Genomic DNA, 144,179 nt, shown 5'->3' with positions numbered 1-144,179 from the left:
GATGGAAACGATTCCCTACTGATAGAGAACTCACCTTCCAGAAAAGCAAATTCATCCACAGCTTCTATTGCATTATCTGAAACACAGAGTAAAGGGACATCTGACTAACTTCAGTCATTTGGGCATCAATCTCTTACAAAAGCACAACCCACACAGTGACTGGCATGAGGCTTTATGCAATGAGGGCATTCATAAAATTTGCCCCTTGCTATCTTGAAATACAAATCTACTCCACCATCAAATCCCACATATCAGCTATCTCTCTACAAGAGTAAGAAAAGGGACTTCCTGGCTGTCCAGTGGTTAATTAAGACTCTGGGCCCCAATGCTAGGAGCAAGGGTTTGATCCCCAGTCAGGGAACTAAAATTTTTTTAAAAGAGTAAGAAAATAAGAAAAGCCTGGGTAATTACTGTTCATGGAGGGAAACATCTTTGCTCTGAAAGTTATCAGACAAGAGTTTGGCTATGTAGCAGGCCAAGTGAGATTATGGTATATGAGTTTACACATGTTCTAGTGTTACTGGCTACAAGGTGGAGTAAAAAATCGAACACCTACGTGAAAAAAAAGTCATGCCTGGTACAACATGGCTGAAGGTATAAAGGGATCTAGTCAGCTTTGGCAATGCCTAGACTCCTTTGGTTCTCTGTCCCAGCACTTCTCTAGCCACCCAAAGCATACCGATTAGAAGAGCATTTCTGGCACTGTGGCAGCCCAACAGAAAACATCATAGGATGAGACTTGGGGCACCTCTCATCCTATAGTGATGCCATCTCGACTGGCATAAGGGAAAGCCTCGACGGGCCCAGCCCAGGCCTCCCTTGTCTCCCTCCAGATCCAAGATACCACAGTGACACTCTACCCAAATCTCTCCTCTGAAGAGTTTTCCTCTTCCCTTGTTGAGCACAACAGTAGGCATCTTTTGCAATGGTTTCCACAAACAGTTCCTGTGAAGAAAATAAGCAGGAAAAAAAAAAAAAAGTTATAATAAACGAAAATTTGAAAACAAAAAAACAGAGAACTGTATCCATGAATTCCAGTACAATTCGTCTGCGTGCTTCTTTGGTGGGGGTGGGGGTGGGGGCGGGGGCGGGGGTGAAAGGGAGGTTCTCAGGGAAGCTGAAGGTTTTCCTGGACTTGATGGTCTATTCCCCTTCCCCCTCCCGCAACTGCTGAAGATGCATCCGTCCCTCCCTCACTTGTAGATCCACCCCACTCACTCACTTGAGACTCCTACAAGTTCTGTTAAACTAGAGATGCAAGTTATAAAGTCGCGTCCAGGCCCTCTTGAAGAGGTAGGTGTGTTAGCAAACCAGCACAACTACTGTATCGACATGGGATCCTTTTTCTGTCTTCTCTTCCTATACTCACCATCTCAGAATCCGCCCTAGCACTTTTCTCACCTCCCGGGCCTCAGAACACCCCGCCCTACACTCCCGATGCTCCCCATGCTCCCCAAACCAGGACCAAAGGATCGCTAAGCCCCGCCCTTCGGAGAAGCCCCGAGCCCCGCCCGTCGCCACGCACCGTGCACCCCCCCATCCCCGCCCCATTGTGCCCAAGCCGCACCGCGGCGCGTGCCAGAATGAAGATGGCTTCCTGTCCCGCGAGAGTCACGTCGGGGTCCGCCTTCACCAAGGCCTTCACTCGCGCCAGAGGCAGCCTCGAGAGACGAGCTCCGGGCGCACTCGTCGGGGCTGGGGGCTGTGGAGTGGCTGCGTCCCCACCGGTGCCCTCCTCCTCCCGGGAAGCCCCGCTTCCAGGCGCCACCGCCGCCATCCCGGCCCTGAGCGTCCTGCGCGCGGCCGCTAACTGTGTGCGCGCAGGCGGCGCCGGCCCCTTTCCCGCGCGCGCTGGAAGCCACGCCCTCTACGGGCGTGTGACTCCGCCCCTCACGCGGCCGAGCACATCGGCGAGTTCTTCTAGGCACCTGTCGAGTCTTTAAGCACAAGTCACATCTTCTGGGGTCTGGGACTCTCTCTTACTGTGCCTGATGACTCTCACGCGCCATCTTGCCGCCTCTGAGAAACTTGATTGTAAAAGGAAATACAGCAGCAATAGAAATATATAGGAGAAACTTGAACAAATTTATATGCTACTGGAGGAGACTAAAATAGAAGCAATAAAAATGTGGGAGGGAAACCTCACACCTCATCTGTGATAAACCTCATCTGTAACAGAGTCCAATTAGGAGAAAGAAATCACAGAATTTGAACAGTAAAGTTTAAAAATTCGTAATTATAATAGGGGATTGACTATTAAGGTGCAAAGAGAACTGTAAAGAACAGAGGAATTAATTACATGTATGCTCCCAAGCTGAGGTAGAAAACCCAAGGATGAAATGAACACGAAAGAGCACCCCATCCCACCAGAGCTGCGATCAAGGTCTTGTTGCGGAGGACGCAGCCATGACTCCCTGAGCCCCAAAGTCACTTAAGTGCCCTGTGTATGGCTGGACTCATGGGCAATTCACTTTCTAGGGTGCTTCGGAAACATGCCTAAGGAGAGGTGCTGCACACTGCTGGCCACTCTGCACTACAAAAACGCGTTCTTAAAAAAGCACACTGGGACCAAGAAATATCCCCTTTTGTCCTCCAATGCACGCTACTGATATAGCATAAAATCATAATCAAGTGGCTGAAGAGAAAGCTTCCGATCTTGCCAGCAAGCAATGAAGGTGGATCTGGTACTAAAAAGCAATCGGTTGATAATGGCACACCAGTTCAGTCACTCGGTCATGTCCAACTCTTGGTGACCCCATGTATGGCAGCATGCTAGGCCTCCCTGTCCATCACCAACTCCCAGAGCTTGCTCAAACTCATGTCCATCGAGTCAGTGATGCCATCCAACCATCTGATCCTCTGTCCTCCCCTTCTTCTCCTGCCTTCAGTCTTTCCAAGCAGCAGGGTCTTTTCCTATGAGTCACTTCTTTGCATCAGGTGGCCAAAGTATTGGAGCTTCATTTTCAGCATCAGTCCCTCCAATGAATATTCAGGACTGATTTCCTTCAGAATGGACTGGTTGGATCTCCTCACAGTCCAGGGGACTCTCAAGACCCTTCTCCAACACCGCAGTTTAAAAGCATCAATTCTTGGGCGCTCAGTCTTCTTTATGATCCAGTTCTCACATCTGTATATGACACACCAACCCGAGTTAAATCGAATCTTATGTTTATTCTGCACTGACACTGATGCAGCTGTGTGCAGATGGAGAGAACAACAAAAACATCAACAACAAAAACCAAACTGACTGGTCTTACAAGTCTTATGGTCAGTCTCAAGTGAAAATCAGAGCAGCCAGCAATCCCACCACGTTCTGCTCACTTGCCTACTCACCAGATGAGTATTTGACACCTTCTCTTTACTTCTCAAATATATCACCCCTTCTCAATCCCTTGGCTCTCTCTGCTGATGACCTCGGTTGCTATTTCACAGAGAAAATAGAAGCACTGAGGTTGGAGCTTCTGCCCGCTGTCATCACCACACCTACTCACCAAACAGTACCTACAGCCAGGTACTCTGTGGTCCCAGCTGCTACTAGACTGAAATGTCAGTGCTTCTCTCCAAGGCCATTCCCTCCACCTTTGTCCATCAGATTTCCAACCCTTCTTGCTTTCCCAAGGAAGTCACTGTGGCCTCTCTTCTCTCTCTTCCTCTCACTCTCTCTTTCTTTTTCTCTCCTACAATATCTACTTTTCCTCCTTCAGCTGAACAATTCCTGTTAGTAAGTGTGTGCTTTGCAGCCAAAGATGGAGAAGCTCTATACAGTCAAAAACAAGACCAGGAGCTGACTGTGGTTCAGATCATGAACTCCTTATTACCAAATTCAGACTTAAATTGAAGAAAGTAGGGAAAACCGCTAGACCATTCAGGTATGACCTAAATCAAATCCCTTATGATTATACAGTGGAAATGAGAAATAGATTAAGGGCCTAGATCTGATAGATAGAGTGCCTGATGAACTATGGAATGAGGTTTGTGACATTGTACAGGAGATAGGGATCAAGACCATCCCCATGGAAAAGAAATGCAAAAAAGCAAAATGGCTGTCTGGGGAGGCCTTACAAATAGCTGTGAAAAGAAGAGAAGCGAAAAACAAAGGAGAAAAGGAAAGATAAGCATCTGAATGCAGAGTTCCAAAGAATAGCAAGAAGAGATAAGAAAGCCTTCTTCAGCGATCAATGTAAAGAAATAGAGGAAAAGAACAGAATGGGAAAGATTAGAGATCTCTTCAAGAAAATTAGAGATACCAAGGGAATATTTCATGCAAAGATGGGCTCGATAAAAGACAGAAATGGTATGGACCTAACAGAAGCAGAAGATATTAAGAAGAGGTGGCAAGAATACACAGAAGAACTCTACAAAAAAGATCATCACGACCCGGATAATCACGATGGTGTGATCACTCATCTAGAACCAGACATCCTGAAATGTGAAGTCAAGTGGGCCTTAGAAAGGATCACTACGGACAAAGCTAGTGGAGGTGATGGAATTCCAGTTGAGCTCTTTCCAATCCTGAAAGATGATGCTGTGAAAGTGCTGCACTCAATATGCCAGCAAGTTTGGAAAACTCAGCAGTGGCCACAGGACTGGAAAAGGTCAGTTTTCATTCCAATCCCAAAGAAAGGCAATGCCAAAGAATGCTCAAACTACTGCACAATCATCTCACATGCTAGTAAAGTAATGCTCAAAATTCTCCAAGCCAGGCTTCAGCAATACATGAACTGTGAACTTCCAGATGTTCAAGCTGGTTTTAGAAAAGGCAGAGGAACCAGAGATCAAATTGCCAACATCTGCTGGATCATCGAAAAAGCAAGAGAGTTCCAGAGAAACATCTATTTCTGCTTTCTTGACTATGCCAAAGCCTTTGACTGTGTGGATCACAATACACTGTGGAAAATTCTGAAAGAGATGGGAATACCAGACCACCTGACATGCCTCTTGAGAAATCTGTATGCAGGTCAGGAAGCAACAGTTAGACCTGGACATGGAACAACAGACTGGTTCCAAATAGGAAAAGGAGTATGTCAAGGCTGTATATTGTCATCCTGCTTATTTAACTTATATGCAGAGTACATCATGAGAAACACTGGACTGGAAGAAACACAAGCTGGAATCAAGATTGCCGGGAGAAATATCAATAACCTCAGATATGCAGATGACACCACCCTTATGGCAGAAAGTGAAGAGGAACTAAAAAGCCTCTTGGTGAAGGTGAAAGAGGAGAGTGAAAAAGTTGGCTTAAAGCTCAACATTCAGAAAACGAAGATCATGGCATCTGGTCCCATCACTTCATGGCAAATAGATGGGGAAACAGTGGAAACAGTGTCAGACTTTATTTTTTTGGTCTCCAAATCACTGCAGATGGTGACTGCAGCCATGAAATTAAAAGATGCTTACTCCTTGGAAGAAAAGTTATGACCAACCTAGATAGCATATTCAAAAGCAGAGACATTACTTTGCCGACTAGGCTATGGTTTTTCCAGTGGTCATGTATGGATGTGAGAGTTGGACTGTGAAGAAGGCTGAGCGCCAAAGAATTGATGCTTTTGAACTGTGGTGTTGGAGAAGACTCTTGAGAGTCCCTTGGACTGCAAGATCCAACCAATCCATTCTGAAGGAGATTAGCCCTGGGATTTCTTTGGAAGGAATGATGCTGAAGCTGAAACTCCAGTACTTTGGCCACCTCATGCGAAGAGTTGACTCATTGGAGAAGACTGATGCTGGGAGGGATTGGGGGCAGGATGAGAAGGGGATGACAGAGGATGAGATGGCTGGATGGCATCACGGACTCGATGGACATGAGTCTGAGTGAACTCCGGGAGTTGGTGACAGACAGGGAGGCCTGGTGTGCTGCGATACATGGGGTCACAAAGAGTTGAACACGACGAAGCAACTGAAGTGAACTGAATTGAAGTTGCTTCAGTCATGTTCAACTCTTTGCGACACTATGGACTGTAGCCCGCCAGACTCCTCTGTCCATGGGATTCTCCAGGCAAGAATACTGGAGTGTGTTACCATGTCCTCCTCCAGGGGATCTTCTCAACCCAGGGATTAAACCCGTGTCTCATATCTCCTGCATTGGCAGGCAGGCAGGCAGGTTCTTTACCGCTAGCACAACCTGGAAAGCCCTCCTATTAGCATATATCTTTACTAAAATATTTGCTCTTGACCCACACACCCCCTCCAACTTCTGCCTCATTTCTTTGCTCTTATTTGAAAAAAAAAAAAAAAAAAAAACCTTTTGCAAACTTACCTATATTCATTATCTCCGATTTCTCTTTTTTCGCTCCTTCTTGCACTTACTCCAGTGAAGTATTTAATACCACCATCCACTGAGATTGCATTTTCAAGATCATCAATGACCAGGGCCACCCCTGGTGTACAGGAACTCAGAAAGATATTTTTTTCAGGGCTTTTGTCTATCTAAACAATTTGATCTTAAAATGTCTTTCAAAAGTTATGGACCCTTGTGAAGTGCTAGTATTCTACATCAGTGAAGATTTAGGATCATCAATAGAGGATTTGTTTGTTGTATTAACAATGCACATGAAGACTCTTCATAGAGTCCAGGCACCAATTATTCCTGTTGAGGTGCAAGGAAACATCTATTTATGCTGTCTAGGCTAATATTATAACTCTCGCAATGAGAAAAACTCAGCAACACAATAGGAAAAACAATTGCTCAAAATGTCAGAGCTCTCTGAAACCTGTTTGTATTGAAACAATATGGCATTGGGTTTGGGGTTTTTGTCCACTGTTTGTGCCTCTGCAGTCCTCTAATACCGTTTCTTTAATGCTGGTTATATCATGACTCATGACGCTGCAACATAGACTGTGGCACCTATGCATGCTCTCTCAGAGAGTGTCTCTGTGCTTCATTGGTGATGACCAAAAAATGCAAGCCTCCCCAAGCCTTATGTACATGAAAGTATGAATGATAACCCAATTTCTGATTATATTAAATTTTATGTTTGGAATTTTATAGTATTAACGTATAACAACACATCTTCAAATCACCTTTTCTCTTGAATTCTTTAGGCTATAATCACTGCATTTTTAGACTATGATCATTTTCGTGTTGTCTGCAGTCCTGCTTCCAAACACACAACCATCAAAAGGGAAGAGAGGTAAGGAGACATGAATGGAGGAAGAAAAATAGTCCCAGTAACACAAGAAATGTCCATTCCTTAGGCATAGTTGAAGACTGACCTGGGAAAGTATACTATCACCATATCATCTGGAGGCAAGAGAGGACATTAGTTGGAAGAGCCTACTGTCATTGCAAAGCAATAGTCTTAAAAGCCCTCAGAGGAGTTATGCACAGTCACCCTGGAGGACTCATGTGTGATGTAAAGCCTGAGGAGTGTGTGGGATGAAAGCTCCCAGTGGCAAGGGGCTATGCAGGGTAAAGGACGCCTGCCACTGTCCCATACCTTTGAGTATAAATCAGAGATGACACTACGGTTGGAACACAGATGGGTAAGAGCTGAGGTGTGCACACATATGCAGCTCAGGTCAAAATGTTGGCACTGATCATCAGTAGTCCAGTGCCCAGTGTCTGATGTGAGAGTCACCCAAAATCAGTGTGTCAGACTGGTGACACAGTCTCACACAAAATCACATCAGCCAGTAGGAGCAATCCAGTTGTCAGGCTGCCCTCCCAGACCAGGGCCCAGGGCACAAATCTTGGGGTTCCTCAAGGCTATAGGTCAACCCTACATGTGGAGTAAAGGTTGGGAGAGTGCCCCCAGGGGCAGAAAATAAGGATAGAGCTCACACATGTCCCTGTCTAAAGACCAGGGCTGTCATCTGTGCCCAACCTCTGGGTCTACTGTGACTAAATGAGCCCTACTGGAAAGAGATCAGATAACCCCACTTATATTTTTTCCATTTGTACTGTTGCCTAAGCTTCTCTCCAAGGATCCTTATTTTCATTCTAGACTTGATGTTACCTGTGTTCACTTTAAGGACAAGATACAAAATTCTTCATCACCAAGAATTAATTTTTGTAGTCTTTGGAGATACCCAACGATTCATCAGGAAGTTTGTTTTTCCAAAGATGCAATTGAGTCACAGAATTTTGAATCTAGAAGGGATTTGAGATATTCATAAAATCATAGACATCCAGATATGAGAGAGCTTTAAGGTCGTTTAGGTCAGTTCTTTATTTCTGAATTCCCTCTTTCTAAGCCTCCTCTCTTGGTTTCTATGACATCCAATACCCTAGTTTCCCAGCTGCTCTTTCTAGTCACTCTTTCTCAGTCTCCTTTGTAGGTTACTTTTCCCAGGGCTAACCCTTCATTCTATTTTTCTCATTCTAGGTCCCTAAATGAGCTCATCCAGGACCATGGCTTTAAATACTATCTATAGACTAAAGATCCCCAAATTTATATTTCCAGCCCCACACTCTCCACTATGTTTCAGGCTTGTGTATCCAGCTATCATTGTTCCTTGCCACTAGTATATTTCTCAAACGTCTCAAACGTCTCAAATGTCTGAAATGCTTAAAAATAGACTCTAGATTTTACCTTTCACACATATCAGTGAGTTCCCCCCTGCTAGCATTCCAAGCAAATGGTTCTGCTATCCATACAGATGCCAGAGCCTTAAACCCAAGAATCCCTTTTCTTACCTACCTTCTTTTCCTTCAGCCTCACGTCCACTCTATTAATAAATTCTTTCTATTTTGCTCACCTTTTTACAAATGCCTCTACTTCTTTTCATCTCCAGTGCCAACATTCTTACCCAAGTCATCATCATCTCTCCTCTGGACCATTCCAATAGTGTCCTAACTGGTTTTCCCTATTCTAACACTGGCTCAATCTATGCTCTGCTTAGCAACTGGAGGATTATTCCAAGGTGTAAATTTGAATCTTAAATCAGTCAATGGCTCCCTTGTACTCAGAATAAATTTCAAACTCGTATAACTGCTTCATATGGCTTGGTCACCTCTGACCTCATCTCATATAGGCCCTCTTGCTCACCATGCTCCAGCATTGCTATTCTTTCATTGCCTTGAACACATAAGGTTTTCCCACCCTCAGGGCCTTCACATACTAAGACCTCTTCCAGGAATGCTCTCCTACTGATTTCTTCTTTAGGTGATGGTTTTAAACACATCTACAAATTCTTAGACTTTAATCTCTTAAAAAGTGGAATCCCACTTTCCCTCCTCTTGCTTCCAATGAATAAAATGCTGCAGAAATAACTCTGTATAACTTGCTACAACTAGCTTGAAAAAGGTGATAAAGCTTCCGACTTCATTCTCCCTCTTGGGAGGCTTGTCCTTGGAATGCAGCCATCATTCAAGCAGCCTCGTGGAGAGGCTACAGGAAGGCATTTTTGCTGACTGCCCCAGTTCCGGTCCCTGGCAACAGCCAACATCAATCACTAGACATGTAAATAAGGAAGACTTCAGATAAGTCCAGTCCCCATCCTCCAAGCTGCTCCAGTTGATGCTAGGTAGAGCAGAGACATGCTTTACCCACCCCCACCTAAATGACACATCTGTAAGCAAAACAACTGCTACCATTGTTTTAAGCCACTAAGTTTTGAGGTGGTTTGTTGCATAGCAGTAGATATCTGAAATACAGCTGAGATGTCCCCTTCTCAGAACTGCCTTCCCTGACTGCCCTATCTAAGTGTCTACTGGTTCCATCCAGCACTAATACATGATTAATCATTATTATTAATGCCCAGCCTAGTGCTTGGTACACAGGAGGTGCTCAGGGAATATTTCTGGAACGAGCAATTAAATGAGTGAATCCTCTTGTCACATTTGAAGTTACCAGTCATTAATAAGATAGAGGCTTATTTAATTATTTGCAGGGTGGTGACATCAAATATCCATTCAGACAGAGGAAAGGGGCTTTGCAGAGCTGCTCCTCTGGTGCTGCTGCATGAGGAGCATGGGGAGACTTGATGGCCACCACTCAGGGGTGGACGTCACTGGGGCCTGGGAAAGCAGAGAGGGAGTCCCAAAGACACCAGCCGTGTTGGCAATGCAGCAGACTGTCTGCCTCATCTGTTATTGAGGAAGCGAGTGACTCCCTTTGTTATCTCCTGCACATCTTTCTCAGAGGTGGGCGTATTCCCAATTTGGGAAACAGAAGGCAGGTGGATTGAGGCAGGAGAATTTCAGGAAATCATTCTTACAAGAGATGCTGCACTTTGGCCTAGTTGGTCATGACAAACTTGCCAGATGACCGAGTTTCAGGCTGGTTCCTGGGGGCCCTGTTCTTTGCTTCCCACCCTGACTTGTGGTTTCCTTGGTGACAGGACAGCTGCTGGGCAGATGGCAGCTTTGGGGCCACCTGACTAGCTTCGAAGCTAACTGACTCTGGCAGTTTTGATTGAAATGAAAAGACTTACGGCTCCTACTTGCTTTCTTAAATTAAACCTTCCCTCCTGGAGTGAGTTTGTTTATAAATGTTGCATTAGATTAGGGGGTTTTCCAGTGACAAGAGAGTTTCTTTACCAGAAAGGCTGACTAATTGGGGCTGCTGGCAGTTTCTGCAGTTGAGCTCAGGCAAGGCTACACCCTCATCTGTTCCCCAAGTGATGCTCTTCAGGGGTGTCTATCAATCAGGTCTCAATAGGAAAACAGAAACCACACCAGTCATTCTGACAGAGAGAATTTAACCTAGGCAGGTACTGGAGGCTGAAAAGGCAAACGAGGAATGTCAAGATAAACACAGAGGCAGTAAATGCAGCAGGCAGCTGGGACTGGAAAGCAAAAGAAAGAGACTAGGGTCCTAATTAATTAGATGCTTGGCAGAGGGGCCCAGCAGAGCTGGAACCCAGACCTCCAATGAGAGGCAACTGCCTTGTATCTCTGAGGTTGGTGCTGGGAGTGTAGAAAAAAACAGGAAGACGCTGCTATTTGAAAGAGCTGTCATTGCTGGAGTTATGCTCAGTGAGGAAGGAGAGAGTCCCTGCTCCTTCCTCCAGCCTTGCTGACAGAGCCTAACCCGGAGTTAGTTGGCCACAGAGAATTGTAGTTTGCAGAGTCGTAGCCCCAGTGCCACAGAGTAGAGTATAACTGGGTGGGTGTAAGCTGACAGACGTTGGTTTCGTAACCAGCACAGGAGTCTGAACAAAAGGATCAGGGTAGATGACAAGATAGAATACCCAGGTCACAAGTATCTGCATCTTCTCTTTCACTGGTGGATGTCACCCATGTTTACTTAGTTCTTTGCACATCACAGAGACCTTCTTACATTGTCTTATTTAAAGGCAGATGACGGTAACATGGAGAAGTTGCCTGTGTGTTCTGGCCCTGAGGAAGGTGGGAGGCTGTCCTGGGCCCAGCGCTGGTCTGCTTCGCCCCCACTTTGTCCCCGAGCTCCTGCCCTCGGGGCCTAGAACAGCCTGATCTGTGCTTCTTGCATCAAGCTTATTTCTCTAGATCTGGAAGTTTCCAACTTGTTCCTCAGAAGCAGGTGGGAGGGTCACCAAGCAGGACAGTCACCCTGCTCTCCAACCTTGTTTCAGCCAGAATAGCTCCACAGCATTTATCACATTTGGTTTCCAAGTCAGTAAACTTTTGAAGATGAGGTTGTACAGAGAATAATAGGTGGTAGACCCTTATCCTAGAGGGAGAGCCTTCCAAATGCCAGCACCAAGACGCCAACAAGGCTGACTTCCAATGGTCTTCCCCTCTGAGATGTCCTCTCTCCCTACCAGCCTTAGGCCAGTATCAGTCCCTGTTTATGCCCTTCAGAGGCTAACCCTCCCCACAAACCTCTTAAGGGTGACCCTTCAAAGGCATGTTGGTGGGTGGTCCACTAAATGCTCAATGTCTGGGTGGGTGGGTTGCACTCATTTGCAACGTAGGTATAATCTGAGGTCTTCTTTTTTGTTCATATGTTGGTTGATGTGTTTTTCTGCAAGAAGTCTTTTAATCCACCTTAGAGGAAGAGGAAGGGTGGAAAGGGGTGACTCAGTAGGAAGGAAGGAATAGTATTTTTCCTTTCCCAAAGAGACCCTGGACCCACACCTGCCACTAACTTTGAAAGTATAAACATGGAGACAGTTGGCCCACACTCCCACTTTCTCTTGCCACTCCCAACCCCACCCAGCAGGCACTGAAGCATATCTCAACCTGCAAGTCTAAATCCTACCTAAAAACCCTCTGCCTTTGGCTACCCCTGAGATGTAGGTGAGCTCACCATAGGCGAGACAGATGGGGGATGAGGCTTATGCAGCTCTGGAAGAGGCTAGAGCATTTAAGCAAGAAATTTTGAGTCCCATGTACCCAAATATGGTTTAAATGGAGGGACTGACCTTGTTTGGCTATATAGGAGTTTTTGCAAAAAGACCAGGTAGTTGGAACATCAAAAGATTACTGTTACTTAAAATCAGACCTCTCAAGTTAAGGAATTTAGCGCTTTTCTATGTATGGAAAGATGCAAAAGTCTGGGCTCACTGAAATAACTTATTTTTAAATTCAACATATAAGGGATGTCCCATGATACTTCTTCTCTGTCTGACTTACTTCACTCAGTATGACACTCTGTAGGTCTATCCAATTGTTCCAAATGGCATGATTTCATTCTTTTAATGGCTAGTTTCAAAGCTTAGGTTGTTCATTTGAGATTTTTCTTGTTTCTTTAGGGAAGATTGTGTTGCTAGAAACTTCCCTCTTAGAGCTGCTTCTGCTGCAGCTCGTAAGTTTTGGACCATGTGTTTCCATTTTCATTTGTCTCTGTTGCTATTCAGTCACCAATATATTAATCTCTATATTCATGGAGATAAAATATACTTGGACAAAAATTTTTATCTTCCTCTTCATAAAGTAGTTTTCTCATATAATTTATAAATATGTAATTTTCATGTATTCGATGGTATTTGGGATATTTACATGGTGTATAGGGGAAATGGCTACACTTATTGACAAGTTTAAATGGTAAAATGTCCTGATTTTAATAATCCTTTAAAAAATGGTCTCAATGTCAAAATTTATGCTCTTGTTTTTTATGCCCTTCTTTCCTTAAATAGTACAAATCAATAATAATCTCATTTTCTAATTCTTTATAATTTTCATTATTTAGTAGCACTTTTCTGCCCTAATTTAGTATAAGGATAAATTCAGAACCGAGTGAGCTACACAAAAGTGGAGCTGCTTGCTCCCCTTCTTCCCTCCAAAGTGTCTTAGAGTCTTTTTGCTTTTGTGTCCAGGTGCCTGGGTTTTTTACTTTTATCACTCTTCTATTTGCTATTGGGCTTCATTCTTTTTTGTATCCATTTATATAGTTTTAAAAATCATTCCAAAAAAAAAAAAATGCTGAGAGACTGGTGATGATCCTCAGACACAGCATCCCCCTATACCAAAGCTCAGCTTGGGCAAATCACTTCTGCTATAATTTGTGGGGGCAAAGTGGAGGCACTGTTTTTGACAAGAATAAATGAAATGGCAAATGATAGAAAAGTACCAAACTTCTAGTGATATTCAACTACTTTTGTATTAATTACTCAAAGGCTCCCCTTATCAGTAACAAACTATCCTCCAGATAATTGAAATTTGCCAAATATTTTTTAAAAGCACTGTGTTTTGATTTTATATAACCAAGAATGATATATCTGAAAAGTCTCACAGCCCCTTACTCAAGGCAAGGAGTAATGCCTGTTGTGTGTGTTTATTTACTCCAGAAAAAAGAGGGAAGGGCTACAAAGATGATTTCATGAGCTATTAAACATTATCACAACTACCAGAAAACCCTCTGTTGTTGTTCAGTGGGTCAGTCATGTGCAAATCTCTGTGACTCCATGGACTGCAGCACGCCAGGTTTCCCTGTCCTTCATTATCTCTCAGAGTTTGTTCAAACTTATGTCCATGGAGTTGATGATGCCATCCAACCATCTCATCCACTGTTGCCCCATTCTCCTCCTGCCCTCAAACTTTCCCAACATCAGGGTCTTTCCAATGAATCAGCTATTCATATCAGGTGGCCAAAGTATTGGAGCTTCAGCTTTAGCATCAGTCCTTCCCATGAATATTTAGACTGATTTCCTTTAGGATTGACTGGTTTGATCTCCGTACTGTCCAAGGGACTCTCAAGAGTCTTCTCCAATATCACAATTCAAAAGCATCGGTTCTTCAGCACTCAGCCTTCTTTATGGTCCAACTCTCACATCCATACATGACTACCAAAAAAACCATAGCTTTGACTAGATGGACCTTTGTTGGAAGAGTGATGTCTCCGCTTTTTAATATGCCATCTAGGTTTGTCAAAGCTTTTCTTCTAAGGAGCAAGCATCTTTTAATTTTGTGGCTGCAGTCACTGTCCGCAGTGTTTTGGAGCCCAAGAAAATGAAGTGTTACTGTTTCCATGGTTTCCCCATCTATTTGCCATGAAGTGATGGGACCATATGCCATTATCTTAGTTTTTTGAATGTTGAGTTTTAAGCTAGATTTTCCACTCTCCTCTTTCACCTTCATCAAGAGGCTCTTTAGTTCCTCTTCACTTTCTGCCATTAGGGTGGTATCATCTGCATATCTGAGGTTATTGATATTTCTCCCAGCAATCTTGATTCCAGCTTGTGCTTTATCCAGCCTGGCATTTCACACAATATGCTCTGCATAAAAGTTAGACAAGCAGGATGACAGTATACAACCTTGATGTACTTCTTTCCTGATTTTGATCCAGTCCATTGTTCTATGTCTGATTCTAACTGTTGCTTCTTGACCTGCATACAGGTTTCTCAGGAGGCAGGTAAGGTGGTCTGGTATTCCCAGCTAATGAAGAATTTTCCACAGTTTTTTGTGATCCACATAGTCAAAGGCTTTAGTGTAGTCAATGAAGCAGAAGTAGATGTTTTTCTGGAATTCTCTTCTGTGACCCACTGGATGTTGGCAATTTTATCTCTGATTCCTCTGCCTTTTCTGAATCCAGCTTGTACATCTGAAAGTTCTCAGTTCACATACTGTTGAACCCTAGCTTGAAGGATTTTGAGTATTACCTTGCTAGCATGTGAAATGAGCACAATTGTGCAGTAGTTTGAACATTCTTTGGCATTGCCCTCCTTTGGGATTAGCATGAAAATTAACCTTTTCCAGTCTTGTGGCCACTGCTGCGTTTTCTAAATTTATTGGCATATTGAGAGAAGCACTTAAACAGCATCATCTTTTAAGATTTAAAATATCTTACCTAGAATTCCATCACCTCCACTAGCTTTGTTCACAGTAATGCTTCCTAAGTCCCACTTGACTTCACACTCCAGGATGTCTGGCTCTAGGTGTTATTAAACCACTGGGTTATCTGGGTCATTAAGACCTTTTTTTGACAGTTCTTCTGTGTATTTTTTCCACCTCTGGTTAATATCTGCTTCTGTTAGGTCCTTACTGTTTCTGCCCTTTATTGTGCCCATCTTCATATGAAAAGTCCCCTTGGTATCTCTTATTTTCTTGAAGAGGTCTCTAGTCTTTCCCATTCTATTGTTTTCCTCTATTTCTTTGCATTGCTCACTTAAGAAGGCTTTCTTATCTCTCCTTGCTATTCTTTGGAACTCTGCATTCAGATGAGTATATCTTTCCTTTTGTCCTTTGCCTTTTGCGTCTCTTCTTTTCTCAACTATTTGTAAGCCCCTTCAGACAATCATTTTGCCTTCTTGCATTTTTTTTCACTTGGGGATGGTTTTGATCACTGCTATGAGAGGTGACCAGTCTTGAAGGTGAATCAGAGAGTCAAAGGTGAATTTGGGGACAGGAATCACAGAAATCAAATGGTAGGGTGGTTTCTGCAGCAACGGCAGTTCTCATATGCAACCAATCACACAGGATGTCTCCGAAGCAGAGTTCCTGACAGCCCAGGGATGGAGTGCCAGTGCGGCCTCCTGGGCTGTCATCTCTTCAGCAGCATCTGAGCAGTGTCAGGGGAGAAGTGGGATGGGCTTCTGGACAGGGAACACAGGAGTCTCCAGGCAGCAGGGGCTCCCCAGCGAGCCACCTGGGCTGGCTCAGAAGTAGGGGAATCACAGCATTCTTAAAGACTGCAGGCCTTTCTCAGATGCCACTGGACTGTGCCCCTCCCAGGGACTCCCACTTCATCCTGGTGAGAGGAAAACTATCCCAATAATACTTGATACTGGACATCTCATTCTCTTGGTGAGGGAGTGTTCAGAGCTAATTTCAGTACTGTGACATTTCTTGCATCCAAATGCCGTGAAGCAAATTCATACTTGCTTCAAGCATCCCTGGTGGCTCAGACAGTAAAGAATCTGCTGCAATGCAGGAGATCCAGGTTCAATCCCCAGGTAGGGAAGATCCCTAGAGAAGGGAATGGCAACCCACTCCAGTACTCTTGCCTGAAAAATTCCATAGACAGAAGAAGGCTACAGTCCATGGGGTTGCAAAGAGTCAGACACGACTGAGTGACCAACACTTTCATACATAATGTATATAAATTAAATAATACACATGTAGAAATGCCATTTTCCTGATGTTTTTGCTTTGTGAATGAAGCATGGAGAAATGGCCTGATGGCAACATGTAAGGCCTAGAAATTTGTAGAAATTTGCCAAGGAAAGCATTGCTTCATCCTGTTTGACCATGACGGCAGAGCTGGTCCTCTGGGGCAATTCTTGTACCCCAGGGTGAGGATATTCCTGGAATAACTGAGTAAACAAAAAATGGAATCTTACAAATATACCTTCTCCAGTCCCAAGGGTCAGCAGGCAGCTGCAGATGATTCTGGCGTTTCCCACTGCTTATTTAAAAAGAAAACATTTTTATAATAAAACAAAGAGCTACAGGTTTGTCCTTCAGGGGACCTGAAGTCCCAGTACAGTCAAAGGTACCAGTTCCTGTCTATTTCCCTGTTCCAGTTGGCACCATTAATGTCTGCATCCCCCAGAAATGGTTTTGCAGCCTGGAGAACAGAGACCATGATTGGAGAAAGAAACGTGTTTATCACTAAATGATGGAAAGCAAAAGGTCACATCATCTAGTGATAACGCAGAGAGGGAGACCTCCTTCCTGCCCCCGCTGCCTGTGGGTGGGACCCTGTGGGCCAGATTTTTGAGGTTTTCTGCAGTGACCGCCACCGTGCCAGGGTTTTCAGGTACCCACACCAGCAGCAAATGGTGCTTACAAATAACAGACAAAAAATGTTCAAGCCGGGTGAGCAGTTTAAATCTCCTCATTTTACAGAGTAGGATGGCAGGCCAGGAAAGGTGGATGAGTCATCCACACAGCCTATAGTGGCAAATGTAACCCTTGTCCATAGCAGTGCTCTTACCAGCCTGGAGCAGTGGGTGCCATGTGAAGTCGTTGACATGGATTTCAAGAACATTAAGAAACAGACAAACAGAAACTGTTGTCCAAGAAAAAAACAAAGGCCACCTATAATTCTACCACCAAGAAACTCATAAGTAACATGTCAGTCTAGAACATATCCACAGTCACTCTGCCTGTGTTCTCACACCTCTCTCTTTGTCTCATCCTATGCTCTGCACCAGAGAATACAGAGTTTTTAGTCACTTATGGAAGGGTTACAGCATTCCCCATCTACTAGGCCACAGAGGAAGACTCGATAAATTCCAAAGACCGAATATCAACCAGACCATGTTCTCAGACCATAATGCAAAAAAAATTGGAAATCAGTCACAAAAGAGCGGGAGTTAGGAGTTAGAGGTATGATGCAGGGAGCCCAAAGCCAGTGCCCTGTGACAACTTAAGAGGGATGGGAGGGGGAGGGAGGTGGGAGGGGGCTTCAAGAAGGAGGGGACATATGTACACCTAATGCCAATTCATGTTGATGTATGGCAGAAACCATCACAATATGGTAAAGTAATTATTCCCTAGTTAAATATATATATACATATATATTTTATCTTATAAATTTCAATAGTGGAAACTAAATGAGAGGACTAAAATTTGTAAGGTTAAAAAATGCATATGCCATATTACTTAGAGTTCCAATGAAATGGCAATGTATTAAAATTTGTGGAGCTTAGTAGATAGAGCTGAATTTGTAACTTCAAATATAAGCTAAACCGTTCACTTAAGAAGCTGAAACAGGAGCAACAAAGCAAGCTCAGGAAATAAGAAGGAAAGAAAAATAAACAGTGAAAATCAATGAATGGGAAAAAAAAAACAAAAAACAACAAAATTCATAAGCTAATTCTTTGAAAAGATAAATGAAGCAAAATTCTGGCAAAACTGGTTAAGGAAAGAGGTGAGAAAGAGACATTATATATTAAAATAGATATATATATATATATATACAATGAAAATGGGGAAAATTACAGACATACAAAAATAAAAGAATAATGCAATAACCACTTTGAAGCAGTCTTGCTAAGATACCAAATCTACATTTGGTCAAGAATTGAGGTTAAACTACCAATTTACAGGAATACAGAGGACAGATCACTCTAGAGATGCAGTCATGGGTAACCCTAGCAATGTAATTTCTTCATAAGAGAGGGAAAACAGAGTTGGAAAGGAACAGAAGGTTATGAGGGATTAGAAAACAGGCAACCAAGCCCAAGATGTAGATTTTGTTTGGATTCTGAATTTTTTTATTGTAATGATATTTATGAGACAGTTGGAAGTTTAAACACTGGGTATTTCTTGACATTGAGAAATTGTGAATATTTGGGGAGGAGATGATGGCATTATGGGTAGACTGAAAAAAATACTGGAGCATTTGTAGTTGTCATGATAAAAAGTCTGAGCTTTGCTTCAAAATAATATGAAAAGGGATGAGAATGGAGGTATAGACAAAATAAAATTGGCCTCGTGCTTCTATTGAAGCACAGGGGATTCAGTATTCTGTATACGTTTACATGTGTAAGTGAAAAAAGGAAGAAAACTGCCCACCTTTTTTGTGAAGTTAATGTAATTTTTCAGTTCAGTTCAGTTCAGTCGCTCAGTCATGTCCGACTCTTTGTGACCCCATGAATCGCAGCACGCCAGGCCTCCCTGTCCATCACCAACTCACAGAGTTCACTCAGACTCACGTCCATCGACTCAGTGATGCCATCCAGCCATCTCATCCTGGGTCGTCCCCTTCTCCTCCTGCCCCCAATCCCTCCCAGCATCAGAGTCTTCTCCAATGAGTCAACTCTTCGCATGAGGTGGCCAAAGTACTGGAGTTTCAGCTTTAGCATCATTCCTTCCAAAAAAAACCCAGGGCTGATCTCCTTCAGAATGGACTGGTTGGATCTCCTTGCAGTCCAAGGGACTCTCAAGAGTCTTCTCCAACACCACAGTTCAAAAGCAGCAATTCTTCGGCGCTCAGCCTTCTTCACAGTCCAACTCTCACATCCATACATGACCACTGGAAAAACCATAGCCTTGACTAGACGGACCTTAGTCGGCTAGGTCTAATTCAGAAGCTAATGTCTCTGCTTTTGAATATGCTATCTAGGTTGGTCATAACTTTTCTTCCAAGGAGTAAGCGTCTTTTAATTTCATGGCTGCAGTCACCATCTGCAGTGATTTTGGAGCCCAAAAAAATAAAGTCTGACACTGTTTCCACTGTTTCCCCATCTATTTCCCATGAAGTGATGGGACCAGATGCCATGATCTTAGTTTTCTGAATGTTGAGCTTTAAGCCAACTTTTTCACTCTCCTCTTTCACCTTCATCAAGAGGCTTTTTAGTTCCTCTTCACTTTCTGCCATAAGGGTGGTGTCATCTGCATATCTGAGGTTATTGATATTTCTCCCAGCAATCTTGATTCCAGCTTGTTTCTTCTAGTCCAGCGTTCCACATGATGTACTCTGCATAGAAGTTAAATAAGCAGGGTGACAATATACAGCCTTGATGCACTCCTTTTCCTATTTGGAACCAGTCTGTTGTTCCATGTCCAGTTCTTACTCTTGCTTCCTGACCTGCATACAGATTTCTCAAGAGGCAGGTCAGGTGGTCTGGTATTACCATCTCTTTCAGAATTGTCCACAGTTTATTGTGATCCACATAGTCAAAGGCTTTGGCATAGTCAATAAAGCAGAAATAGATGTTTTTCTGGAACTCTCTTGCTTTTTTGATGATCCAGCGGATGTTGGCAATTTGATCTCTGGTTCCTCTGCCTTTTCTAAAACCAGCTTGAACATCAGGAATTTTACAGTTCACATATTGCTGAAGCCTGGCTTGGAGAATTTTGAGCATTACTTTACTAGCATGTGAGATAAGTGCTATTGTTCAGTAGTTTGAGCATTCTTTGGCATTGCCTTTCTTTGGCATTGGAATGAAAACTGCCCTTTTCCAGTCCTGTGGCCACTGCTGAGTTTTCCAAACTTGCTGGCATATTGAATGCAGCACTTTCACAGCATCATCTTTCGGGATTTGAAATAGCTCAACTGGAATTCCATCACCTCCACTAGCTTTGTTCATAGTGATGCTTTCTAAGGCCCACTTGACTTCACATTCCAGGATGTCTGGCTCTAGATGAGTGATCACACCATCATGATTATCTGGGTCGTGATGATCTTTTTTGTACAGTTCTTCCGTGTATTCTTGCCACCTCTTCTTAATATCTTCTGCTTCTGTTCGGTCCAGACCATTTCTGTCCTCTATCGAGCCCATCTTTGCTTGAAATGTTCCCTTGGTATCTCTAATTTTCTTGAAGAGATCTCTAGTCTTTCCCATTCTGTTCTTTTCCTCTATTTCTTTTCATTGATCGCTGAAGAAGGCTTTCTTATCTCTTCTTGCTATTCTTTGGAACTCTGCATTCAGATGCTTGTATCTTTTCTTTTCTCCTTTGCTTTTCACCTCTCTTCTTTTCACAGCTATTTGTAAGGCCTCCCCAGACAGCCATTTTGCTTTTTTGCATTTCTTTTCCACGGGGATGGTCTTGATCTCTGTCTCCTGTACAATGTCATGAACCTCATTCCATAGTTCATCCAGCACTCTATCTATCAGATCTAGGCCCTTAAATCTGTTTCTCACTTCCACTGTATAATCATAAGGGATTTGAATGGTCTAGCGGTTTTCCCTACTTTCTTCAACTTAAGTCTGAATTTGGCAATAAGGAGTTCATGATCTGAGCCACAGTCAGCTCTTAAAAGCAAATCAGGTCAATACAAAAGAAAAAAATGATGGCCCCATTTCACTTAGAAATGATAATGCAAAAAGTAAAATGCCAGGTGATCTCCATCCAATAATATACTAAAACAATGGTTTATCCCAGAAATAAAGGAAGATTTTCCAGAGAATGCATAGTCCTATTCATTACAGTTAAGACTAAAGGAAAAAAACCCATCATCTCTTTCAACAGATGCAGAAAAAGCCTTTAATATACATCTACTGAAGATTTTATCATTAAAAAAATCTTAGCAAACTAGGAATAGAAAAAAGAAATCCTTAAATTGGTAACCCAAAACTGACATCAAAAAAGTTTCTTAATGGAGAAAATTTAGGCACATTTCTTTTAAGATTGGGAAGGAAACAAAAATGTACTATTACTGCTACTATATAGCAGTGCTAGAGATCCTAATCAATATGGTAAGAAAAGAAAAAGGTTTTAGTGATTTGAAGGGAAAAATAAAACTAAATAATTATTTATTTAAAAATATGATAATCTGCATAGAAAAACAACGGAATAAACAACCTATTATAATTAATAATAAAATTAAGCAAGGTTATTAGAAATAAGGTCAACATACACAAATTTCTAACTTTTTTCTACACCAGTGCCTCCCAACAAAGAGTGATTTTGCCTTGCAGGTAGGATTGATAAATTTGACAAATCAAGTTTAAAACGACACCAAGTTTAATTTGAAATTTAATTAAGCAATACATAATTAAACATGTCCTGTACAAAAACTGGAACAAAATATTAAGTGTTAGTGTTTTATGTGAGAATCCCACTCCAACAGGAATTTTGGCAATGTCTGAAGACATTTTCAGATATCAAAGGGAAGGGCTGCTACAGGCATTCATGGTGTAAGACAAGGATAGCACTAACAACCTACAACACACAAGATATCTTTTGAAAAGGATTATCCAGCCCCAAACCTTAACAGTGCCGAGGCTAAGAATCCCTGCAGTAATCAACCAGAAAATATAATAAAAATCAGGGATCATGCACAAGTGTAAACTGTCTCAGTTCAGTTCAGTTGCTCAGTCATGCCCAACTCTTCACGACCCCCATGGACCATAGCCCGCCAGGCCTCCCTGTTCATCACCATCTCCCAGAGTCCACCCAAACTCATGTCCATTGAGTCAGTGATGCCATCCAACCATATCATCCTCTGTCGTTCACTTATCCTCCCACCCTCAATCTTCCCCAGCATCAAGGTCTTTTCAAATGAGTCAGCTCTTCACATCAAGTGGCCAAAGTATTGGAGTTTCAGCTTCAGCATCAGTCCTTCCAATGAACACCCAGGACTGATCTCCTTTAGGATGGACTGGTTGGATCTCCTTGCAGTCCAAGGAACTCTCAAGAGTCTTCTCCAACACCACAGTTCAAAAACATCAATTCTTCAGTGCTCAGCTTTCTTTATAGTCCAACTCTCACATTCATACATGACTACTAGATAAACCATAGCCCTGACTATACAGACTTTGTTGGCAAAGTAATGTCTCTGCTTTTCAATATGTTGTCTAGGTTGATCACAACTTTCCTTCCAAGGAGCAAGCATCTTTTAATTTCATGGCTGCAGTCACCATCTGCAGTGAACTTGGAGCCCAAAAAACAAAGCCAACCACTGTTTCCCCATCTATTTGACATGAAGTGATGGGACTGGATGCCATGATCTTCGTTTTCTGAATGTTAAGCTTTAAGCCAACTTTTTCACTCTCCTCTTTCACTTTCATCAAGAAGCTAGTTCCTCTACACTTTCTGCCATAAGGGTGGTGTCATCTGCATATCAGTATCAAGGTTATTGATATTTCTCCCAGCAATCTTGATTCCAGCTTGTGCTTCCTCCAGTCCAGCATTTCTCATGATGTACTCTGCATATAAATTAAATCAGCAGGGTGACAATATACAGCCTTGATGTACTCCTGTTCATATTTTGCACCAGTCTGTTGTTCCATGTTCAGTTCTAACTGTTGCTTCCTGACCTGCATACAGAGTTCTCAAGAGGCAGGTCAGGTGGTCTGGTATTCCCATCTCTTTCAGAATTTTCCAGTTTATTATGATCCACACAGTCAAAGGCTTAGGTATCAACAAAATTCACAAAGCCTCTATAAGAGAAAATTTTGAAGCTCTGAGAAAAGGAGAAAAGATTATAATACACAGAGAGACATTCTATGTTCTTATAAACATTCAAAAGGTCAATTCTATCCCCCAAATCAGTAATTTCATTGCAACTCTAAACAAAATTTAAGCTGTTTTTTTTTTTCCAGGGATTTGATAACTTACTCTAAAATTTACATGGAGGAATAAAGTACCAGGAGCAGCACAAATTTGGAAAAGAAAAGAAGAAAGACTTGCTCTGCTAGACAAAGCACTCTAGAAAGTCCTGGTAATAGAAAATGTCTGTTAGTGGTTCAGGGACAAGCAAGACAGATCAGTGGGGCAGAAAGGAGTCCTCAGAAACATACCCTTTAATATATTCAGAAGAAGCGTTATAAATCAGTGAGAAAGAGCAGGCTTACTAAGGACACAAAGGAAAAAAAAAAACACTGTACTTTACCTGATATTACATAGAAAGATGTAATATCAGGTTTTACAATAACCCTTTAAAAAAAGTAAATCTATTAATGACTTTAATAGAAGACAATATTAATGGGATAAGGGTGAGAAAGGTCAAAGTTACAAACCATAAAGCAAAAAAGAATTGATGGGTTTGGTTTTTCCAAAAGAAAGGATTCCTAGTCAACAAATACAGTGGACAAAATTAATAGATTGGGAGAAGTTACATTCAATACCTGAAGCCAACAGAGGACTGATAATCTAGATTAGATAAGAGACTTCAGCAAATCAGCAAAAGAAAAGGAAGAACCCTGGTTGAAAAATCAGCAAAGAAAATGACCAGGCAGTTAACTGAAGGAAACATAAAAAGAGATGCTGAAAATCATAGTGGGGAAATGTAAATTAAAACAATCATATTATCTCACTTTATACTAAGCACGTTAATAAAATGAAGAGAACAAGATAAGTTGCCACTAGAGTTATTAGTGGCTGGGGGTAGCCTTTTAGGAGAGTAATTTGGTAAGACAGGATCAAATTAAGCAAATGCACAACATATGATCCGGCTCTCCTGGTCCTGGGTAGGTACACACCCAGAAAAATAATCACAGACTTAATTAATGTGCAAAGCTGCTTGTCGCAGTGATGTTTGTGTAGCTGGGCTGAGTCAATCCACAAGTCTATTACTGGAAGCACAGGTGGGAAAGCACACAATAGGATTTTTATGCAGTAACTGAAAACAATGACTTAAATGCACACAATAGAAGCAGCTACGAGTTGTTTTTTTTTTTTAAGTAAAAAGTGATTTTTTTTAGCCAACAGCATTTTGTAAATTAAAAATTATGCACACAAGACACACGAATAAGTTGCACATCAATATAATAACATGATTGCCACTTGTGAGAGAAAAATGGGCAAAAGGATAAAAGGTAATAAGAAAATAAAAAAGCAAGAAAGGTCCTTGCAAAACTAGACAATGTCTTGAATGATGGGGGTGGAGGGGTGGGGACGGTAGGCATTTAAGTAATCTAACCTTCTGCCCCTGGTGCCCAAACCAAAGAAAACGCAGCCACAAACAAGCAAGAGAGAGGTAAGACAAGCTGGCAGAGGCTGGAAAAGCTATTTTCAAGCCAGACACAATCTGGGTAGAGTCCATTTGCTTGAAGGAAACAGATTTCCCCAGCGGTGAGGAACCCTACGGAGGAGGTGGGAGTTGTGTAGGGAGCAGCCTGAGGGGAATCTGTCAGTACGGGCGGCCCAGAGGCTTACAGGGTCTCTGAGTGCAGAAACTTGACATAACTTTCTTCTCAGCATCTTCAGTTCAGTTCAGTTCAGTCGCTCAGTCGTGTCCAGCTCTCTGTAACCCCATGGACTGCAGCACACCAGGCTTCCCCGTCCATCACCAGCTCCCAGAGCTTGCTCAAACTCATGTCCATCGAGTCAGTGATGCCATCCAATCATCTCATCCACTGTTGCCCCCTTCTCCTTCTGCCTTCAATCTTTCCCAGCATCAGGGTCTTTTCTAATGAGTCAGTTCTTTGCATCAGGTGGCCAAAGTATTGGAGTTTCATTTTCAGCATCAGTCCTTCAATGAATATTCAGGACTGATTTCCTTTAGGATTGACTGGTTTGACCTCCTTTCAGTCCAAAGGAGTCTCAAGAGTCTTTTCCAACACCACAGTTCAAAAGCATCAATTCTTCAGCACTCAGCTTTCTTTATGGTCCAACTCTCACATCCATACATGACCACTAGAAAAACCATAGCTTTGACTAGACGGACCTTTTTTGGGTAAGTGAAATCTCTGCCTTTTACTATGCTGTCTAGGTTGGCCATAGCTTTTCTTCCAAGGAGCAAGCATCTTTTAATTTGATGGCTGTAGTCACCATCTGCAGTGATTTTGGAGCCCAAAAAAATAAAGTCTGTTACTGTTTCCATTGTTTCCCCATCTATTTGACATGAAGTGATGGAACCACATGCCATGACCTTAGTTTTTGAATGTTGAGCTTTAAGCCAACTTTTTCACTCTCCTCTTTCACCTTCATCAAGAGGCTCTTCAGTTCCTCTTTGCTTTCTGCCATAAGTATGGTGTCTGCATATCTAAGGTTATTGATATTTCTCCTGGCAATCTTGATTCCAGCTTGTGCTGCATCCAGCCCGGCATTTCACATGATGTACTCTGCATATAAGTTAAACAAGCAGGGTAACAATATACACAGCTTTGAAGTACTTCTTTCCTGATTTTGAACAGGTCCATTGTTCCATGTCTGATTCTAACTGTTGCTTCTTGACCTGCATACAGGTTTCTTAGGAGGCAGGTAAGATGGTCTGGTATTCTCCTCTCTTGAAGAATTTTCCACAGTTTGTTGTAATCCAGTCAAAGGCTTTAGTATAGTCAATGAAGCAGAAGTAAATGTTTTCCTGGAATTCTCTTGCTTTTTCTATGATCAAATGGATGTTGGCAATTTGATCTCTGATTCCTTTGCCCTTTCTAAATCCAGCTTGTCCATCTGGAAGTTCTCAGTTCATGTACTGTTGAAGCCTAGCTTGGAGAATTTTGAGCATGACCTTGTTAGCATGTGAAATGAGTGCAATTGTGTGGTAGTTTGAGCATTTTTTGGCATTGCCCTTCTTTGGGATCGGAATGAAAACAACTTTTCCAGTCTTGTGGCCACTGCTGAGTTTTCTAAATTTGCTGGCATATTGACAGAAGTACTTAAACAGCACCATCTTTTAGGATTTGAAATAGCTCAACTGGCATTCCATCACCTCCACTAGCTTTGTTCATAGTAATGCTTTCCTAAGGCCCACTTGACTTCACACTCCAGGATATCTGGCTCTAGGTGAGGGATCACACCATTGTGATTATCTGGGTCATTAAGAACTTTTTTGTACAGTTCTGTGTATTCTTGCCACCGCTTAACATTTTCTGTTTCTGTTAGGTCCGTACTGTTTCTGCCATTTATTGTACCCATTTTTGCATGAAATGTTCCCTTGGTATCTCTAATTTTCTTGAAGAGATCTCTAGTCTGTCTCATTCAATTATTTTCCTCTATTTCTTTGCATTGTTCACTTAGCAAGGCTTTTCTTATCTCTCCTTGCTATTCTTTGGAGCTCTGCATTCAGATGGGTCTATCTTTCCTTTTCTCCTTTGCCATTCACTTCTCTTCTTTTCTCCCCTAATTGTCAGGCCTCCTCAGACAACCACTTTGCCTTTCTGTATTTCTTTTTCTTGGTGATGGTTTTGATCACTGCGTCCTGTACAATGTTATGAACCTCCATCCATAGATCCTCAGACACTCTATCAGATCTAATCTCGAATCTATTTGCCTCACAAGTAGGGTCAATGGGAGACACTGCAGAAAATTGGAAAGAAGTCAGGTGTTTCTAACCACCTCCCACCCCAGCTCTAGGGTTCTAGCTTCTGACCCAGCCATTAGGATAGAGGTGGAGATGTTTGATGTTGTTAAACTCTGGGTTGCTCCTCTACACTGTGGAACTGCTCAGCTCTATTATTACCTCTATAACCAAGCCCCTGTGTTAAAATCTGTTTGAATTAACCATAGTAGATTGTCTTCCTGACCAGATCCTGGTACAAGTTAGGCAGACCCCTATTCTGTTATTTTTAAGTCATGCAATCACAAATACCCTTAAAGATAAATCTTGGTCTCCAACTATGTCTATTTCCTCTCACAAATTTCTAGAAAAGTGTACAGAACATTGGTTTTTTTCATGGATATTGCCTATTCCTCTCCTAAATGACTGCACTTTGCACTTCGATCAATAGTATATAAGTATGCTCCCATAAGCTCACCAAGTTGAAGTCAGAAAAATAAGGTCAATTTTAATTTCTTTTCCTTCACCCCTAGCAAGTTTGAATTTTGTGTTCTGCCTATCTGTATCATTCTGTTAGCCTCTATCTGCTCCTTCATCAGGTATTGTCAAGCAAGGCCATGTCAATATCATCAGTGGGTATCATTAAGAACTTGTAAGAAGTTTATTTACCAAGTTTGTATTTTGCTTATTAAGGAAAGGGTTTGAAAAGATGGTAAGGAGAGGATAGAGGCAAGTGCTTTTTTAGAGTTCATGTAAGTAAGGGCTTTATGTCTTGAATGTGAATCATATATACCTACAGAGTTTAGCCAGAGTCCCTGAGGGTTCTGCTTCATCTCAGCCAAACTGCTTAAAACAGCAGACTGCTGCACCAGCCATGGTTTCAGCAATGGTTGAAATCCAGGGGCTCAAACACAGCCTAGGAAAGATCATCTAGCTTCCCATTCCATTGGCACTGTGTTTCTGGAGTGAGAAATATCTGGGGTCAAGGCAAAGTGTTGGTCACATGCCTGTCAAGCACGTATAGTCAAAATCAAAACACTCAGCAATTACTCAGATGGGTTCAGTTCAGTTCAGTTCAATCACTCAGTCATGTCCGACTCTTTGCGCCCCCATGAATTGCAGCACGCCAGGCCTCCCTGTCCATCACCAACTCCCGGAGTTCACTCAAACTCACGTCCATCAAGTCCGTGATGCCATCCAGCCATCTCATCCTGGGTCGTCCCCTTCTCCTCCTGCCCCCAACCCCTCCCAGCATCAGAGTCTTTTCCAGTGAGTCAACTCTTCACATGAGGTGGCCAAAGTCCTGGAGTTTCAGCTTTAGCATCATTCCCTCCAAAGAAATCCCAGGGTTGATCTCCTTCAGAATGGACTGGTTGGATCTCCTTGCACTCCAAGGGACTCTCAAGAGTCTTTTCCAACACCACAGTTCAAAAGCATCAATTCTTCGGTGCTCAGCCTTCTTCACAGTCCAACTCTCACATCCATACATGACCACTGCATAAACCATAGCCTTAAGTAGATGGACCTTAGTCAGCAAAGTAATGCATCTGCTTTTGAATATGCTCTCTAGGTTGGTCATAACTTTTCTTCCAAGGACTAACATGATTGAAAGATGACTACACTCTTAAAAAGCCTCATGAATCACATGTGGAATATTTGAAAAATGTTAAAATTTATTAATAATAGTTAACATCACACAGTTAATCCCACTAGTTCTTTATTGTACATGACAACATCTTCACTAGACTGAGTGCTCCAGGGTTTGAGATGATCTGCTACTGAGTACATCGCAGACACAGACTGAGAGCCGATACATTTACACAGGCGAAGCAGCGCCAGCAAGGAACTATCACCTAACTGTGGGAACACAACCATTCAAAATGCATTTTCCAGCGTTCCGTTTTAGAAGCCACACACACAGCTCTACCTTTTAAAAATGTGCAGTTTCATAGATGGTGCCTAATGTTTCAAGTTTAAAAGTTAAAGTTCACTTCTATTTCTTGGGCATCCCTTAGTGATACACAAATCCAGACACTGTTCTCACTACAAGTTTGATAAATGTGCGAGATTTGGGTGCTTTGAGTTGTGTTGTTCCATTTTTGTTTTGATCCTTGTATCCTACTCAACATTGTTAAAAGGCCTTCCCCTCTTTATTATGAAGTATATGGGTTTAATAAAAATATTAAAATGATTTAATAATTTAGGGCAGAAGTGGGCTCGCAGATTCAGGATTAACTGCACTCTAAAAAGTAGGGTAAGGAAGGTTTTAGGTCCCTTTCCCTCTCCACCCAAGCAGTTTGAAATAAATACTTCTTGTAAAAACAGCTTAGCCTAGAAGTCTGTGGACAATACCTGTTATAGGACATTTACAAAACAAACCCAAGGTGAAATTTGCTAGAAGGGTACAAATCCACCAAACATGTTGTCCCTGAAGTTTTGTATGTTTGATTAATAGTTTGGTTTTGGTTTGCTATCAACAATTAGACCATTTTGCAAATATTTTTGGTGATTTCCTTTATCTTGTTAGAGAGGTTTAAAATACTACTAACTGCCTTAAGACTGAAGATTGCTAAGCAGTTTATTTGAAATGATTCCTGTTTCCTTTGTTAACATCTCATGTAATATTGTACCAGAAAAGTTTCTAGACTGAGCAATCAGTTGGTGTGGTTTCTTCAGTCCACAGTCCCAACCCCCTTCACGCTATCCCCAGACACCTTCCAAGTTTCTGAGTCTGCAGGGAAAGGAGGACTTGACCATTCCCTCACTTTAATGATGTTTTCCTTCTCTTCCTGGAGATGAATGAGGTATTTCTAGTAACCAATTAGTATATCTTCATCTTCCATCCTTTAACTACATTGATCTATTGAGACCCTGTGTATTTATAGACAAAACAAATTAACATATAAATACATTACATACAAAGGATCATACAGTGTCAAGATGAAGGAGCAGATGTACTTCATGAACTAAATACATTTCAAATATAAATTAAAATGAAAATACAGTGTTTCCACTTCTGCAGGAAAAAATTTTAAAACAGACCAAAAAGTCTTCCCGCCCCCAAAGGTCCACTGCTTATTGATGACCTGTGAACCTACTCCCAGGACTCTAGGCTTTGGTTTTGCTTGATCAGACTCAGGATGCTTTGATTCCAGGAACAGCATCCACTGGAACCCACCTGGCTAATGCTTAGAGATGAGGTTGAAGAGGGGCTGCCACATGGCTATCCATGGGCTTCCCCCCCATTGCTGCCCCTTCCCCCTGCCTATGGGAGAATCAGGCTCAAGTCAGTGGAGACCTCTCAGCTCTCTGAGAGGAGAAATAGCACCAACTTTCAAGCTGGGGGATGCTTTCCACCTAGAAATGTCATGGTCAGGCTTCAAGGTGAAGCCAACATATTTTTTATTTTTGTCCCCATCCTGTAGGATTATACAGGGGCATGGTATTTGGCCAGGGGGATTACTAAAGATTAAATCTTTTTTTCGAGTTTTAAAAAAATCAATGGTAATGGTTGTGAAAAGTGTGAACAAATCCTTACTTCAAATTGTATTTATCTCAGGAGGGCCAAGGCTTGGGTACCAAACTCTACAATGAGTAGACAGAGAGATAAAATCTAGTCCAGTGACGTGCTCTCTGCCAAGGAAAAGCCAAGGGGTCTGTTTCTGACACAAGGGGAATGGCATCTTATAATTTAAAGCAGGAAAGAAGGGAAACCAGAGAAAGTCCTTCCAATTGCAGGGGCTCTACCGTTGTCCAGCCTCTCGGATGCGGCAGGCCACAGCAGTGATGAGAGCTGCCCCCTTCCCACTGCCATCTTCTGACTCCAGGAAGGACACATCACATTTTGGAGCCAAGTCCTTCACCGTCTCATGCATGACTTTGGCAAAGCTGAAAAAGTTGGGAGGAAGACAGAACAAAATGTCTTAGTCACGACAGATTTGTGTCCTAAAAGATAGTGCCCTAAGAAGTGATGCTGGAAACCTAGGAATGATTGAGATGGAGAAGAGGATGATAGCTACCATGTATTAAACACTATGTATTGTTTTTCAGAAAACTGAGGTTTGGAGAGACTAGCAACATGCCCAAGTACTATGTTACAGTGGGCAAGAGAAGCTAAGTGAGAAGCTAAGATTCAACTCTAGAACAAAAGCCTGAGATTATGGCCAGCTGTGTTCTTAAAAGAGCAGTCATTTATGCATGCCTTGCAGAAGTGCCTGTTCATCAGCTCTAGAGGGGAGGACCAAGTCCCATACATGTGATATTCCGTTTTCCAGAGATATTAACTCATAGCAGACTCATGTCTAACCCAAAATTTCATTAAAGGCAAAAGGAGCAGACTTAGGAGGGTGTTGTTGGGAGATGACAAGAATCAAAGATTCTTCCTGATATGGGACTAGAGAAAGAGACCATTTGTCATTATTTACCCACTAGAGCAGGGTCGAGTTGCTCCTCCCCATTGGCAGAGCTGAGAACAGAGGTCCTAACCTCAAGCCCTGGTGCTAGTGGCTGGACTTTCTCCCACTCCCAACCCTCACTTGGGACTGAGGTTCCTATTTTCACAATGACACTGAACATCAATAAGAGAAATTTAGAACTCCTCAGGGTCCACTCTTTGCACTAACTGTAGACTCTGGGCAAGCGTCTCAACTCCTTGAAACAATCACGGTGACACGGGTGGCAATTCAATCAATGAGTCTCTCCATCCTACCTTCTGCTGAGCAAGGGGCACAGCTCTGTTCTTTTAAGTTTTAGTCGAAGAGCTTCTATGGCAAAGGGACTGAGGCATATCCTGATTTTAAAACAATTTGTTCAAAATATATGCAAGTGAGAAAAGAATAGTGATGAGAGGACAAAAGGGGGAAGAGATGGACAAAGACAGAAAAAAGAGTAAAAAGAAAAAGGAATTCAGTATTTCCACACTAGAGATGAGGGTGGCAAACTGCTTCTATAGGGGGCTAGACAATTGATACTTTGAGCTTTGTGGGTCATATAGTCTGCTGTTAATAGCCAAAAGCAGCCATGGACAACACATAAACAAGTGGGCATGGCTGTGTTTCAGTGAAAGTTTATTTACAAAAACAGTTGTGGCTATAAGCTGCCAACTCCTACCCTAGACGACAGAAAAAAATGCTCCAGATTTCCCGCATACATTTACTAGAACATTGGCAGAAGCACTGTTTGAAATAGTCAAAATCTAGAAATAACCCAAATATTCATCATTAGGATAAATTATAGCTTAGACACTCAGAGGTTACAGCCCTGAAAATTAATGAACTATGATTGCAGACTTCAGTGTTGATGCATCTAAAAACCACATGCAATGTGAGAAAAACCAGTCACAAAAGAAAAGATGCCATCTGATTTCCCCTTATGGTAAATTCAAAATTGAGTAAAACTGGGACTTCCCTGGTGGTCCTACGGCTAAGACTGTGCTTCCAGTGCAGGGGGCTCAGGTTCAATCCCTGGTCTAGGAACTAAGATCCCATACGCTGCTCAGTGCAGCCAAAAAAAATTAAGTAAAAATAAACACTATAGATGCATACATAAAATATGGGAGAAAAAAAGTGATAAACTTAATCACCTTAGCACTTACTCTTGGTGGGGAAAATGAAGGGTGCAACTGGGAGGAGCTCACAGGGGGCTTCCAAGCTGGATGGTAAAACACAGACCTACACAGTTATTAGGAGAAGGAAATGGCAACCCACTCCAGTGTTCTTGCCTGGAGAATCCCGGGGACGGGGGAGCCTAGTGGGCTTCCATCTATGGGGTCGCACAGAGTCAGACAGGACTGAAGCGACTTAGCAGCAGCAGCAGACACAGTTATTAATCGCTAAAACTATAATACATGCACTATATACACTCTTTGCAATGTCTGATAATTTGCCATAAAATAAAGATTGAGAGAAAGGAAAGCAGGGAAAGAATGAAGAGATGTGGGGAGACAGATGGGCAGGGAGAGTGGAGGTCAGGCACTCACTGAGGATGTAGCTTGTAGAGGGTCCCGTCCACACCCACTGTCACTTTGAGGGTGTCCAGCCCACGGTTTTCTCGTATTTTGTCCACTACAGCGGCCATGCCTGCGCCACAGAGCTGGGCTGCCCGTCGAGCCACCACGGTGCACACCTCCTTGACGATGATGCTGTCATCGCAGGTGCTCTCGAGCCCTAAGTGGTGCAGGATGGCACGGACCTGCAGCAGGGCCAGGCAGTCACTGGGGCAAGAGGAGACAGCCAGTGGTCAGTGACGCACCAAGAGGGCCTGATGGCTTGCCACTCCAGGGCCTGGCTCCTTCATCCGAAGCAGTTCTGGGGGACCCGGACTTCCAAGGGCTGGGGGTCAAAGCTACCGTCCGTGAGAGGTGGTTCCATTTTTAAACTCAATTCAGGAACTAGCGCTTATCACACTGGCCCACATGGACAGGAACACAAAGAAACAGCTCCCTCTGCCACTTTATCTAGGCAAGGTGCACACTGCTGCTACAAAACTGATACTCAAAAGGAAATTCACTGGCCATGATTCCACTTATTTGGAAATAGCAAAGACAGTGCTGATGCTAATACATGACAGTTTTCAGTTGCAAAGCCCTTTCCTGTCCAGTCTCTCATTGTTCACAGGCCAGCAGGACAAGCCTCAACAGCCAACATTAGATGCCTCTTCTACTCCTCCTCCCCGATTCTGGGTGGTCTCAAATCGACCTGTGCTCTATTTATAGAAGAAAACATGTAAACTGGAACAGTATTCTGTTCACTGGTGCAGATAACTTAGGGCCCCCCTCATGTAGGCTGTCTAGAGCCTGTTTTTCAATATGCCTGAGAGTAATATGAATGACAGCATTAATTTTCAGAAGGCTCTGAAACTCAGCATTCTAATTTAGAGCAGACTTCTCTTCTCCACCATTAAATTGGAGGAAGAAAGCCTCACTTTAATGAGCCACCACAGGATGCCACTTAATCCTGGTTGCCTTATTACTGCACCAGCGGTTAAGAAGATCCTTCTTGCCAAGCACAGGGGCTTCAGTGAGTTATCTTCCACTGTGCATTCCCATTTACATTCTGTGAGCAGCTATCTTTCTTTCTACCTTTGAAATTGGTCTAAAACCAGCAATACTGCTTTGCACAGGTTCATCCAGCTTAGCATGATTTTTCACAAGAATATATATTTTCCCTTAAAATGCCAACTGTTCATAAAGTACTTTAAAACAACACTATACAGAGACAAACATGTTAGCTACTAAACTGACCTGTATGTAAGCCACACCCTGATCATATCTGAACTGTGAAAATCCCAGCTTGTCTGTCCATGAAAAGGACACACGGCCCATCCTACTCCAGGCCCTAAATTCTCACCTCTCAATCTGAGACAGGAACTTGGTTTCAAAGATTCCCCTTGTCTTGAGCCGCTCTGAGATGCGGCCACGGAAAAGCAGCCCACGCTTGGTGAAATCGATGAGGATGTTACGAACAATCTCGCCCAAGTACATGCCGCTGATCATTTTCTCAAACCTGCAAGGCAGGTAACGTTCATGGAGGTTAAAAAAGAAGTGTAGGATGTGCTAAGACAGACCAGCCTTCACTACATCAGAAGGTAGAGAGCATACAGCTTCCCATTGGTGGGACAGGAAATGCTATTTGACTCACTTAGGCAGGATTCCTGGCATCCACACGTACTGACTCATAGCGTTCAGTAAAACGTGTCCTGAGGCCCAAGGGATTCCCTGAATTGACTCCATTTAATGGGTTCATTTTCCTTCCAAGGCTTATTCCTGACTTCTCAAGGAGGAACTCACACCAGACCCCACCCCACTTCCAGAAGAGTAGGATGCTGAATCTTAATCCCTGATGTTGCTGAGAATTTAGCGTGCTTTCCCGTCAACCTAATCATTTATTGCTTAAATAACCAGAACTAAACTGGCCAAGAGAACTAAACACGACCTCAATAGCTTGAGGGCCTTCTGGCTCTGCCTAGTGCCTTTAAAAATATCAGCATTCTAGATTTCTACCAAGACTCCACCATCATTTAATCTTGTCTTACTCCAGCCTGTATTCTTTCATTAATGTTGTCTGGCTGGTTCCTGGAGGCACTTTAATCTGTGGCCTCTACTATAGACAAATGTTTGCAAAGGATATTCTGCAGAGGTACAGTCCCTGGTTAATCCAATTAGGAAAAACTACATTCAACCTCTTCCTAATGGGACCCCACCACACCAAGGGCTTGGTGATGCTGGAGCTGCCCCCTTGTCCAGTATGACAATAGAGGATGCTATATACTGGATGGATGGAGAAAGGCTTGCTCCTATTCGCTTCCTGGTCCTACCTGCCTCGCCCCAGCAATGCTTCTTCACTCTGATGGCAACAGGTGGTTCAACTGTCTGTTTTTCCTCAAGTCCCACACCTAGGTTTTAACACTTTCTCTCACCTGCCCAGTCCTCACAGTAGGAGCTGCTTCTTACATGTATACTAACTTCTGTGCTACTCAGCAACCCTCTTTGGTCTTTTCATCCCTCTAAAACCTTGATCAATTCCAATTCTCCTTGCAACATAACTGTTGTGATTTTTGTTTTCCCAACTGGACTTCAAGACCATCACAGTTCAACAGGGCAAAAAGGACTTAACCCAGAACTTCCCAGGTGTATCTGACAAGAAGCCCTTTCCAAAGAAACCCCTTCTGTTAACATCTTAAGAGAATGAGCATCCTGGGATTTGCTGTTGTGGGTAACTCATCACTGTTCAGTTCTGAGATAAACATACCAGAGCCCACACGCAGCTGGGCACCTACCTCTGTCTGCCAGGGTTAAGGGAAAGTTCATCCACAGCTGCATCAAATTCTGTGCGCAAGTCATCGAGGCATCCATTGTCCCCGAAGGCCCCCCACTCCATGTTGACACACATCCGCCCCTCTTCCCCTTCCACCAGCTCAACATTCCGCATCTCCTCCATGTAGCAGGCATTGCTGCCTGTGCCTGCCAATCAAGAGAGGTCAGTCAGGGCCTCCCTCGGCACCATCCCCCCCACCAACCCTAGGCTATGTGAACCCGCAGGGGAAGGACAGCCCAAGTCCTCACCAACAATGAGGCCAACTTCACAGTGAGGGTCTTCATAGCCACAGGTCATCATAGTCCCAACTGTATCGTTCACCACGGCAACCACGTCCAGGTCAAACTCCTGACAACAACAGCAGATCCCAATCCCCAAATGAGCCACGATAATCTCCCTCAGACACTTGCAGGGGAGATTTAGATGTGTATAAAACTTATTGGTGGCTCAGAGGTTAAAGCGCCTGCCTGCAATGCAGGAGACCTGAGTTCAATCCTGGGTTGGGAAGATCCCCTGGAGAAGGAAATGGCAACCCACTCCAGTATTTTTGCCTGGAGAATCCCATGGACGGAGGAGCCTGGTGGGCTACAGTCCACGTAGTTGCAAAGAGATGGACACGACTGAGTGAATGAACTGAACTGAAAGCTTATATAGCAGGGCTTATTTGCTCTGCTCAAATGTCACCTCCTCAGAGACCTTCCCTGGTTATACTATTTAAAAGAATGTGCTTCCCCAGCCCCACTCACTCTGTCCTCACCCAACTTCATTTTCCTTCATAGCACAAAAGCACCTGACGTTAGCTCATGGTTTGTTTATAGAACGTGAGCTTGTGGCCATTCCTGAATCCCCAGTTGCCCAGAGGAAGGCTTGACAGACCATGGACACTCACAGACTGCCGAAGGACTAGAATAATTGTCCCTGTGACCGGCACAACCGCACCTAACAGCTCCCCCCGCTTTTGTACACAGAGACCCCTTCCGGCCTCGTGCTATGCCTCCCCTACCTCTCGCCGGTGGATGGCTTCCTTCAGCAGCATAACTACGTCCTCACCCTCGCAGCCAGACGCCTTGAAGCCTTTAGTCCACTTCAGGAGGATGCTCTAGGAATCACACATGGGCAGGGAGGGGGATATCAGAGAAGGACTCTTGGCTCATTCTCTAGTTGTCAACCTCACAGGTTATCAGAGGCCCTTTGAAAACCGATCATCTCATCCACAAGGTATTCTAAACCTGTCTCACCTACTAGAAGGGCCTACTGTGCACCAGGCACTGGGCGAAGCACATCACATGTGCTACACCGTTTAATCTTCACAGCAACTGTGTGAAATGTCTGTCATTATCGTGCCCATTTTACAGGTAACTCTGGCCCTGGAGTAAACTGCCCAAGGCCTGCAGCTTGGAATAGAGGAGGCCCTCACCCGCAGGCTCACCAACTCCAATGCACGGGCTCATAAGCACCACACAACTGCCCCTGCCAAGGAGCTAGGCTCTATATGCTCATTGCCCTCACCAGGAAAAACAGTTTGCCCTGAACATCACATAGAGGGGTCGGTTTGTGTCTCTGAATTTTCAGATTCCACTACGAAGTGAACAAGTACCCTCTGCGGAGTTATACAGGGCCTTTCAGGAGCAGATATACGAGGGCTCTGAATACGGGGGCTGTTTCATGTACCGCTCCCTGGATCCCTCTGTGCTGCTGCAGGCCATCAGGGAATAGGCATCCAGGACCCCCACACCACTCTTGAGAGGCCGGAACCCTAAAGAGGGCCACGTGCTCATTTATCTACCCACTGGCATTATTTCTCCAGGACTTGCTTGGTTTCTCACGGCCCAGGAGTTTAATATCACGAGTCCCACTGTGTTCGGATCCCAGGAAACTCAGAAAAACAAAGTTCAATCTCAGTCAGTGACCTAGTTTACACACTTATATCCAAACCACTCTGATTTTCTTGTTTACAAATTAGCTTGACATCGCTGATGAAATTTTGTATTTGGCACTTTCAAGCATTTGGAATGTTGAAATAACATTACTGCAAGTGGTCCTTAGATAATATGGCATGCAGAGGCCCCAACAGCTGGGGAGAGCTGCCTGTGGCCACCAGCTAAGCCAGGCAGCTTGAGGCCTCTGGGCTTCAGAACCTGCTGATTTCCCCATCAACAGACTGATCTCAGCAGAGCAGAACCCAACTTACAGACAGAACAACAGACAGAACCCAGCTTCTGCTTTTCTTGTTCTTAGCTTTCACAGTTCTAGACTGAATACCTGATGCTTACAGAAACTTAGAACATATGGCATAAATGCAATACAATGACCTGGAATTTTACAATTCAGGCACAAAAAGAAACAGTTGACATGTCTTGGGGGCCACCAGATAAATATATAAGCATATATATATCTATAAGCACATATACATATATATATATACATGCTATACTTGAAAAATATACCTGAAAAGTCTGTTTAAAATATTTCAGGAGAAGAAGTCCAGAAGCATATAAACTGGAAATTTTTTTATCTCCCTATTAATCACATTTTGTACATTTCTGTATTATAGAGTTTATACTTTTCTAAAAATATTTTTCTGGTCTTACCATCAGTGTTTTCCCAAATCATTGAGATTCCTTCCAAAAAACTAGTCGCTAATATGAGGCAGTAAATGACTCATGACTTAAATATTTCCCAACTGTTGAATGACTTAGTTTGTTTCTAATGACTGTTATAATAAGCAATGTTTCCTTAAATATCACATAAGTACTTATATACATGTTTGATAAGTACTTTTGGTAAACTGATGCAAATGAGAAGGCTTTGAAAACCAATGCATTAATACTGAAAAAAATAATGTGTTGAGACAAAGAAGCTGGAAAAACTAAAAGCAATCCTAGACTAACACTAGACAAATGTTAACAGATGTTGGGAAATACTGGATTCGGCAGGGTGTTTACCAGGACTTCCTAACACCTGACCTGTGCTAGTAGTGCACGTGGTAAATTTAACTCACAGAGGGGAGGACTAGGAGGCATTTACAAAACTCACTGAGTGACATAAGGGCTGCTGTAAGAGCACCAGATCTTTATCCCCTGCTTCATTCACCCAAGGCAAGCTGACAGGGAATAAAAAGCAAAGGGGACACTAGGGAAATATCATGACATCCAAACAGGAGATGGAGTGAAATGTCCTGAGCCCAAAACAGGGGCCTCAGGAACAGCTGAGCATAACTGGCAGCATGGACCCATGTGTCAAGAAACTGGAATGAAATCATGGCTTAGCCACTCGCAGGCTATATGACCTGCAAAAGATACTTGGCCTCTCTGTAGACCTTGTTTTCCTTTCTGCAAAATGGGCACACAGACACCTACCTTATATGGTTGCTGTGAGGGTTAAATGAGGAAACCTAGCAGAGTACCTTGCACAAAATACTTTAAAAAATGTCAGTTGTTGATATTATTAGCATCGTCATCACCATCCCAAAGATTGTTACCTACTTGACTCTCACCAGCTCTGACTTGCTCATTCCCATCAACAAGCCCTTCCCCATGACTGATCACTAATGCCCTTCTTTTCTTCCCCTTGGGTCAGCTTTCTCCCTTGCTCAAAACTCTGGCTGGTTCAGAGTTAGTAAAGCCCATGGGAGACCCCTCCAGGAAAGCACTGTTACCTCGTCTAGGCTGTTCTGCTGGCAGGGGAAGGAGAACGTGAAACCTAGAGGCAGGGACACACCCTTCATGCCCATGTACTCCAGGAAGTCCGCAATGCACTGGACGATGTGGTCAAAGAGCTGTAAGGAGAAGTTGGGCTCTGAGCAGGGTGGTAGGTGGGCCAGGGCAGGCTGCACCCAGCAGGGCCTGAACACCAGCTCTGGGCCTCTACCCAAGAGAAAAGCCAGCTCAGGCACATACTTAAGTAAAGGCCAGCCAGAGCCTTAGCCCACCTACTCCTCCCCAGGACCACGGGTGAAAGCAGAGAAAGCACTGCCCTCCCGGGTGAGGAGGGGTTGTCCCGGAGTCCCCCCAGAGGTGCCCTGCCTTACCTCGTCCCCTGTGCCGTGCATGACCTCCTGCGGGATCGAGTAGATCTTGTTGTGCATCTCCACCCCGCGGCGCTTCCCGTTCCGCACACGCACCAGCAGGACCCGGAAATTGGTGCCCCCAAGGTCCAAGGCCAGGAAGTCTCCTTTCTCTGGAAAATAAGCCCGGGAAGATAATTCACTGGGGCTAAAGAGAGTGACAGTCACCTTCCCCTAATGGGGAGCTCTCCCAGGAGGCCCTGGACAACCTCAGGATAATAGACAGTGGTTTAGTCACTAAGTTGTGTCCGATTCTTGCAACCCCATGAACTGTAGCCCGCCAGGCTCCTCTGTCCATGAGATTTCCCAGGCAAGAATACTGGAGTGGGTTGCCATTTCCTTCTCCATGATAGACAGTAAGCTCCACCTAATGATAAAGAAAATAAGAACCCTGGGATTAGAGATTTCCTGGCTCCTTTGTGGTTCTCAAATGAATTCAAGTTGCAGGATCCCAGGAATTACAATGAGCTCCAGAACATAGGAAAGAAATGGTGATATGGTACACTCCAGAACATCCAAACATGCCACCTGTACAAAGTCAAAGGCCACCTTGCATAAGGCTCCAGAATAGAGAAGAGAAAAGGAACAACAGTCCAACTCTCCAAAGAAAACTGAAGGGAAGCCTTTCTAAATGAGAAAACCCTCCTTTGTAGGACAGTCACAATGCACTGCATGCCTCAGTCAGTTTCCATGTAACCTCAGGCAGCTGCAAGAGGGAGGCACTACACTCCGCTCTACAGAGGAGCGAGACCTGGCTGAACTAGGGTGCAGCAATACAACCTGTCCCGTAGCACAAAGCAGCCATAAACAATATGTAGGCAAATGGGCATGGTTGTGTGCTAATAAAACTTTATTTGTAAAAATAGGCAGTGGGCTAGATTTAGACCATGGATTTTAGTTTGCCAACCCCTGACCTTATATGAGCTAACCCTGGAACCAAAATTCCTATATTTGAATCCAGCTCCACCGTCTCCTAGTTGGGCAGGTGTCTTAATTTCCCTGTGCCCAGGTTTGGTGTAAAACATAATAGCTTATTAACAAACAAAATTAACTACTAGTGTCTGTTAACAGTTGAAGATTAAATGAATTAATACGTGTGGAATGCTTAGAGAAGCATTTGACACATAGTAAGCAAGTATTTACTACGATCCCTGTTCAGTTTTAGCAAAGGAGTACCTTGGTTGAGCTCACTGAACACCAGAATTTCCCAGGACTACAGCTGAAGAAACACATTCGACAATCTGATCTGAACACCTAATGCTAAGGCTAAGGGAATCCTCTTGGAGTGACTGAGCCCCGCGGTGAGCTGGGTGGCAGCCCTGCTGCTTACCTGTGCCATCAGGGGTGGCACACACGTAGGTGGGCAGCATCTTGACAGGAGCAATGGCGTGAGTCTCCTTGCTCAGACCTCGCTCCATTTCTATCTTCATCCTCTTCTTGACCTCCAGCAGCTGCTCACGGCTCAGCTTCAGAGACTCCAGGGTCTTCTGGCGGGCTCGGTGCTGATCGGCCAGCCGATAGGCCACTGCTGTGACCATGGCTGCCCCCTTGCCACTGCCATCCTCAGAGCGGAGGAAGCGGACGTCACAGTCAGGCACCAGGCGCCGCACGGTCTTGTGAAGACGCTTGGCAAACCTGCAGTCACAGAGACGGGCTAAGAGTTGGGTGTCCACAGGTAGGGTCAGTGGTACAAATGTTTGGCGCAGTAGCCCACCACCTCAGCCCAAATGACACCCTAAACACTCTCTCCCTACTCTTTCCCAGGTTAGGGGTCACTGTATAAAAGCTCAAAATATTTAAATGTAACCACCCTGTGAAAAGAAAAGGACCCTTTTGGGAAGCCACCATCTCCTGCAGACACTCACAGAAGACCCCCTTCTCATAGGCCCCAGCTCCTTCGCCCAACTTATCAGCCTCGGGTGACTCTGACACCAACTACTATTCATGTTTCATCAATTCAGCAGATGCTGCCTAGGAAAGATCCAAAAACAAAAACGTCAAAATGCTCTAGACTTTGGCCTCTCTTTGGCTGCTTTCTGCCAAGAAGCCCAGAGGTGTCTGAACAGCTAAGGATTTGTGTGGTGGCTGCTTGGAGCCACGGTCTCCAAGGCCTTACTACTCCAAGTGTGGTCCATGGGCTGGCAGCATGACTGGGTGCTATTAGAGACACAGGATCTCAGGCTGAACCCAGATCTTCTGAACCAGAAGCTGCCTCTTAACTAGATCCTCTAGTAATCTGTGTGCACTTTAAAGTTTCTGAAGCACTGGACCAGGAGCCTAGGGCATGGAAGGGCTGAGACCCTCCACATTCTCCTTCAGGTAATGCAGGGCCATTTACCGGGCATTCTTATTAGGGGAAAATGATGAGCTAAGTGGGTACCATAGAAAAAAATATCTTTCAAGTTAAAGGATCAAAACATAGACAGCAGGGCAGGATTAATTCAATACCTAGGTGAGCCAGAGAAGCTGGAACTAAGAAAGCACAAAAAAAGAGCCCCCAGAAGCCAGGAGAGCTCTGAGGAAAGCCTCCACCCATGCCGAGGACAATACAGCTCCCACTTGCCCAGTGGGGAGCTTTCATTCCACAAAGAACCTGGACGCCATGGCCCATCTCCACCACCCCCACAGTGCGACGCAGAGTTCCTGCAGAGTCAGGCCTCTGAGGGCCCACGTGCTGACTCACTGGGGGTGCTTCTTGTAGACGGAGCCGTCGACCCCGACGGTGGAGCGCAGCCGGTCCACGCCTTTGTTCTCCTTGATGCGCCACAGCACGGCCGCCAGCGTAGCCGCACACAGGCTGGCCGAGCGTGTGGACACGATCTGGCAGACCCGATGAGTAGCCACACAGTCCTCATCTGTCGGGCTCAGCCCCAGCCGCACCAGGATCTCACGGGCCTTCCGGATGCCATCCTTCTCCCTGGGGAACAGAAACAGCGTGTGAGCAGGCGTCTACTCACTGTGGCCAGTGGGAGGGAAGATGTGTGCCCACAAAGAAAGCCCTCAGCCCCAGCAAATGCCATGTCCCAGGGAAGGCAGACACCCGCCTCACTGCTCTGCCCACCTGTGGAACAAGGAGGCGAAGAAAGCACAAGCTGAGGTCTTCTTCCCACCCCCCCCACCCCCACACCCCCCACCACCACCAACACACAGTACTTCAGGTGTCCCTGTTTCCCCAGTGAGATCAACCAAGTTTCCTTATGCACACACTATGGGAGGACAAGGCCCTGTTCCTGGGGCTTTACACACCAAGCTGCATGTGTATCAGTTTGCTTGTCTCAGGATAGTGGGAATGTTGTCCCTGCCACCATCTCTCACCACAGGAACCCAGCTGTGGAGCCCACCCTATTTTCTCTCTATCAAGCAGTCTGTTGCACTTCACCATGGAGTTGGCAGTGCTTTAACTTGCATCTAAAGATGTTGGTCAAGGGTTGATGCTTTGAGATTAGCCCTCTTTTCAGGGGGAATTAAGTGTCCACAAATATCAAGCACTGTCATTTCCTCCAAGTTTAACAAGGAGGTACAGTTCATTCAAGTATCCCACTAAAAACAAAGTCATTTGGACTGTCTCACTGCTCCTGTTAGCACCAAAATCATCTCCTCTCCACCATCTGGTGCCTGAAACGAGGCCTCCTCAAGTGACAAGTGGAAGTCTCAAAAAGAGGACACCATTGCTTCCCTGGTGGCTCAGTGGTAAGGAATCCACCTGCCAATGCAGGAGACACAGGTTCAATCCCTGGTCTGAGTAGATGCCACATGCCACAGAGGCTCTAAGCCCGTGTGCCACTGCTATTGAACCTGGGCTCTAGAGCCCGGGAACCACAGCTACTTTGCCCACGTGCTACTGAAGCCAGTGAGTCCATGCTCCACAAGAGAAGCTACCACAATGAAAAGCCCATGCACAGCAATGAAAAGCCACCCCTACTCACTGAAACTAGAGGAAAGTCTGCACAGCAATGGAGATACAGCACAGCCAAAAATAAATAAATAAAGCTGCAGTTAAAAACAAACAAACAAACAAACAGGAAACCAAGTCCAACTTTTTGGGTATCACTGATTGAAAAACAAAAATCAAGCCATGCTCACTCCCACTCCCGCTACTCGGTGAAAATGCAGGCTTCAACTTTAGCTTTTGGAACTGATGGGCCATCCAAGGACCTCTTTTTCTGTTATGAAGCAGGAGTCAGGATAGAGCCCTTTCTGAAAATCACCAGTATGGAATGATTGTCTGAGGAGGTCTTACAGATAGCTGAGAAGTGAAAGACCAAGGAGAAAAGGAAAGATACATCCAACTAAATGAGTTTCAGAGAATACCAGGGAGAAGAAAGCCTTCTTAAGAATACCAAGGAGAAGAGGAAAGACCAATGCAAAGAAATAGAGAAAAACAATAGACTGGGAAAGACTAGAGATCTCCTCAAGAAAACTGGAGATATCATGGGAACATTTCATGCAAAGATGGGCACAATAAAGGACACAAATGGCAAGGACCTAAAAGAAACAGCAGAGATTTTAAAAAGATGGCAGGACTTCACTTCAGAGTTGTACAAATGTCTTAATGATCCAGATAACCACAATGGTGTGGTCACTCACCTAGAGCCAGACATCCTTGAGGTGAAGTCAAGTAAGTCTTAGGAAGCATCACTACAGTTAGTGGTGGTGATGGAATTCCAGCTGAACTATTTCAAATCCTAAAAGATGATGCTGTTAAAGTGCTGGGCTCAATATGCCAGCAAACCTGGAAAACTCAGCAATGGCCACAGGACTGGAAAAGGTCAGTTTTCATTCCAATCCCAAAGAAGGGCAATGCCAAAGAATGTTCAAACTATCATACAATTGTGTTCATTTCACATGCTAAAAGATAAGGCTCAAAATCCTTCAAACTAGGTTCAACAGTATGTGAGCCAAGAAGTTCCAAATGTACAACCTGGATTTAGGAAAGGCAGCGGAATCAGAGATCAAATTGCCATCTGTTGAATCATAGAAAACGCAAGGAAATTCCAGAAAAATATGTACTTTTGCTTCATTGACTATGCTAAAGCCTTTGTGTGGATCACAACAAACTGTGGAAATTCTTAAAGAGATGGGAATATCAGACCACCTACCTGCCTCCTGAGAAACCTGTATGCAGGTCAAGAAGGAACAGTTAGAACTGGACATAGAACAACAGACTGGTTCAAAACTGGGAAAAGAGTACGTCAAGACTGTATATTGTCACCCTGTTTATTTTACTTCTATGCAGAGTACATTATGTGAAATGCCAGGCTGGATGAATCACAAGCTGAAGTCAAGATTGCCAGGAGAAATGTCAATAACCTCAGATATGCAGATGGTCCCATCCTAATGGCAGAGAGCAAAGAGGAACTAAAGAGCCTCTTGATGAAGGTGAAAGAGGAGAGTGGAAAAGCTGGCTTAAAACTCAGCGTTCAAACAACAAAGATCATAACATCCAGTCCCATCATTTCATGGCAAATAGATGGGCAAAGAAATGAAAACAGTGGCAGATTTTATTTTCTTGGGCTCCAAAATCACTGCAGATGGTGACCGCAGCCATCAAATTGAAAGACACTTGCTCCTTGGTAGAAAAACTATCACAAACCCAAACAGCCTATTAAAAGCAGAAATATGACTTTGCAGACAAAGGTCCATATAATCAAACCTATGGTTTTTCCAGTAGTCATGTACAGATGTGACAGTTGGATCATAAAGAAGGCTGAGTGCTGAAGAATTGATGCTTTCAAATTGTGGTGCTGGATAAGACTCTTCAGAGTTCCTTGGATTGCAAGATCAAACCAGTTGATGCTAAAGGAAATCAGTCCTGAATAGTCATTGGAAGGACTGATGCTGAAGCTCCAATACTTTGGCCACCTGATGTGAAGAGTCAATTCATTGGAAAAGCCCCTGATTCTGAGAAAGACTGAGGGAAGGAGAGGAAGGGGGCATCAGCGGATGAGAAGGTTGGATGGCATCACTGAATCAATGGACATGAGTTTGAGCAAACTCCAGGAGATAGTGAAAGACAGGGAAGTCTGCATGCTGCAGTCCATGGAGTCGCAGAGGGTCAGACACCACTTAGCAACTAAACAACAAAAGGGAATGAAATGCCAGGGCTTCAGGAAAAGAGAAGTAGATGAAAATGAATCATTGAAGGGTCCACAGGGAGCCTCTAGCATAAAGCTGAGGTCCCTGTGCCAGGCAGGAACTCGAGTGCAAAAGTGAAAGTCCTTGCATGGGGGCCAGCTCTCCCTAGCACCATGAGTCACTCTGGTAGTCGGCACATTCAAAACAGACACAAGCGGAAAATATCTGGCAAGTGACATCAAGCCATAGGCCTGCCATGTGAGGCCAAGGCCTCACGCTGGGTGAGACCCTCCTGCTGTCCACATCTGAAGGGTCAACAGCCTGAGCTTCTTCCTCATTCTCCAGCCATCTGTCCACCCTTCAGAGGTCCCAGCAAACAGAGAAGGACCCAAAGCTTACCCTTCAATATCTGAAACATCTTTGGTCTCAAAATGGCCTGTGGCAAGAAGTTCAGGGCTGAGCTTCCCCCCAAAAAGCAGCTCCTCCTTGGCCATCTTCACCAGGATAAGCCTCACCAGTTCCCCCATGTACATTCCACTGATCATCTTCTCAAATCTGCAGAGAGAGATACAGCAAAAAAATAAGTCTCTGCTGCCAGTAAATTTGACACGTCCTTGTGGAAGCGGCATGCACACACGGCGCCTATGCAGAACGAAGTGCGAACTTGTGTGGCACTGACTAGGAGGGAGATGTGTAGAGAAGTGACAGCTGGGCACAAATGGGCTTGGAGGCACTGGGAGCTTAGGCTGTCTCTGCAGGCTGGTGGGCCTCGAACTATGGAGAAGGAGGGTCCTTTAGCAGCCAAATCAAACATCCAGGGAGTGTGGGACACTCTACCAAAGCTTGAATTTGAGGTGAAGTGGGTTATGTGGTAGGGTAACAATTTTTAATAAACTTTTTCTCTAGCAAGGAAATGCTCTTTTAAAATGAATTCTTATGCAAAACTTCAGTATTTATCTCAAGCAGAAAAAAAAAAAAAAATCACAGGTCACTCTAATTAAATTTGGGAGCACAGGGCTAGCAACTCATCACCTCAAACTTCCTTCCCCTTGCAGGCCATTTGTGGCTTCCTGAGAAAACAGAACAACGTGGGATGGAAGGGGGATTGGGCAAGAATAGGGACAAATGAGAAGGAGCTCTAAGTGTCACATGGTTTGGGGAATCTGGAAGTGAGACATGTTGGCAGTTTCTGAGCAGGAAGGTGACAAGATAGCGGAGAGGGAAGTAGGGTAATTTATTTTTTCAACACTAGGTGACACTGTTTTCTTTATAAGACAGTCTTTCTGGCTTAGATAAATGACAGGTGAAACCAAGCCCTTGCAATTCTTTCTAGCCAAAAAAAAAAAAAAAGGTCCTTTCATGGTATCTTAGAAAGGATCTAGGTCCCACACACGGCCTTCAGAGAAGGCCCAGAGCAGGGTGTGGAAGAAATTCCGAAGTCACCTGGTGCAAACTACAAGAGAAGAAGCCGGGCCCTCAGGAAGTGACTTGCCCAAGACCCAAAAACAGGTATGGCAGACCTAGAGCTGAGTGGAGAGCTGGCAAAGCTGCCTGAGCAGGAGGTATGTTGAAAATGTCTAAGCACCAGCACAAGCACGCTGCCGGAGAGGCAGCCCAACTTCAGCAGCAAGGAGCTCACGTGTCTACTTCTGTGCCTTCTCCAACACAGCTGGTTCTGTGAGAGGTAACGGAGGGGCCAGTGGGGCTCGGAAGTGTGAGTGGTAAAGGTTTTTATCTCAGGTTTTTAAAAGCACTTTGTTTCAGTCAGTGTTTGGAACACGTTTATTTAGAAACATAACGAGTGAGAAAAAAGTTGGTATTCAAGCCCAGCAATAACTTCAGGGACAGCTGATGCACTGGCAATATGTCCTCCCAGCCTTTTTTGTTTGTTTGTTTGTTGAGCAGTTTTTTTAGTCCATGAATTTCTCACCAGCCGTGGCAGACACAGCCAGTACTCTATGAATGGACTCACTCACTTTTCAACATGTGAGAGAAGCTTGTGACTTCAATAAGCTGTGCTTTGAGGAAGCAAGGACACCTCCCTGTAGAATGAAAGATTCTCCTATAAAGCTGGTTTATAAGGTTGGATTTTCCTCTCCAAGCAGGGGTGAGTACCAGATTTCCTACATCAGTCACAGCACCAATAAGATCAGAGGGCCTAGGAATTCCCTGGCAGTACAGTTGTTGGGACTCCGAGCTTTCTGGGCTGAGGGCCCTGGTTCAGTCCCTGGCCAGGGAACTAAGATCCCGCAAAAAAAGGGCCAGAGAGGACTTGATTGCTCAAAATGTTTTGTAATTGCCTTTAGAGCTTGCGGCAATCCCTGTTTCAAGATCTTTAATAAGGACATTAGGCAAATGTTTGTGAGACTGAAATAATGTTTTGTAAGAGTCAGAAGTAACCAAAATCTAAGTCTGACCAGATTGGAGAACATAACATCCAGGGGCCATTAAAAAAGTTAGAGCCCCTCCTCCAGTCCACTCAAGAACCCTGGTTGGCCCACAGGTCCAGAGAAGGCAGCCAAAGGGGCTGCTTAACCAACTTTTCTACAGGCCTGAGTCTGCCTACAGCTATAGCAAGAGGCCCTGGGACTCTTGCAACTCAGCCTAGCTCATAATAGGCAGCAATTAGGAGCCAACTCTCAGCCTCATGCCCTGGGCAGTGACAGAGGTGGAAGCTATGAAATGAGGTTTCAGATCCCTTATCTTTGCTATCTCAACATGGCTTTTCTTATGTGGTGCACAAATGGTTTCCGTGGACAATGTACAGACTGAAGGCAGAGAGAAAGAGCAGGGCAGCATGCTTAGAATATGATCTTCTAAAATGACCACTCTTGAGAGTCAAATTAGTAGCCATAATCTGGTTTTTCCACTTGTTCTATCGTTTGCAGACAGCTCTCAGCAACGGACAGTCACAGTATATGTAATAAGCACATTTCCATAAGCAGTGGGTGCCTTGGTAACTTTAGGGGCTATATGTGAAGTAGAAATAAGAACCACCCCCTCGCCCTGGCCAGCTGCCACCTCAGCTCCTGAGTCCAACCCTTGAGCCCACTGCACACAGGGGGCCGCTCACAGTTGCTTCCCGGGGTTCAGAGAGCCCATGTCGATCTCCTGATCAAACTCCGTACGGATGTCATCAAGCGCGCCGTCATCCCCAAAGGCCCCCCACTCCATATTGATACACATCCGGCCCTCATCGCCTTCCACCGTGTCAATGTGGCGCATCTCTTCCATGTAGCAAGCGTTGCTGCCCGTGCCTGCACAAACAAGAGAATGCTCAGCACCCACTCACACTGTCCTCCCCCAGCCCCCAGCCCCCATCTCCCTCTTAAAACTCTGTCCTCAGACCGCTCAGTGTGAATGGGATTCCTCCCTGGAGGCTCCTGGGGCATCTCGACATACTACCCACTACCACCCACAACTCCTCGAGCCCAGGCTTAGCCCTCAAAAGTGACCACACCATTATCCTCTAACAGGAAGTACAAAGCAAGATCCAGGCCATGGAGTCCTCCTCTCTTTGCAGCCCACACCCACCATCCATTAGCCAGCGCTGTGTTCACACACCCACAATGCTCACACGCAGTGTTCACGTACCCACAATGAGACCAATCTCACAGTTCTGGTCATCATAGCCACAGGTCATCATGGTCCCAACCGTATCATTCACTACAGCCACAATATCAATATCAAAGTCCTGCAGGGACAAAAGGGGGACTCTAACTTTCACTGTCACAGAAAGACTACAGATCTGAAGATAAAGAGCAATAAGACACACGGCTCAAGTGCAGGGCTAGAGCTGGAAGCTGGGTCCAGATCCAGTCTAACGACAGCATCTCACTTCCCACCGCACTGGTCTTCATCACAGAGGACTTCCCTCACAGCAGGCCTGCAGTCTAGTTCGCATTACTACGCGAAGAAGAGCCTGTCTTGTTATCATTGTCTTCTTCTCATTCTCTGTCTTCTTTCCTTTCTCTATCTCTCCCTCCCTCCCAGTAGGTCTTGCCCTTCTGTGACTAGACCTTTATCATGTCCTTTCTCTGCCCTATTCCACCCTGATGCCAACATAAATCCCAAACTTCTCACTTGAAAATGAGGGTTTTTCTTTCACCAAGGCTAAGATTAGTTGTCCATCGTGCTAATCTAAAGACCCCAAAGGCATCTGATCATATATCAGATCACTGGTGTGTTGTCACTCAATATATAGACGTGTCATTGTGCAGCATACCTTAAACTTACACTTTATTGGGAGCTAACTCTCAATAAAATTGAGAAAAAAAACCCAAAGATTTTGGGGTGACATAACAGAGAAGAAAAGAAAACCTCTCCTTAAGACCCACAAAAAATGCTCATGCCAGTTTGAGGACAGACAAGGCAAGACTTCCGAGTGGACTCAAAAGAATGCAAAGGGCCTCCAGACCCCAAGCCCCGGGATCTCGCTCTGCTGCCCCTACTCACCCCTCTCCTCTGGATGGCCTTCCGGATCAGAGTAACCACATCTTTCCCCTCCACACCACTGGACTTGAACCCCTTGGTCCATGAGACCAGGAAACTCTGGAAAAGGACCAAGAAATATTGATTTCCCATAGAACTCAGTCCGTACTCCTCATCATTAGGAGACCTCTGCCATGGGGCTAAACTAAAGTCATGACTGAATTTATACAGGTCTTCCTATTAGCCTACGAAGGAGAAACTATGTTAGAGACCAAGTAAGGAGGTTAAATGCATGATTTACTATCCCCAAGAAGCAGGCTGTAGAACTGCCAGAATAAGATTCTTGTATCCTGATATTGCAAACTTTCAAGGATGTTTATTATGACAGTTTAGAACAAAGGAGTCCCTGACTAATTTCTCACTCCCGTTTCCCTAAGAGGGATAAGGATAATGTGCAATGTATGTCGGCCTGCATTTAGTCATCTGAGGGGACAGGGATTAAGACTCCCCACTTCTCCAATACCTCTTTACCATCCCTCTCACATACACTTACACACACTCTCCTAGAAGGACAGATCTCCCAATACTCAAACATTGCCCATGCAATCCATCAGAGCAAGCTCCATCACCATAGTAGCAAGTGGCTCAGAGTTCTTTCCAGTCCTCCCAGTCCAAAGAATGAAGCAACAAAAATGTCTGAAGGATTCATCTTACCTCGTCTAGTTTTGTTTGGAGACAGGGGAAGGAGAAGGTAAAACCCAAAGGGAGCTTCTTATCTTTGATTTGTAGCTTATCCATGAAGTTGGCCAGGCATTCAGCAATGTGATCAAACAGCTGAGGGCACACAACACAGGAAGATGAGCAGGGAGGCAGAAAGGCATAGAGATGAAGAGCATGGACTTTGGGCTCAGAAAGGAAGTAGCTTGGCTGAGTACATGCAAGATATGTATCCCTTCTGAAGTTTTAGTTTGTTCATCTATAACATAGGGGTGATAACTGGACCTGCTCACAAGTTACCAAAAGGATTAAATAAGTCAACACATATAAGGACTTAACACTAGTTAGAAGAGTCGGACACGACTGAGCGACTTCACTTTCACCTTTCACTTTCATGCATTGGAGAAGGAAATGGCAACCCACTCCAGTGTTCTTGCCTGGAGAATCCCAGGGACCGGGGAGCCTGGTGGGCTGCCGTCTATGGGGTCGCACAGTCAGACACGACTGAAGCGACTTAGCCGCAGCAGCAGCAGCAGTGATTATTAAATTCTGTCTTCCACTTAGACCATTTATCCAAACCACAATGGGGTTATCAATATAACCACATTAGGCAGGGGAAAATCGCAGTCAAAGCTAATCAGAAAGTCATTGCAAGCCCTAGCAACAGAGTACCCTTTAGTGGCTCTGTCAGAACCTCCCTTGATAAGGATGCACAGCTGATTATCTTACCAGAAATGGCAACCCATCTGACTGCCAACAAGTATTTTAGCAACCCGGTCTCTTGTGACTGGGGGAGGGGATGGGACATTCTCTGTCGGCATTCTATAAATGAACTTAACAAAAGTAACTTTTAGATCTTTCCTCCATTCTAGAAAACCAGTCTTCTGGGGGCAATTCCAAGAAGTTATCTTTGTTTTCTAACTTCAATATGAGAACCTAAGTGAGTTCACAAAGATCACTGAAAAAGAAACAGGGTTTGTGGATGGGCAGCCTCACAATATAACTATTGTAAGCAGGATCCAAAGCTCCTAAGAAAACTTGTAAGCCTAAGAAATTATCCACTTTCAATTTGTCCCAAAGCCCATAGCCCCTTGGCTTCCTTTTTCCCCATTCAAAATCCTCAAAGAGAAATGGGTGACCCCTTTGACACAGAGGCTGAAGCTAGGAACGATCTGGTGCCAAAAGTAAGCGAAAGTCCAAAAGACTGAGCAGATTCCAAGAGCCAGGTTGACCAGATGGCAAAATCTAAAAGCCAACAGAAGTAAAAGGAAACAATGTTTCTTTTCTTTTCCAGGCAGAAGCAAGGAAGAGTCCACTAGTTCAGGGACTCCCAAAGAGTAGTCCACAGCATCATCTTCAAGTCCAAATTTAAACCTCCTGAATCACAAGGTGGTTGTAGAGCCTTCGAAGTAACCCTAAATCAGTGGTTTGAGAACCGCTGCACTAAATCACCAAAAGTATTTGCATTTACAAAGGGACTGAGAGGCTCTTGGGATGACAGGTAGGTGAAGAGGTTTCACTGGCCCCCCAGATGTCTGGGGTATGCTCAGTCAGTGGGAGAATCTAGGAAGACAAGGCCAGCCCCTTATAGAAGGGGACTGGCTCTAACTGAACTTCCCAGTGGATCCTGTCTCTGTCTGAGCATGTGTAAAATTAACCTCAGGTAACGCTGAAACACTCAATTTCCAAGCCAAGACTTTCTCAAGAGTACGTGCTGGGTAATGACAGGGCTCTCTCACTAAGAGGATCCCCAGTGCCTAAGTGCCAACTCCCTTGAGCAGAGATCAAGAATTTTAATGTGGAAATAGGGTTTCTGGATAGATATTCAGCAAATTCTGTTCTGTTGGCAAGCTGATCAGTGACACAATTTACAAATTCCCAGTACCTTCTTCCTGGTACTATAATCAAAATTATCTTTAGTACAATAGTTTGACCCAAAAAAAGGAAGTTACAGAAGCTGTGCAGAGAGATAAGGCCAATCATCAGAGATAGGAGGAGGGTTTGAAGAAAGAGAAATGGTTTCCCCTCTCCCAGCCCTGATCATTGCTCTTTCCAATTGCACTACCAACAGGGGTAGGCAGGAAAAAAAAGAAAGAGGCAGTGAAGAGGCATTAGATAATGTGTTACCCAATACAGTAGCCACTAGCCACCTGTAGCTATTTCAATTAATTAGAATTTTTAAAAAGTCACTTCCTCAATCACACTGCTGCTGCTGCTGCTAAGTCACTTCAGTTGTGTCCGACTCTGTGCAACCCCACAGACGGCAGCCCACCAGGCTCCCCTGTCCCTGGGATTCTCCAGGCAAGAACACTGGAGTGGGTTGCCATTTCCTTCTCCAATGCATGAAAGGGAAAAGTGAAAGTGAAGTCGCTCAGTCGTGTCCGACTCTCAGCGACCTCGTGGACTGCAGCCCACCAGGCTCCTCCGTCCATCGGATTTTCCAGGCAAGAGCACTAGTCATTTGCAAGTGCTCAATCCTGCAAGTAGCTAGCAGCTGCCTCACAGTACAGGGCAGGTACTGAACAGTTCTACCACATGCAAAGTTCTATTGGACAGTGTTGGGTTAGAGCCTGCAGCTCTTTAAAAGAGGGGAGGAGGAGACCATCTGCTTCCTTTGAAGGAAGACTATCTCCTTTTCTGTTAGCTGATGATCTAAGGATAAGATACTGGGAGAAAGAGCTAACACTTTTCTGCCATAAATCAAAGGGCATTATTTTATGAAGGGAGACAGGCTTTCTTTCCATTATTGGTCTGAGAATCTGCTCACTCCCCTCCTCACAGGAAACACTAAAAAATCTAAACTGGCTGCTATTATAATTTGTAATTCACTGTTCCCAAGTGGAAGTTCATGGGCCATGAGACAGACTTTGTCCAGGACTCATACTACCCGGGTTCACAGATCTTCAAAAACCTTTGTAAGTTTTGAGTATGGTGATTCGGTCATGGTTTTAACTAAATTTTATTTTTTAAATCCATTGTTTTCCTATAATTAAAGGTTGATAGATAATATCTTAAAAAGAAAAAAAGAAAAGGAAAAGAGAGGGGGGAAAAGCACTAATAATTCTACCACCAAAATAGCCACTATGACTTTCCTTCCAATCTTTTTACCAAGTGTTTTCTGCAGTTCTTTGGACTAACACACTTTGTTTCTGTATTTTGCAGCCAGGTGACCACCTCAGTGGAGCTCAAATCCTACAGTCCCAGAGACTCCCTTGCCCAACCCCAGCATTAAAACAAGGAAAGCAGGTTTTCCCTCAGGGCCATCCCCAAGGACACACAAAGGGTCTAAAACTCTCTCCCCTACATGTCCTGCTCATCGTCCGAAACTCCCTTCCCAGGAGGTGGTCTGCTGTGGTGAGAAGAACAGTGCATTAGAAGGGAGAAGTTTCTACCTCTTCCAAACTCGAAGGTTCAAGAGATGACCATGCAAGATGGGCCCCTTATGTAGATATCACCTCCTCCGTTCACACTTTTGTTGAGTACATATTAGGTATAATAAACACAGCAGAAATAGCCAGCACTCAAGAGTGAGCCCTATAGCTGTGCGAGTATCCAGGAATGTCTCTGGTGATTCCTCTCCATGAACTGACAGCAGCTAGAGTAGGAACAGGAAGAACATCCCAAGGAAGCTTGTGCAGAGCAGGTGAAAGGGGATACCATTGTCCTTGGATACCGAAAAACAGAGAACAATGGCTGAACCTGCGGCCATCACCCACCAACCAACCAGATACTTCTGCTGTGGTGGCAATGAGTGCCCTCTGTAGGAAGGCTCTACTGAGGGAACTGTTGAGAGGGAGAGCCCCAAGAGTCAGCACTAGCCCCTTTGGGGAGTGCTTTCTACTCTGGAAGCAGCAGCAGGTAGTAGAGACCCTAGACCACCACACTGCCTCATTCCAGGAAGCACCATTCCCACAGACCACATCACGGGGTCTGAAAAGCGGATGGAGCCTCCTAGGGCCGGGCAAACACAGGCTCTGGTCGTTTGGATCTGGCTTTGTCCCTTGCCTCTGGCCCCTCCCTCCCTTGAAATGGCAACTGGGCTCAATCCTTCAAAGCCCAGTTCCACATCTAAAAGTGGACAGAATAGAAGCACCCAGCCTTAGGGCTAGTGTGAGGTTAAAAGGAGGAAATCCACACAAACGTGTGTTACTTCCGGTGGGCCGATGTGTGTGTCTTGGTGGCCCAGTCGGATCTGAAGAACTGAAAGGGTAGACCAGGACTTTGATTCCCAGCAAGGATCCGTGACCGAGTACACAGTAGCTGCTCAACACACGTTCGGACACTATCGTGATGGCAAGTCCATCTTTGCTTGTTCTCTTCTAGCTATTACTGAGACGACTCTTACTTGGATTTCACATTTCTTCTCCATCCACTCTTTCTATTATGTGTGCCGAGTACGAAACATGACTTGGGGTCACAGAGATGTGGGGATGACTTAGCATGATTTGGGGCAAGTGTGGAAAGACACAGAGCCCACTGCAGCCCCAGGTAGAAGAGACAGCCCAAAGCTGGATTTTTTTCCAACAGGCTCCCATCCCTGTGTGTAAAACCTCTTCTGTTTTAGAAAGCCAAAAAGAGGGAGAGCAAATAACCAAAAAGGTTAAGAAGCATGTTCCATTTCATGTTTTGCTATGCTAACAACGGCAAGTCAGAACAATCACCGTGACAGGTGGCAGCGTCAAGCCACAATTATGTATTCTCCTACTTGCTATTCAATGACACCACAGGTATCCGGGTGTACTGGCCCAGCCTCCTGACATCAGACTCCTCAATCACCAGTGCATGCAAGCAGAGCTCAGATGAGACAGAAAGTCAAAATCCCTTCCACTAAAGTGCACCGAGACCCTGGGGTCTCGTGCAGATGCCCTCTGGCCACATGTACCTCTCCTGATGGAGGCCCCCACCTAGCCTCCAGGCGTTGAGGGGCATCACCCGGCAAAGAGGGGAGTCAAGGTCTCCTCCCTCCAAGACCACAGAGAAGGAGCATTATCTGCTCCTGTAGGGCCCAGAGCCCCAGTGGGCGTCATACCTGGGTGCCACTGCCTCGCATGATGTCCTCGGGGATGGCATAGATCTGGTTCTCCATCTCAACCTTCTGGAGTCCATTGTCTGTTACTCTTACCCAAAGCACACGGAAGTTGGTCCCTCCAAGGTCCAGAGCCAGGAACTCCCCATGTTCTGCAGAGAGAAGGGCCACTATTAGTTCAGGAAAGACAAGGTGCAACTGTTTCACAGAGCTCAGAACTTAAAACCCAAGAATCCTGCCATAAACACTGGTCATCTCTGGATGATGAGATGTGGGTGAAAAAAGTGGGTCTTACTTTTTTCTACACACTTTTATGTACTGCCTTATTCTTTTTCTTAATGCTAAGCACTTGTATATTACTTTTAGGATACACATGAAGAATCAGTTTCCTATCCAATGATGGGGTGCCCACTCCCTCACAAAAGCTGACTATTTCCCAAGGGCTTTCACCCAAGTCCCCACTGAGCTCACAGGGCCCATCAAGCCCTACATCAAGAGACCAGGCCTTGGTTTTCTTCTTCATGCCCCCAGGACACCCAATACACTGCTACAAGCTTGTGCCCCCCTGGGCCTTTTGCCAAATTGTGATCTTTGAACAAAATGTAGTCTTTAATGTTTGTACACAGTGACGGCAAAATCCCTCGGCAGGAATGAGAGTCACACGAGGGAGTGGAACGGGATCCAGCCAACTATAAGTTAAGAGGCCTCGTAAATAAATCTAGCAGGTGCCCCCTGCCAAAAAATATCCCAGGCTTACTCAAGTGTGAGAGAATGCCGACCTAAGAGTATATGAGACAAGAGTCCGGCCACTCAGACAAGCCACAGGGCGGGGGCGAGAGGGGAGAGAGGGAGAATCCACAGACACAAGTGGGTCAAGAGCTCCAGGTGTCACGGGAAGGCACAGTCCAGTCCCTCCAGGAAATTAGCAGAGCAGAACAGGAAACATCCGGATTCCAGATGATAACAGGGGCTGCGGGGACACACACCATTGTGCGGTGCAGAATGGAAGTGCTGAAGAGGCATGGAGGCCCGAGCCGGGGCTGGGGCTCAGAGGGCAGGCCAGGACCGGGACAAGGTGGACTTGTCCCCCGAGCAGTCTCCTCAACCAGGCCTGCTCCAGCAGTCTGCCAGTGCCCCGCCACACGCCTTCTGAAAGGATACATGGTTATTTCCGGGATGGGGATTCACTTATTGGCATGTTCGTCAATACTCAGCCCCTCTCCTGATGGGAGACTTGCCACTGAAGTAAGGGAGAATGGATCAGAGGGTCTGGGAAGCACCCTGACTAAGAGAAACAAGGGTTTATTCTGACCCACATGCTCTCAGCAGCAAGGAGTGTTTGGTCCTGAGGAAAGCCAACCTCTGCCCAGCTCCTTGAGGGCACTCACCAACACAGCCCCTCCCATCCAGAGGGGCCGCCTGAAGTGGACATCATGTCCCCGAGATTACTTGGGCCTTACCTCCACACAACCCTGGTCTGCTGGTAACAATACATGTGGAGACTGGCTCTGGCGCCCACATTACCCACACCAGAACTCCAGCCACTCTGGGGACATGGCAGATTCCTGAGCCTCTGAGCTTCAGCTGCCTCATCTCCAGGGCAGGAGCTTCCTACCTGATGTGGTAAGGTGAGGGGAAAACCAAGTAACACGCCTCAAGTAGCCAGCACAATACCAAGAACTCAGAACCCACTCAATAAGGACTAGAAACCTTCCATGCAGGCTCTTGGCAAACACAGCCTGACACTCACACTTGAGTCCCCCAGGCCCAGCGTCAGGGCTGCCTCTCAGAATGAAAATAAGTAAAAGCAACATCCTGAGGCAAGACTGAAGAAATTTGTCTAAGAAAAGCCACCAGAATCTTTGCCAGTGAGTTCAGCACGCCTCCTCAGGGAGTACTAATTTTCGGTCCTTTCCAAGGCATCTCGCAGTCCCCCAGCCCTTCAGCCACCGTTGCTAGATAACTAGGGCAACCTCAACCCCATCTAGAGAGACTGCTCCCCTTGGGCTGTGGCTGACTTTTCCAGGCATACCAGTTCTGAACCTCCCCTGGTAGTGGGACGTCAGCCAGTTTGTAGGGAGAACTATGTGAGGCTCTCATGGGGGATGAAAAGGAAAATCAAAGATGAATCGCCTGCCTCAGCATTCTGCAGCCCAGGACACATGAATCTGCTGAATCGGCGACCGTGGGGGATTGAGGCGGCCGAGGCTGCCCCTGGTTGGTCACGATGCAAGGCTAGCCCAGCTGGATTCACTGGAGGGGACAGCTCCATCAGGAATGGTGGTTTTGCAGTATTTGCTGATGGACTGTAGGGAAATCCCAAATAATAAAGTACTGCTGATAAATCCATTCCCAAGAAGGAATGTCATTCTTTTCAGACTCCGCCAGATCAGACATTCCTCTTCATCTCTCCTGCCTGATGCCCCTCCACAAACACGCATAATCACAACTAACACAGCCGAAGAGTTCAGTCCTTCCAGAGTCCAATAACTCTGAGACAGGCCCAGCATCATGACGCCTGGAGCTAAACTGTAAGGTGACCCCTTGAGACAGTGAATGGACCCCTTCCCTAGTGCCCACCTCCCCACTATGCAGGAGCTGCTTACACCGAGCAGCAGCAGGCTTTGTTTTGAATTCCAGCTCGCTGCTTCAGTACCTGTATGGACTCTTTGAGCATGTCACCTCGCCTGCAGAATGGGGCTCATAATGCTGACTCTCCCAGGGCTCATGAGCTTACACCAAGTACAGGTCCACAGTAAGCCGTCGATCGGCAGTTACTGCTGTCACTGTCGTTGCTTCTTCAATGATGTAGCTCCTCTCTCCTAGTTCTCAGCCCCTCTAATTCTTGCCTACTCCTATCCTATTCCGGGCCCGAGTCCTACCACCACTGTTTGCCTTCCAGGACATCCTAGAAGTCCAGAGCAGAGGGTATGTGACGTGGTATGAAAGGGGACGGTATCTGCGGGCCTGAGACAGTCAGACTGGCTGGGCAGAAGCAAGGCTCTGGAGCAGAAGAACCTACAGGAGAAACCTATAGCTGGTTTCTTTTCCTTTTTTTTGAAGGTTTTTTGCAAGCTGCTTTATTTACAATGCCAACTTTAAAAGTCACTGAACTAAAATTAACTGGACAATAAACTAGGCAGAAATTGCTTTACAAAAAGGGAAAGCCCAAAATGCCACTTTCTATAGGGAACCCACAGTTCAATTTTATTCAGAGCAAAGAAAAGAAACTTTCAATCCTACTAGAAGAAACTGGGCCTTAAGTTTGGGAACTGTACTGAAACTACACATGCAATGAGGACAACATTCTGCTAATACAGTTGACTTGCTGCTGCATTTGCTGATTGTTTTTCTAATATTAACAATTATAAACAAAGCAGTGCTACTAGTATTTGGAATAATCCTTACAGCGTTACAGCGTTAGACACGAAATTTCACTTCTCCTCACACCACTGGTTCTCTTTGCGTACCTGGGCTTCCTCTTCTTCAGTAAAATCATTTTTGATATTGAATGTCTTTCGAATCTCCTCAGGAGTTTTGCCCTTGATCATATTAGCAACAGTCTTGCAGGTAACATCAAGCAAACCTTTGATGTGTAAGTGGTTTGCTGCCAATATAAGCTCAAAGTATGTCCCTTGGTCAACTTTCAGGAATTCTTGATCCCAAACAAGTATATCATCTGTTCGTTTTTCTTTGTTCTCATCATCCTCAGGAGGAGGAGGATCATCCTTGTGGTGGGTGCACCACTGAATGACCTTTTTTAATATTGCTGCATTAACATTTGGCAAGGGGACTGGATCATCATCTCCTTCATCATCCATTCCCAACTCTTCCAACATAGTCTTGATGGTCACAGACTGTTTTGCAATTTCAACATCAACTTCAAATATCTCTCCAGCAGAACTCTGCAACTTAATTGAAGGCATGGTGTTAGGTCTCAAGGAGATGGCGGGCCAGAGGCTGAAGCGAGCAGGGCGACGTCGTCAAACAGCAAAACTGCAAAGCGGAGAACAAGGCCACTACAGGCTAGCTGGTTTCTTCAGTACACAGTCACAGGGCGTAGGACCCAGTGAGGCCCAGCAAGATTATTCTGCTGAATGATATTATCTGGTGTATGAGGCAATGGATTAAGAAAACATCTCGTATTTCATTTGCTTATTGATGGTTCATTTGTTAAACCAAATATTTAAGATCCTAAGATCAGAGGTAAGATTTACTTTATTGTTAAGCAAGTTGTTACGTCTAGAAAACAGTTTTAACATCTGATTTTTAAAATGTTCAAACAGTACAAACGTGGGAAAAAATGAAAAGCAGATATCTCTTTTCTTCTCCACATCCCCAAAGCAACCATTATTAATGTTTCTTGAGCGTGGGCTCAGTCATCTCAGTCATGTCTGACTCTTTGGGACCCTGTGGACTGGAGCCCACCACGCTCCTCTGTCCATGGGATTTTCCAGGCAAGAATTTTGGTGTGGATTGCCAAGCCCTCCTCCAGGGGATCTTCCCAAGGACTGAATCCACGTCTCTTATGACTTCTGCATTGCAGGTGGATTATTTACCCACTGAGTCACCTGGGAAGCCCTGAGTGTCCATAAATATATTTATACTATAAAAACAGGGAAGACTAGGGACTTCCCTGGTGGTCCAGTGGCTAAGACTTCATGCTCCCCGTGCAGGAGGCCCAGGTTCCATCCTTAGTCAGAGAACTAGATCCCACATGTTGCAGCTAAAGATCCCACATGCCACAGCTGAAAGATCCTATGTGCCGCGGTAAGAATCGGCACAGCCAAATAAATACATAAATACTAAAAACAACAAACAACAACAACAACAAAACAAACAGGGTTTCCCTGGTGGCTCAGTGGTAAAGAGTCTGACCACCAATGCAGCAGACACAGGTTGGATCACTGGTCCGGGAAGATCCCACGTGCCACGGAGCAACGACGTCCCTGCGCCACAACTATGGAGCCTGTGCTCTCAAGCCTGGGAGCCACAGCTACCAAGTCCACGTGTTGCCACTACCAAAGCCTGCGTGCCTTACAGCCCGGGCTCTGCAACAAGAGGAGCCCCCACACCCCAACTAGAGAGTAGCCCCCGCTCGCCACAGCTAGAGAAAAGCTCTCACAGCAACAAAGACCCAGAACAGTCAAAAGTAAATAAACAAATAAAATTATTTTAAAAAAAAAAAAAAACAGAGAAGACTGTTAGCTGACACATTCTATGAAAAGGATTTGAATTGCTGGTTCTAAGGATTTATGTTTTTAACTACTAAGTGTGTTAGTCACTCAATCGTGTCCCACTCTCTGCAACCCCATGGACAGTAGCCCATCAGGCTCTTCTGTCCATGGGATTTCCCAGGCAAGAATAATAGCATGGGTAGCCATTTCCTTCTCCAGAGGATCTTCCCAACCCAGGGATCGAACCTGGGTCTCCTGAATTGCAGGCAGATTTTTTACCATCTGAGCCACCAGGAAAACCAAAGATATCACCAAATTATCTTCCTAAAAATTCTTTCCAGATAAACCAACAAGTGGGTTTCACTGTCACCAATGTCTATGTCATGTACAATTATTCACTTCTTTCCTTTGTGTAGGTTGTAGTTGCTAAGTCGCTTCAGTCGTGTCCGACTCTGCGCGACCCCATAGACAGCAGCCCACCAGGCTCCACCGTCCCTGGGATTCTCCAGGCAAGAATACTGAGTGGGTTGCCATTTCCTTCTCCAAGTTAGGTTGGACATTTTGAATTACTGACTGGCAGTGTAAATTCTTTTTTCTGTGAATTTTCTACTCACATGTCCTGCCTTTTATACATATATATTCTTTATTTTATTAATAACTTAAAACAGCTCTTTTTATATTAAAAAAATAGTTTCATTGGTTGTATATCTGCAAATTTTTTCCAGTTGGATGTTTGCATTCACTCTCCTTTATAAGTCTCCCTCTCCAGTTACTTCTAAATGGTGTCACCACCACTACAAAAAAATCAAAGAAGCAAGGTTCTACTATAGATTTATTTGAAAGATCAAATTCATCTTATACTTTCTTATGTGACTTTTTCGAAAAACTGAAGCCCAGAACCTTGCCTTCACCTCTGGTCTCTGGGACACAGCTTGGACTTCCCTACTTGCATCTGAATTATTGTGGTAATAAAACAATGAAAAGACAGAGGCAGGTGTGGAGGAGATTCAGTTAATTTAAGGCCCAACATGTCGATATTTTTAATAGAAGAGAAATTTGTTAAATGATGTTTATAAACATAATCTCATTAATCATCAATGACCCCCATTTCCAGATAAGAAAACCAAGGCTCAAGTCAAGAAAAACTAAAACCAACATTTAAATTCAGGTCTAGTTTTCCAGCAAAGTTTTCTGTTGTAGTGAGCAAGGAGGCTGCTCATGAGAAAATTATAAATCCTCAAATAAGGAATCATTCACTACTGGGGCTCCCCTGGCGGTCCAATAGTTAGGGCTCTGAGTTTTTGCTGCTGAGGGCCTGGGTTCAATCCCTGGTTGGAGAACTAAGATCCCACCAGCTTCCTGGCACGGCCAAAAAAGCAGGTGGTGGGCAGGGGTGGGAGGGTGCGATTCTTCATTATCAATGCCAAAAGCAGAGGTTGCCACGGGCTCTAAGCTGGCCTGGGTGGCAAAGGAAGTGAGAGTGTGGCTCAGAAGTTGAGTCACTTGGTTAAGATCATTCAGGGGTAAAGGCCTGCTGGATTTGACCCCAAGTTCATCTGACCCCAACACCCACGCCGGTTCCTACGCACCTCACCCATATTTCTCATGGTGCTACTTCCTTGAAGCTGAGGATTACCTGATGCAGAGTCCAGGAAGGAAGCAAAAAGCCATAAAGTGTTGAAAAAGAAAGCAAAAACACCCTTATCTCTATCAGTAACTTGGCCCATCCCTCTGGGCCTAATGATCTCAAAACTGAGTGGGAGGTGGCAGACAGACATCCACTGGCGAGAGGTGACACACCCCTGTCCTTACAGGAACCCAGGACCTACTAAAGCTTTCTGAGGCAGGTGTTTTCGCTAGCCGCAAATTGGTGCTGTCTCATACAATTATACCAAACCCCTGTCCCCAACTTATTGGACACTCCCCAAGCCCTCTCTGATGAAGAACCTCCTAATTAAGAACATGCTGCTCCAAAAACAGACAAAAGAAGGGGTAACAACCCTCCATCAGAAGAAAATAACTCACAGTGAAGAGGAACAGGCCAGGCTTCCCTGCTCCTGAGCCCTGGTCCAGTGGTTGAGTCTGTCCTGCAATGCAAGGCATGCAGGTTCGATCCCTAGTCAGGGAACTAAGATCCCACATGCCATGGGGCAACCAAGCCCGTGCACTCCAGAGCCCAAGCCCCGCAGCTGGGGAGCCGGCACGCCACAATTACTGAGGCCCAAGAGCCACAGCTAGTGAGTCCATGCGCCACGGTGAACGGTCCTGCATGACGCAATTGAGACCTGATGTGGACAAATCAATCAATCTAAAAAAAAAAAAAAGGAGCTAGCAATAGCATGTCAGGTCCTGCCACCCTCCATCAAACTGCCCAGTGGTCTAAGATTCGAGTTGTTCCCTCTGGCAGAGTTTGTTTGCTGATTCATTCCCCATCCTGGACTACCACTGTGCCCACTTTCAGTGAGTGTTAGTCACTCAGTCATGTCCAACTCTTCGTAACCTCACGGACTGTGGCCCACTAGGCTCTTCTGTCCATTGGATTTCCTAGACAAGAATATTGGAGTGGGTTACCATTTCCTTCTGCAGGGGCTCTTCCTGACTCAGGGATCAAACCCAGGTCTCCTGCACTGGAGATGGATTCTTTACCATCTGAGCCACCAGGGAAGCCCCACTTTCAGTGAGGTTCTTATCAAACACATAAGGTCAGCAAGATAAAGGGATTTCAATTTCTCCTGGGAACTCACCCATCCTAGGGAAAGTCTGAAGAGGACTAAAACAGCATCTGAGTAACTAACGGCCTGAATGTGATACTCACCATCATCTTGGCTGATGGGACATCAGTAATGTGTTTGAGCAGGCCATATCTTCGGCATTGTTCAAGTCACCCACTCCCAATGTCCACGTAATTTGTGAGGGGTGAGAGCCAGTTGAATTTCCCAACAGTTTATTTTCAATCACTAGGTACTCGCCACTAATTAAAATAGGTCACCACCTGCCCCTCCCATAGGGAGCTCAGAGCAGTTTGCCAACCAGTGCATAAAGGGTGGCTTGCAAATAGAACAGGTCTGGTTTTGTTCTGAATTTTTAAGTAGCAGTACCTTTTTGTCCAAGGCAACTGTGTTCAAAAGTGGCAATGCCCTGCCTTGTGAAGGCTGAAAACTGGGCCCACCTCCTGACCCTGGGGCTTCCTCAGGTGACTAAATGGACTTCTTCAGAACCACAAGCTCCAGAAGCCTTCTTTAAATAAGTAGCTTCAATGCAGCGTTCCTAGAGCTCTGAGGATCCTAGAAGGTGGCATGGTGCCATGACGGTCTACTCTAAGAATGTATGGCATGGACTCCAATTGAGATGACAACTCAATTTCCAGGTCTTGGATATGTAAGCCGGCAAAACTAACTTTGCCAGACAAACGTTTCAAGGCACAGACAAACGTTTCTAGGCACGGATTTCCTACATACCTGGAAACACCACAGTCATTACCACATCTGGCAGTCTCTTTTTAAGTTCCAAGATTTCAGATACTCCATTATAGCACACCAACAGGATGCTGAATGCAAAAATGTACAAATAGAGAAACATAAACCTGCTCCAATTAAAGGGGCCTGGAGCACATAACACCTTATAAGTGTCCCCCCAGAACTCCCAAATCACCATCAGGAAGCACCGCTCTGGTACTTTTATACTCAGGAAATGTTTCTTAAGGAAGTCAGAGCTGTTATAGTAGTTCCACACAGATATGAAACCACTCTTCAAAGGATTAAAATATGATTGCTACAATACTGTGTAGGCATTGAGTGTGTAAAGGTTTTCAGGCAGGCCAACTTGGGTTCAAATCCCATTTTAACATTTAGCCATATTATTAGCCATATAATTCAGCAAATTATTAGAAATCTAACATTGGGATTTCACCATCTGTTAAAAAGGGATAGTAATAATATCCTATCTAGCCAGGACCTCCCCATCTCTCCCTAGGACACAGGGACAAAGACACACAGACACATATAGTTTTTGGTCAAGGATCAATGCAATGAAGGCATAAGGTGTTTGGCATAATGCCTGGCACATGTAAATGTTTAATAAACTCTAGTTATATAATTATATGACTATATGGAGGCTAATGAATACAATCTTCACTTTATATTGTAGGTACCATATAAATCCACTTATTAAGCTGCATGTATGAAAGCTATCGATCTATGTCTTCACTACACAGCTGTTGATACAATGCTGAGTAACCAAGATAAGAGCTCCTTACAGGGTTCCATGCCAGCTTCCATGCACCCTATCACGTCTAGTCTCTCTTTATCACATCATGTGCTTGCATTATATAACCCCATATCATTGAGTAATCATTTCGTCTGTTCAAGCCTTATGTCCCCAGGATAATTTTCACTCTTCAAAGATGGGACACAAGGTAGTTCAGCACACTGCTGCCCCATAGAGGACCAGACTCAGTGGGGACTCTATTAAATGAACTGAATAGCTAGGCCTAAGTTACTAACACAAGAATGAATGCATTGTGCTAGCAATGTTGGGGGCAGATAAGCGCAAATGCAGCACTAGCGATACGCCTAATGGCCCAGGCTTTGAAACACAGCTGGCTGGTTCAAATCCCAATGCTTCAATCTGCTCACCATGCAACTTAGATTAGTTGCCTAATCTAAGCCTAGTTTCTTCATCATCGTCATCATCATTCCCTGCTCTGGAGGGAATTAAGTCTAGCTAGAGGATGGCTTAGACAGTAAAGAATTGGCCTGCCATGAGTTTGACCCCTGGATCAGGAAGACCCCGTGGAAAAGGGAATGGCTACACACTCCAGTATTCTTGAAGCTTCCCTGGTGGCTCAGATGGTAAAGAATCTGCCTGCAAAGCGGGAGACCCAGGTTTGATCCTTCGGTTGGGAAGATCCCCTGGAGAAGGATTCTATGGACAGAGGAATCTGGCAGGCTACAATCTATGGGTTTGCAAAGATTCAGAAACAACTGAACAACTAACACTTTCAAGTTTTCAGAGGGTAGAGATATACTCAAATAAGCAGTTCACAATTCAGGTAAGTGGGGAAGTATCAAAAGATCAATACAGCAAAACCTTCATCTTACTGTGCCTTGTTGTTTGGTTGCTAAGTCATGTTCGACTCTGCAACTCCATGGAGAGCAGCAGCCCAGGCCTCCCTGCCCCCTCTATCTCCCAGAGTTTGCCCAAGTTCATGTCCATTGAGTCAGTGATGCTATCCAACCATCTCATCTACTCTGCCTTAAGACATGCTTGTATCTAAACAAACTTGCCAAGACAAGGAGGGCAATAAAGACACACCACAAAGATTGCTTGTTTCTAAGTTGGAATGCTGGGGTAAAAAGAACTTGCTAAAAATGTAAATTATTTAACAAATAATTAATTGGAATGCTGGAATATTTGTAGATTTTTAGTTGGGTTCTACTTGAGCTTCTGATTATAATTGTACAAAGCAAATCCATGTTTATGGTCAATTTTAAAAGCTAATAATTTGAAATGCTTTAGAAACTTCTGTTCAGCAACTTGAGCCAACGTAAACATGAATCTGTGGCCTTGGAGTCAAGACTACCTGTGCTTTAAGTCCAATTCTGTCACTAACTGGACTCAGGTGACTCTGGCAATCTCTTTTAGCCTTAGCTGTCTTATTTTTAAATTGGGAATATCTCTCTTGTAGACTTTACATGGAGCATAAAATAGATTGTTTACATAAACAGACATCATGGGTGATCATTAAATGATATCAATTATTCTTGCATTTCCTCTCAAGATGAAACTGCTCCTGAAAACCATATCCCTGTGAGGCATGTAGTAGGTCCCAATCGGGCTGTATTTGGGGCTATTATCTCAGTCACATGCACAGCCAAGCTTAGGTTAGGGCTGCCTACTGCGAGCTCAAGATGGTGAGATTCCTGGCAGATACAAATAAATAAACACTTTCTCTATTCAACTCTGCACTGCCAAAAGCAAAACAGGTAGGGGGAGTTACAGACAATAATTACTGGGGCAAGTGGAACTCTCATACAGCATTGGTGGGAGTATAAAATAACTTAACCACTTTGGAAACCAAAATTCAAACCATTTTGGTCCAGGAGTTTCTTATGAATTAAACACATCCCAAACCCTATGATCCAGAAATTCTACTCTTAGTTGTTTACTCAAGAAAAGGAAGAAAATGGAAACATTTCCACATAGAGGCTTGTGCAATAACGTTTATAGTAGCTTTCATCACCTTAGGGGAAAATTGGAAACAGCCTAGGTGTCCATAGAATTCATGTCATATAGGATTCCAATCACCCTAGAGAATCAGCAACCAAAAAGGAACTACTGATATACACAACATGGATAAAGCCTGCATTATGGTGGGTAAATAAAGCCTTGTATAAAGAGTAACTACTGTATGATTGTATATAAGGGAAGTTCTAAAACAAGAAAAACTAGTAATACATGTGGATTTAAAACAGGGACTGCTTCTGGGGGTTGGGGACAGGAGCTGCCTGGGAAAGTGCACCAGGGAACTTCTGGGCTGATGGTAATGTTTTCTATCCTGACAGATGTTGTATTAAATAGGTGTATGTATTTGTCAGTTCATCATATGATATTTAAGGTTTGCATCTCGTACGAAATTTTACATCGAAAGATAAAAGAGTAACATTGACCTCTAGTTAATAATGAGCACGCTGAGGTTTTAGGGTTGAAATGAACTGATTTCTGCAATGTACTTTGCAATGCCTCAAGTAAAGCAAGCTAGACTGAGAGACAAAAGGATAGAGGAAATGTGATAAAACAGATTTGGTTAAAATATAAATGTAGACTCTAGGTAGTCTGTCTATGGATGTTCATTATATTGTTCTTTCAACTTCCTAAAACTGTCTTAGAGAAAGAAAAAAAAAAAAAACAAATCAGGAGCATTTTTCATATACATATCCTGCTGACACCAAATTTAGTCACCAAGCAAGATATTTTTGCTATTGTTTAGTTGCTAAGTTGTGTGACCTCATGGACTGCAGCGTGACAGGCTCCTCTGTCCATGGGATTTCCCAGGCAAGAATACTGGAGTGTGTTGCCATTTCTTCCATCAAGAGATCTTCCCAACCCAAGGATCAAACCCTCATCTCCTGTACTGGCAGACAGATTCTTTGCTACTGAGTCACCAGGGGCAGACCACAATCCACAGGGTTCCAAAAGAGTCAGACACAACTTAGCAACTAAAACAACAAAGATATCCTTGGATCATTTATAAATATTTCATTTTTATCTGTCCCAACTATGTTTCTTTGCACTGCATGGTCTACACAACCTATGAAGCACAGATATTTTTGAGTCAGCCGCCACGGGGTTCTGGCTGTTGACATTCCCTTCCTTCTCACAGAGAACTCAAACAATAATTTAGAGGTTCTTTTTTCTTGTGTGTAATGGAGGCCTCCATCATAAATGAATGGCCTGACACTTCCTGAAGTCTCTCTCACATTCTCTTACCAGGCCTCTGATTACCATTACATAGCTGAGACCTGACTTATGAAAGCTGGAACTCAGTCCATGCTCCAAAATGCAGGACCACCAATGATGGGGATGAACCCTCACACCTGCTCCCTGAGCAACAAAAATCAGTGCTGGGTGTGTACCTTGCTGTCGCGGCTACATATGACTGGGTTTACAACACACTGAGAAAGTTACATGACTGACTCCCCCTTAATTCTGAGGGCCAACCCTCTGATGCTTCTTTTTACAAATGAGAAAATGGAGGACTGTGGTATAAATGAACTACTCGAAAGCATACAACTTGAATTCACAGTCTTTTAAACCTAGAATTCTAATCTTTGCCCCTTACCACACACTGCCCTGAAACCACCTCTCACCCCTGGCAAGAAATAGCCAATTTTACAAAGGCCTGACCAGGACAAAACTGGGTGAGGAGCATTTAAGATAGTGGCTTTCACACTGCAAGCTGAAAAAAGATTAGTTAAGTCCTGACTACAGACAGTTCTAAAGTAGATAAGATAATAGATCTGTGTCATATTTAAAAATAAACGTTAATTCCTGAAACTCGTTTCAGTTGTCTATCAACATTCCTATGCATGAGTTTCTTGCTGTGAGTATATAGTCCAGAAAAGTTAGAGAGCCACTGACTAGGTCCCTCTAGATCACAGCTTTAGATCTGAGGTTTAATTTCCCAGATTAGAAAAGTAACACTGGAAAGGGCTGATCAAGGTGCTGAAGAAGGCTAGCCTGGATCAGGCACCACTTGCTCAAGGCCTCTAGCCCTCTGCAGCAGAGAAGCACCGTCACCACCAGCAGCAACAGTGTCTGGATTGCAGCCTTGACCAGCAAGCAGGTGCGCCAGCCAAGCCTCACCGGCTGCGTGACACGTCCGGAGAAAGGCAGCGGTCCTGCACACAGCTCTCCCTCGTTTTTTCTCTGAGCACTTTACAAAGAAGAATCTTCATTTTGACAAGTTTTATTGACTGAAGAGTTAGCAGTCCTCTCTACCACCTTCCAGAACTCACAGCCCCCGATTAACAAAACATAAAATCCAAAGCCTTGATGTTGACCACGTTCAGTTATATTTCCTCATGCTCCCCTCCCCAGTTCAATTTTCTTTCTCTCCAGAAGCAACCCTATCATTTATCCGATGCACATTTTCCAGTTTATACCAACAATTTTAGGATGTGTGCACGAGCAACATATAGCATTGCTTGGAGGGATTTTTTTTTTTAATTACATTCAACTACTGTGAGGTACATGTCCTGCTGTTTTCATTCATTTTCTTTCAGATGTATCCATATTTATACACTTTTTTTTGGTAATATGCTGCATAGTATCCCATCACACAGAGTCTATAAACGGTCCCCAATACACTGTTATTACAAGCAGCACTGCCATGAACATTCTTAGACATGTCTCCTCGAGTTCATATGGAAATTTGTTTAAGGTATAGTTGGAAGTAGAATTGCTGAGTTGTCATATACACGTATATGTAGTCACTGCCAGCCTCACAGTCCAGGCAAACCCTACCAATAACTTAATACATGTCCTTAAGACTTTACACACCTGTACACACACACACACACACACATATATATACGACCTTAACATGAATTTAGATAAAACTGTCTCATGGTTTATGCTGGGTTACAGAGGACTGTTTTCTGCATTAATTGACCAGTGTCCAACTGATGGACATTATGGGTTTTTCCTTCATTACAGTAATTCAAGGAACTTCACACAGCGACACAGTAGATCCAGGATGTGTAGAACCGACTGGAACTATTGCATCTACCTCTTATTTCTTACAAGGGAAAAAAGGCTGGGGTGAGAAGCTGGCCCACGGACACCTCAGGAAATGAGAAATGATGGGGCTGGGGGCCCCATTTCCTACAGTCTGGTCTCCAGTACTCTAGGGGTCACCTGCTCTGCTTAAGTGAATAAAAGATTCCATACACAGTTGGGGCTTCCCTTGTGGCTCAGACTGTAAAGAACCCGCCTACAATGCAGGAGCCACAGGTTCAAACCCTGGGTTGGGAAGATTCCCTGGAGTAGGGAATGGCAACCCACTCCAGTATTCTTACCTGGAGAATTCCATGGACAGAGGAGCCTGGCGAGTTACAGTCCACTGGGTCACAAAGAGCTGGACATGACTGAGCAACTAACATAGTACACAGCTTTCCTTTCACATGTTAGGCGCTGTCTCCATTAGCACGGCAGAATCTGTGACCACACAGCATAGTGATGGGTTCAAACTCTAAGAGGCAAGGGGAGATCTCCATGCTCCAGTCTCAGGAAAGCAACAAGAACAGAAAAAGCTGGCCGCATACCTAGTTCTCCAAAATAAGCTTATTCACCTGCCTATAATCCAGGCCACACATCCACCCCTAACTCCATTTTAAAAAACTTTAACTGAGCATGTGCGGCGTGCTGCGTTGCTGAGTGGACAGGCTCACGTGTGCACGTATGCACATAATGGAACAAGCGCAGCAGCCCCGATGCCTCGCCTTTGGCATTTATGAGTTTGCATCCTGACTCAGCTTCTCATTAGCTGTGTGACCGCAGACAAATTATCTGACCATTCAGGCTCCCAACTCATCTTAAAAAAAAAAAAAGTAGGTAAAGTTTGTACATATCTTATAGGGTTTTGTGAAAAGTAAATAAATTACTACATTAAGTGCTCAGAAAAATCCCAGTATTTATGATACTTGCTTAGTGCTAGTGCCTGAAACAAAGACATGGTCCCTGGACTAAAAGAGCTAGTAGATTTATCAGAATGTCAAATAAAAACAGTAAAAGCGGGTGTGGCTGCCAGTCAGAGGAAGTGGCAGGCAGAGGAAATGCACCGTTCCAGGGGGCACACAGAGACACAGGAGAACTGGAGGAGACTCCTCAACTCAAGGAGCTCTCTGAAAGGCTGAGACACACTCACAACACTCCTGCACAAGGCCACACCCTCAGCGCCGGGCCCCAGGGCTTTAGCAAACATGTATCTCTTTCAGGGACTGTAGAAAGGTGAGCCTCAGGGACACAGACATGATGGAAACACTGAAAGCATGGCCAAGGCCTGTCCTGTGCCTTTCCCCACCTCTGGACCTTCTCTGCAAATACGGATCTTCACCAACCATCGCCTTCCTGGCCTCATCTCCCCTCACGTGGAGACTCTGTACTTCCTAGTTCCTCCACTACCCTGGCAGCTGCTTCCAGGCTCTTTCTCTCACCCTCTATATGCAGGTAGCCATCACGCATCCTTCACTCCTCATGGCCCCAGAGACACTTTAAAATGAAGGATTGTCATGAAGATTAACTGAAACAAACTGTGTGCCAAGTTTGTCTGCAGAAAGTACTGGCCCAACTTAGTTCCATTCCCTTCTCTTGAGGATGCTGCCACCCTGGGACAGCTGTGCTCCACACCCTGGCATGATCTTTGAATTCTCTCTGGTCTCTGCCCACTACATTCCACCAGGGCCATGCCCCGTGCTCTACTAACCACCCATCACCCCACACGCACACACACTCTACATAAACTGCTGACAATGTGCGTTCCCAAGACAGCTCTGCTCACACCTCTCAAAAACTTTCAGCTACTCCCCAACGTGTATCACTGAAGACAGACTCCGTGTCTCAGGTGTGCATGCAAGGTTTCCGAATCTAGCCTGAACCCACCTTCCAACTTCATTCTCCCCATGACCCTCGTCTCCAGTTTAGTTAAATCACGTTTGGGGAGGTGCATCATGAAATACAGACTGTATCCAAATAAGGGGATAAAACAAAGCTTGACAAGTTCTAATTACATAATTTCAGAGACTTTCATACCTTAATATGTACCATGTCTCTTTTACATTATCCCAGGTTTATTTGGATTTCTAGTAGTCTTTATTCATGGAGTTCGAGAAACAATCTAGAACAATCTGTACCACAATGATTCTCCAGCAAGCCTGTGGAATGTACCAGTTAGGTGGGCTCAAGAGTGACTGCCATGGAGTATGGCCATAAGCATTTTAGGCATATTTGCTGTTTATGACCCTCACTGTATGCAGTTTCTGTGAAGGTATAAAGTGAAAGTGAAAGTGAAGTCACTCAGTCGTGTCCGATTCTTTGTGACCCCATGGACCATAACCTACCAGGCTCTTCTGTCCATGGGATTTTCCAGGCAAGAGTACTGGAGTGGGGTGCCATTATTGAGCCATGGATGGAATCAAATGGCCGATAGCAGTACCCCAGCAGGAATGACAAAGATTTACTTCTCACTTGACTACCAGGCTGCCTCCTTTCCCAGTCTTCCCCTCTATCCCACGCCACAGACTTTCACTCAAATCCCTACATGCTTAAATTAGCCAGCGTTGGCTTCTGAGGCTTAAATCCAAAGTACCATCACTGATGTATATAGTTCTTTGGGTCCCTGAGCAAAGTCATCCAAGTCCCCCCCGGCAAAGGAGCTCCCAGACCCCTCCCCGTGGGTACAGTACCTGTCCCGTCTGGAGTAGACCTCACAAAAGTAGGCAGCATTTTTACTGAAGCTGTGGGGTGAGTGGTGGCTCCAAGCCCTTTCTCCATCTCCTTACGAAACCGCTTAGCAATCTCCAGAAGAGTTTCATCAGAAAGACGCATGTGGTAGAGATACTGGTCAACCTGAAAAAGGGGAAAGTGAATAGTGATATATATACTAAATTAATTATGGTATTCATTTATGTCATGGAACATCATTCAGCTTCTCAAAAGGGTAAAATCTGTTAGGTACAGAAGATTATTAAAGACCGTTGAACCAGAATCTGTGACAGGACTTTGTTTAAAAAAATAAATAAATAACTAAAAATTAAAATCAGAAAAATGGTCTAATTTTATTTCTGGAGAATGGTGAAGACCAGGAGAAAGGCCAACTAGGGGGGAGGCCCATCTCTTGTCCTCTGCACTCAAGGCCAGTTGTGCCAACCCTATTGCCCCTCACCACAGGCCAAGCAGCCATCACCTCCTCCCTAGACTAATAAGCGTCCCTGATTCTACTTTTCCTTCTGCCAACCATTTTCCATCCCCAGACAGAGTCTACACTATTCCCATGCTTAAACCCTTGCTGCGACCTCCCATTGGCACCAAATCTGAAACCCTCCCAAGGCCCTACCATACAGCCTGGCCTTGCCCACTGCTCATCTTACTGGTGCCTCTGCACTCCTTGTGCAGACCAGCCTTGGCTCAGTTCCCCAACACACCAACCGTGCCCTTCCCTGCCTGCAAGACTGTTCACACAGGCCACTCAGCACCTCACTCTGCTCTTCACCTACAGATCCCTTACCAATCCTTCAGCTCTCTCTGCACAGAGGCCTTCTCGGATCTTCCTAATAAAACAATCAGCCCTCCCTGCTTTTTCTATGAACTCAGACTTTTCCCTTCACATCACCAACCTCAATTTGGAAACATACATTAGTGTCCAAATCATAAGCACCAAGGGCAAGAACCATGACTATTTGTTCACGCTTGCACCCCTGAAGCCCAGCACAGTGCGTGACACATTGACAGAGGCTTGATACACATGGTAAAGCAAAGGTCCTCCCCCATCCTCAGAGGCAGAGGCGGCTCTCCCTAGTCATTTCATTTATCTTGTTTTCAACATAAATTCCTGTGAACTTTTCCCAGATTTAACACTGGGAGAAGGAGAAACAACAGGAGTCCCCCTCAGACAGCCTGCTTCTTGAAGGCTCTCGTCTGCTCTGGCTCTGGATATTCCCAGTTTTCTTCTATCAGAAAAAGATCTGATAGAAATCCATACAAGGAGGCACTCAAGTTTCCACAATATCCCTGTTCTCAGCAGGAACATCCAGGCCAGGTGGGGTTGCTGGCCATGGAGATGGGGGTAGAATCAGGACCCTTAGACCAGGCTACAGCTATGCCCTCAAGGTATGAGGGTGGTGGGCCTGGTACTCCCAGCCTCATCAGCAAACTGGGAGGTGAAGAGACCCTGTTCTTTCCAGCTCCCAGACTTCAGGATTCCAAGGGAATCCTGCCTGGCTTGGTTTGGCTGATGACCACCACCACTGTTACTCCTGTGGGAAACAGAAGTAAACACCCACCTGTCCTTTGCCCAACTCTGACCAAGAAGCATAAACATTTATAATTAGCTTTCCCTGACAAATGTGCTCTTTAGTATTAACAGACTGTTCTATTTTCCAGCACTTTTTTTTTTCAGATCTTCTTAGAACCAAACTTTTTTGGTTCTAAGTTAAAACCAAAGGTTTTAAACAAATTTTGAAGCTTGAGATTCCCAGAGGAACAGCAAAAGTTGTTTAATACTCTAAGGAAAGAACAGACCCATTGCCCTCTTTTGGGTTGGGGGGTGGGAAGAATTAGACAGAAAGCGAGAGAAACAGTCCTGTTACTCACAAGTTCTCTCTTGCAGGCCACATCTTAACTCCCTGTGGGGTTTGGGGTCCATCCCTCTCTCCTGAGGAATTATGAGATTGGCCCTTCTCAGATCATTTCAAACATCCTGACCACTACTAATCTTTCATCATTCTTCTAAAATCCCACAAGCTGAAAGATCAGAGACTGGATAAAATGCTGAAAGAAGCTGTAAGCAAGACAAAGAAGAGACTGTGGTTAATCAGCCCACCCCTCTTCGTAACTGCATGGTTAAAATAGAACAAAATTGACAGACACAATCCTCACGTGGGATGGAAAAGGACGAAGCAGGGCTAGAGTAGTGAAAGCCCCTCAGCCACTTCTCCACTCCCTCCCCAGCCAGCAGAGGGACTAGGCTTGTCATAGAGAGTTTGAAATATTCAGAAATGAGGATATCCCCAAGTTCCCTTGCTGCCAGCATTTATTAGAGAGCTACCGTAGACATCTAACTCCTTTGGTCTAAATCAGAAAGACTTCAATCATCCACTCTATTTCCTACTTTCAGGTTCATGGCACCTCAGGTTCATGGCAAATCCTCTGTTTGCCTTAGCCTCCCAGGTCTGTGGGGCACTAGCCCCCTTCCCTGAGCAGGGTCACTGATCTGGGCTTCCTACAATACTGGGGAGCCAGGGTGTTCCTGAGGAGGTTGGCCTCCCCTACAGCGACACGTGAGGCTCCCAGGAGGAAAAAGCGTATAGTCTCAGACAAGTCCTCTCTCTCCCTATTGGCACAGTGGGAGACAAAACGCAGGAGACTCTGGGCCCAGAGCAACTATAATCACCACAGAGGCCTTCTGCTTCAGACTCAGTGACGCCTGGCTTGGCCAAGGAACACATTAGGGCTTAATGCATCTCAGTGCTAATGTACAGGTCCCAGCCACCAGACCAAGCAAAGGCTAAAGCCAAGCCACATCCAAGTACAGCCTCATAGGCAACAGTAATAACAGCAAACCCTTCAGCTAAACCTGTTCTCAAGGTCTTATACCCATTAACTCATTGAATCCTCATTACAACCCTTTTTGAGGTGTTATTTTCTCCATTCAACTGAAAGGGGAAGGCAACATGCCCCAAATCACACAGATGCAAAAGATTAAGCTGGGACTGGACGGGGCAGCCCACTGTGCTTTTGTCCACTCTACTAGATGAATGCCCCTCTCTGCTGAACAGCAAAGTCAATACGGCTCAAATGGCACTACAATGCGTGCAGGCTGGCCACATCCACTAAAGGCCATCTTCTGAACCAGTCATCCCACCACACAGACACGCACAGGGCTGCCCTGGCAGGTCAGACATATCTCTGGACATTATCATGATTTTGACACGTGACTAAGTTGGAACTCCTGCATTACTGCTGCTGCTGCTGCTGCTGCTAAGTCGCTTCAGTCGTGTCTGACTCTGTGCGACCCCATAGACGGCAGCCCACCAAGCTCCCCAGTCCCTGGGATTACTACTTTCCCAAAAAGAAGTGAGGCCCAGAAGCCTCGCTGCCACCCACTCCTGCTTCCATAGATGGCTCCAGATGTCCCTTTGTGGGAAAGCTGAGCCTGTGGTGCTGCCCTGTTAAGGAGCTGCCCTATCACTTCTTGGAGTGTGAGCTCATGTACACAAAAGACCAAGTTAGGACGGCATAATTCTACTGTGGTCATGCTTAATTTAACTTTGATGTTTAAGCTGCTACAAGGCTTGTTGGAAATCTAGTCAACACTCCTCATCCTTAACTCTCAAAAGGACCTAACAAGTTAAAGGGTCAGCCTTTACTCAAATCATGTTGCCCTTTACCCAAGAGATTATAATCATTCTTCAGTGTTCAGTAACAGATGAAAATGGTCATGATGATCACCATTACAGTAGCTAAACATTTACCAAGTATTTCTTACCTCCCAAAACCCATCCTACAAGTTTACTGACATGAAGTTCATTGTTCTTTTGTAAAACTTCTATATCCCTGTTTTATAGCTCACTTGGTGAGAAGCACAGGTGTCTGGCTCTGAAGCGAGGCCCTTCGGCCTCTCACCCTCACTTTTCCTGTGGACCCTCCTCATCTGGGTGGGGACTCTCTGCTCTGCAGCTTCTTGGATGACCTCAGTACTTGATTTATCATCAAAGTACTTTGATTTACATTTCCATCAGATGAGACCAAGAAAAAGCATACGGGACAGCTATGAAAAATGCAACTACAGCACCTTGGCCCATACTTCCTCTCTTTGGGCCATAATGATGGACATGAAGATGTATCCACCCTGAGTTTCTTAGGGCCACTAAGGAAGGAATGATTAATCACTTGATGTTATAACTTCCTAAACACACCACTGAGGCCCACCAGCCTTGGCCAGCACTGCTGCATTGAGTTGAGGGTAGCCAAGGGAAGCAGGAGTCGGAAGCAAGAAGCAGCCTCCATACGAAGACCTTTCTCCTGGATTGGGAAGGAAGTAAATCCAGAATCCCGCCAACTGTCACTCACAGTGCAACCGGAAGGAGGGAACACAAGCAAGGCCCAAAGTCATAGGAGAATGTCATTTAGGAGTTCCCAAATGTACACAGCACAGTAACACTATGGCTAAAAAATGCTAACTCTTAGAAAGAACCTTGGGGTAATGTCAATTCAAAATCCCATTGAACGTAGACAGCATTTGAGTTTATCTCCTTTGTCCCTCTCACCCCAATAGGCATCAGGCTATTGAATCTGAATGCTTCCAAGCATGACAGGCTCCTCACTTCTCAAAACTAGTTAGCTTCTACTGTTGGTCAGTTCTAGTTGTTAGAAAGTTTCTTCTCTGCAATAAATCTACTTTCTGATAACTTCTGTCTATGTTCTGCCCCTTGGGATAAAAGTTTCCGAACTTGGCTAAGAATCTCAAAGACCCATTCCAGACTAATCAACCTGACACCTTTATTACTGTCTGGGTGCTCCCCTCTCCTTGGACTGGTATCTACCTTACCAATAATGTGATAATAATGGACTGTGTTCTAGTCAACACTGTTCAAGGTCATTTGTTACCACTTGCTGCCTGGGATCTTTGAAAGTCGGTAGTTAGGACATTAGGCTAAACTGTGAAATAATTCTTCATCAATCCTGGGTGTTGAGAGTTGCAAAGACAAATTTGAACTTGTTGGGGAAAAGTTTCAGTTATTGGAAGCTATCACAGTAGAATCATTCAGGTTAGCCCTTATTTAGTAGCTGGTGGTGGGGAACTGTAGGCTGTGGCATCAGAAAAATCAGGGTTCAAATCCTGGCTCTAGCATTTGTACAGGCACCTGAGTCCCAGTTTCCTCCTTATGAAACGGGAGGACTAACACTCACAGCAGAGTCACAAGCATAAACGGCGTGGCAAATGTAAAGCTATCTGTTAATATCTAACCTTTTTGTCTATCCCCTTTCCTCTTTTTCTCCCAGACTCCCCTGTGCCAAGTGGAACCTTCAGAGGATCAAAGACATTTCTTAACCCTACTTAGTCACACTGGGATTGGCAAAACAGGAGCTGTGTCCCCAAATTCTTCCTTCTCTTTTTGTGGTGTGTGTGTGTGGCCGAACACCCTGTATCACTTCTCTTTAAATCTCTATTAGGAAAAAAGATGGAAAGGATGGGGCATTCCAGGCTGGGGACAAAGAGGCAGGCCAGAAGCAAAGCTTGGTTGCGGTATGAGAAGGTCACTTGCTTAACCAGAGGCAAGGGTGCGTATTAAACACAGATAGTAGCTTTAGACACATCTATTTAGCAATCTCAAGATTAGAAATTCCTCATTGGGCAATTGTGGTCAATTTCTTTCTTCGCATAACACACTAGTCTATGACTGCCTCCTCTCTAGAACTGTCGGTTCAGGCAAGAGAAGTTCTAAAGAGAAACTGAAAACAAGCAGGACCCTGTGGAGCCTTCCCAGGTACAAAAGCCTTTCCAAGTCCCCTGTTCATGTTTGCAGGAAAAAAGGCATCGACCTCCTAGACTTCCCCAGAGTTCTAAAGAACAGATTCAAATAGTTACTAACTAGGGAAGGGAGGGAATTTGGAAATGAAGGAGGAGCAGCCTAGAAATAACAGTGCAGCAATAAAGCAGGGTCCTGGTTCCTCCTCAAGGGATACACATAACAATTATCTCTTGAGTTCTCCTGAGTTTTTCTGCAAGAACTAAGGCCCCCATCTAGGTGGAGAATAGTAACTTCAGGCTTAGCTAAAGATAAGTAAAAGAGAGAGTGAAAAAGTTGGCTTTAAACTCAACATTCAAAAAACTAAAATAATGGCATCTGGTCCCATCACTTCATGGCAAATAGATGGGGAAACAATGGAAACAGTGACGGACTATTTTCTTGGGCTCCAAAATCACTGCAGATGGTGACCGCGGCCATGAAATTAAAAGACGCTTACTTCTTGGGAGAAAAGCTATGACAAACCTAGACAACATATTAAAAAGCAGAGACATTACTTTGCCAACAAAGGTCCATCTAGTCAAAGCAATGGTTTTTCCAGTAGTCATGTATGGATGTGAGAGTTGGACACATAAAGAAAGCTAAGTCTCAAAGAATTGATGCTTTTGAACTGTGGTGTTGGAGAAGACTCTTGAGAGTCTCTTGGACTGAAAGAAAATCAAACCAGACAATCCTAAAGGAAATCAGTCCTGAATATTCATTGGAAGGATTGATGCTGAAGCTGAAGCTCCAATACTTTGGCCACATGATGCAAAGGACTGACTCATTAGAAAAGACCCTGATGCTGAAAAAGAATGAAGGCGAGAGGAGAAGGAGACGACAGAGGATGAGATACTTGGATGGCATCACCAACTCAATGGACATGAGTCTGAGTAAGTTCCAGGAGATGGTGAAGGACAGGGAAACCTGGTATGCTGCAGTCCATGGGGTTGCAAAGAGTCAGACACGACTGAGCAACTGAACAACACAGCCAAATGGAAAGCTCATCTCCTTAAAACCACAGTTTCCTCCAGACTAGCACTAAAAGGAGAAGCTGTGTCATAGCCACAATGCAAGGAATGGAGGGAGCAGGAGATCGCTGTGGCAGAGGCTCCACTTCAAAGTGTGAAAGGGCTCAGGTGTGGCAGACACAGCCCCAGTTAGGTATGAGGAAGCCCAGAAAGGAAAGTCCTGGAGCTGAGAGCCAGAAAGGAAACTCACAGAAACTGAGGTCAGGGGAACAGCCTTGACCAAGGTCGCAGAGCTGAAACTAGAATCTGGATCACTCAGATCCCTTACTATAGTGTCAGAAATAGTAAATGACAATCCTACCCCCAAGTGTCCTCAGGAACCGTTCCACTGTCATCTTGCAGGCCAATTTCAACTGAGTGACCTTCCCTGAGACCAACCTAACAGGTCTCAGAGAGGAAATGGTCCTCATCAAACTACTTACATCCAGAAAAGAACAATATTCCAACGTTGACGGTTTGTTACATAAAGTGCCATAAATCCTACCTTGAATACCTTAAGAGGTCTCAAATATAGAAGAAACCTTAAATTTCAACATCTAAATCTGTAAGCTTCTTTTCTATCATTCAGTTGCTGAATCCCTGACCCAAGCTTCTCCCATTTTAAGCCTTTGTTGAAAATCAATTACATGCAAAGCACTATAGTATACAAGAATATAATTTTAAAAGAAATCAGTTGCAGAGATAGTGGTGATAGTTGTACAACAATGTGATGTCCTTAATGCTGCTGAATTATACATCCTAAATATATATACAGTGGGTCTTTGAACTACACGCAGGTTGGGGTGCTGACCCTCCACTGGAGACACTCCTTATATATAGTTCACATCCACAGATTCAACCGTGAATAATGCAGTGATATAGTACTATAGCACATTATTATTGAAGAAATCCACACATAAGTGGACCCGTACAGTTCAAACCCATGCTGTTCAAGGTTCAACTGATGCGCACACACACACAAATGTTTCTTAAATTTTTTTAAAGAAATCAAGATTCCTATTCTCTAGGACTTTATAAGATATAGCACAGAACTCAGCTCATTGTAGACTCAGTGTTTCTGAAATGAATGGAAGATGGGTGTTAATGTAAATTGGCCCACACGAAGTGTCACAGGTATGAGTAAGTGGCCTGTGAGACTAGCATTCAGAGGAGATGGCTTCTGGGCTGCTGCTGCTGCTGCTGCTGCTAAGTCGCTTCAGTCGTGTCCGACTCTGTGCAACCCCATAGACGGCAGCCCACCAGGCTCCGCTGTCCCTGGGATTCTCCAGGCCAGAACACTGGCATGGGTTGCCATTTCCTTCTCCAGTGCATAAAAGTGAAAAGTGAAAGTGAAGTTGCTCAGTTGTGTCCGACTCCTAGCAACCCCCTGGACTGCAGCCTACCAGGCTCCTCTGTCCATGGGATTTACCAGGCAAGAGTACTGGAGTGGGGTGCCATTGCCTTTTCCAGACTTAATCCTAGTTACCTTTAATCAAGGAGTCACAGGAAGGGAGAATCATAAAGATCATCCCATTGCATGAAATTGCTGTGTTGTTCACTGGCCAGTCAATTCCCTACAGGCAACTTACAGGGAATTTAGTGTCAGGAAGTCTTGCTGCCCAGAGTCACTGTACTTCCTGATACAGGCCAATGAAATTAAAACAACTGACTCAAGAAGAGTCGGTTTTGGTTGTTATTGTGGGTTTTTTGTGTTTTTTTTTTTTTTTTTGGCGGGGGGGGGGTGGTTTGCTTTGGCTATTAGGAAGCTCAGGGCTCTGTATTCAACTTTAATGAACTAAGTTTTAATCATTCCTGCCTGTTCCATGACTCTTATTCTAGAAGTCCTTTCAATGAAAGTTAAACCGTATCATCTAATCCTTTTAGTAAGCAGGCAGAAAATAAATAATACATGAACAAGCAAATGCTCATCAGTCATTCCTACAGGATACACCGTCCTGGTAGAAGGGCAAACTCAAGTGACCAAATTGGATAAGAAAACAACTCCATAAGCATAGTTGGCCTGAGGACACAGGGACACCCTGAGGTAGTGCTGTACTGCCAAACTGCTTTCTCCAGCCTTTGGGTATTTCTGATTTAGTACCTAGAATCTTCTCTCCAAGAGCTGCTGGATGAATACTAGCTAATTCCTATGTTTTAGATTCTTCTAGCCCCCAAGCAAACCAACTGACTGAATTTCAACTTTCCTGGCACTTTTGTACTTGTCCCGAAGATACAATCAGGTGTATAAATAATATATAAGGACAGACTCCAGGGCTCTACAACCTAGTCTCCTAGGAAGAAAGTTAGGAAGGACCACACCCCATTGAAGTGAAGGACTTTGGCTAATTCCATCTACTTTAACTCAACTACAGTGAAAACAGGGCTGGAGGGGCAGGGGCAGGGTACTTACTCTACAGCAATGAGAATGTGCCACCTGTCACTACATGCCTATGGAGATGAATCTCACAATATAAAGTTGAGTAAAAGAAGCCAGATACAGAAGGGAACAGATCATATGAGTCCATTTATAATAAGTACAGAAACAGATCTATGCCAGTAGAAGTCAGGATAGTGATTACATTTAGTGGGGGATATACTTGCTGTTGGGACTTCCCAGCTGCCGCTAGTGGTAAAGAGCCTGTCTGCCAATGCAGGAGATGTAAGAAACTCCGGTTCAAACCCTGGGTCCGATCCCTAGGTTGGGAAGATCCCCTGGAGGAGGGCATGGCAACCCACTCTAGTATTCTTGCCTGGAGAATCCCATGGACAGAGGAGCCTGGTGGGCTACAGTCCATACCATTCCACAGAGTCGGACACAGCTAAAGCAACTTAGCATGGAGCATGAAAGTGAAAGTGAGGTCGTTCAGTCGTGTCCGAATCTTTGCGACCCCGTGGACTGTAGCCCACCAGGCTCCGCTGTCCATGGGATTCTCCAGGCAAGAATACTGGAGTGGGTTGTCATTTCCTTCTCCAGGGGATCTTCCCAACCCAGGGATCAAACCCAGGTCTCCTGCATTGCAGGCAGATGCTTTAACCTCTGAGCATGGAGTATATGTAGTTGTTATTAGGGATTCCTAGGTGGTGCTAGTGGTGAAGAACCTGCCTGCCAATGCAGGAGACACACGAGATGCGGGTTCAATTCCTGGGTCAGGAATATCCCTTGGAGAAGGAAATGGCAACCCACGCCAGTATTCCTGCCTGGAGAATCCCATGGACAGAGGAGCCTGGTACAGTCCATAGGGTCGCAAAGAGCCCAACATGACTGAAGTGACTTAGCGCATACACACACACACACACACACACACACACACACGCATGCTTGCTAGTGCTGGTAATAATTTGTTACTGGATCTAGGTGGTGGTTACTTAGTGTTCTCAGTTCTCTTATACTTCACTTTAAAAATAAAGGAAGGAAAAATGACAAGGTTCTGACTAGGTCCTAGTCTTTGGCACATGGTAGGGCCAAAGAGGTCAAATCGGAGGGGAAAGTCATAACCTAAATGCAGCCACACAAAGCCTTCCGGTGACTCTATGTGCTAATATATGCTTACAACTTAGTTTTGAAAGAATTTCATGTTTTCACATTATTCCTTTGCCAGTGTTTTACTGCAAATCATTGACAAGGAAACCAAGGTCTGAAGAAGCTTCCCCAAACCATAGGCCAAGTTCCTAACAGGTCCCGTAACATCCAGGCCAGATGAATGCCCTGACCTGGGGCACAGGTGTGCACTCATCCAGGGAAAGCTAGGTAACTGCTATCTGTAACCTCATTAATACTAATGTCTTCACAGACTCCTTCTGGGAGGACCAAGTTTGTACAAACAGCAGCAGGTTTATCCTGTAAAGTTGCCAAGCCAAGGCCAGATGTTCCCGATAAGATAACAACAAAAAAAAGGATGAGTTGGGGAGGAAAAGACACAGTAGATTCTGCATTCTTTAAGGCTCCTGTCCTCTGAAATGCAGCTAACCAAAAGCTACAGATCTGCCTTGACACTTTTTAGATGGGACAAAGCAGACCCCCACTAGGGTCATCATGCCACCTCAGGGAGATGGCAGCTGACACACTCACAGCCTGGAGGGCAGGGTGAGTGTGGAGCCAGGCTCACAGGCCACTCCTCCAGGATCCTGCTGCGCGTGAGCCACAGGGTTTCCTGTTCTTCCAGTTCTTGCTCTCAGCTGCATCAAGTTACAGCCAGACAGACTGCAGGCAACAGCACCTGTCAGGGGGCCAGGAGACAGGCCTTTGGATCCCTGTCCTATCCTCAGACTATAGGACATCAGTTCAAAGGAATAACATGTCCCAGGTGTGCATGACCCTGCAACAGTTCTTTTTCCCACACATACTGACTGCTAAATTGAGTGTGCCAGGCACTTAGGATACTGGGATAAAGGAGATCCTTCTGCCTGCAAGTGCTCAGACTATCAGTAGGAGGCAAATATGTCAACAACTAATTACAAACTGAGGCAGTAAGGACAGATGGTAAGCAGTTTCTTTCACTACAATAAGATATAGATTCACAATCACTTAAACCGCACACATCAATACAATTCTGAGTTGTTGTTTTTTTTTTCTTGAAAAGGTTAGAGATGTGTGTTGACCCTGTACCTAGAATGTTCTCCTACTCTGGCCTAACAAACTCCCAGTTGTTCTTCAGGGGCCCAATACAAATGGCCCCTCCACAGATATCTTCCCCAAGTTCCCAGCTGGTTATACCAGCTTTTGACTAAAAAGCGTCTCTTGCTGTCACTGGTCCCAGAGGACTGCAGGCACTGACTGCAGGTTCTCAACTTCGTGTCTGTGATACCAGCCTTATTTCAGTATTGAGATACAGCAGGCGCTCCAGACACGACTGTTATGGGGACACAGAGGGGCAAAGGGAACACCAAGGAGCAGAGTCAGAGAGTAACCAGCGCTGGCCACCGCAGACTGCCCCGGTGCTCAGAGCCTGGCCTTGTTCTTCAGGCCTGGGCCCACGGTGCATGCGATCCTGGCCGCAGAGCTTCCTCTCCGTCTACCTGGCTGCCCTGGCCTGTCCCCCAGATCCCTTACTCTGCCTCCTCTGGACAGCCCTATCTCAGGGACCAGACTCTGCGCCTGAGCCCAAATTCCCACAGGGGGATCTAAACTCCCCATTCCTGTGTGCTGCCCACTGTCACTTGCTGGATCAAACCCCTCTGGGTCTGTCCCTTTGTACCATGTCCAGCCCCAGACCTTCCCACCCACCCTTGTCACACCCACCATAAGCAGGGCAACCACATATCCCAGTTTGCCCAGGATAATCCACCCAGTGTGGTAGCAGCATAACTGTTAACAATGTCCCCTTTTACTCTCAAGTGATACAGTCTGGACAAAAAAAATACGGGGTTATCATAGGAATAGGCCACAGAGCAAATTCTGCTTGTGGTTCTTGGGGAGCCTACATCTGAATGATGGGAAGAGCTCACGCTCACTGCTGAAAGGAAACAGGATGGGGCAGGGCGTGGAACTGGGTTCCTGGCTGGTCCCTTAGTACAAGACACCTGGTTTCCTCACCTGTAAAATGAAGGGTTTGGACAAATGAGCTCAAAGGTCTCTTTCAATGGACACCAACTTCATAACCCCATGAAACTGAAAGACAATTGGCCGTCCCTAGTTGTCCCAGGCAGCCCCATGCTGGGGCCAGAGGCCAGGGCTCCTGAATCAGACCGCCTGGGTTTGAATTCTGGCTTGCCCTTGAGCAAGGCACTGCCCTTTCTGTGTCTTGATGTCTTCCTCTGACTAATAGGCAGCAATAATGGCTATCCTGGAGGCTGCCTGAGGTGGCCTGAGTTGTGGTCAAGTTCCTAGACAGAGTCCAGCACTTAGTAAGTGGTGCACGTTTGCTATTTTAAGGCCTTTGGGAATTAAGGGGAAAAGCGAACTGATAGGAAATGGCTGGAAGACTTCATTAGAAGCGGTTGAAACAGGAAAATTTGGGAGGAAAAAGTCCTTCAAAGGGGAAAAAGGAAAAGTGACAGCTTCAACTTCCCTTATTTAGCCCAAATTAAAGCTGTTCAATAGCTTATCTGGCTTCATTCCTTTATCAGACAATATGGAGATGCCAGAAGGAAGAAGTTGGGAATAAAGCCTTCCAAGAACATAGACCATATCCAAGCCTCCAGGACAGGGCTGCTAAGCTGAGGAGAGAGAAGTAGGCTGGGTGGGTAGGTACCAAGGTTTCCCAGAGCCAGGTCCTCAGACCTGACTCACTCTCTTCATTAACTCAAAGATTACTCTGCCAACAAAGGTCCATATAGTCAAGGCTATAGTCTTCCCAGTGGTCAGATACGGTTGTGAGAGCTGGACCATAAAGAAGGCAGAGTGCCAAAGAATTGATGCCTTCGAACTGTGGTGCTGGAGAAGACACTTGTGAGTCCCTAGGACAGCAAGAAGATCAAACCAGTCAAACAAAATCTTTTATTTTAAAAGGAAATCAACCCTGAATACTCATTGGAAGGACTGATGCTAAAGCTGAAGCTCCAGTATTTTGGTCATCTGATGCAAATAGCCAACTCATCGGAAAAGTCCCTGATGCTGGGAAAGATTGACAGCAGAAGAAGAGGGCATCAGAGGATGAGATGACTGGATGGCATCACTGATGCCATGGACAAGAACTTGGGCACACTTAGGGAGATGGTGAGGAAAGGGGGGCCTGGCATGCTACAGTCCATGGGGTCCCAAAGAGTCACACATGACTGGGCGACTGAACAACGACAACAGCGCCGCTCCAGGGAAGGACTATTAAGGAAGTGCTTGGAGACCCACAGACAACAGTGCAAAAATCATGGCACTTCCGGGGGAAAGGAGATTTTCTAGCCATGACAAGAGGCTGTACAGGAATGGGACAAGTAGAGCGTGGGTCCCACACAGAGGGTCCTCTCTGGCTTTGTCAAGAACCCCAGGCACCCTAATGTCAGAAGAGGCCAAACTAGACAGCCCCAAATCTATATATGAAGGGCAAAGATCTCTTTGCTGAGAACCAAGATGTCCAGGGACTCTATACTCAATGTGCCAAAAAAAAAGGGGGGGGGGGGGAGAATGACCATTCACTTCACTGAAACTCCAGTGTCAGTGCGGCTGAAACCTACTGTGACCCAGCTCTATGACTCAATAGCACAAGGCACCTCAAGTGGTTCCCCCAGTGGGAAGCCAGAGTCTGCGGCAGATTGAGGAAGTGTGAGCAAGCATCTCACAAGCCAACTTCAGCATGCGTGGCCTCAGCAACTGCCCTTGGAACCTCTGCAATTCTGCCCTCCAGGGGAGGTACCAACAGAAAGGGGACCAGGCTTCTACAAGGAAAAGAGGTTTGAACTAATGCTATGACTATTCAGTGCAACTGTGTCTCTCATGACTTCCCAAGGAGAACGCTTCAACTAAGGCACACCAAAACAGCCCAGGCATCCCAAAGACCCACCCACCCAATGGGGTTGCTACTTCCTCCCCAGAGGATCAGGAGGAAAACAAGTTAGAAGAAGAGTTCAAAAGTGAGTCTCCTCTGCCCGGGGAAAGAGAAGGTTTTAGGAGTTGGAGGGAACAGTGAGGACGCTTCCTTATTCCTCACCTTTAGGAACTTTCCAGCCTATCCTCCCTGTCCTCTGCTCTAATCTGACATCAGACAGAGAACATAAATGGGCCAGAACCCACCTGCCCTGAAAGCTCTTAGAAACAGGGCCTCCTTTGCTCCCACCCAGTTGGGCAGCACAGCTGGGTATCTGAGAATGTCTTATGTACTCATATTTGACAGCTGTCTAGGAAATCCCACAGACAGAGGAACCTGGCGGGGGCTACAGTCCATGGGGTAGCAATAAGAGGACACAACTCAGTCACTAAACCACCATCATCAATATCTGACACATTAAGTGTTGACTTAATGGTACAACTCTAAGAACTTTACATATATTCACTCTCTTAAATCCTTACAAAGAACCTATTAAGGTGTTATCCACTCTCCATTTCACAAGTAGAAGAAACTGAGGTCTAGAGAGGTTAAATAACTGGCCCAAGTTCACACAGCTGGTTTGTGAGGAGCCAGGATTCAACCCCAGGAAGCCTGGCTCTACTTCACCATGGAGACCCTCCCAGAGACTGCTGGACTATCCCTCAGTGGGCACCAACAGCCCCTTTCCTCTGTCCCCAGCAATAGCAGTTCCACCACCTCACAGGCCTGTCTTGCTCAGAAGCCTGGCAATGCCTGGCCTACAGGGAAACCCCAACAAAAGTCAGGGTGAGATTCTCCGGGGGTCAGCTGAGCAAACTTCTCTCCCACGGCTTTCTGGAGTGCTTACATTGCCCACAGTTTTCTGGTTGAAGACAGAAAAACAGTAACTCAGGTAACCCACACTTCAGCCAGGGGCCATGGACAATTACTGTGGTCTGCAGGCCTCACTGTAAATTCACCTTTTGTAAAAGGCCACGTCCCCCCATGACTATCCCATGACATGGGACACTGAGAGCGAAGAACTATGGTCCTCATCACAGCTGCTACTAAGTAGTATGACCATTTGGCGATGCACTATAATACTAAAATGAGGGATAGACTACTCTATTTGATGCAGCTTCTACTGATGTAGCTTCTCAATCCATAGATACTTGAGGTCAAAAAAGTCTTTTTTTTTTTTTTTTGCAGGGGAGGGGAACCTGTCCTGGGCATTGTAGGATGTTTAGCACCATCCTTTGCCTCTGCTTACTAGATGCAATAACACATCTTCATCCACCTGCTTATAACAACCAAAAATGTCTCCAGACAACACCAAAGTACACCTGGGGGGCAAAATCACTAATAGTTGAAAACCATTGCTCTAAAGGAGTAGTTTAAAAACTAATAAACAAAAAACACAGTCTTTGCCCCTGTAAATTGGACTAGGAGAAAAACTCATGCTCTTTATGATAGACTAGGTAGCCCCTCACAAGATTATCCAGCCCAAAATGTCAACAGCGCTGAGGCTGAGAGAACTGCTTTAAAAGTAACCAGAAATAGCCACCTGTGATCTATGGCGTGAGATATTAACTCACAGCCAATGAACTCTGATTTGCTTCGCCAGGTCTCCAACACAACTGCTTTGGAAAGTCGAAGATAACATGCAGTGTTGGAAAACAAACCAAACTTGCTGACTTCAAAACTTAACAGTGATAAAGAGGAACCAGTTATCAGGAGTCATCTTTTAAACCGGAAGTATCTGAACAAAGGAAGCCGGTTTTCTGGGGTTCCTGAGCTCTTTTAATGTATCAGATCTCCTTACTAAGGCTGCTAGTTTTTGAGAAACCTGTTAGGCCTTGTGCTGTTTTGAGGCCCCCTGGAAAATGGCCCCTGCCTGCCTTCAAACTCTTCAGGGTGATAGAAAAGTTCAACTTTGAAAAGTGATACATAAAAATATATATTGGCTTTGTCTGAGGAGGCTCATTCAGGAGTAAAGAAAAAAGTGCTTCTTGGCCACTCTCTGAAACATAAATTTGACAATACAAAACAAATGGATGATGAGTAAAAGCTACAAAGTAACATTGTAAAAATTTTTTCCAAAAAAAATTTAAATAAATTTAAAAAGCATATTAAAAAAGTTACAAAACATTCCTGTTAGCATCACCTGTCTTCTGAGCAGGAAAGGGGCTTAGTATTAAGATACTAAGTACTAAGTTAGAGTTGACCAAATGGGCCAAATTGTACCTACTTGTCAATGTCAGTTAACTCAGCCAAAAATAATCTCGTGTGTGTCTGGGCTAAGTTGTTTCAGTCCTGTCCAAGATTCCACGGACAGAGGAGCCCGCCAGGCTCCTCTGTCCACAAGATTCTCCAGGCAAGAATACTGGCATGGGCTGCCATTCCCTTCTCCAGGGGATCTTCCCACACTTTTACTCCCACACTTTCATCCCCTATCTGAAGATTAATGACACAGAGTAGGTGCTCAAAACTACCAGTCAACTCCCCATCCCATGGGAATAACTCCCACAGCCCTTCAGCAGATGTGAAGTATCTATTCCTGGAGCCTTATCTCACCAGAGAGCTGAAAGGTGTCTTAGTCTCAGTTTTTGACATACTATCTACAGGGCCTTGTACACACAGCAGATTCTCAAAAAACATTAAACTCTCATCTCTCGGGGGTTCCATTAAACCTTTCCAAGATATTTCCCCCTCTCATTAAGTTCAGAATTGAAAGCTACCCTTCATTAATCTAGTGAAGAGCCTAAATTAACTATCTGTATTCCAAGACTGCGTGTCACCAGTCTATGCATATTAAAATAACTGGTTAGTGACTAAATGCTTTCTTCATTTCACTCCCATGGTAAATCCTGATTCTCATCCTTAGGAGACCAAAAAACCCTCTATCTTATATATTAATTATAGTTCAATTAATTAAAAGAATCCTCTAAGTCTCCAGACAGGACACAAACCTTTGACTGCTAGAAGACAGGAAACACTTGTCTCTCTCCTTCCAACTCTGGGCCACCCTTTCTCAGGATGAGCCTCACACCATGCCTCAGGCCTTGATGAGGGAATAGCTCCCGATCCAATAGTCCGCCCTTCCACTCCCCCTTCAGTCCAGTGCCAGCACTTCCCCCAGCTGCCTCTCACCCTCCTCCTCTTCCTGCAGCAGTTACTCAGGTTCTTTTTCCAGAAGGGTCTACTCCTTCATTCTTGCATTCACTGAGCACCTCACTAGTGGCTACAAACAGGCTATAACGGTGAACAGCTAGGATTCTCCATTCTCGGAAACTACCAACTCCAGTGTACAATGGGATGACACAAACGCCACACAAAAGCACCTAGTGTGAACAGGTGTGACACGTAAGGGGAATGGAGATGCAAGTCTCTGGGGAATGGAAGATAGAGAAGATGAGGCTGATGTGGGAGCTGGGGTCAGAGGGCAATCAGTGCACAGTCTTTTTTTTAAGTATAATTGATTTACAATGTTGCGTTAGTTTCTGGTATACAGCAAAGTAATTCAGATAAATATATATGCTTTTTCACATTCTCTTCCTTTATGGTTTATTATAGGATATTGTTTAAAGCATTTTTAAAAACGTATTCATTTATTTATTTTTGGTCATGCTGGCTGTCTGATACTGCACAGGTTTTTCTCCAGTTTCCCGGAGCAGCACGTGGCCTTCTCATCGCTGTGGCTGCTCCTGTGGCGTGCAGGCTTCAGTAGCTGCAGTACACGGGCTCAGCAGTTGCGGCTCCCGGGCTCTAGAGCACAGGCTCAATAGTCGTGGTGAATGAGCCTAGTTGCTCCGCCACATGTGGGGTCTTCGGGGATTGGGGATCAAGCCCATGTCCTCTCCATTGGCAGGAGGATTGTTTACCACTGAGCCACGAGAGAACCCCTATTACAGAATATTGAATATAGTTCCTGTGCTATACAATGGGCCCTCGTTTATCTATTTCATATATAGCTTGTATCTGCTAACCACAAACTCCTAGTTTACCCTTCCCCACTCCTTCTCCCCTTTGGTAACCGTAAGTCTGTTTTCTGTCTGTGAGTCTGTTTGTTTCACAAGTCCATTTCTGTCATATTTTAGATCCCACATATAAAGTGAGGGCTTCCCTGGTGGCTCAGAGGTTAAAGCATCTGCCTCCAATGCGGGAGACCCGGGTTCGATCCCTGGGTTGGGAAGATCCCCTGGAGAAGGAAATGGCAACCCACTCCAGTACTCTTGCCTGGAGAATCCCATGGACGGAGAAGTCCATGGGGTCACAAAGAGTCAGACACGACTGAGCGACTTCACCTCACCTTACCTTACCTTACATATAAAGTGATAGTACAAGGGCTTAAAAGGCTTCTGAAATGATCTAGTCCAACTCTAGAAAGAGACTAGAAACAAACCCCATGAGGCCTCTGAAGCAACCCAGGAACCAGCTGACAAAGGTATGGCAATCAGAAAGGAAATTCAATTAAATGAGTCCAGGGATCCCAACCAGAAAAGTCAGAGTACTGGTGCCATTAATCTGACCAAGAAGAGAGTTAGCTGCATTCCTGGACATGCTGGATGAAGGTGCTGCCAGTGTCCAAAAGTGAACACAGACATAGACCAGGATGGAGCCTTCTAATGGTCCCAGAGGCAGGGAGTGTGGTCATGAGCAGGGGCCTCTGGAACCCAACTGGCTTGGCTTCAATTCCCTGCTCTCACAAAAAAGTTAGTGACCTTGAACAAGCCACATGTGCCTCAATTGCTTACCAGTAAAACAGCGATGCTGATAATAGTATCTACTTCATGGTGTTGCTGTGAATGTTAATGAGCAGCTGTAAAGAGTAAATGCTAATAACAAGTGTAAAGAACTTAAAACTGCCTAGTACACAGTAGATGCTATATGCGTTTGCTCTTGAGTTTCAAACTGTCAAATCAGCAAAAGTGAGCAAATAACCCTTACTCTCCCTGGTGGCTCAGAGGTTAAAGCGTCTGCCCATGATGCAGGAGACTCGGGTTCAATCCCTGGGTAGGGAAGATCCCCTGGAGAAGGAAATGGCAACCCACTCTAGTACTCTTGCCTGGAGAATCCCACGGATGGAGGAGCCTGGTAGGCTACAGTCCACGGGGTCGCAAAGACTCGGACACGACGGAGCAACTTCACTTCACTTCACTCCTAACAGCACAAAACACTGGACTTGTCTATCAGCAGACAAGTGATTCCAACGGAGCTAATTTTGGGCAGATGAACCTAAACTTTCCCTGCCTCAGACTATAACCCAGAATATATAAAATGATAGAGATTTCAGCAGAGTTCAAATGAAGGCCTTTTCAAAAAACTCTAAAATTCAAGCTTCCACCTTCTCTCCTAATTCTTCCTTCAAGGATCAACTTTTAAGAGTTTAAGAGTCACTGCTCTATGTTCCCAGGTGGCACTAGCGATAAAGAACCTTCCTGCCATTGCTGGAGACATAAGAGACATGGTTTAAAAGATGTATACAAAATATTCTTTCTGATTCTCTTCCTATTTCCCAAGTGTAGCTGGAATCAAACAGCTTTGCTCACCTAAGTTCAGTTCAGTTAGGTTGCTCAGTCGTGTTCAATTCTTTGCAACCCCAGGAACTATAGCATGCTAGGCTTCCCTGTCCATCACCAACTCCCAGAGCTTGCTCAAACTCATATCCATTGAGTCGGTGATGCCATCCAACTATCTCATCCTCTGTCGTCCCCTTCTCTTCCTGCCTTCAATCTTTCCCAGCATCAGGGTCTTTTCCAATGAGTCAGTTCTTTGCATCAGGTGGCCAAAGTATTGCAGTTTTAGCTTCAGCATCAGTTCTTCCAATGAATATTCTGGACTGATTTCCTTTAGGATTGACTGGTTGGAACTCCTTGCAGTCCAAGAGACTCTCAAGAGTCTTGTCCAATACCACAGTTCAAAAGCATCAATTCTTCAGCACTCAGCTTTCTTTATAGTCCAACTCTCACATCCATACACGACTACTGGAAAAACCATAGCTTTGACTAGACGGATCTTTGTTGGCAAAGTAATGTCTCTGCTTTTTAATATGCTGTCTCGGTTGGTCATAGCTTTTTTTCCAAGGAGCAAGCGTCTTTTAATTTGATGGCTGCAGTCACCATCTGCAGTGATTTTGGAACCCAAGAAAATAAAGTCTCTCACTGTTTCCATTGTTTCCCCATCTATTTGCCATGAAGTGATGGGACTGGATGCCATGATCTTTGTTTTCTGAATGTTGAGTTTCAAGCCAACATTTTCACTCTCATCTTTTCTCTCCAACTTTTTTACTGCTCACCTAATCTGGGAGACTGAACAACAGACTGGTTCCAAACAGGGAAAGGAGTATGTCAAGGCTGTATATTGTCACCCTGCTTATTTAACTTATATGCAGAGTACATCATGAGAAATGCCAGGCTGGTAGAAGCACAAGCTGGAATCAAGATTGCCGGGAGAAATATCAATAACCTCAGATATACAGATGACACCACCCTTATGGCAGAAACTGAAGAGGAACTAAAAAGCCTCTTGATGAAAGTGAAAGAGGAGAGTACTTTAGGGCCACTTCATGAGAAGAGTTGACTCATTGGAAAAGACCCTGATGCTGGGAGGGATTGGGGGCAGGAGGAAAATGGGATGACAGAGGATGAGATGGTTGGATGTCATCACCGACTCGATGGACATGAGTTTGGGTAAACTCTGGGAGTTGGTGATGGACACGGAGGCCTGGCGTGCTGCGATTCATGGGGTCGCAAAGAAGTCAGACACAACTGAGAGACTGAACTGAACTGAACTGAACTGAAACTCCAGCTTCCGCAACTGCTGAGTTAAGGCCTGACTCAATTCTGCCCCCACTGGTAATTTAGAGGAAATACACCCAAGCGTCCCTGAGGCACTCCACTCGCTGAAAGGTAGCTGCAAGAGCAGAGAATCTCACAATAAAGAACTTTTTACGTTGTTGTGCTTAATCATCACAACTTCCTAAAGTGGAGAAACTTGACGTTTATCACTCTTGTTTTACAAATTAAAAAAAAAAAAAAGGTTGGCGGTCCAAAGAACCACAGTGACTTGCTCAGGGTCCTGTGGTTAATAAACCACAAAACAGAGATTAGAACTCATTTCTACACAACTTGGGTAATTCTCTTTACAACCTGGGACTAAAGGGATGACCACTCCCCATTCCAGGCCAGTAAGGTTCCAGTCCTAGCTTTCATCCTCTGGCTTGGGGGAGGGTAAATTTGTGGACCTAGGTTCCATCCTCTGAACAAGGAGTGAGTAAATTTAGAAGTCCTGGGGCAATACTTCACCCAAAAGAGAAGACCGCCTCTGAATTAATAACCCTCCAGCTTAAAGGAAATCAACCTTGAATATTCATCAAAAGGCGGGCTGCTGAACCTGAAGCTCCAACACCTTTGGCCACCTGATGCAGAGTCAACTCATCAGCAAGACCCTGATGCTGGGAAAGTCTAAAGGCAAAAGCGGTGGCAGAGAATGAGACAGTAAGATAGCATCACCAATTTGTGCATGCTTAGTTGTTCAGACATGTCCAACTCTGCTACCCCATGGACTGTAGCCCATGAGTTTACAACCAGGCTCCTCTGTCCATGAAATTTTCCAGGTAAGAATACTGGAGCAGGCTACCATTTCCTCCTCCAGGGGGTCTTCCCGACTCAGGTAATTTAGTGGAATTACCTAAATTTAGAGAAATCACACATCTTTTGCGTCTCCCGCATTGGCAGGCAGATTCTTTACCACTGAGCCACCTGGGAAGCCCCAGCATCACCAACTTAATGGACATGAATTTGAGCAAACTCTGGGAGACAGTGAAGGACAGAGGAGCCTGGCATCCTGAAGTTGCAGAGTCGGACACGACAACAGCAAGCTTTGAATTCTAGGACTTGCCAAGAAATGACAGTCTTCCACAAGGGTTAACTCACTTCTTGGGCAAATAAGCCGAAAGCTAAGGTCCTGCCTCTGACAGACAGGTACTCAACTAAACGAGATGCCGTCTGCTCCCTACTCCAGTTTGAGGCTGGGAAACTTCGTGTTATATTGGAATTCATCTGCCACGGCTCTGAAAACACTGTGATGGCAACCCACCATCCTCTCCTTCGCTCTCAGGATCAACCCGAAAGAGAGTATGAGCAGGTCGTCCCACAGAAAGATAATGTCAAAACATTTTCCCCAAAATGTGTTCCCACTAAGACAGAAATTTCAAGTATGTAATTGAGCAACGTTCCGTCATTGACTCACAGATCTGGACACCCTCCACCCCCGCCCACCCCTTCGTCTCAAATCCTAGCTGAGGCCCAGGGCAGGAGCCAATCCCCGCAATCTCGAGCATTTCAGAAACTCAATTCTCCCCCAGAGAGCGCCTGGGGCCCTGGCTAGCCCCACCCCCACTCCATACCCAGAGGCACAGAGAGCGAGGCTCCCCGGAGTAAAAGATCTGGCCCGAAAAAGAGCTCGGATTTGGGGGCACTGCTGAGAGAGAAAGTGGGCAGACTGGTCAAGGCCTACAACTTAAAAAGGCTCGTTTCCAGAAAGACAAAAATCCCCAGGAAGACGGCAAAGGACCGAGGGGGTTGTGGAGTTGGTCCTCTTGGAGAAACTTTTGGGAACATCAAAAGTAATATCCAAAGTCCGGCCCCCATTTGGAGGCAGGACCGGGGGTGGGATACTCGAGGCGGGGCGGTCCGGGGCCAGACGCTGGGGATGAGGGGAGGAGGGGGTGTACGTCCCTAGCGGAGCCTCGGTTCCGGGCGCCTCAGTTCCGGAAAAGGGGCGCGGCGGGCGACGTTCCTCTGCCCATTTTCCAGCTTCTTCCCGTGTGGTCTTTTCCCACGAGGCCGTGAGGAACGCTAGAGGGAATCGTAGGTCCCCGAAATGCCGTCTTTAGCGCCGGAGGAGCCCAGGCAGCCGAGTCTTCTCCCCCGACCCCGCCACGATTCTCCCCACGTGCTCCGGCCGGAACACAGGCTGCGAACGGGGGGTTCCTCCCACGTGGAACCTGCAGTCACAGACTACGTGCAGGGTGGCCCGCCCCTCCAGGGGCGGGCGGTGGGGGGAAGCGCGAGCGCGAGTGCGCTCGGGATAGCAGAGAGGGAGAGGCGGGCGGTGCACGAGCCCCGGAGCCTCGCAGGCGCGCACACGCCTGCCGGTGCCTAGCGGACGTGGCTCCTCCAGCCCAGGGCTTTTCCCCGCCGTCCTGGTATTTTCCGCGTCCACGGCCCAGAATGGGGAGAAAGCGGGTCCCCGCACGGTCTAAGAGGAGATTCCTAGTCGGCCGGGACCCCGGAGAGAGAGCCGCGGACAAAGTAAGGTTCTCAGAGGCGAGCCAGGCGCCCCTTGCTTACCTTCTGCACTTGGTCGTGGTTGAGCTCCGTAAAGAAGTAGGCGAGCAGATGTGAGGCAATCATCCTGCCAACTCCCGACGGGACAGAGTTGGGAAACCGAGGCCGGAGCGCGTGCGGGGTAGGAGAGTGCGGCGATCGGACCGCTTTGTACCTGGACTTGGCGGCCCGGCCGGGATTGGTGAGTCCGGGAGGCACACAAAGAAAGCACACGATGGCGCGCCCGGCTGGAGGGTTTCGGGTCTCTAAAAACAGGTTTTGGTGGTCGCAACTGCTGAAAGACCAAGAATCACTCCAGGCGACGTGTTGGGATGTCCCACTGTCAAAGTACTAACTTCAGCCACAAGATCCCTAAGGCTCAACTTGAGAAAGAATCGAAGTCCGGCTTCACTAGGGCGACCGGGTCTCTCTGGCTCATACGTGGGCTGCGTTCGCCCGCGGATCCTCTCGGCTAGGTGTCACGGCGGTGCTAGCGGCGGGCTGGGACTCCTGTGCTGGAGTTTCGTGCAACAATGTGGCTTATTGAGGGATTGCCGGCTCGCGGGCCGCCGGGTCAGTGACGCGCGCACGCCCATTGGCTGCGCGGGGAGGGTGTGTGCGCCTACGGGCCGCCCCCCGCCGCGGCGCAGCCAGTCGGAGCTTACGGCCCGCGGGCGCGGCCGCTCAGACACGGAGTGGGCCAGCTGAAGGGGCGCGCCTGGGGCTGGGGGCGGGGCCAGGAGCCGAGGATGAGACGTGTGGTCCGTGGCAAGAGGCTGCGGCGGAAAGGCGCATGAGCCAACGCCGCGTCAGGCTCAGCTATGGGTGGGGGGTGCATGATCACAGACCCGGGGTGTGGGGTGACTGGAAAGACGGGTCAGCGGACCTGCACACGCCCTGGGCGGGGAGAAAGACACTGTCTGGCATCTCGGGGTCATGTGAGGGGCCTCTGCTACCCGGTCCCATTTCTGAAGCATCTTAATTCTCACCTATTGTGGCTCCAGGCGTCCGCGCAATGCTGACGCAAAGTTAGCCGCCACAACTACTGCTTTACTTTATGCCAAGCTTCACAAAAGTGAATGGATGTGAGTTTTACTGACCTTGTTTTACAGATGAGGATACAGAGCCCTTAAGAAACTTGCCCAAGATCTCACAGTTAGTGAGTGGCAGATAGAGGAAGGAACCCACGTCCTCTGACTTTGAGGCCCTGTTCTTTTCCCGATTAGTTACCCCATCCAGCCATTCTAAGAGCCAGGAAGTGGAAAGCAGAAAAGAACTTTTGTCTGCAACTGTGGGACTGATGCGTGAGTGAAACTGGGTGGGTGGTAAGTGTGTAACCAAATGACCCTGGCCATGTGTGGAGTGGGGTGGCTTAGGGATTCTGAGACAAATAGGAGCCACAGCTAATGTCCAGCATCAAACTTTTTTTTTCCTTTTTCTAGAAATTTTATTGAAATATATTTGATTTACCATGTTGTGTAGATTTCTGCTGTATGGCAAAGTGATGCTGTTATACATGTCTATTTTTTTCCTATTCTTTTCCATTATGCTTTATCACAAGATATTGAATACAGTTCCCTGTGTTATACAGTTGGACTTCATTGTTTATCCATACTATATATAACAGTGTGCATCTGCTAATCCTGAACTCCCAATACTTCCCTCCCCTTAGCAACCACAAGTCTATTCTTTTATCTGTGAGTCTGTTTCTGTTTCATTTGTGTCATATTTCAGCTTCCACATATAAGTGATATTAGATGGTATTTGTGATATTAGATGGTATTGATCTTTTTCTCTCTCTCTCCCTTTATCTTTCTGACTTATTTCACTTAGTATGATAATCTCTAGGTCTATCCATGTTACTGCAAATGGCATTATTTCATTCTTTTTATGGCTGAGTAATCCATTATATACACATACCATGTCTTCTTTATCCATTCATTTGTAGATGGGTGTTTAAACTGTTTCCATATTTGGGCTATTGTAAATAGGGGTTCATGTATCTTTTCGAACCACAGTTTTGTCTGGGTATGTGCCCAGGAGTGGGACTGCTGGATCATATGCTGGCACCAGACTTTGATTCATGCTGGAAGCCACCAAGAGTGACTACAGCCTATGGGAGATCAGTGATTGTGGAGAACAGCAAGCTTGAGGTTGGAAAGATCACAGAGGAGGGAAGATGAGGGTTTGCAGTGTTCTGCTGAGGAGTTTGTCCTCTGATAAATAGGGGAGTGCTATCTGCAATCTATAATAATAATAAAACAGAAGTATTAAATGTTCATTCTTGGGAAATAAGAATATACAAACATATACAAATATACAAATTTCTGTATGCAAATATACAGAAAAAACAAAAACATCGATGATCTAGCCTCTCAGCAAAACTTCTCAGAAGCTATGTACTCTTGCCAACTAACTACACGTTCTCACCCTTCCCTCCCTATACTCCAGTCAGGCTTAGGTCCAAAACTGTTTTGGTCATCGTCACCACAATGACGTACATATTGTCAAATCCTCTGTTCCTATCTCTTTTTTTTATCATTTAAAATGTTTTATTGACATGTATTTGATTTGTGGGCTTCCCTGGTGGCTCAGTGGTAAAGAGTCTGCCTGCCAGTGCAGGAGACATGGGTTCAATCCCTGGGTCAGGAAGATCCTCTGGAGAAGGAAATGGCAACCCTCTCCAGTATTCTTGCCTAGGAAATCCCATGGACAGTGGAGCCTGGTGGGCTGCAGTCCGTGGAGTCACAAAGAGTTGGCTATGACTTAGCGACTAAACAACAGCAGCACAATAGATTTACAGTGTCGTGTTAGTTTCCAGTGTACAGCACAGTGGCTCTATATGTACATGTGTCTGCTGCTGCTGCTGCTGCTAAGTCGCTTCAGTCGTGTCCGACTCTGTGCGACCCCATAGACGGCAGCCCACCAGGCTCCCCCGTCCCTGGGATTCTCCAGGCAAGAACACTGGAGTGGGCTGCCATGTCCTTCTCCAATGCATGAAAATGAAAAGTGAAAGTGAAGTCATTCAGTCATGTGCGACTCTTAGCGACCCCATGGACTGCAGCCTACCAGGCTCCTCCGTCCATGGGCTTTTCCAGGCAAGAGTACTGGAGTGGGGTGCCATTGCCTTCTCCCTATATATATGTATATAGATATACATACATATCTATAAAACTATTGTGTATATATTCAATTCTATATATATATATATATGTATATTTTTCAGATTCTTTGATAGGTTATTCCAAAATATGGAGTATTTGGAATACTGTGCCATACAGTAGGTCCTTGGTTATCCAGTCCTATCTCTTTTATACCCGTGTCTTACTCCCCCTCTCAGGGATGTTGGGCACAACTGACCAAATCCCTCATCTGGACACATCTTCCTCTACTGAGCCAGGGAAGCTTTACCTTTCTGGTTTCCCTCAAACCTCACGCCAGTTTCCTTAGCCCCCACTTTCTCTACTGGTAAATGCCGGCCTATTCAAGGGCTGTCCTTCACCCTCTTCTCTGGTCTAGTGTCACTCTCCCTGGTGTTCCCTGCCAGCCCCATGACTATTATATCATTTACGTGCTGATGACTCACAAATGTAGATCTGCCGTGAGGCCCTCTCCCGGAGTTCCAGACGAATTTCTCCAACTGTCATTTGTCATCTCCCAGTGAAGTGACTAGCATCTCTCATCTAACATGTCCAAAGCCGAACTCAACTTGTCTTTTCAAATCTCTTCCTTTCCCAGTTGTCTCAGCATATTGCATCATCATCCGCCCTAAATCATCCTTGATTCCTTCCTAGCTACTCACCTTCATCTACAGCCAATCTGTCAGCGAGCAGTCAATCCGACCCATAGCCAAGCCACCAACAACTCAGCCAGAGCCAATATCACGTTTTCCTGCCTTGCTCCCTGCTCCCATTCATGCCTCTCTCCACCCAAGCCCTATAGTCAGTTCTTCACTCAGGGGCCAAAGTGACCTATAAAATACAAACCATTCTATGTACTGTGAACTACACGAAGGCAGGCTCTGTACCTGTGTTGTTTCCTCATGTCCACAGGGCCTAGAACAGTGCCTGTCACATGATAGGCATGTAATAAATATTTGACAAATGAATACAAAAAATTTAGAGATAACCATTGTCCACATTTTGTATAACAATTCACACACCCAACATCTCTCACCAGACTGCAATAGTCTCATAACTGGGTTTCCCTCTTTAGATATAGAAATGCCACAGATAAATAGGTTTAGCCATCCAACAGAGATTCTTAGAGACGTGATGTGACCTTATTTGCTTTTTTAGAGCAATAATTGCCCTCCATGTGGATACAGGGGAAGGAGGTCAGAGACCAGAGGCAGAATGAAAGCTGTATGATAGCATGAGGACCTGAACCAAGGTAAAGGTAGGTTATGGAGTCAGGCAATAAGGTTAGGTGTTTTGAAGACTGAGGTAGTATTGATGGCTTTGGTGAGGAGTGGGAGATGAAGAGGAGGATGCCTGCTGCCTAGAAATACTGTCCAGTACTACGGTGTTACAAAACCTTTTGGCCTCAGGCAGGTGGGACCACACCCAGTCAGTCAGTCAGTCAGTTCAGTTGCTCAGTTGTGTCCAGCTCTTTGCAACCCCATGGACTGCAGCACACCGGGCTTCCCTGTCCATCACCAACTCCTGGAGCTTGCTCAAACTCATATCCATCGAGTTGGTGATGCCATCCAACCAACTCATCCTCTGTCGTCCCCTTCAGTCTTTCCCAGCATCAGGGTCTTTTCCAGTGAGTCAGTTCTTCCCATCAGGTGGCCAAATTATTGCAGTTTCAGCTTCAGCATCTCCTTCCAGTGAATATTAGGGCTGATTTCCTTAAGGATGGACTGGTTGGATCTCCTTGCAGTCCAAGAGACTCTCAAGAGTCTGCTCCAACACCAGAGTTCAAAAGCATCAATTCTTCCGTACTCAGCTTTCTTCATAGTCCAACTCTCACATCCATACATGACTACTGGAAAAACCATCACTTTGACTAGACAGACCTTTGTTGGCAAAGCAATATCTCTGCTTTTTAATATGCTGTCTAGGTTGGTCATAGCTTTTCTTCCAAGGAGCAAGCGTCTTTAATTTCATGGCTGCAGTCACCGTCTGCCCAGTAGGTCATGTCATCTATGATTCTTTCTCTACACGGTAATTGTAGAGCCTCTTCCCCACACCCTTCTTTGGTCCCATTTCATGTGGACCAGATAACAAGGTACTTCAAGTGCCTGTTATCTCACAAAGCTCCCAATCCTGGGAGGTGGTTGGAGTGGGTATTGGTACAAGCCCCCACACATACATGACAAAATAAAGAGTATTGCTCACTCCAGGCCAGGACTTAAATCTTCAACTTTTCTGGCTCCAGACTCTACACCTGCAATTTATTATTGATTGATCCTCAGATCCCACCCCCGCACACAAACACACACAAACGTTGAGGAGTCATGACACATCCACGTAATTTACATTCCATAACCCAAAGAGAAATAAATCAGCAAACACGTTTTAAACAAACCCTTGCTTTGTTCAGGACAGTTCAGTGCTGTGAGAAATACAAAAGACTTCTTACCTCTGAAGGATTAACTGTTCAAAGATATAAAAACATTATTACAGAATGGAAAAGTCTATCACTAAGAGCAAAATGGGCTTCCCTCAAAACTCAGTTGGTAAAGAATCTGCCTCCAATGCAGGAGACCCCGATTTGATTCCTGGATTGGGAAGATCCGCTGGAGAAGGGATAGGCTACCTACTCCAGTATTTGGCTCAGCTGGTAAAGAATCTGCCTGCAATGTGGGAGACCTGGATTCAATCTCTGGGTCGGGAAGATTACCCTGGAGAAGGGAAAGGCTACCCACTCCAGTATTCTGGCTTGGAGAATTTAATGGACTGTATGGTCCGTGGGGTAGCCAAGAGTCAGACATGACTGAGTGACATTCACTTTCACTTTCAAGAGCAAAACGTGTGTATTTGTATGTGATGGAGTTTTGGAGGAGGAAGAGACAGAGCCATAGGCCAAAGTCAGCCAAGGCATGTCTGAAAGATTCAATGCCAGCTTTTACACAAGGCTGCCTCTTGCCTCACACAGGGCTGACCTGAGCCTGACCATTAGGCTTCAGGGAGCTGCCCTGGGAAGAGACCACTTTGGCAAGAGGCTACTCTATTTGCCAAATATTCCTTTTACTAGTTGGGATTTATCAAGTTTGCAACACGTTGTGAGTGATGGGATTACTTAGAGAATTTTAAGACTGAGAGCCGGCCTGCCCTGAATATAAATGTTTAGGACTACTTACATTGTGTTGTCTTTAATGTTGGGCCCTAATGATATGCATAAATTTCTTATGTTTCATAGTTCAATTGTAATGTATGAATTTGAGAGATTGGGGAAAAGAGTCATTTAAAAGCAGTTACAATTTAAATATTGAAGCCACAGGGTTCACAATAATCTAATTTTATCTGTCACAGTTGCAAACTGAACACCATCAAGCTAACTTAAGCAGAAAAAGAGTTTATTGAAGAATCTGTGGTCCCTTTCAGGATCTTCAGGAGGACCAGAGAATCAAATTCAGAGGCTAGCCAGCTAAGCAGAATGTGCAAATTATACCATCAAACTCTGCTGGCGAATATGCTATTACTGTGGCTACTGGGCTCAGGCCTCTTTGCCCAACACCTGATGTTAACCATAGGGTTTTACAGCTGGTATATGGCACAGCCACCTTTGATGATTAGATATCTATCTGTCAGCATCCTTGCTAGAAGGAATTCTGCATGACACCCCTTTCTTTATGGTATTTGCCTCTGAACTGACATCTTACAAGTGATTGCCAGAACCTGAGCCACATACTAATGCCCTAGATTCAAGGGAAGCTGGGGAAACGGGCCCACAGGGTCAGGAGTCACAACTTGGAGAAGTCCTAAATTAAGAAGGGTGTTCAAAGGGGCTGGGCAGGCCCAAAGCTTGGCAACACATTCACCACACCCAATAGTCACTAAATGTGGAGCATTGCGAAGTTTAAAACAATCTACAGATTCAATGCAATCCCTATCAAATACCAATGGCATTTTTCACAGAAATAGAATGAAAAATTCTAAAAGTTTCTAAAATTCTAAAACTATGGAAATGCAAAAGACCTTAAGTAACCAAAGTGATCCTGAGAAAGAACAAAACTGGAGGTATCACACTCTCTAATTTCAAACTGTACCACAAGCTACAGCAGTCCTCAAAATAGTATGGTGCTGGCACAGAAAAAGAACATAGATCAATGGAATAGAATAGAGAGCCCAGACATAAACCCATGAGGTGGCCAAAGTATTGGAGTTTCAGCTTTAGCATCAGTCCTTCCAATGAACACCCAGGACTGATCTTTAGGATGGACTGGTTGGATCTCCTTGCATTCCAAGGGACTCTCAAGAGTCATCTCCAGCACCACAGTTCAAAAGCATCAATTCTTCAGCGCTCAGCTTTCTTCACAGTCCAACTCTCACATCCATACATGACCACTGGAAAAACCCATAGCTTTGACAAGATAGACCTTTGTTGGCGAAGTAATGTCTCTGCTTTTTAATATGCTGTCTAGATTGGTCATAACTTTCCTTCCAAGGAGTAAGCATCTTTTAATTTCATGGCTGCAATCACCATCTGCAGTGATTTGGGAGCCCAGAAAAATAAAGTCTGACACTGTTTCCACTGTTTCCCCATCTATTTCCCATGAAGTGATGGGACCAGATGCCATGATCTTCGTTTTCTGAATGTTGAGCTTTAAGCCAACTTTTTCACTCTCCTCTTTCACTTTCATCAAGAGGCTTTTTAGTTCCTCTTCACTTTCTGCCATAAGGGTGGTGTCATCTGTATATCTGAGGTTATTGATATTTCTCCTGGCAATCTTGATTCCAGCCTGTGCTTCTTCCTGCCCAGGGTTTCTCATGATGTACTCTGCATATAAGTTAAGCTGGGTGACAATATACAGCCTTGACATACTCCTTTTCCTATTTGGAACCAGTCTGTTGTTCCATGTCCAGGTCTAACTGTTGCTTCCTGACCTGCATACAGGTTTCTCAAGAGGCAGGTCAGGTGGTCTGGTATTCCCATCTCTTTCAGAATTTTCCAGTTTATTGTGATCCACACAGTCAAAGGCTTTGGCATAGTCAATAAAGCAGAAATAGATGTTTCTCTGGAACTCTCTTGCTTTTTCGATGATCCAGTGGATGTTGGCAATTTGATCTCTGGTTTCTCTGCCTTTTCTAAAACCAGCTTGAACATCTGGAATTTTACGGTTCACAAATTGCTGAAGGCTGGCTTGGAGAATTTTGAGCATTACTAGCCCGTGAGATGAGTGCAATTGTGTGGTAGTTTAAGCATTCTTTGGCATTGCCTTTCTTTGGGATTGGAATGAAAATTGACTTTTTCCAGTCCTGTGGCCACTGCTGAGTTTTCCAAATTTGCTGGCGCACCGGCTGCAACGAACCACGCAGAAGCATGGCCGAGATGAGCTACCCTTCTCCCAAGGTCAGGGGCGGTGACCAAGAGTGCCGGGCTGCGACAGCACAGGAGCGGCCTAGAGGAGCTACCACACATCCGAGGTCAGGGGCAGCGGCAGAAAGGAGCTACTCCACGTTCAAGGTCAGGAGGGGCGGCCGTGAGGAGATACCCCTCGTCCAAGGTCCACAGATATAGTCAATGTCAACACCAAATGGGGAAAAGACCACTATGAAGTATTGCCATAAAGCCCTCCTGCAGTGCCATTCTAAATGTGAGGGCTATTGTGTCTGATCCCCTTATCCTGAAGGCCACGGGGCTTTTATCCCCCAGTTTGCCTGAGAAGAGCATGGCAGCATGCTGAACTGACATGGGAGCACTGTGTGGTCTCAAGCCTTTCTGAGCTCTGCCTTTCTCATCTGCAAAGTGGAGATCATGAGACACAACTTGCGAAGACTTTAGTTCAGAATTCGTGGTGGATCTTGAATACCAGTTACCTAAGCACATCACTCATAATATCAAGTTTTCTATCTGATAAGAACTCAGTGATTAAAGAAAATTTCACATGTCAGAAACAGCAAGTGCCAAGTCTTGGAGTCATGGAAAGGATTGGTTTGTTCTGAATGGCATGCAATGCTCTGGTCTAGAGAGCAGATTTCAGTGGGGATTGGCAGGAGGGAAGCTGGGCAGGTAGGCAAGAAAGGCTCAGACAAGAGGGAAGGAATAGAATCCCGTCAGCACTCAAAAGCATAGCACTAAGGCTAGAAGCAATGTGGAGGACAGATTGGTGGGAAGACCAGAGTCCTGGGGAAAGATGCTGAATGCCACTACTAGGCTTATGACAGAAGACAAAGATGTGAAATTAGTGAGAAAGGCATGAAGTAGCCCAAACAGGACATGATCAGTGATTGAATGTGAGGGATGGAGACAGGAAAAGCTCTTAAGACAGTGATTCTCAGCCTTGGACTGCTCTTGGAAAGACTGGTGACTGTGTAAAGAGCTTCTTCAAATTAACAAGAAAATGAAATCAAGAACTCTTAGGTAAAGGATACAAACAAGTTCATAGGAAAGGAACAAATGACTATTTGGCGTATGAAAAGATGATTAACATCACTCAGAGTAGTGAAATGCAAATTTTAAATATATTGTAGTACCATTTTTTTCACCCATCAGTTCAGTAGAAATCAAATAATGATAACACCCCTTACCACAGGGACAGAGGTACTCTTTTTTTTTGTGGGGGAGGGGAGCGGCATGGACCGCAGCATGTGGGATTGTGGTTCCCCGAACAGGGATCAAACCCAAACCCCCTGGATTGGAAGCACAGAATCTTAACTACTGGACCAGCGGGGAAGTCTAGGAGGTGCTCTTTCTTCCAGCACATTTGCTGACATGGGAACACAGCCTCCATGAGGTCAGTTTAACACAGTCCCTCAATTACAAGCACTCCTACCCATTGATTTTGAGATCCCATTTTTCTTACAGACATAACTACATATGCATGTAAGTTTATACACTCGGGCATAATTTGTCATAGTAAGGCCGGGACCAACCTGAGCCCTATCAGTTGTGGACTGGCTCAGTTCAGTTCAGTTCAGTCGCTCAGTCGTGTCCAACTCTTCACGACCCCAAGAATTGCAGCACGCCAGGCCTCCCTGTCCATCACCAACTCCTGGAATTTACTCAGACTCACATCCATCAAGTCAGTGATGCCATCCAGCCATCTCATCCTCTGTCGTCCCCTTCTCCTCCTGCCCCCAGTCCCTCCCAGCATCAGAGCCTTTTCCAATGAGTCAACTCTTCGCATGAGGTGGCCAAAGTACTGGAGTTTCAGCTTTAGCATCATTCCTTCCAAAGAGATCCCAGGGCTGATCGCCTTCAGAATGGACTGGTTGGATCTCCTTGCAGTCCAAGGGACTCTCAAGAGTCTTCTCCAACACCACAGTTCAAAAGCATCAATTCTTTGGCGCTCAGCTTTCTTCACAGTCCAACTCTCACATCCATACATGACTACTGGAAAAGTGGACTGGTTAGGTAGATTAATGAAGAAGGAAATGGCAACCCACTCCAGGACTCTTGCCTGGAAAATTCCATGGACTGAGGAGCCTGGTAGGCTACAGTCCATGGGGTCACAAAGAGTCAGACACGACTGAGCAGTTTCACTTTCACTTTCACTAGGTAAATTAAAGCACATCCGTACAATGGAATTACTTAGTCATCACATAATAAAAAACAAAGAGGTTAGGTATTAATATCGAATGATCTATGAGATACAGTTAAGTCAAAAACTCAAGGTATAAAGCAGTATGCATACAAAATTATCATTAGTATATAAAAAAGAACCAAATATAAACATATACCTGTGTAGTACAGTCATAAACTTTCCTCTAGGTAGAGGACCCAGGTAACTGGGAGACAGGCATGGGAGAGAAACTGTACTGTATAGTCTTAGTGTGTGTTTCTGTAGTCCTTTGCACCAGGTGCAAGAATTATCTATTCACACACACACAAAGACAGAAATAAGAAACGTACCTATGAGTGTAAAGGCATCACAATAGAATGGAAATCCACCAACTGTGAAGTTTCAGGTTTTAAAAAAATGATGCTCAGCCCACACAGCAGTCCAATTATATAAGAAGCTTGCGGGGACGGGGGAGGGAACCCAGGCATCAACATTTTTTAAAGTTCCATGAGTGATTCCAATGTGCAGCCAATGGTTAAAAAAAAAAAAAGCCTGGTATAAGCAAACCTGGGTGTTTTGGCTTCAGTGCTGCAGGATCAGCTGAGCCTGCATCAGTCTTGGTGTTGAAATCTGACTCCTCCACTCACTAAGCACAGCTTGACCCATTTGCACTTCTCTGATCTTTATATCTGTTCCTGGTCCAGCATCATCTAGTCCTTATCTTTGTAGCTGCCTTATTCCTGTCCTCTAGCAGGAGCTCAGTTTATTTATACACTTGCCAAAAATCCAAGTAAACTTCCTAACGTCCTATCGCTTCAATGATGGGAAATGTGGTGGTGGTTTAGTCACTAAGTCATGTCTGATTCTTTGCCACCCCATGGACTGTAGCCCACCAGGCTCCTCTGTCCATGGGATTTCCCAGGCAAGAGTACTGGAGTGGGTTTCCATTGTGGGAAATCTATCCCTTTTAATTATGAAGGCAACTGTCCCAGCAGGAATGAGGAAGGGGCCTACCTCTCTCTGTGCCACTCTCCCCTGATGACTTCAGTTCAGATGATTTCAGGTGCAAGGAACAAAACAGTCTGGCTCTAACAATAAAAATACTTGTTTCTAATAAAAATCTGCCTGGTGGTGGGCTGGGCTCCAGGCTGGGTGTATCAGGGCTCTTGCCCCACTTCTGGGAGGATCTCTTGGTTTTGTCTTTCTCTCTGAGTTTGTTTCATTTTCATGCTACAACATATCCAGATTTCATCCACAAACTACAAAATCCAGAGAAAGAGAAAGGACTTGTCTCCTCCTGGGTCTCTTTCTTATAAGGGAATAAAACATATCCTGAAACTCCCCAGTAGCCTTCTTTTCCCTTAATTTCATTAGTCAAATTGCCATATACCCATTCTAAACTCAGTTATCTTGAAAGAAGAGTAAGATTATCATGGCTGATTTACATCAGTGGTTCTCTACTATGGGGGTGATTTTGCCTCCTAGCAGACATTTGACAATATCTGAAGACATTTTGGGTTGTTTCAACTAGGATTGGAAATACCACTAGCAAAGATGCTGCCCAACATCCTGTAATCACACAAAAGTCCCCACAACAAAGAATTATCCAGTCCAATATGTCAAGAGTACCAAGACTGAGACACCTGGCTTAGATCAATCAGGGCCCATCCCTGGAGCTGATGACCGAGTTACCTTCCCCTAGTCATTTGGTGGATCCCAAATAATATCAGGTTTTTTAGGGAAAAGAATGGATGTGATAGGCAGCCAACAATGTCCCCTATATGACTGCTTCAAAGGTCTTGGGGTCTAGCATCTGCTTCCTTCAAAGTAATCCAAACAGGAAATTTATAAACTGATGGCCTAATCACAACAGATTAAATAGATCTGTAGTCCCAGAAGCCAGAAAGGGTAACATTTGTGATTTAATATTTATGTTTTTGCAGAACTAGCAGGCTGGCACTCAAAATAGCCACAGGACCCTTGCGCATTGGTCAATCCAAGAACATTAAAACTTTGCTTCTCTAAATCATATGAGAGAAGACAGTGTGACATCACTTGATAGGATTTTAGCTATTAGAGAAAATGTGTGGCTGGCTGCTCCCACTCGCCACACTGGTTGGTGTCTCAAGGAGACACGGGAGTTCAGGGAGTCGAGATTAAAGTATCAGCTAAAATATCCAGAACAATACATCACTGTTCTTTGTTTTTTAGCTGAGACAGTTATTTATCCAGTATCTCTTGGGCCTGAAAACAAAACCATTAATTACAAAGACCAACCTTTCAGGACACAGAGCAGGGTTGATATACCATCCTGGAAACTGTGTGTGTCTGTGTACATTTCTGATTACTAAACCTCTGGAAATATCTTGAGAACTAACTCATGCCTACAGAATGGGCACACGCTTCTGGCATCATCAGGACTCAGCCACCACCAGTGGATGGCGGCTGTTTTCCACGTCAACATGACTCTCTTCCAGAGCTCTGTTCTGTAACTTACTTTTATTAAACCTAAAACTTCATCCACCCCATGGCTCACATCCCCACAAATTAGAGTCACTCTCTGTGGTAGTCATTAGTTCTAGTCACAAAATAGTTCTAGTTCTCCAAGTTCATGGTAGGATTGCATAACCTCATCCCTTTAAATTTAGATGTGATCAGGTGACTTGCTTTCAGTCCAGTTCAGTTCGGTCCCTCAGTCGTGTCCAACTCTTTGGACCCCATGAATCCCAGCATGCCAGGCCTCCCTGTCCATCACCAACTCCCGGAGTTCACTCAGACTCACGTCCATCAAGTCAGTGATGCCATCCAGCCATCTCATCCTCTGTCGTCCCCTTCTCCTCCTGCCTCCAGTCCCTCCCAGCATCAGAGTCTTTTCCTATGAGTCAACTCTTCACATGAGGTGGCCAAAGTACTGGAGTTTCAGCTTTAGCATCATTCCTTCCAAAGAAATCCCAGGGTTGATCTTCAGAATGGACTGGTTGGATCTCCTTGCAGTCCAAGGGACTCTCAAGAGTCTTCTCCAACACCACAGTTCAAAAGCATCAATTCTTCAGTGCTCAGCTTTCTTCACAGTCCAACTCTCACATCCATACATGACCACTGGGAAAACCATAGCCTTGACTAGACGGACCTTAGTCAGCAAAGTAATGCATCTGCTTTTGAATATGCTATCTAGGTTGGTCATAACTTTTCTTCCAAGGAGTAAGCATCTTTTAATTTCATGGCTGCAGTCACCATCTGCAGTGATTTTGGAGCCCAAAAAAATAAGTCTGACACTGTTTCCACTGTTTCCCCATCTATTTCCCATGAAGTGATGGGACCAGATGCCATGATCTTTGTTTTCTGAATGTTGAGCTTTAAGCCAACTTTTTCACTTTCCTCTTTCACTTTCATCAAGAGGCTTTTTAGTTCCTCTTCACTTTCTGCCATAAGGGTGGTGTCATCTGCATATCTGAGGTTATGGATATTTCTCCCGGCAATCTTGATTCCAGCTTGTGTTTCTTCCAGCCCAGCGTTTCTCATGATGTACTCTGCATGTAAGTTAAATAAGCAGGGGGACAATATATAGCCTTGACGTACTCCTTTTCCTATTTGGAACCAGTCTGTTGTTCCATGTCCAGTTCGAACTGTTGCTTCCTGACCTGCATACAGATTTCTCACGAGGCAGGTAAGGTAGTCCGGTATTCCCATCTCTTGAAGAATTTTCCACAGTTTATTGTGATCCACATAGTCAAAGGCTTTGACATAGTCAATAAAGCAGAAATATATATTTTTCTGGAACTCTCTTGCTTTTTCCATGATCCGGGGATGTTGGCAATTTAATCTCTAGCTCCTCTGCCTTTTCTAAAACCAGCTTGAACATCAGGAAGTTCTCAGTTCACGTATTGCTGAAGCCTGACTTGGAGAATTTTGAGCATTACTTTACTAGCATGTGAGATGAGTACAATTGTGCAGTAGTTTGAGCATTCTTTGGCATTGCCTTTCTTTGGGATTGGAATGAAAACTGACCTTTTCCAGTCCTGTGGCCACTGCTGAGTTTTCCAAACTTGCTTAGGTCAATGAAAAATTCAGCAAGTGTACACCAAATATTGAACTTTGGCTATATCATAGAAACACAAAGACAGCTTCTGTCAACCTGGATCCCTAAGTGAAGATGACATGAAACAGAGGTAATGTCAACCTGTAATGTTGGGGTTAGGGAGTGTAACCCGCTTTATCCTGACTGATACTATTCCCCAAATATTGGCTTCCCTCCAGCCGTTTCCTCCTACATCTTTTTCATGGATTTCTCCCAAGTTTGCTGTCCTCCATCTAATTTTCTACCTCTCTTTTCATATCTCAGTATCTACAGCGTGCCTTGCGGAGCCCCATTTTGTACCAGGAAATTCTCCTGCACCCTCAACTTCCCAACAGAATGCGTCCTTTACTGCTGGACCTTACCTGAATCCTAGCTGTCCTCTAGAGGCGTCTCTTCCCACACACTTCAGACCTGAGTGTGGGTAAATGACATTGGAATTCCCATGGCCGGCGATGGCTCTATCTTTGAGTAAAAGTCCCACACCATTAAGACTCATGGCCTCCTGCTGGGTCACCCCCAGTCTTTCATTTTATTGACATCCTTCCCTTTCGGGTTCCTGGAATATAGTCTTGTTATCTTCTCCACGTCCTGCAGAATTCTGGGAGACTTCAACGGTCCTAAGGACAACTACCAAACACCCGGGCCTCATAGCTTCCAGACCTCATAGTTTCCAGTCCTTACCAAATCCAGTGGCCTCTATCTTCTTTGTATTCTGATCACTTTCTCTGAGGCCACATCCTGAACCCTCTCAAACTTGTCTCCCTTCTGCAGTAAAAGCTATGAGGACCGCCACAGATGGACAAGGAAATGGCTCAGTAGGTTGAGTTGTACTGGATCCTAAGCAGCATTCCTCTTCCCAAACTATATCCTACAGCAGAGGTTCTCAAATTTTAATGATTTCCTCCCATTACTTGTGTATCTTGTTAAAAGGCAGACTCTATTAAGCAGGTCTGGCGTGAGACCTGAGATTCTTCATTTCTAACAAGCTCCCAGGTGATAGCCATGCTGGTTCATGGACCTTACTTTGAGTCACAAGGAGCTAAGTGTCCATGAGACCTGGCTGCCCTGTTCTTTCTATTCTTCCTATGAGAAAAGCTCACCAGTGCCTCTTTGAGTTCTAATCAATCCCTGTATAACCTGCCCCCCAAATGGAGACCTGTCTTAAGGGCTCCAGTGAACTGCCTGGAGTTTCACATTTTGACTTTTAATTTGTTGTTGTTTTAATATTTATTTATTTTTAACTGCTGACTGGTTTACAATGTTGGTTTGATTTCTGTCATACGTCAGCATGGATTAATCATAGGTGTACATATGTCCCCTCCCTCTTGAATCTCCCTCCTACCTTCTGCTCTTTCCCCTACTTGGGTTATTATAGAGCCCGGGTTTGAGTTCCCAGAGTCATACAGCAAATTCCCACTGGCTCTCTATTTACATATGTTAGTGTATATGAGTCCATGCTACTCTCTCCATTTATCTCACCCTCTCCTTCTCCCCCACCCTTACCCCAGTGTTCATTGCAGCAAGACTTGGAAGCAACCTAGATGTCCATCAACAGATGAATGGATAAAGAAGCTGTGGTACGTATATACAATGGAATACTACTCAACCATAAAAAGGAATGCATTTCAGTCAGTTCTACTGGGGTGGATGAACCTAGAGCCTATTATACAGAGTGAAGTAAGTCAGAAAGAGAAAAAGAGATATCATATATTAACTCATATACGTGGAATCCAGAAGGATGATACTGATGAATTTCTGTGCAGAGCAGCAATGGAGATGCAGATATAGAGAACAGATTTATGACTTTTAATTTTTAAAAAACTCTCAAATGATTCACAATTCTTCAATGCATAGCATACTCACATCAACTCATGAAAAGTCCCATTACTTGCAGTTTATTTCTTTTCATTTTCATTTTTTAAACCCTTCCATCTTGATACTTGCACCTTTTTTCTCCCCAGCTTTTATCGTAGGCCAGCACTCTAGTATGTTTGCTATAGGTCATTAAATATGCATGCATTCAACCTTGGAAGGTGAGTTGTATATGCTTATGTTTTTAAACTACATAAATGATGTGCACCTTACAAAGAAAAAAGCTCGAGATCTTCCTGGGAGATCTTGTTGTGGGCTTTTCCTGCTGAGGTGGCTGGGATTCATGTCCCCCTTATTTATATAGGAAATGAATGACCTCCTTATTATGTGAATCAGCTCCAGAGAATCTCTATTTCTCGTGACCAAAATAATTCAAGGAGCATCCTACCTCACAGGGTGGTTGGGAGCTTAACGGAGAGCAGGATGTGGTATCTAGACATCCCTAACCCATTGCTCCTTAAGTGTCAGACCCTCTCTTGTTGTAGTTGGCAAAGAGCTAGATGATGAATGATTTAGGCCACGATTAAGAATTGTCTCCATATGGCCTAGTTAGCTTTGCTGTAAATCAGCAACGCCCCTAACACTAGCCTAAAATAGTGTTGTAACCCCTTTGACATAATAATAGAAGTTATAGAGTTTAAATCATGATTAGACAGACCAGAGATAGTTCCAGAAACAGATCCACAGACTAATAAGTTAAAGGTGGTTTTTCAAGTCGGTGAGGAAAAGATGGATTAACTAATATATAAATGGTGTTGGAACATCAGGGTGATGACCAGTGAAAAAAAATTAATTTGGATTCTTAGCTTAGTGCTTACAACAAAATTAATTCCAGATAAAACAAACATTTATATGTTAAAAAATTATTAGAAAATATTGTGGGAAAAATTTTGCAGTAACCTACAGTTAAACCTTTTCTAAGCATCACACAAAACCCAGATGCCTTAAAAGAAAGATGAATTTAGCTACATTAAAAAAATTTTAATTCCTCAAGTCAAACCTGGTATAAACAAACTTATTTAAAAATCAGTAAGAAGAGCATTATCTTATTTGAAAAATGGGAAAGAATATGAAGAGTTCATAGAAAAGAAAACATAAATGCTCTAAATATATGGAAACATAGTTGAGATCATTTATAATTAAAAAAATGCAAATTAGAGTTGCAATGATGATATACTTTTCAGATCAAATCAGTTGACAACTTTGAAAGATTTTAGAAACTATACTAACAAAGACGTATGGGGACAGGCACTCTTCTAAATTACTTCAGACAGCAATTTGACATTATATCAAATTAAAAATGAACATACCCTTTGACTTCTAGGAAAGTATTCACTAATATATTTGAATATGTATGAAATTATACATTATGTTATTAATGCAAATTATGATTTGCCTAAATAAGGGAATACTATAAAGAGCTATAAAAAGTTGCAAAGATTTTGGATCATTTACAGAACATGTTCAGAGTACAAAAAAAGCTGCAGAACAATGTAAGAGTGCGGGGAGGGGGAGGAGAGTGAAAATACATGTATATTTATAAGTACATAGAAGATCTCCAGAAGGTTATGCCAGAACCTCACAGAGAAGAAGTAGGGGCAGTGTGAGCTGGAGAGGGAGACTTAACATTCTGTGTTTACCTTTTCACACCCACTGAATTTTATATCATGCACATCATTATAAAATGTAGTTAAAATTTTAAATGAGAAATTATCAAATGCTACCCATTTTTTCAGCAGAAACTTTGATGTCCATTGAGTTATGATGTCCATTGACTGTAGATACAAAGAAACAGGAAAGGAAGTTTAAAAAGGAAGTAGAAAAAAAGAAATAGAAATTAAAAAAAAATGTTTTTAAGGAAGTAGAAACAGACTATAGAGAGGGTTCTGTTTTTATTCTGGGATTTGGTTTCTCTAGGCATTTAGTGATAAAGTAATACCTGCTTTTTTAAATCCACAAGAGCAGAAGGAATAGCTCTCTCTCCCTGATCAGAGACAGCTACAATGTAGCCTTAGAGAGTGGGTGTCAGGTCACAAAGCTGACATCCTGTTGGTGAGAGCAGTGTTGGCCAGTGAGGGCAAGCAAGAGGTGGGGGCTCTCCAGCCAAGACTGTCAGCAAGCCCTGAGGGAAGCACTCAGCACAGCAGTCATCCCCAAGGAAAGGTCCAGAATGTTCCTGCAATGCAGGGGCCAAAAAGAGAGGGCAGCCTTCTGGGTATGGAGCACACCAAAAAGATAAATAAATAGTAAAGGCAGAACAAGCAGCTTGAAGGGACAGAGATATCAGGGTACAGAATGGAGGTGTAAGAGGAGGAGAAAAGGCAAGATTCTGCATGGCTGAATGATCTGCTGTTGTCATCTTGAAATTCTTAATAATTTTATCTTTGTGTTTAATTCCTACATTACAGGTTGACATTATCTCTGTTTCATGTCATCTTCACTTAGGGATCCAGGTTGACAGAAGCTGTCTCTGTGTTTCCATGATAAAGCCAACGTTCAATTTTTGGTGTACACTTGCTGAATTTTTCATTGACCAAAGCAAGTCACCTGATCACATCTAAATTTAAAGGGATGAGGTTATGCAATCCTACCATGAACTTGGAGAACTAGAACTATTTTGTGACTAGAACTAATGACTACCACAGAGAGTGACTCTAATTTGTGGGGATGTGAGCCATGGGGTGGATGAAGATTTAGGTTTAATAAAAGTAAGTTACAGAACAGAGCTCTGGGAGAGAGTCATGTTGACGTGGAAAACAGCCGCCATCCACTGGTGGTGGCTGAGTCCTGATGACGCCAGAAGCGTGTGCCCATTCTGTAGGCATGAGTTAGTTCTCAAGATATTTCCAGAGGTTTAGTAATCAGAAATCTACACAGACACACACAGTTTCCAGGATGGTATATCAACCCTGCTCTGTGTCCTAAAAGGTTGGTCTTTGTAATTAATGGTTTTGTTTTCAGGCCCAAGAGATACTGGATAAATAACTGTCTCAGCTAAAATACAAAGAACGGGGATATACCCATGTCTCTTCATTTGTATCTGGTGATCACCGCAAGAGACAAGGCCTAGTGTTGTGCAGGTTGAGTTCACATTCAGCGTCATAATGGTATGTTGATACTTATTCCCATTTAGAGAATGATCAATACACATTCTAAGAGCTTTGACAGATGGGACTCTCAGAGAAGGACCTGGCATGTCACGTCCTCATGCTTCTAGTTCTCTCAGTATCGGAGCCGTGCTGCCCCTGAATTCTTCATCACCCAGACTGTAAGACCCTGTCCCCGTTACCCTGTCAGCTTTCATTCATTCAGCCATCCCTTCAACAGGAATTTATTGAGTACCTGCTATATCAAGCACTGTATTAAGCCCACAGAGACAGTGGTTATCATGTCAAATATGATTTCTTCCTTCATGGAACTTAGCCCCTTCTCCAGACATAGAAAAAGTAAAAACTGAGATATGTATATAATACAAATTACGATACATGCTATGAGGGAAGAGTGTGGTGCTCTGTGACTGAGAAGCCGACAGCCCGTTCTGAACTGGGTGATAATGAAAGAGGGCTGCCTGGGTGCACAGCCTCAGCAGACATTGCATAATGTGCATGGCATCTCAGATGCCACCAGGCAGAGTGGAGCCAAAGAGCCTTCCAGGAGGGGGAACAGAGCTCAAAGGCAACAGAACAGGAAACAGTTTGGCAAGGACAAGTCCCTGTGGGAAGTACAGAGCAGGGGCAGCATGAAGGACGGGGTGTGAGATGAGGCTCTGGACGGCTACAAGAGGAAATTTTGTCCGAGTTCTACGGGGTACTAAGCAAGTGAGTGACATGATTCAACATATGGGGTTGGCCAAAAGGTTTCTTCAGTTTTTAAGTAAAAATGAAAGACAAATTTTTCATTTTCACTAGGAACTTTATTAAACAAGTTCACTGTTTTGTTCCACTACTTTCTGCCATCTTCAAGCAACTTCATAATTCCATCTTCCCATAACTTTTTCTTTTTGACCAAAGAACTATTCCAGGTAACTTTTAGTCTTCCAGGGAATTGAAATTTTTTCCATCAAGAAAAATTTGTAAAGACAGAAACAAAGGGAAACCTGAAGGTGCAATGGCAGAGGAATCAGAACTCCCCAGCCAAGCTGTGACAGCTTTTGTGTGGTCATCAAATAAACATGTAGTCTTGCATTATCCTGACGGAAGATTGTGCATTTGCTGTTGACCAATTCTGGATTCAGCCTCCACTTTAGCCCTCTAGCCTCAAAGGAGGCTGAGGATCTACCTTCCTTTAGAGCACTGGTCTGGGCTGTTGCTGTAACTCACCATCATCTGAAGCTGACAGAGTGAGAACCTCCATTCCGGTGAGGTTGTAAAGTGTCCAGACCAGTGACTTAGAAAGACATTTCAGGTGTGAAGATTACTCTCTCCAACTACCTCATAAAATCTTCCATCAGAGTATATCGTTCTGTTTTACAACTCTTTTTCTGCCAAGTTCTATATGCATTTTATTTCTCTCAAACTTGAAAAAAATCTTTGTGGGGCCCTAAATGGGAAACCTTAAAAAAGATGGGTTAGCTTTGCAGTTGGAAACTAAGATGAGGCCTGAAGAGATAGGGGCCTGGTCTATGTTACAGTTTTTGATTGGCTCTCTTGATTTCCATGCACGTGGACAGCACGTGATCACCATAGACTCCTGTTATAATGAAGGCACATGACGATTTGACCTTTAACGTGATTGGTGCAACTATGGCACATGACGATTTGACCTTTAACGTGATTGGTGCAGCTATAGAAAGTCCCTCGCAAAACCCCCTTGCTTCCCTATATAAACCAAGAGTTTGTGGCAATAATGCGGATCTGCTTAGATGCAACCCCTGTCGTGTCTGATTGTTTGGCGCTCTCTGAGTGGCTGGGTTGGCGGACAGCAGGCTCACCTCTCCTCGGGACTCCTTGGCTTTGCTGAGGGAAGTTCCACTGCCTCTCTCTTTCTGCGGAGTGCCCCCCGCAAATCTTTAGAAATGTTTTGAACATTCCTTATACATCTCTTAATTATAAGTTCAGGATTTGAGTCTAAGTAAATAAAACTGATCAAGTCTTACCATATTTCAAGCTAACAAGGACCTGAGAGTTTGAAGTAAGACGAAACAAAGTAGCTTGAGGAAGTGATCAGAGAAGGATCATTTGAACTTCCCTTTAGGAGACAACTTCAGATACACAGTGGTCAAAAGAACACCAGTGATAGAAGAAGGTTAGACCTCTTAGGTCAACTGGAAAAGTCATCTGTGTATTATAGGTGCAATGGGAGAAAGAGTAATACAATGGGAGAAAGAGATATAAGTGAAGGGAAATTAATCACCCCATTAGCTGATCATTATCAGAGGCTTGTCCTGTTAGGGGACAAGTCTAACACATTCTCTGGCATCTCTGCATACCTTGGGATCAGAGCTCTACTTCCCTTTATTCCAGATATCTTTTCAAGGATGTCTATATAGCAAACAGCGCTGAAGACAGAGATGGTGTCTCCCTCCAGAGCATAAGGCAAATTTGTTTACTGTCCAGTATGACCAAGATAGTGTCTCCCTAAAAGGAACATTTGTATGTTGTTGGTAAATAAATGTAGCCACTATGAAAAACAGAATGGAGTTTCCTTTTTAAAAAAGCTTAAAATAGAGCTACCTCAATTCAGCCCGGCGATTCCACTACTGGGTATACATCTGGGGAAAAAAAAGAAAACTCTTAATTTGCAAAGATATGGGCACCCCAGCATTCACAGCAGCACTATTTACAATAGCCAAGATACAGAAATAACCAAAGTGTCCATTAACAGATGACTGGCTTAAGATGTGATGTATATATACATAGAGTAGACTATTACTCAGGCTTTAAAAAGAATGAAATATTGCCTTTTGCAGCAACATGGATGGTCCCAGAAAATATCCTACTTAGATGAAGTAAGCCAGACAGACAAATGATATCACTTATATGTGGGATCTGAAAATATACAAATAAATCCACATACACAGAAACAGGCTCATAGACACAAAAAACAACTTATGGTTACCAAAGGGGAGAGGGAGGGAGGGAAAATTAAGAGTATGGGATTAACAGATACAAATCACCATACATAAAATAGGTAAGCAACAAGGATATTTTGTATGACACAGGGAATTATGTTCAATATCTTGCAATAAAGTACAATGGACCAATTTGAAAAAAAATAATTGAATCACTTTGCTGTCCACTTGAAAATAACACAATATTGTAAATCAACTATACTTCAACACAATTTTTTTTTAATTTAAAAAATAAAAAACATATTGTCTCTCTTTGGGACAAAGTTCAGGCAGGCTTGCTATTCATTATAAAAGATCGTTGTGTCTGACTATTTGTAACCCCATGGGCTATATCCTGCCAAGCTCCTCTGTCCATGCAATTCTCCTGGCAAGAATACTGAAGTGTGTTGCCATTTCCTCCTCCAGGGGATCTCCTCACCCATGGATTGAACCCACATCTCTTGCATTGTAGGCAGATGCTTTACTGCTGAACCACCGGGAAAGCCCCATAAGAGATCCAAGTTCCCCAAACTTGGGGTTCCTCTGTTAAAATGTACCCACTACCTGTGCAGACATTGCTTTGCAGGCATTGCTTGGCTTTTTCATTTCATCCTGTGGAAACTGGGTTTTGATTGAAGGTGAAGGTGAAGTCGCTCAGGCATGTCCGACTCTTTGCTACCCCGTGGACTGTCGCCTACCAGGCTTCTCCTTCCATGGGATTCTCCAGGCAAGAATACTGGAGTGGGTTACCATTTCCTTCCCCAGGGGATCTTCCCAACTCAGGGATCAAACCCGGGTCTCCCGCATTTGGAGGCAGACGCTTTAACCTCTGAGCTACCAGGGAAGCCCTGGTTTTGATTAACCAACGCAAAAAGGATATAATTGTAGCTACTACTATTGCTGTGAGTAATAAGCTGTCCTTTGTCTCTGACCCAGGAATCTTGTGTCTTCTGCCAGCATCCATGAGGCGGTCTTATAGCTTTCAAGTCAGGTTAAATCTCAAACCCTTAAGTATTCTTGACTATTGGGCACCTATAAGGGCAATTTTAGCACAGGACTTAACAGCAGTGTTAGCAATATCAAGAACTATGTTGGGTCTTTCAAATAAAACTTTCCTGACAGCCCAGATGTAGTTCTTTTACTTCTTCAGGTTATCAGACTGCATGAACAAATACACAATACTGCACTTTTCATGAGACTAAATTCAAAAACTTCTTTCAAAAGTTCTTCCAAAACGTTCCTCCACTGAACAAAGTTCTGGGGACAAGAAATAATGACCACCTGGAACAGTGGCCATACAGCTGGATGAGATGTTTTTAAGTTCTCCTCCCTGATGGCAGCCAAGAACCTCAGCCCACCACCACATCAAGGCTCTCCTTCCTCCTGAATGAATGAAACTGGACTCTCCTCCACCACTCCCACGCCCATTGCTTATTCCTCCGACACCCTTCAAATCCACCTGCTCCTTTCGTCTCTATTGCCCCCTCCATAGTCCACACTCTCCTCTATTTCTAACCTTCCTCTCGGCTTTCACCCCCTTCCCTTCCAACATGGTCCTATATGGACATCAGAGTTTACAACTCCTCAAATCTTCATCACCTTCACCAAGGGCTTTCAAACCAGGCAAACCTGATATATTTGATATATTGTATCCATTTGATATATTGGACCTCTGTTAAGATTATTTTCAGGAGAAAAAAAGAAAGAGTTCCACTGCTTCAACATTTTTGAAAAGTGCTAGCCTGAAAGATAAACTTCAAACCTTTAGCTTTTCATTCAAAGCCCTTGTCTCCTAATCCACCCTCAGAAGTCCTACACTTTAGTTCAGTTCAGTTCAGTTCAGTCACTCAGTCATGTCTGACCCTTTGCGACCTCGTGAACTGCAGCACACTAGGCCTCCCTGCCCATCACGAACTCCTGGAGTTTACCCAAACTCATGTCCATTGAGTCGGTGATGCCATCCAACCATCTCATCCTCTGTCGTCCCCTTCTCCTGCCTTCAATCTTTCCCAACATCAGAGTCTTTCCAAATGAGTCAGCTCTTCGCATCAGGTGGCCAAAATATTGGAGTTTCAGCTTTAACATCAGTCCTTCAAATGAACACCCAGGACTGATTTCCCTTAGGATGGACTGATTGGATCTCCTTGCAGTCCAAGGGACTCTCAAGAGTCTTCTCCAACACCACTGTTCAAAAGCATCAATTCTTAGGTGCTCAGCTTTCTTTATAGTCCAACTCTCACATCCATACATAACTATTGGAAAAACCATAGCCTTGGCTAGATGGACCTTTGTTGACAAAGTAATGTCTCTGCTTTTTAATATGCTGTGTAGGTTGGTCATAACTTTCCTTCCAAGGAGTAAGCGTCTTTTAATTTGATGGCTGCAGTCACCATCTGCAGTGATTTTGGAGCCCAGAAAAATAAACTCTGACACTGTTTCCACTGTTTCCTCATCTATCTCCCATGAAGTGATGGGACCAGATGCCATGATCTTCGTTTTCTGAATGTTGAGCTTTACGCCAACTTTCCATTCTCCTCTTTCACTTTCATCAAGAGGCTCTTAAGTTCTTCTTCACTTTCTGCCATAAGGGTGGTATCATCTACGTATCTGAGGTTATTGATATTTCTCCCAGCAATCTTGATTCCAACTTGTGCTTCCTCTAGCCCAGTGTTTCTCATGATGTACTCTGCATATAAGTTAAACAAGCAGGGTGATGATATACAGCCTTGATGTACTCCTTTTCCTATTTGGAACCAGTCTGTTGTTCCATGTCCAGTTCTAACTGTTGCTTCCTGACCTGCATACAGGTTTCTCAAGAGGCAGGTCAGGTGGTCTGGCATTCCCATCTCTTTCAGAATTTTCCGCAGTTTATTGTGATCCACACACTTTAGTAAATGTGCCTATATCCATATTACCTGAAGTCTTTTTTTTTTTTTAACCACACTATCAGTTTCATCAAGCTTCACTACATGTGGGATCAAGTCCAGACTACTTAAGTTTGTATTCATCACTCTCTCTATTTCACCCTGTCCTAGTCTCCTCCCTGAAACAAACTCTAAGATGCAGTTCAGTCACCACCTTTTTGTCTAGCCCAAGTTCTGTGTCATCCTATACAACAACCTCAGCCATGAGGCTGATTCATGCTATGTCTAGATTCAAAGCTTCTTGATGTTATGGTTGACTTCATAGACCCTTATCAAATTTTGTATCCTACAAACAGATGTGTGTGTGTTAGTCACTCAGTCGCGTCCAACTCTTTGCAACCCCATGGACTGCAACCCCATGTAGCCCACCAGGCCCCTCTGTCCATGGAATTCTCCAGGCAAGAATACTGGACTGGATTGCCATCCCTTCTCCAGGGAATCTTCCCAACCCAGGGACTGAACCCAGGTCTCCTGCATTGCAGGCAAATCCTTTACCAACTGAGCCACCAGGGAAGCCCAAACAGATAATTCCTCTATATACCTTTCCATCAGAGCACTTACTACCTCGTATTACAAAGCAACTGTCTTTGCTTCTATCTCTACCTCACTCTAAGAGACGATATTTGCTAAACGAAAATGTGAGTTTTTGCAACTGCTCCGCTGCAATTGTTAGTTTTATGTGTTAACTTGACTAGGCTATGGTATCCTGATGCTTAGTTACACTCTCTTTTAAATGTAATTACATTTAAATTAATAGACTTTGAGTAAAGAAGATTATTGTTTATCCTGCTGCTGCTGCTGCTGCTGCTAAGTCGCTTCAGTCATGTCTGACTCTGTGTGACCCCATAGACAGCAGCCCACCAGGCTCCTCTGTCCCTGGGATTCTCCAGGAAAGAACACTGGAGTGTGTTGCCATCTCCTTCTCCAATGCATGAAAGTGAAAAGTGAAGCTGAAGTTGCTCAGTCGTGTCCGACTCTTCGCGACCGCATGGACTGCAGCCCACCAGGCTCCTCCATCCATGGGAGTTTATAGTCATTCGATTAATTGAAGCCCATAAGAGAAAAATACCAATATCCCCCAGAGGAAGACTAGAAGTGAAGGAGTGAAGGCAGCAGTTGACTAGGACAATTCAGAGTCAGAGATTGGTAGGGCAGCTATGCTAAAGTCTTTGACTGTGTGGAACACAACAAACTGGAAAATTCTTAAGAGTTAGGAATACCAGACCACCTTACTTGCCTCCTGAGAAACCTGTATGCAGGTCAAGAAGCAACAGTTAGAACCAGACATGGAAAAATGGGCTAGTTGAAAATTGGGAAAAGAGTATGTGAAGGCTGTGTATTGTCACCCTGCTTATTTAACTTATATGCAGAGTGAAGGTGAAGGTGAAGTCGCTCAGTCGTGTCCGACTCTTTGCGACCCCATGGACTGTAACCTACTAGCCTTCTCCGTCCATGGGAGTCTCCAGGCAAAAATACTGGAGTCGATTACCATTTCCTTCTCCAGGGTATCTTCCTGACCCAGGGATCAAACCCGGGTCTCCCGCATTGGAGGCAGACGCTTTAACCTCTGAGCCACCAAACAATGCAGAGTACATCCTGTGAAATGCCAGGCTGGATGAAGCACAAGCTGGAATCAAGATTGCTGGGGAAATTTTCGATAACCTCAGATATTCAGATGACACCTTCCTAATGGCAGAAAGCTAAGAGGAACTAAAAAGTCTCTTGATGAAAGTGGAAGAGAAGAGTGAAAAAAACTGGCTTAAAACTCAACATTCAGAAAACTAAGATCATGGCATCTGGTCCCATCACCTCGTGGCAAATAGATGGGGGGTGGGAAATGGAAACAGTGTCACACTTTATTTTTGGGGGCTCCAAAATCACTGCAGATGGTGACTGCAGCCATGAAATTAAAAGACGCTTACTCCACGGAAGGAAAGTTATGACCAACCTACACAGCATGTTAAAAAGCAGAGACATTACTTTGCCAACAACAAGGGCCATCTAGTCAAGGCTATGGTTTTTCCAGTAGTCATGTATGGATGTGAGAGTTGAACTGTAAAGAAAGCTGAGTGCCGAAGAATTGATGCTTTTGAACAGTGGTGTTGGAGAAGACTCTTGAGAGTCCCTTGGACTGCAAGGAGATCCCACCAGTCTATCCTAAAGGAGATCACTGGTGATGAATGGCATCACCGACTTAATAGACATGGGTTTGGGTAAACTCCGAGAATTGGTATGGACAGGGAGGCCTGGCATGCTTCAGTACATGGAGTCACAGAGTTAGACACGACTGAGCAACTGAACTGAACTGAACTGAACTGTGGTGTTGAAGAGACTCTTGAGAGTCCCTTGGACAGCAAGGAGATCCAACCAGTCAATCCTAAAGAAAATCAGCCCTCAATATTCATTGGAAGGACTGATGCTGAAGCTAAAGCTCCAATACTTTGACCACTTGATGCAAAGAGCCGACTCATTGGAAAAGACCCTGATGCTGGGAAGGATCGAGGACAGGAGGAGAAGGGGGCAACAGAAGGTGAGATGGTTGGATGGCATCGCTGACTCAGTGGACATGAGTTTGAGCAAACCCCAGGAGATAGTGAAGGACAGGGAAACCTCGAGTGCTGCAGTCCATGGGGTCACAAAGAGTCAGACACAACTGAGTGACTGAACAACAGCAAGGGCAGTGGGAGCAAAAGCAGAAAGGTAAGGGAATTGAAATTGGGGGCATGCGAGTGACGGAAATGATGGGTTGTAGAAGCTTAAGCTAGGTGGGAAGGACAAAGGAGTCAACCAGAATAGGGAGATGGATGGAGAGAAAACACAAGGATGACAGGACTAGAGATGTCAATGAGATTGAATAAACAGGTGTGCAGATGCAAGCCTGTGAGTAAGAGGAGAGCAGCGCCTGAGGTGCTGAATGGGTAGGGGGCCATCATGCTGCTTCTGATCACGGCATGGTCTAGATTTAGTCACAGAAATGCACAAGCAAATAAAAGGGTAGAAACTTCTGTTAGTAAGGGTTCCCCAGGGAAGCAGACCCAATAGGATGTCTGTGGATAGAGGAATTTATTTTAAGGAATTGGCTCATGTGATCGTTAGGACTGGCAAATTTGAAATCTGTAGGACAGAGGCCCAGGGAAGAGTTGATGTTCCATTCCATATACGTTGTTTCAAATTTTTACTATAGTAAGAAGCATTGGAATAGACATTCTTATCTAAAATAGATCAATTTTTCTAACTCTTTCATGAATATACAACTTTATATCTTAAGACGACACACTGTCCTTTTCCGAAACATATATCTCTGGACTGTGACTCAACCAAATGAATGTTGAAATTGCAGAGCTTGATGCTAGGTGAAGAGGAATCATATGGGCCATGATCCTAAATTGATAAAGCTATCTTTCCCCCCACATTCTCTCTTGACTTGCCATGATGTTTTTCATTTGCAATTCAATGTCACTCTAAATACAAAAAATGAAAAAATTTAACTTATTAGTATGAACTTTACTGTTCATCTTTATGTGCAGTGCCGATTTAAATGTGAGCATTTAATTCATGTAACTCATAGAGCATTTAACACAATGCTCTTGTAACACAGGAGCATTTAATTCATGTAACTCATATGCAGAATCACTAAGCTGAGAGAATTTGTATTTTGTAGTTGGTACATGCTACAGAATGTGTATTTCATCTTATCAGAAGAAAACTAACTCACCTGTTTTAACTTCACTTCTTAATGTATACAATTCCACCTACCTTAGGCTTTCTGATGAGTAAGAGAGGACTGGACGAAGAAACTATGGGTAGACCAATCTTTGCTTTCTATGTCATCATTTCCAGAGTAAGTGGCGGGCAGTCAGAAAGGATGTGAAAGGGTTCCTCAATTGTTTCTGTTTCTTAAAATGCCTTCTTTTCTGCATTTGAAGCTAGTTCTAGTGGACATGGAAAATATGGCCTCCGGGGCTATAAAATAAAATTATGTGCCCATCGTGCATCATGAATGCCATATGAATGGGCAGCAAGGAATGGTGGACACATGTTGTGAGTATCTTCTCTGTTCATGTTCATGCTCCATCATCTCATTGGACATCACTTACTAAACACAAGTTCAAAGATAAAATTAGTAAGAATTTCAAGATGGCAACAGCAGATCATTAAGCCAAGTACGGGGCCCCTCTGAGCAAGGAGCCCTGTTGGGGCCATCCAGATCACGTGTCCAAAACATTAGTGTCAGCGAAGGGACAAAAAGACATGGTTCTCAAAAAAGCTGGTTTCTGAAAAACAAAGAAGATAGCAGAGGAGTAAGATATTAGGAAAAATTTTGGAGAGCAATGGTAAGTTTTGCTTCCTGCTTAATTTAAAAAAAAAAGGAATTCTGGAAAATACAGTGTACTCTCTGTTTATAGGGTACAGAATTTAACACATTAATAGATGTATTGAATATATCATTAGATCAGGAAACCTCAAGTCGAGATATAGGTCTGTCGACTTTATGGCTAAGGTAGTGCAAGATGGCACAGAACTTGAGCTGGGCAGGAACACAATGATCTGGGTCTCTAGAATCTCGAGGACTAGGAATAGGAACCACAGAGCACACTGCTAAGACAGGCAGGTACTGTTCCTAAGGAGAAAGGGTTTTAGAAGAAGATAAAGAAAAATCTGGGGGGAAGAGCAACAAAATGCTAGAAGACTTTTGACAATGTGCCCCAGCTCCTCAGATGGCAGCTGGTGAATGAACAGCACAGTGCTCTCCAGAGAGAATCAGATTTCCAAAAGGCAGGGGACGGTTTTGTTGTTTGTTGTTTGTTTATTTTTAAAGAAACCCAGGCTATAAGGAGGTTTGTTTACCGTAACCAGTGGTTTCAGAGACATGCTGGAATGGGTCTTGAATTCTGAGTGTGAAAGACATTTGAAGCTTGTAGAGACTAGCTAGGCTTGGGTCCAAAAGGAAGTCTTATATTTCTAAAGTTATTATCTTTCTAAAATTCAACTGCCAATACTTTTGCCTGGCTCACAATGCTTCCTCGCAATTGTTCTTGTTCAGTCGCTAAATTGTGTCTGACTCTTTGTGACCCCGTGGGCTGCAGCACACCAGGCTCCTCTGCCCTTCACTATCTCCTGAAGTTTTCTCAAATTCCTGTCCACTGAGTCGGTGATGCCATCCAACCATCTCATCCTCTGCCGCCCTCTACTCCTCCTGTAGGATGACTTCTCAGCCCTCTGGCTGGGGCTCACATTTTCACTTTGCACTAGGCCTACAAATTGTGCAGCCGACCCTGCTATTTCCTCTGACTGGGATGCCCTCCCCCTCTTCTTTCCCTGTTTAACACAAAATAATAATAACAATAATTGTAACTATTATTTACTGAACTCTTTACTATATACTAGACACTTTAGGGGAGAAGGCAATGGCACCCCACTCCAGTACTCTTGCCTGGAAAATCCCATGGATGGAGGAGCCTGATAGGCTGCAGTCCACAGGGTCGCTAAGAGTTAGGCACTACTAAGCAGCTTCACTTTCACTTTTCACTTTCATGCATTGGAGAAGGAAATGGCAACCCACTCCAGTGTTCTTGCCTGGAGAATCCCAGGGATGGGGGAGCCTAGTGGGCTGCCAGCTATGGGGTCGCACAGAGTCGGACACGACTGAAGCGACTTAGCAGCAGCAGCAGCAGCAGCAGCAGCAGACACTTTAGGAAGGAAGATAAGATCCACAGGGATAATTGTATTTCTAGGTAAGAGTTTCAGAGTAAAGTAAGTGCAGGTAAAGCATAGATTATTTCCAGCGGAGGGATCTGAGAGTCCAAAGTGTTGGAACTGTTGGCCCTGAGGGATTTATAGCAAATTCAATGCCCCCCTGGCCTCTTTATTCTCAGCCAGGAGGCGCGGGTGGGAGGCTCTGTCCTTGGATAATGAGAACAAGCAGGGAACAACAGCAGAAAAACCAGCAAGGAACATACTGTAACACCCTAGAACTAGTTGACATCTGAGGACCTCCTTTGGGTTCCTTCCAAACCTTCCTTAACCCAGAGTGAGAAGCAACTAAATTTGACCAAGCACTGTGAAGTCTGTCCCTCCCAGACACTTCTCTGACTGTAAATAAAATCCTGGCTAATTATTCAACAACAAGGTTTCACCTACACTGCCATTATGTCAGAGAAGAGGACCTCTCTAGGGCTTGGAGAAACGGTGGGCTAATAGATGACAGGCAGCTGACTTTTTCTTACCAGTTCACCAAGAGCAAAGAGTACTGGCCCAGTTTTGTTGTTTTCGTTCAGTCGCTCAGTCATGTCCAGGTCTTTGTGACCCCATGGACTGCTGCACGCCTGGCTTCCCTTCTTTCACTAACTCCCAGAGTTTGCCCAAACTTATGTCCATTGAGTTGGTGCTGCCATCCAACCATCTCATCCTCTCTCACTCCCTTTTTATCCTGCCCTCAATCTTTCCCAGCATCAGGGTCTTTTCCAATGTGTTGGCTCTTCCCATCAGGTGGCCAAAATATTGGAGCTTCAGCTTTAGCATCAGTCTTTCCAATGAATATTAAGGGTTGATTTCCTTTAGGATTAACTGGTTTGATCTCTTTACTGTCCAAAGGACTCAAGACTCTTATCCAGCACCACAATTTGAAAGCATCAGTTGAGCACTCAGCCTTCTTTATGGTCCAGTTCTCACATCCATCCATGACTACTGGAAAAACTATAGCTTTGACTATATAGACATTTATCAGCAAAGTGATGTCTCTGCTTTTCAATATGCTGTCTAGGTTTGTCATAGCTTTCCTTCCAAGGAGCAAGCGTCTTTTAATTGCATGGCTGCAGTTACCATCTGCAGCAATTTTGGAGCTTAAGAAAATAAAGTCTGTCACTGTTTCCATTGTTTCCCCATCTATTTGCTATGAGGTAATGGGACCAGATGCCATAATATTAGCTTTTTTGAACGTTGAGTTTAAGTCAGCTTTTTTCACTTTAAACCAGTGGTTTTCAGGCTTCAACTTTCAGGCTTATTAAAACAGAGCTGGGCTCTAGCCCCAGTGTTTCAGCTGCAAACCTGAGCAGGGGGCTAAGAATTTGCGTTTCTAACAAGTTCCCAGGCAAGGCAAATGCTGCTGGTCTGGAGATCACATTTTGAGGGTCACAGCTTTAAATCCAGAGCAGAGTAGGCTAAGGGCTTTTGAAAAGAGGACTTCATAAGCACAGTCCCTAGCATGGCTGTCATCAAGCTCCTGCCCTATCTCCTTCTGCAAATACCCCAACTTCCAGACACACCTGACCTCTCGTAGTTCCCCAAGACCTCCCCACTATTTCACATGTCTACGTCTTTGTTTTCTTAAATGCAGACCATATAAAAAGTAAAACAAGAATTCTGCTGTAATTCCGCTACCCAAGAGATAACTGACACTGACATCTGGTTGTAGCCTGGTTAGAATCAATGAGTTGCCAGCAAGTACCTTTGGTCAAAGATCACAAATAAATCTTTCAAGTGCCTGTTTTTCAATGCTCAAGTATAGAGCAGCAGCACGTTGCCTCAGGAAAGGTGGCACAAGGCTTTCTTCCATTCATTTCTTTCATTTCACAAGAACAGCTCTTCTGATGAAGGTTTGCCCATTTTAGGAATCAAATCCCATTCCTGTGTAGCAGTTTATAAAACACATTGGAATATGTTGTTTTATTTGTGTTGCTTGCTGAAAGAGGGTCTGTAACTTGTTTAAGGTTGAATAAGTGTAAGTCCAGACAGAAATCCTGGTCTCCCAGCTCCGGGCTCTCCTCTTCCCACATGGCGAAGTTTTCTACCAAGGTCTCATATTTGTGACCACCATGTGTTGTCCATTTCCTGAGTCTGTCTCCTGACAATTACAGTCACACCGTCTACCGCTTCTAGCAGCTTTTTCTCTTACATAGGTATAACTTCCCCAGCTCTGCCCCTCACAGTCCCCAGCCAAATACCCCAAGGCAGAAACTGCAGGGAGCTCAAAACCCTCCCTTCCAAGTCACTCTCTCCTGGTCACCTCTGTGCCCTGTTGCCAGTCCCCCTCACCCCACCACCCTTTTCCCTCCTCACTCTGATTGGTGGTCACAAAGGAAATAGACTCTTCGATGGTGAAGGGTAGTGGGAAATTATGGAAGCCATCTGGCCCAGGAGATGCTGGAGCTGGAGGCCTCAAAGTTACCCACTTACTCACTGGATAAACTGGGACAAGACTCCTATTTCTTTGTAGGTTCTTGTATCCATTCAAGGTGGATGATAATAGGGTACAACACTGAGAAACTGAGCAGCAGGTTTCAGCAACTCTCATTAACAGCCGATGAAAACAGCAAGGTCTCTAAAGCCCAAGGTGAAAGGATAAGCCTCTAATGGGGGAGAGGCTTTGGAGTCACAGGGGAAAAAATGGTAGAGAAGGTAGTTGAAGCCAAAGGTAACAGTTATCCACAAATTCTAAGCTCTCCTAAAGTTGTTTGGGCCCAGATTATCTAAGGATATTAAAATCTCATAGATTTCCTCCCCGTTCTACTTGCACTTGTCCCCACTCCTTCCCCCTCAGCCTCCTTCCTGCAAACAGAAGAGACAGACAGATATACACACAGAGACACATAGAGATAGCGCCTCCTGTGTGCACACATTACTGCTAAAGACCCCTCTTCTAAACCAATGATTCTCAAACTTTTATACATTAAAAGCACTCCTCTGCTCCTCAGCCACCTCATGGAAAAAGACACTGTCACAGCTGCCCGTGCGTGACCCCAGTGTCTCGTCCACTGACGAGGACAGCTGTGGGCTCATTGCTCCACCACTGCGGTAGAGTGACCTCCACAGAAGTAGCCACAAGAACTCAAGACACAGGGACCGTGTCTATCCCAAGTCATAGCTTAGTTATCCTCTCCCCATGGCCAGGTATTGTTTTAAAACAGCTTTACTGGTTTAAACAGTCTCTTACCGTATGATCCAACAGTCCTCTGTGTGTGTGCATGCTAAGTCATTTCAGTCATGTCCGACTCTTTGCAACCCTATGGCTCATAGCCCACCAGTCTCCTCTGTCCGTGGGAGTCTCCTATTAAGTTAAATTGACCAATTTTAAGTGTACAATTTAAAGAATTTTGACAAAAGCGTACAGTCATGTAAGGACTACTACAATCATATGGAATTATATATCACCCCTCCAAAATTCACCCAGGTGTCTGGGTTGCCCTTGGCAACCACCAATCTATTTATATCCCTATAGTTTTGCCTTTTCAAAAAGTCATGGGGTATACAGTGTGTAGTTTTTGTTTTCTGGTTTCTTTCACTAGCATAATGTTTTTGAGAGTCATCCATTTTGTTGCATATAATGATAATTCCCTCTCTTTTCTGAGTTGTATTCCACTGAGTGGATATGCCATAGCTTGTTCATCTGCTCACCAACTGAGAGACTTTGGGTTGTTTCCAGCTTGAGACAGTATGAATAGAGCTGCTATAAACATCCCTACCCAGGTCCTTCAGTAAAGCATTTTTATTTTTCTTGGCTTAATAGTTAAGAAAAAGATTGCTAGATCATCTAAGAGTATGCTTAAACCTTATAAGTATCTATCAAACTGTTGTCCCAGGTGGCCATTCCAACCAGCAGTGTATGAGATTTCTACTGCTCTGAATTCCTGCACACACTTGGTATTGTCAGTTTTTTAAAAGCCAGTCTAGTAGGTGAGTATATAGTGATAGCTCATTATGGTTTTAATTTGCATTCTTACTTTCTAACGGTGTTGAACACTCTTCTGTGCACTTGCTTGTCATCTGTACCTTGTCCAATGTGAAGTAGCTGTTCAAATCTTTTGCCTACGTCTTCCTTAGATGGTTTATGTATTCTGGATACAAGCCTCTATCAGGTAAGTGTTTTACAAACTGTTTCTCCAAATCTTTGGCTTTTCCTCTTTTGAACAGCATCTTTTAAATAACAAAGATTGTTGTAAATGTTCACCCCTGGTATATAGGTAGGGTTACTGCAGAAAGGACCTGCTCACTCCTTTTCTGACATGATTTCCTTTTCCGACAAGAATCATAAACTGAGGGGTTAGGAGAAGGTCTATATCTTGGTTTCAGGAAGACAATTTGGATTTGTATCAGTTCGCTAGGGCTGCCACAACCAAATACATAGACCAGGCGGCTCAACAATGTATTTCTTAAAGTTCTGGAAGCTGGAATTCAGGATTACGGTTTGGGCGCTGCTGGTTTCTCCTGAGGCCTCTCCTTGGGCTATGGGTGGCCGCCTTCTCACAGGACCTTTTCTCTGCATATCCATCCCTGGTGTCTCTCCATTCAACCAAGCTTCCACTTCTCATAAAGAAACCAGTCACAAGGGGTTAGGGCCCAGTCTAACAGGCTCGTTTTAGCTTAATCACATTTTTGAAGGCCCTATATTCAAATATGGCCACATTCTGAGGTATCAGGGATTACAGCTTCAACATAGAAATTTAAGGGGCCAAAATTCAGCCCATAACAGAATTATATGCTCATTTTCATGGGATCAGACAAGGTCCTTAGAAGTTAAACATTGACTCTGACACAATAACTAATTTTCCTGTTCCCATTCTTGCCACCACAAAACTGTTTTCAAAACAGCAACCAGGATTTCCCTGGTGATCCCATGGTTAAGAATCCACCTGCCAATGCATTAGACATGCGTCTGATCCCTGTTCAGAAAGGTTCCACAGGCTGCAGAGCAACTAAGCCCGTGCACCACAGCTGCTGAAGCCTGTGTGCCTGCAGCCTGCGCTTCACCAGAGAAGCCACGGTGATGAGAAGCCTGCACGCCTCCAGCAGAGAGCAGCTCCTCTCCTCTGTAACTAGAGAAAGCCTAAACACAGCGACGATGACCCAGAACAGCCAAAAATTACAAAAATTTTTTTAAAGCAGCAGCCATAATTACCCTCAAAATGTTTGTCAAGAGCTTCCCTGGTGGCTCAGTGATAAAGAATCTGTCTGCCAATGCAAGAAACACGGGTTCGATCCCTGATCTGGGAAGATCCCACATACCAAGGAGCAGCTAAGCCCGTGAGCCACAATTATTGAGCTTGTGATCTAGAGCCCGCATGCCACAACTACTGAGCCTGCATGCCACAGCTACTGAGCCCATGTGCCCTGGAACCCATGTTTCACAACAAGAGAAGCCAGCACTTGCCCCAGCTAGAGAAAAGCCTGAGCAGCAACGAAGGCCCAGCACAGTCCAAAATAAACAGATAAAATTATTTTTTTCATGGGTGTCAAATTGTGTCACTGCTCTAATGGCTTCCTATAGTTGGCTGAATAGTGGGCCCCCCACAATGTTACATCCTAATTCCCAGAACCTGCAAGTCAATTACCTTACATGGTAAAAGGGATGTCGTAGGTGTGCTTCAGCTCAGAATCTTGAGATGGATGGATTATCTTGGATTGTCTGGGTGGACCCAGTGTAATCACAAGTGTTCTTAGAGGCAGGAGGCAGGAATGTCAGATTCAGAGAAAGATATGATGACAATAGAAGCAAAGTTTAGAGTGATGGAGCCAGAAGCCAAGGAATGACACCCCCAGAATTTTTTTTCTTTTCTGGCCATGCTATGCAGCTTGCAGTACCTTAGTTCCCCAATTAGGGATTCTACCAGGGCCCCCTTGCAGCAGAAAGGTGAAATCACTGGACTGTCAGGGAATTCCCACCCCAAAGTTTCTGATTCAGTACGTCTGAGCAGGACTGAGGTTCTGCACTGCTAACAACCTCCGAGTAATACAGATGCTTTCAATCCCAGAATCATACTGTAAACAGCAAGTGTTTAGAACAGGAAGCTAGATATTAAAAAGCACTGGGGTCCTAAATCCCACAGCACAGTTCCTACCTGACACCAGCCTGCCGCTGACTCAGTTCACCTCTCATCAATGTCCCTCCAGAATCGGTTCACCCTGCCTTGCCTTAGATTTTGGCTTGAATTTTCCCTGGTAGGCCCTGGGCAGACCGGGAGGCCATCAAGTGGTAATGATGAGGCCCTGCTTTAGTTCTAGCGGAGCTGGGCCCCAGGCCCCCAGAGCACTGGATCTCTGCCACCAGTCTCTTTTACACCTTCCACTAGACTCCAAATTCATCCTTTCCACCTGTCCTTCTTTTCCTTCCCTTACCACTGCTTTGTAGTCACTAAAAAGCCCTCACCACCTTCATGAATTTGCCCATCATGTTCTCTCTCTGGGTCCATGGTCCAGGTCAAGTCCAAAACACAAGTAAAGTTCACCGGTCTCAAACAGCAGTGGTGGGCTCCACCACAGCCCCACTAAAGAACCAGGAAGCTGGAGAAAAGCTGATGCTCAATGTGAGCAGAGTCTTGAAGGTCTGGGGTAGAAGAAGCAAGGAGAGAACCAAATAGAGTTTGTTGTGGGGACCAGTGGCATGAGAAGTTTATAGGAGAAATGAACAGAATGTATTCAGCAAAGGATTTGAAAGCAAAAGACCAGCAATCTAGATCTGTAAACCTTACAGTTAACACATGATCTTGTGAGGAACACCAAATGTTGAGTGCCAAGGCAACAGATTCCAGACCCGTCCCTGGTATCTTCTTATCTTGACCTCTCCAACTGCTTGGCTCAGAGAGCCAGCCCACTCTCCTGAATTCCTGCACTGCTGACATGCACAAGATTCAAGTCTTATTACAGAATTTATGCTGGCTGCCCTTTGACATTTATGGCTCGGTGATTGCAGCCTTTAATTTTTCACAATTTTATTTTATATCCATGGTTCACTTTTTCAGGTAGAAGGTGAAGTTTTTCAAGGTCAGACCACCTATCACATGGAGTAAGTCGAATACTAATTTAGAAACTGAGCTGACTTTGAACTTAATCTTATTTTGTTTAATCCTTACAGCAGCAAGTGAATCCTTTAATGAGATTTAAGCTATGAAACTTAATGGTAACATAGAATAGGAAAATTGAAGTGTTTATGGATGAACTATTAATATGCTTGTGAAATACTTTAAAATACTCCAAATGAAAGAAAGAGAGAAAGAGAGGAGAACTAGAGGGCTATATAATTAAGAACTGGAAAAGTTGATGGTTGTTAAAGCTGGGACCCAGATTCAATGGGGGTTCGTTGTTCAATCCTTTCCACTTTTTAAATGTGTTTTAAAATTTTTATAATAAAAAATTTCTTAAGAAAAAGGTCACAATGTAATAAATTCTGCAGACAAGCCAAGAACTCTTTGAAATTGAGCACCCATCCTCCTTCTGGAGGTTAAAGGGAATTATTTAAATGTCCCACATCCACATGTAGATTTGCCTTTTATCACATACTCCAGTCCAGTTGAGTGGTTCTTTTGGGGAGGAGCAGGAGGTGGTAAAATACATATAACATAAAATGTATCATTTTTAAGTGTACTATTCAGTGGCATTCATTACATTTCTAAGATTGTACCACCATCATTAGTGTCTCTTAAGTGTTAAACGTCAGTGTACAAATGAATTCCTAAGCAGAGTGAGATATGCCTATCCTGGATGTTGGACTTCACGGGCAGATCCAAGCCATTGAAAGGAATTTTTTTCTCAATATATATGTATTTTATTGAAGTACAGTTGACTTACAATGTTTCAAGTGCACAACAAGGTGATTCAGTTATACACATACCATATATTATTTTTGAGATTATTTTCCATTATAGGTTATTACAAGATATTGGCTGGAGTTCCCTGTGCTATACAGTAAACCTTCGTTGCTTGTTGCATATCTGTTGTTTTAATCAGAAGTGTAGCATTCTATTCATACCAAGTCAAACAAATGGAATCAAATGTCTTATTATACATACTATTTATATATATGTATACAAAAGCTTTTCCACTACACTTGATAAAGGCTTGAGAAAGAACAACAACAAAAAGAGATGGAGAAATTGGAAAACATAAACTAAATGAAGTGGGAGCACTGAATATGAAATAGAAAAAGTGAAACAAACTAGGTACAAGTGAAAGATCACCATATAGCCCAGTTGTTTTTAAACATTGCTGATCGTTAGAAACATATCTGGAGCTTTTAAAAATTCCAAGATAATTCTGAAATGCATCTGGATTTTAAAAAGTGATTACAGGTTTTTCTATTAACTTAAATTTCTATTTTAAAAAGTGATCACAGCTTTTTCTATTAAATTTAATTTCTATTTTCTATTAAATTCTATTAGTTTTGGTGATATAGAATTCTATTATTTTTCTGCTGACCAATCATGACATAATGGTATTAAATGAGTAATAATTACATAATCAAAAAGTAAAAGATGTTTATCAGTTTTCATAATCAATGGCCAGACAAAAAATAAATGGATAGTTACAATTGCAAGCCATAATGGGAACACGATTAACCTAACAACACAAAATGGTGCTGGTTTAGTCACTAAGTCGTGTCTGACTCTTTGTGACCCTATGGACGGTAGCCCACCAGGCTACTCTGTCCATGGAATTTTCCAGGCAAGAATACTGGAGTGGGTTGCCATTTTCCTTCTCCAAGGGATCTTCCCCTCCAAGGGCTTGAACCTGGGTCTCCTGCATTGCAGGTGGATTCTTTGCCAACTGAACCACTAGGGAAAACCCCTTCCCAATTCCTACAATATGAATAATTACGCATAATATGGGGGGGGCGTCAAGCAGAGTGATGCGGTAAGTGGGAGTGCGTACATGCACATGTTTTCATCTGCCGAGCCAGTCTATGTGTTTTTGTTGGTGCATTAAATCTACTTACAGTTGAGGTAATTATCAATATGTATGATCCTATTACCATTTTCTTAATTGTTTTGGGTTTACTTTCTGTAAGTCTTGTACTTCCTTGTGTTTCCTGTCCAGACAAGTTCCTTCAGCATTTGTTGTAAACTTTGTTTGGTGGTGCTCAATTCTCTTAACTTTTACTTGTCTGGAAAGTTTTTGATTTCTCCATCAAATCTAAATGAGAATCTTGCTGGTGATAGCTTACAATGAATGATGTCGGATTCGTGATCTCCAAAGAAGATTTAGCTTTGGGACCAGGGACCAGTATTGATCACTCAAGAACTTTTGTGTAGCACAGTTTTATTAAAGTGAAAAAGGGACAGAGAAAGATTCTGACATAGACATCAGAAGGGGGATGGAGAGTGCCCCCCTCACTAGTCTTATCAAGGCCTTATATACTTTTGATGCTGTGTAGAGCCACCCAAGACAAACAGGTGGTCCACTGGAGAAGGGAATGGCAAACCACTTCAGTATTCTTGCCTTGAGAACCACATGAACAGTATGAAAAGGCAAAATGATAGGATACTGAAAGATGAACTCCCCCGGTCGGTAGGTGCCCAGTATGCTACTGGAGATCAGTGGAGAAATAATTCCAGAAAGAATGAAGGGATGGAGTTAAAGCAAAAACAACACCCAGTTGTGGATGGGACTGGTGATAGAAGCAAGGTCCGATGCTGTAAAGAGTAATATTGCATAGGAACATGGAATGTTAGGTCCATGAATCAAGGCAAGTTGGAAGTGGTCAAAAAGGAGATGGCAAGAGTGAACGTTGACATTCTAGGAATCAGCAAACTAAGATGGACTAGAATGGGTGAATTTAACTCAGGTATCTACTACTGTGGACAGGAATCCCTTAGAAGAAATGGAGTAGCCATCATAGTCAACAAAAGAGTCTGAGATGCAGTACTTGGATGCAATCTCCAAAATGACAAAATGATCTCTGTTCATTTCCAAGGCAAACCATTCAATATCATGGTAATCCAAGTCTATGCCCCGACCAGTAACGCTGAAGAAGCTGAAGCTGAATGGTTCTATGAAGACCTACAAGACCTATTAGAACTAGTCCCCCAAAAAGATGTCCTTTTCATTATAGGAGACTGGAATGCAAAAGTAGGAAGTCAAGAAACACCTGGAGTAATAGGCAAATTTGACCTTGGAGTACAGAATGAAGCAGGGCAAAGGCTAATAGAGTTTTGCCAAGAGAACGCACTGGTCATAGCAAACACCCTCTTCCAACAACACAAGACTCTACACATGAACATAACCAGATGGTCAACAGCAAAACCAGACTGATTATATTCTTTGCAGCCAAAAATGGAGAAGCTCTACACAGTCAGCAAAAATAAGACTGGGATCTGACTAAGGCTCAGATCATGAGCTCCTTATTGCCAAATTCAAACTTAAATTGAAGAAAATGGGGGAAACCATTAGACCATTCAGGTATAGCCTAAATCAAATCCCTTATGACTATACAGTGGAAGTGAGAAATAGATTTAAGGGACTAGATCTGACAGACAGAGTGCCTGATGAACTATGGATGGAGGTTCGTGACATTGTACAGGAGACAGGGATCAAGACCATCCCCATGGAAAAGAAATGCAAAAAGCAAAATGGCTTTCTGGGGAGGCCTTACAAATAGCTGTGAAAAGAAGAGAAGTGAAAAGCAAAGGAGAAGAGGAAAGATATACCCATTTGAACGCAGAGTTCCAAAGAATAGCAAGGAGAGATAAGAAAGCCTTCCTCAGCGATCAATGCAACATCCATTGGATCATTGAAAAAACAAGAGGGTTCCAGAAAAACATCTACTTTTGCTTTATTGCCTATACCAAAGCCTTTGACTGTGTGGATCACAACAAACTGGGAAATTCTGAAAGAGATGGGAATACCAGACCACCTTATCCACTTCTTGAGAAATCTGTGTGCAGCTCAAGAAGCAACTGTTAGAAATGGTCATGGAACTATAGACTGGTTCCAGACTGGGAAAGGAGTACATCAAGGCTGTATTTTGTCACCCTGCTTATTTAACTTATATGCAGAGTACCTCATGAGAAATGCTGGGCTCAGTGAAGCACAAGCTGGAATCAAGATTGCCAGGAGAAATATCAATAACCTCAGATAGGCAGATGACACCACCCTTATGGCAGAAAGTGAAGAAGAACTAAAGAGCCTCTTGGTGAAAGTGAAAGAGAAGAGTGAAAAAGTTGGCTTAAAGCTCAACATTCAGAAAACAAAAATCATGGTATCTGGTCCCATCACTTCATGGGAAATAGATGGAGAAGCAGTGGAAACAGTGGCAGACTTTATTTCCTTGGGCCCCAAAATCACTGCAGATTGTGACTGCAGCCATGAAATTAAAAGAAACTTACTCATTTGGAGAAAAATTATGACTAACCTAGACAGCATATTGAAAACCAGAGACATTACTTTGCCAACATGGGTCCAACTAGTCAAGGCTGTGGTTTTCCCAGGAGTCAGGTATGGATGTGAGAGTTGGACTATAAAGAAAGCTGAGCGCCAAAGAATTGATGCTTTTGAACTGTGGTGTTGGAGAAGACTCTTGAGAGTCCCTTGAACTGCAAGGAGATCCAACTAGTCAATCCTAAAGGAAATCAGTCCTGAATATTCATTGAAAGGACTTATGCTGAAGCTGAAGCTCAAGCTCCAATACTTTGGCCACCTGATACGAAGTGCTGACTCATTTTAACATACCCTGATGCTGGGAAAGATTGAAGGCAGAAAGAGAAGGGGATGACAGAGGATGAGATGTTTGAATGGCATCACTAACTCACTGGAAATGAGTTTGAGTAAACTCCGGGAGTTGACGGACAGGGTGGCCTGGTGTGCTGTAGTCCATGGGATTGCAAAGAGTTGGACATGAGCGAGTGACTGAACTGACTATGTACTTTTACCAGACCCATTCCCACAACATACATCTTAAATTAACAAGATTAGAGCTAACAATATAAAGGTCTTACCAGACCCACTCCCACAATATATCTTAAGATAACAAGATTAGCCAGAAGGTTCTTGTTAAGGTGAAACGTGTCCTCCAGCAAAACACCTTGTTATATTGACTAAGACAAAGCAATGTAGAATAAAATGTTTGTCCTTTTCTCCTTGAGAGCCCCAGACCCCTTTCCCCTTCTCAAGGGCTCTGGACCCCTTTCTCCTCCTTGGGCACCCTGTACATCTTATCAACCTACCTAGAAATTGACTCACTGGGTAAAATATTCTTGATTATAGGTTCTTCTCTTTCATCACTTTAAATATATTGTGCCATTCCCTTCTAGCTTGTAGAGTTTCTGTTGAGGAATCAGCTGATAATCTGATGAGTATTCCCTTGTATGTTATCCATTGTTTTTCCCTTATTGCTTTTAATATTTTTTATTTGTTTTTATTTTTGTCAGTTTGATTACTATGTGTCTTGGTGTGTTCCTCCTTGGGTTTATCCTGTCTGAGACTCTGGACTCCTGGACTTAGTTGACTATTTTCTTTCCCATGTTAGAGGAGTTTTCAGCTACTATCTCTTCAAATATTTTCTCGAGTCCTTTCTCTCTCTCTTCTCCTTCTGGGACCCCTATAAGGCAAATGCTGGTACATTTAATGTTGTCTCAGAGGTTTTTTAGGCTGACTTCATTTTTTTTTCTGGAGAAGGCAATGGCACCCCATTCCTGTACTGTTGCCTGGGAAATCCCATGGACGGAGGAAACTGGTGGGCTGCCGTCCACAGGGTCATGACTGAGCGACTTCACTTTCACTTTTCACTTTCATCCACTGGAGAAGGAAATGGCATCCCACTCCAGTGTTCTTGCCTGGAGAATCCCACGGACAGGGAAGCCTGGTGAGCTGCCATCTATGGGGTCGCACAGAGTTGGACACGACTGAAGCAACTTAGCAGCAGCATTTTTTTTTCATTCATTTTTCTATATTCTGTTTTGCAGCAGTGATTTCCACCATTCTATCCTCCAGGTCATTTATCCATTCTTTCGCCTCGGGTATTCTTTTCTACTGATCCGTCCTAGTATATTGTTCTTCTGTGTTTTTTGTTCTTTAGTTCTTCTAGGTAAACATTTCTTGCATCTTCTCCATTCTGTTTCAGGGATCCTGGATCTTCACTATCATTATTCTGAATCCTTTTTCTGGAAGGTTGCCTATCTCTACTTCATTTAGTTGTCTTTCTGTGGTTTTATCTTGTCCCTTCATATGGGACATAACTTTATGCTTTTTCATCCTGATTAACTTTCTGTAATGTAATTTTTGTTCTAGCCTCCACTGTTGAGTTGTGGCTCTTCTTGATTCTTCTGTCTGTCTCCTGGTGAATGAGGCTAAGAGGCTTCTGTAAGCTTCTTGATGGGAGGTTGTTGTTGCTCAGTGGCTCAGTCATGTCCGACTTTGCAACCCCATGGACTGCGACATGCCAGGCTTCCCTGTCCTTCACCATCTCCCAAAGTACGCTCAAACTCATGTCCATTGAGTTGGTGATGCCATCCAACCTCTCATCCTCTGTCGTCCCCTTCTCCTCCCACCTTCAATCTTTCCCAGCATCAGGGTCTTTTACAATGAGTCAGCTCTTCGCATCAGGTGGCCAAAGTCAAATTCCCTGGGGGTTCTCAGTCCTTTTGCTGAATCCCCAGGTTGGGAAATCTGTTGTGGGCCCTAGAACTTTTGCAATGACAATTTCTTTGGCATAATTGTTCTCCAGTTTGTGAGTTGCCTGCTCAGCGACTCTACAGTGGGGCTAATGGTGACCTCCTCCAAGACGACTTATGCCACATGCTGCGCCACCCAGGTCTGCTGCAGCCAGAGCCCCTGTCCACATGGCAGGCCACTGCTGACCCGTGCCTCTCCAGGAGACCCTCAGTCACAGGTATCTAGCAATCTCAGCCTACATTGCTACTAAAATAACAATCTTCCCATCCATGGACAGGAAGTCCTCACTTCATGGAGTCCCTGGTTTTCACTTCACTGGTCAACTGTCTACTTTGGAGCTGATGCAAGTTTGAGTAACACACCACTCATGGCCACAATGGTCACAACTGACAGGCCACTGGAAGACTCTAAAAAAGTACCCCTTCCTGGATCTAGGGAAGCCAAATTGCCAGGGTACAGGGGAACTTTTAAAAGCCAAGAGGGTGGAGTTTGGTGAGCCCTGGGAAGAGTGGGACAAGATAAGCTTAGAAAGTTAGGGGCTGGATCACTCAGGGTCTTGAAGTCCACGTTAAAGAGCCTGGATTGCATTCTGCTCTAATTTCCTCTTTAATGAGCTACAAGGTACCAAGATATTCTATGCTACCAGCTTGCATATCTTTAAGGCAAACCACTCTATCATTGCCCATTGTTATAGGAGGGCATGGCAACTCCACTCCAGTATTCTTGCCTGGAGAATTCCCATGGACAGAGAAGCTTGATGGGCTACAGTCCATGGGGTTGCAAAGAGTCGGACATGACTGAGTGACTAAAAGGTAGTAATAATCAGTTCAATTCAGTTGCTTAGTCGTTTCCAACTCTTTGTGACCCCATAGACTGCAGCAAACTAGGCTTCCCTGTCCATCACCAACTCCCAGAGCCTACTAAAACTCATGTCCACTGAGTTGGTGATGCCATCCAACCATCTCATCCTCTGTCATCCTCTTCTCCTTCTGCCTTCAATCTTTCCCAGCATCAGGGTCTTTTTCAATGAGTCAGTTCTTCACATGAGTTGGCGAAAGTGTAGGAGTTTCAATTTCAGCATCAGTCTTTCCAATGAATATTCAGGATTGATTTCCTTTAGGATGGACTGGTTGGATCTCCTTTCTGTCCAAAGGACTCTCAAGAGTCTTCTCCAACAGCACAGTTCAAAAGCATCAATTCTTCGGCACTCAGATTTCTTTATTGTCCAACTCTCACATTCATACATTACTACCGGAAAAACCATAACTTTACTGGACGGACCTTTGTTGGCAAAGTAATGTCTCTGCTTTTTTAATATGCTAGACGTCTAGGTTGGTCATAGCTTTTCTTCTAAGGAGCAAGCATCTTTTAATTTGATGGCTGCAGTCACCATCTGCAGTGATTTTGGAGCCCCCCAAAAATAAAGTCTGCCACTGTTTCCACTGTTTCCCCATCTATTTGCCATGAAGTGATGGGACCGGATGCCATGATTTTTGTTTTCTGAGTGTTGAACTTTAAGCCAACTTTTTCACTCTCCTCTTTCACTTTCACCAAGAAGCTCTTTAGTTCCTCTTCACTTTCGGCCATAAATAAGTAAGTAAAGTAGCTCAGTCGTGTCCGACTCTTTGCGACCCCATGGACTGTAACCTTCCAGGCGTCTCCCTCCATGGGATTCTCCAAGCAAGAGTACTGGAGTGGGTTGCCATTTGCTTCTCCAGGGGATCTTCCCGACCCAGGGATCAAACCCGGGTCTCCCGTATTCCAGGAAGACACTTTAACTGCTAAGCCACCAGGGAAGCCCGTCACTTTCTGCCATGAGAGTGGTGTCATCTGCATATCTGAGGTTATTGATATTTCTCCTGGCAATCTTGATTCTGGCTTGTGCTTCTTCCAGCGCAGTATTTCTCATGATGTACTCTGCATAGACGTTAAATAAGCAGGGTGACAATATACAGCCTTGACGTACTCCTTTCCTGATTTGCAACCAGTCTGTTATTCCATGTCCAGTTCTAACAGTTGCTTCTTGAGCTGCACACAGATTTCTCAAGAGGTGGGTAAGGTGGTCTGGTATTTCCATCTCTTTCAGAATTTTCCAGTTTGTTGTGATCCACACAGTCAAAGGCTTTGGCATAGTAAATAAGGCAAAAGTAGATGTTTTTCGGGAACTCACTTGCTTTTTCAATGATCCAGCGGATGTTGGCAATTTATCTCTGGTTCCTCTGCCTTGTCTAAATTCAACTTGAACATCTGGAAATTCACAGTTCATGTACTATTGAGGCTTGGCTTGGAGAATTTTGAGCATTACTTTGCTAGCATATGAGCAATTGTGCAGTAGTTTGAGCATTTTTTGGCATTGCCTTTCTTTGGGATGAAAACCAACCTTCTCCTGTGGCCACTGCTGAGTTTTCCAAATTTGCTGACAT

General features: G+C 44.4%; 2 protein-coding genes and 1 pseudogene across 2 annotated transcripts in view; all 3 read right to left on the bottom strand.

Annotated features, from left to right (window-relative positions):
- The window catches only part of POLE4 (DNA polymerase epsilon 4, accessory subunit), a 9,965-nt gene extending 8,173 nt beyond the window's left edge, over positions 1-1,792 (bottom strand). The window contains exons 1-3 of the mRNA XM_068984018.1: positions 1,568-1,792; positions 861-945; positions 35-76 (exon numbers count right to left, since the gene is read on the bottom strand). Coding sequence (XP_068840119.1) covers positions 35-76; positions 861-945; positions 1,568-1,777 — 337 coding nt within the window. The 5' untranslated portion in view covers positions 1,778-1,792. The remainder of the gene's footprint in view (positions 1-34; positions 77-860; positions 946-1,567) is intronic.
- A 28,507-nt stretch (positions 1,793-30,299) lies between these two features.
- On the bottom strand, positions 30,300-96,871 carry HK2 (hexokinase 2). Its single transcript, XM_068978491.1, has 18 exons — positions 96,809-96,871; positions 73,187-73,349; positions 56,050-56,198; positions 51,018-51,137; positions 50,328-50,423; positions 49,467-49,566; positions 48,946-49,129; positions 46,272-46,427; positions 42,481-42,714; positions 41,128-41,432; positions 39,762-39,910; positions 39,390-39,509; positions 36,735-36,830; positions 35,980-36,079; positions 35,694-35,877; positions 34,265-34,420; positions 32,896-33,129; positions 30,300-30,806 (listed from the first exon to the last, which is right to left on the bottom strand). The coding sequence occupies exons 1-18, from the start codon at positions 96,869-96,871 to the stop codon at positions 30,662-30,664; spliced, it is 2,754 nt and encodes a 917-aa protein (XP_068834592.1). The 3' UTR covers positions 30,300-30,661.
- Positions 59,481-59,972, bottom strand: LOC138088323 (S-phase kinase-associated protein 1 pseudogene; annotated as a pseudogene).
- Positions 96,872-144,179: the final 47,308 nt, after the last annotated feature.

Source organism: Capricornis sumatraensis, chromosome 1, assembly GCF_032405125.1.
Source record: "Capricornis sumatraensis isolate serow.1 chromosome 1, serow.2, whole genome shotgun sequence".
In the NCBI taxonomy this organism is placed as follows: Eukaryota; Metazoa; Chordata; class Mammalia; order Artiodactyla; family Bovidae; genus Capricornis; species Capricornis sumatraensis.
This window is presented reverse-complemented; position numbering and strand designations above follow the sequence as displayed.

Bases quoted from the DNA above. Each gene is read 5' to 3' on its own strand.
- HK2 (XM_068978491.1), bottom strand. From the start codon at position 96,871: ATGATTGCCTCACATCTGCTCGCCTACTTCTTTACGGAGCTCAACCAC. The intron at 41,433-42,480 runs GTGAGTCAGCAC...CTGTGACTGCAG, and splicing joins GTCTACAAGAAGCACCCCCA to GTTTGCCAAGCGTCTTCACA. The intron at 33,130-34,264 runs GTGAGAATTTAG...CTCTTGCCCCAG, and splicing joins TTCCTGTCTCAGATTGAGAG to TGACTGCCTGGCCCTGCTGC.